General features: G+C 39.4%; 1 protein-coding gene across 1 annotated transcript; it reads left to right on the top strand.

Moving 5' to 3' along the window:
- Window positions 1-36953: 36953 nt before the first annotated feature.
- C1H1orf87 (chromosome 1 C1orf87 homolog) lies at window positions 36954-118135 on the top strand. The gene is made up of 11 exons (XM_025356202.1): window positions 36954-37060; window positions 53806-54040; window positions 67783-67923; window positions 68744-69007; window positions 71123-71238; window positions 75580-75745; window positions 84044-84141; window positions 98975-99039; window positions 107157-107236; window positions 110753-110960; window positions 117696-118135. The coding sequence occupies exons 1-11, from the start codon at window positions 36954-36956 to the stop codon at window positions 117854-117856; spliced, it is 1641 nt and encodes a 546-aa protein (XP_025211987.1). The 3' UTR covers window positions 117857-118135.
- Window positions 118136-144179: the final 26044 nt, after the last annotated feature.

Raw genomic sequence — 144179 nt, 5'->3', positions numbered from 1 at the left:
GATACAATGTAAATGGAAACAGTGGTAAAGACTTAGATCTGTTTCTAGGTCACACCTGACTGTATAATTGAAAGATGTTGTCACCTTTTGGACCAAAGAGTTCAGTTTATGTTTCTTTTATTTCTTACGTATTGATGGGAAAATGTGGTTGTTGTACCACAGCAAATTAAGTATCTGCTTGTATTTTCTTTTGTTAAATATACCACATTCTCAACAAATCATTTACTTTCCTTTCAGATAATTGGTAGGAAAATGTGCTCCCAAGTTTCCGATAACACAACAACATACTGCAAATGCATTTACTAGATCAAAAAAGCCAGTCTCAAAAGATGGTATACTATGTGAATTCATATATAGAATATTTAGGAAAAGGCAAAACTGAAGAGTGGAGAACAAATCAATGGCTGCCAGGGTTGGAGGAGGAAGAACAGGTTTGCACAGAAGAAAACAGAGTGGGGAAATTTTGGTGGGGGATGGGTCACCATTAGGTATAACCATTTCAGGAGTGTTTTTATGGACCCATGTTTTTATTTAAAAATGCTGACTTGTATGCAATCAGGAAAAAATTTTATTTTATGTAAAATAACAAAAAATGTTAAAGGTCATGTGATTTTTTGCATGGTATAAAATGGGAAGAACTTTGGTTAGGTATCTAGTAATTATGGATTTGCTACACTACCTAAGATACCATGTATTTACACCATCTTTAGTTATTAGCCTTTGGATTACAATGTCAAAGGCAACATTAGAATTTTGCTAAGATAGATACAACTGTTTAAGTAACATATAATCACAGAATCAAATAATTAACAAGGTTCTTGAGAGTAATTTATCATATTAACACATTAACAAGGAAAACCACATAATCATCTCAATAGATTTGGAAAATTAACTATCTGAAATATCTAACATTCAACTCTGATTTCAGGAAAAAAAAAAAAAAAAAAAAAACTAGATATAAAAGGGCGTACCCTTAACCTGATGACAGGTATCTACATGAAACCTAAAGCTAGCGTTTTACATAATGGTAATAGATTGAATGTTTTCCTTTAAAATGAGAAACAAGATGACAATGTCTGTTCTCCCCACTTCTATTCAACTTTCTGGTTCTAGCCAGGGACACAGGAAATTTTGGGGAGTGACAGATAGTTCATTATCTTGATTGTAATGATTTTTTTCATGAATGTATATACACATCAAAACTTATCAGATCACAGCCTTCAATATGTGTAGTTTCTTTTACGCCAGGTATACCTTAAAAAACTTTTTAAAAAAAATGCCATTTAAGTGCAGTCCCTCCACCTGATAGTAAGCAAAGCCTAATCAAGTTTTTTTAAAAACTTTAATTTTAGGTTCAGGGGTACATGTGAAAGTTTGTTACATAGGTAAACAGGTGTCATGGGGGTTTGTTGTACAGATTATTTCATCACCCAGGTATTAAGCTCAGTTCCCAATAGCTATATTTTCTGCTCCTCTCCCTCCTCCCATCCTGCCTGCTCAAGTAGGCCCTAGTGTCTGTTGTTTCCTTCTTTGTGTTCATAAGTTCTTATCATTTAGCTCCCACTTATTAGTGAGAACGTGTGGTATGTGGTTTTCTGTTCCTCATTAGTTGGCTAAGGGTCATTGCTTCCAGATCCATCCATGTCCCCGCAAAAGACATGATCTCATTCTTTTTCATGGCTGCACAGTATTCCGTGGTGTATATGTACCACATTTTCTTTACACAATCTGTCATTGTTGGGCATTTAAGTTGATTGCACGTCTTTGCTATTGAGAATAGTGCTGCAATGAACATTAATGTGCATGTGTCTTTCTGATAGAATGATTTATATTTCTCTGGGTATATACCAGAGATTGCTGGTAGAACTAGAACTACCTTTGCTGGGTTGAATGGTGGTTCTGCTTTTTAGCTCCTTGAGAAATTGCCATACTGCTTTCCACAATGGTTGAACTAATTTACACTCCCAACCAACAGTGTATAAGTGTTCTCTTTTCTCCGCAACCTCACTGGTATATATTATTTGACTTTTTAATAATTGCCATTCTGACTGGTTTGAGATGGTATCTCATTGTGGTTTCAATTTGCATTTCCTTCATGATCAGTGCTAATCAAGTTGTTAGATTCTTCATAGTCTGTCTATTTTTCTTGGAAGTAGCCAGGAAGTCACTGGGTAGAGGTAGACCTGGCAATTGAGATATAGCTAAACTTTCCCTCCTGACAAATAGAACAGAACGAATCAGACTTCTAGAAAGCCTGTTCACTAGGAGCAGAGAAAAACTATAGGATCCAATCTCACTGATAAGTAGGAAAGTATACTAAAACAAAAAAGGCAAAGACAGATTTGAGATCAAATTCTAAATTCACCAATTCTTGTTTCTATTACACTTTCTGAGCTTCAGTTCCTGCTCTGTGAAATGAGAACAAAGATACTTCTTTTTCTAAAGGGTGCTGTGAAGAACAAATAAATTATTCTATGTTACATGCCTTATATATATGAGACATTCAATAAATACTGAATAAATTCCCCTTTCTTTGACCCAAGTCTTTTCTGCTTTTATTTCTGTCTGTTGAAAGCCTTATAGTTATTTATTCAACTACTTATTAAGTATGTTCTTTCTATCAACTCCAGGGCCAGGCAGTGGATATCACAGAAGAATCAGGCATGGCTTTTACCTAGGAGGAGCTCACTGTCTGGTAAGGAAGAACAATATATAAACAAATGCTACGTCGCCATTCTGCAGTCAAAGTCAGTGCTAGAAAGAGTAGAACCAACAGGTAGAATGACTAGTTTTGCTTAGCTGTCTCAGGCAAGGCTTTTTAGAGAAGGAGCAAAAAGCAGGTCTTGAAAGATGCATGAGAGTTAACCACGTTTATGTGGATTTGATTGTGGATTCCAAATTGAAAAAAACAAAAGCTGTACATTGCATTCATAACTATTACTAACAAAGTGCTTTTTATAGCTCACACTTCATGATATAATTCTGAATCCACATGTACTGAAAACAACTTCGGGGACTCCCTGAGCTTAGCAATCTGCTCCAAAACTCCCTGGTCCATTTAAAGAGGCCTGATCATTCTGTATGATCTTTAGCCTCCTTGATCTTGCCTGGGCTCTCAGAAGAGGCTCAGACACTCAACAATCTAAGACTAAAGAAAGATTGTCCCATGGAAGGACAAGTTCCGTACTGAGTTTGTGTTTATCACAACATTAAAATCATGTAAAGGCATCATTAGAGAAGTTGCAGGCCCCTCGGGCATGTCAGATATGAATGGAAGTCTAAATATTATTTTTTCTGAACAATATTCAGAGTGAATGAAGCAAATTATTTGCCTCCAGGGAGATTGCTGAGCACCTTAGACAAAGGTATCACATAGTCACACCCCAATCAGCAAATCAGAAACATCTGGAACCAGAAATTTTTTTGAATACATTTTCAGAAGGTATATATATTGAATAGGTCAAGAGAGTATCCTCCTGAGCTAGACAAGTTAATGTGATTTGGAGCCATAAACAACAAACTGTTTCATCTCCATTGCCACCTCACACATCTCCATTCTTGAAGACTATTGTAATATGGTGGTTTGATTTGAAGTTGCCTGGACATGAGATGCATCCGTGAAATCCTGCAAGTACCAGATTCTTCATTTCAAGACTTGTGCTCATTTCACTGCAACATGCTGCTTCTGAGCAAATGAGCATGCCCTTCTCCCCAATCCCCATCATACATTTCATCAGGGGACCCTGAGTATATGGAACCCAGGATTGCTAAATTTTGCTGGGAAAAGGGGAGAGATTGGAGATTAGGAACATGGCTCCAGGATATGCAATGAAGAAACTTTCTACAGAAAAGAAACCTAACAATAACAAGGAACTAAAAAGAAGCAAAGGAAAGAGAACTAATTATGTGTGTGATACTATGCTAATTACTTAATTAAATCCAGTGATAACTATTAATATAATTAATATTAGTATATCCATTATAAAGATAAACAGGCCAGGCGCAGTAGCTCAGGCCTGTAATCCCAGCACTTTGGGAGGCTGAGGCGGACAGATCACGAGGTCAGGAGATCAAGACCATCCTGGCTAACACGGTGAAACCCTGTCTCTACTAAAAATACAAAAAAGTTAACCGGGCGTGGTGGCGGGCGCTACTTGGGAGGCTGAGGCAAGAGAATGGCGTGAACCCAGGAGGCAGAGTTTGCAGTGAGCCAAGATCGCGCCACTGCACTCCAGCCTGGGCGACAGAGTGAGACTCCCTCAAAATAGAATAAAATAAAATAAAATAAAATAAAATAAAACAAAGATAAACAAACTGAAGCTTAGGGTAGTGAAACATTTAGTTAAAGAATACTATTAATAAGGAGCAGAGTACAGATTGGAATTTAAATCAACTTGACTCCAAACCAAATGCTTTTAACCACTCTTCTATTCGAAAAAATTAAAAACTAAATTGTTTATACAGTATATTTCAGAGTATGCAATGTGCACTACACAATATACAGAAACTAACTGGCCCACAGCCAAGAATGAGCTCCTGGGCAGAGACCACATTCCCTCCAAAGTCATAAAGTCACTCAACCCTGCTCTTGAAACTACCTGGACACTGTTGTGAGTGTAAAGTGAAGGAGGCATTTGGAATGATTGGTACTTTAAACCAGTAGTGGCTGTGTAACGCACGAGACTCCACACGGCAGCTACTGACTTACTGTGATGAGACACATTAAAGTGGAGTTTCCCTGCTAAGCCAGCAGAGTGGCCACTCCGTGGAAGGATCAGATTCATTACTGAAAATGTAGTGACTACGTTTTCTTGTATATCTGCATGCAGTGTGAGGATGCGCCTCCTCACTAAATATGAATGGCACTGTGATAAATATAGTGATGCAAACACACAGGGACCCACACAAGTTATGACAGAGAAACCTCAACTAATTTGTGGACTCAGGTAATGGTGTGGAGGTGATGTGTGAGCAGAAATTATGAGTAGGAGATAACTCAGTACCTGAATTAAGGGAGCACCCCAGGCAAAATAACAGCCTATATGAAACAGCCACCAGAGGTCGGACGAAGCAGAGGAAGGCCTGAGCCAGAACTTACCACCATTTACAGCTACCTGTCACAACCAAAAGTGTTCTAAGGAAATTTGCTAGGTCCAGCGTGGTGGCTCACGTCTGTAACCCCAGCACTTTGGGAGGCTGGGGCAGGAGGATGGCTTGAGCCCAGGAGTTCCAGACCAGCCTGGGAAACATGGAAAGACCTTGTTTCTACAAAAAAATTTAAAAAGTTCGCTGGGTGTGGTGGCATGTGACTATAGTCCCAGCTACTTGGGAGGCTAAGGCAGGAGGATTGCTTAAGCCTGGGAGGTCAAGGCTGCAGTGAGCTATGACTCCACCACTGCATTCCAACTTGGACAACAGATCTAGACCTTGTCTCAAGAAAAAGAAAAATTGCTGAATAAAGATAAAATAAAATTGTCTCTGGACTTTTTTTTTTCTTTTTGAGATGGGGCCTCCCTCGCTCATCCAGGCTGTAGTGTAGTGGCATGATCTCAGCTCACTGTAACCTCTGCCTCCTGTGCTCAAGGAATTCTCCTGCCTCAGCCCCATGAGTAACTGGGATTATAGGAACCTGCCACAACGCCTGGCTAATTTTTGTATTTTTAGTAGAGGCAGGATTTCACCATGTTGGCCAGGCTGGTCTTGAACTCCTAACCTCAAATGATCCACCCACTTCAGCCTCCCAAATCCCAAAGTGCTGGGATTACAAGCGTGAGCCATCATGCCCAGCCATCTGTGGACTTTTAATCAACCAATTAGTTAAAAGCTCTTTGCCCAATTTTCTCTAGACTTAGTCCTACAGAGTGACCTGATTTCTCTTCCCAACACTAACTCGCTGATCAGTAAAACCAGGTTGACTGACTTCCATCCAACCCTCATTCTGGTTATTTTAATGTCCCAACATAGCTGGAAGTTGCAAAGTTTCATTTGAGTCCTGTTTGTATGTCCTCCACTTCTGCCGACATAAAAGGGCCATTTGGTGGGAACACTGCATACTTGAAAAGACCATGGTGATAGAAGAGCATGAGACCGTGCTGCTACAGGAGCATACTACCAAGACACGCAACTAATTAAAATCTGTAAATTGTTCACTCTTTCTTTATGAGTAATAGTTTTGTATCCCCTTTGAAAGAAGGCTTAAAGATTGTCACAAAGTTATGGGGCTTTTACAGTTATCATAATAACCTTATCTAGATAGCACTTGGTAGTATACAATATGTTGTTAAATTCATTTTATTTACTCCTCCCACTTTTAACTGTATGAAGGGGACAAGACAGCTACTATTCTTCATTCTATTTTATACATTCTCATACTGGCACACAGAGTTTTAAGGATTTTGCCCAATTTATTGCTGAAGAAAAACTATCTCAAAACTTAGTAGCTTCAAACAAAAACTATCTTATTACATCTCATGATTTTGCAGTTAAGTATCTGAGCAGGGCTCAGCTGTGTGACTCTTCTCCAAGTAGCATTATGATCTCTCAGTGGTATTCACCCGGCAGATGCTCTGGTTTAAAGGACCAAGGATGGACTCACTCATATGTCTAGTGCCTTGGTTGGAATGTCTGGAAGGCTAGACTCAGCTGGAACTTTAGACCAGAGTATCACTACATGACCTCTAAAGAACAGTAGTTCCAAGTTAGTTCCAGAAGATAGAGGACATTGAATGAACTGAGTAGTGTTTCGCTTAGTTCCAAAGATAGTACTACAGCATGGCATTTGTGATCTAACCTTGAGAGTCATGTAGTAATTCTCTCATATTCTATTAATCAGAGAAGTCAAAAGCTCACAAAAATTCAAGGGGAGAAATCAAAAACTCTATTATGTTTTTCTTGATTTTATATTATTGGGAGAAAAAATCTGTCTATCATTAGATGGGAAGAAACGTTAAGGAACCTGTGATTTATGTTTTAAGAATCATAGGCTCACAGGAAATGCTGGAACTGTGATTTAAATCCAGGACTTTGATTCCAAATTCCATTCCTTTGATCCACTATATGAAGAGTCATCAACAACCCACATGCCTTTAGGGTGTAGAGACATGAGGGAAGAGGCTGGCAGGGAACTGTGGCAAACCAGGAAGCATAGATTCAAGGGCTGACCAAGACTCTGTGGCCAGCTGTGTTGACTTATTATAAAAAGATACAAATCCAGATTTTTATATGAAATGTCTCAATTTTTAAATATTGATTAATAATTCAAAATTTAATGCACAGTTTGAAATCTCTCCCCTATATCACACAATTTGAACTTTTCTGTTTTGTTTTTTGTCTGGAGGAAAATTGCAGAATTATTTGTTTCCTTTAAAGCAAGAAGTGGCCGGGCCCAGTGGCTCACGCCTATAATCCCAGCTCTTTGGGAGGCCGAGTTGGATGAATTGCTTGAGTCCAAGAGTCCAAGACCAGCCTGGCCAACATAGTGAAACCCCATTTCTACAAAAAATTAGAAAAAATTAGCTGGGCATGGTGTCATGTTCCTGTAGTCCCAGCTACTTGGGAGGTTGAGGTGAGACAATTGCTTGAGCCTGGGAGGGGAGGCTGCAATGAGCCAGATTGCACCACCACATTCCAGCCTGGTTGACAGAGCCAGATTCTGTCTCAAAAAATAGAAAATAAAAAATAAAGCAAGAAGTATAGAATAGTATAGAATACAAGTTCAGATTGGGAGTCAGACAGCCTCAGATTCTAATTCTGGTTTTGTTACTTGCTAACTCTGAGCCTTATACTAAGTCACTTATGTTCTCTGAGCATGTGTCCTCATATGTAAAATAGGGCTAATAATAATAATAACCCCATAGAACTGCTGTGAGAATAAACTGAGGCAATGCGTGTAAAAAGCCTAGCATAATTCATGACATGGAGAAGATGCTCAGTAAATCATACAATTACGGAGAGAAAAATATCCTACCACACTATAATACGAAACACTATGAAGAATGTTGACCAGAAATCAAAAGACCTGAGTTTTATTCTAGGCTCCATCTTTGGATAATATTCTGATTTTTATCAATTCAGTCTCAATTACTTCGTCTATAGAATTGGTATGTTAATATCAACCTTACCTACCTCAAGATGCTGGGGGATCAACAAACTACCTGTGTGGAAGAGCCTCCTAAATTGCTCCCAATATTTAAGCCACACTGAAAATACCACCATGGGTCATTAGACATCTTGACCCTCATTGGATATCAGCATCAGAGGAGGAAAGAGCACACTGGTCAGAGATGAGTCTAAGCTATGAATCAGTAATCAGGGAGCCTAAAAGGTAGGGGGCTCCTACAAGAGCACAGTCTACAAGAGCACAGTGAATGGATGTCTTAGTCCATTTTGTGCTGCTCTAGCAGAATACCTGAGACTGGGTAATTTATAATTGGCCGACATTTATTGGCTCACAGTGCCAGAGGCTGGGAAGTCCAAGATTAAGACAGCAGCATAAGGGGAGGGCCTTCTTGCTGTGGCATCACATGATGGAAGGCAGAAGAGCAAAGACAGGGTAAGATGAGACGAAATTTGCCCTTTTATAATGTTATCAACACTACCTATGAGAATGGAGCTCTCATGGCCTAATCACCTCTTAAAGGTTCCACCTCTTAATACTGTTACAATGGCAATTAAATTTCAATATGAGTTTTGGAGAGGACAAACATTCAAAGTGTAGCAATAAAGCACGTGAAAACAGAAGTTATGATCTGTACAGAAGCTGCAGGAATAGGTGAGCAGCATGGTGCGCCCTGGGCTTAAATTCTGTTCATTATTTAGATGACCTTGGAAATATCACTTAACTTCTCTGAAGCTTGTTTTATTCATCACAGATATTATGAATAGTGTAATCTCCTCTTGAAAGGGTTAATGTGCAGATCCACTGAACAAGCTCATGTTGATTGTCTCATACATACTCTTAATGAATGTTTATTGCATCTGACTCTGAGCCATTCTAAAGTCAAGCAGAAGACTAAAAATTTTGCCCCTTTGAAACTCAGGAGAATACACACACACACACACACACGCACGCACGCGCGCGCACACACACACACATCCCACAAATGAGTACAGTAAAACTGATAAAACCTGAAAAGTTTTCTGGATCGTATCAATGTCAATTTCCTGGTTTCTATATAGCAGTAGTATACTCATGCAAGATGTAACCATTGAGAAATAAACTAGATGAAAGGCAAGCATGAGTTCTCTCTGTATTTTTGTGTGTGTGACTTCCTATGAATCTATAATTGTTTCCAACAATAACAAAAAAAGTTAAAAAAAAAAGTCAGAAGAAACAATGGAATGTAAATGAGAGAGAGAAAGAGAAATTAGTAAGACATTAATATTGGAAAACAAGGCAAAGAAGAGAGTCGAAAGGCCAGGAACGTTGTGGTGAAGGAAGAGGAAATCCACAGACAGAAAAAAAAATAGAAAAAGAATTCAGGACTTAGCCAAATCCATGGCTGCAGATAAAAATAGGTAAATGTGACCACATGGCTAGAAAGGGAGGGTATGCTATGAAATGGGGGAAGAAACAGGGAAAGAATGGAGATCACTGGAAGAAAAAAAACACCAAAAGAAGATCATGCATCACACTGTGTGTGGTTTTTCATGTGTGTCCTGGAGCTTGTTCTGAGGCTAAGTCTTGAATGGTACATTTGTCTTTCTTACAGATTCGTGACCGTTTTCTTGTTTATTCAATCCATAGAAAGGTTAATTATGCTAGTGACTGTGATTGGAAAACAATTCTTGGAAAATGCTTTGGTAACAACAGGTTGGCAGTGTATGGAAACCATCTGCTTCCTACAAATGTTAAGGTAAACTTTCAAACTTGTGGGGTTAGCAATTACAGATTGTATAGTAGTTTAGTGGAGTGAAAATACATGCTGTGTTGATGCAGACTTTCTGGATCTTCTTGACACCCAGCCTAAAAGGAACACCGTGTTATAAGAAGAATGGTCTTTGGGCATATCAAAACTTTGAGTAAGTCATCTTTGTTTGCATGTATTAAGGCTAACAGAACAAGAACATCACACAAGGGAATATAGTATTTATACTGAATGTCTCCTAAGTAAATTAAGCCTCTCTGGTTTGCTCTTGCCTTGACCCACTAATGGGAACCGGATCATAGATGGAAGATTTGTTTCTCATAAAAATATTCTGTTTATTCTACAAAGGAACATAAAATGCTGTTCCTCTGACCTCATGGCATGAGCTGCTGTCAAGGGCGGCACTTGTGGTGGTTGCAGCTGCTTTGTCATAGAGCTGCCTGCTCTCCATTTCTAATGGCAGAGCTCTCCACCTGCATTCTGGAAGAGAGAAATGGAAATGGCTAATGTGCTCCCAACTTAGTAAATGCTGTTGGGGCTGCTAATCCATCACTCGAAGGGTACTCCTCAAAGAAACAGATTCTTGCTAAAACCATTCAGCTGAAGCTGAGAGGGAAAATTTTAAGTAGAGTGGGACTCAGAATTACGAATGGCAGTGGGGAGTGGACACAAATCATATTTGCTAATGGAAGTGAAAAATCTAATAGGTCCCTTGTGGTTTCAGCTTCATAGCAACACCTTATAATGCCTAGGCCTTAGGTGGCTTATGTCCATTACTTATTGAGGAATGGCTATGCATACATATAAATTAAGGTCTTAGGCAATCCTAAATCTATAGGTAAGTAACATTCTCCACACAACATTCTCACCCTGATTGACCATTTGTAATGCGTCTGTTGAGGCCTGGCAAAGCCAGAAAACAAACTATGTTGTCTACTTCAATTTGCATATATGAGCATTTTTTAGGAATAGTTATAAAAAATGAAACATACATCCCAGTCAGAAGACTATATGGCATAATTAAGAGCCCCAAATTTGGAATTAGAAAATATTTGTTTGAATACAGATGTTGCCACTATATACTTAACCTTGTGATGGATTTTTAAACTCTCTGACTCATAGAATCCTCCTAATTAAAGCTAGATAGATGGCAATATGTCTTACACAGGATGGCTGTATGTGACAAACAACTATTTCACTTTGTGACAGATACCTATTATTCCCTCTTTCTTAGTTCATCAAGCCCCAATTTTGCTTAAGTATTCATATTTGCCCTAGCTATGTGTTCAGAGAACTGAAATGAATCCTCTCCAAGCCTAAGTGGAAAATCATGATCAGTCTAAGCCAAACATGGTCACTCCACTTCCTCTGACAGAATCTGGTCTAGGCATTGGTATGTGACAAAATTCTGGACAAAGAGGCATATGAAAGCAAGTCTTTGGGGGAAGGAAGTATCTAGTAAATGGATTATTCACTCTCACATAGAGCCCCCTGAAAATAAACTTCACTTTTCTTCCTCAGGATATAGTCAGCCACATGGGACACCTGAAACTACAGCAGCTAAATAAAAGTCATGAAAATAAAGCCAAGATAATTTCAGAGAAGTTAGGGTAGATCAGTGGCTCAATGACACGATGAGTCTATGAGTTAATAGCCCAAGAACCACCGTATCTCTGTATGATAAACTTACTATGTTTAAGCTACATTTTTTTTTTTACTTGCAACAAAGAAATCCTATCTGATATAATGTAAAAATCAAATAATGTCCTGGAAGGCTACCCTCTAGATATGGGATGAACCAGAGGCAAATGGTAGCTTTCCAAAGTCACAACCTAGCTTCTAGTCATCCCAGTCCTAGACTGCATTAAAGTGATCTGTCCTCTATTTGCAGTCTTGAGGATATGGGGAACTCACTCTGGAGGAAAATGACATCACTCAGAGATTCTATAAGTGCCCATACACAGTGTTTGGCATTCAATTAAACATACCAGACAAATCAACAGGCAAAACTAAGAGGAAAAATAAAAACAATAGAAAAGAACCAGAGATGACCCAGTTTAGGGAGTTATCAGACATAAATTTGAAAATAACTGTGAGTAATATGTTTCAGACAAATAGATGACAAGACAGAGAATGCAATCAGAGAACAGGGACCTATAAAAATAAAATAAAATTCTATGGCTAAGAAATATAATAACATAAATTAAGAATTTAATATGGACATAACAGGTAAGCAGGAATTAGGTCAACAGAAATTAATTCAAGCCAAAGAAAGAAGAGCAAAGTAGCTGGAAAATTTAGAAAATACGAGAGACACATGAGTGAAAATTAAAAGGTGTAATTCGTATTGCAATATAATTTATATATAGTTCTCTCTATATAATATATGTATATATAATTATAGTCATAGAAAGGGAGCAGAGAAAGAGTCAAAAGCAATATTTTAAAGTTACAGCTGAAAATTGCCAAAAATTTATAAAAGACATTAAGCTTCAGATTAAAGCAGTATTCATACAAAGAAAACCACACCTAGACATATCATAATAAAGCTACTAAAATCTAAAACCAAAAACATTTTGAAATCACCTAGAAGAACACATTTACTTTCAAAGGATCAGTAAGTTTGATTGCTGGCTCTTCACAAACTGTAGAAACTTTAGGACTATAGAATTGTTATTGTTAAGGTACTGAAGGGAAATAGCTATCAATCCCCAAATCTAAAATCAGTAAAAAAAAAAATCCACTTAAGATAAAAGCTATCCTTGGTACCCACAGAAATAACTATTTATGTCCTACCAAAAAATATGTACAAGAATGGTTATCACAAGTTTCTTTTTAATAGCCAAAATTGAAAAACAACCAGTGTCTATCAATAATAGAACAAATGAGTAAATTGTTTTATATTTGTATGGTGATATACCTCATGGCAATAAAGAAAAATAAACTACTACTATTTATAAAATATACATATAAATAATATATATAATATATAAAATAATATATATTATATATAAATATATAACATATATATATAATAAAATATAGATGTCACAGTCCTAGCCAGAAACAAAAGTACATATTACATGACTCCATTTATATGAAGTTCAAGAACAGACAAAACTAACTATGGTAGGAGAATACAGAATAGGAGCTACTTCCGTGGGAAGTATGAGGGGGCTTACTGGAGTGCTATGTATGTTCAAAACCTTGACTTCAGTAGTACACATGTAAAAATTCAAGTTGAATGCTTAAAATTTGTGCTCTTGAATGTAAGTTAATCCTTGATATTACTTACATAAAGAAGAAAAAAGCAAAGCTAAAATACAAGCAAAGAAACAAACCCTTAGAAAATTTGCTGTCAACAGAACCATTCTAAGAAATGCTAACGGTAGTTCTTCAGACAGCAGGAAAATCATCCCAGACAATGAAATGAAAAGGTAGGAAAGAATTAAGAGTGATGAAAAAAGCTATATAAGTAGATAAACCTGAATAAATATTATCTATACAAAACAGTAATAATGTTATGTGAAATCTAAAATGTATATGTTATATTCCTTCACACCGAAAATATCAGAGAGACAGCAAACATGATAAAAATGTTCTAAATGTTAGCAATGTCCAGAAACTGGTAAAAGACTAATTTATGTTAGACTATAATTAGTTAAGAATTTTTGTTGTAATTTCTAGGATATCTATTAAAAGCCTGATAAAATAATGAATAATCAGTTAATTGAGTCAAAATAGTAAAATAATAGACATGATGGAGAAAGTGGAACAAACAAATATACTAGTAAATGCATTAAATATAATTGGACTAAATATTTCAATTAAAAACAAAGATTATTAAATTGGACGAAACAAAATATAATAACCATGTGCTCCTTGTAAGAAACACTCTTTAAATGTAAAGACATAGACAGATGTTGAGTAAAAGGATGGATTCTTATGCTGGAATTCCAGAGACACAGGTTCTGACACAAGAATTTGCGTGCAAATATTATAGTTAAGTATTAGGTGATGCCAGGATCATATGCAGGGGAGTGGAAAAATCAGAGAAAGGAAGGAATACAGGATGCACTAATGAACAGTTTAATTCTTCAGGCTACTGTAACTGAATTCTGCTATAGACAACTGAGAGGTGATATAAAATGTATATCACAGTTATCTCAACTGAGGCATTAGGAAGCTGGGGTATTTATCTTGAAACTCCCATACCTCAGTGGTGGAAGACTGCACCTGGAGAACTACTAACTTCCCCATACTTCCTGCCTGCTCCACAAGTCAATCAAAAGAAAACTGTAGAAGGTGCCTTCATAAGCACTCAGTAGAATGCTTTGGCACTCCAGATGAGTGAGTGCTAAGCAGTTACTGCCACAATTTTTAAAAATATATGACGCAAACTTTAAAAAAAACAAAAATTTATGTAGTCATGCCAAAGTCAGACAATGTAGGCTTTAAGGCAAACACATTGATAAAAATTTTAAAAGGCTATTTCAGGAAATAAAGAAAATAATTTGCACTCACTAAAATGAACTCAACTGCATAGCTTAACAATGTATGAAATATAAATTGACACAAGCAAAAGGAGAAATAAACCTAAAATCATAGAAATATTAACAGAACCCTCTTAGTAATTGACATATTTCCTGACAAAAATATCAGTAAGAAAAGAGAAGATTTGAATAACACAAATAACACACTGGAACTAATTGGCAAATTACTTCACTGCAAGTGAAAGCAATGACAGCACACACCTTCTTTTTAAGTGTACGTAGAACATTTATCAAAATTGACCATATGCTAGACCATAAAACACATCTCAACAACATCCAAACAATTAGAGTCATGCAGAATATCTCCTCTGATGTCACTGTTTTATACCTAGAAATCAATAACAAAAAGACTAAATAGAAAACCCCTAAAACTGGAAATGTTGCAAAATATTTCTAAATGGTTATTGTGTCAAAGAATAAGTCACACATGAAATTAGAAAATATTTTGTATTGAATTATAATAAAACATACAAAATTTGCAGGATGCTGCTAAATTAGGCTTAGATGAAAATGTGTATCCTTCCCATTCAGAAAAGAAAAAGAAAAAGAAAAAAAGGGCAGCTTGCTGCCAGGGCTCTTTTCATTTTACGTAAATATGCTCTTTGAGGGTGAAGGAAATCTGACTGATTTTCGATATGAAAATAAAACATAAAAACTGTTCTTGGAATTATTTCTAAACAGAACTTGTCACTAATCCTCATGTAACAGAAATGTATATGATGATCACTATTTAATAACTTTATTTTCATGTGGTAAATTTCAAAGCACACAACACCACAAAGCAGAACATCACATTGTGCACAAAAGGTGATCTGGCGTCCTCGTCGCTGGGCCAGCAGCAAACTTTGCAGCCACCAGCTGGATTTGGTTTCTCTGATGTTGGTGGCATGCTGTTGGGGAAATGTCTTCCAGACAGGTGAAGAGATGTGACACCAGCAGAACGCGGAGGACCTCAGAGATGTTGCTGCCTTGGCTTGTGATGCTTTTCCAGCATTCTTTCCATCAAGGTCTTTATGAAATTTGCATGGCTCATCGTGTGCTCAGGATTGTCCTTCCTGATGTAGGAGTTCAGCACTGAATGTTTAGAAGGTGGCAAAAGAATTTCTTATATCAAACCTTGCGCCTTTTGTGCTCCATTGGATAAGAAGTGAGCATCTGATCAGCCAAGTCCACTGCTCCCATATTCTCGTTATAATCCACAATGACACATGGCTTCTTAGTTTTCTTTCCATTTCTGTTGTCTGCTTCAATCACAGTATTATTGTGGAATGTTGGCAACATTGTCACCTCCTTCTTGTCACACCATTTTATCTCAAGGTAAATGCTGCAGCCACAAGTGCCACTAGTGAGTATTCTCGGGGCAAATGGGAAATGAGTTAAATGCACATATTAGAAAAAAAATTTTAAAAGGCCCAAACTCAGTGGTCTAAGTAATTATTTCAAGAAGTAAAATGAAAGCGATTTTAAAAAGAGCAGAAAAGAATGAAATGAAAAACTACAATCAAGAAAATAAAGCAAAATGATTAGATTAAAAATGAATAAACATTTAGCAAGACTGATCAAAGAGAGAGAAAGACGATAACTAGGTATAAAAAAGAGTATATTACAACATACATCTTTTACCCTTTTTTTAAAATAGCATACTTTTAGAAAAGATAGATAATGAGATGGTATTATGAATAGTTTTATGGCCATAAATGTTAAAGTTTAAATAAAATTGCCAAATTTCTTTTTTAAAAACTCCTACACTCTTTTGACAGAAGAATAAATAGAAAATAATCTATATTGATTAACAAAAGTTATATCTGTAATTTAAAACATTCCATTAATCTCTAGGCTCAGATAGCTTTACTGGTTAATTCTTCCACATATTTAAGAATTAAATATTATCAATCTTTCACAAATTTTTCTAGACACAGAAAAGGTGAGTTAACTTTATAAGGCCAGAATAACCCTGATCCAACAACTTGGCAAAAGTATTATTGTCAGAGCAATCTCTCTCAAGACCATATAACATTCATAAATAAAATATTGACAAGCCCAATTCAATGTTATGCAAAAATGATAATACACCAAAGTCAAGCAGGGTTTTTTGTAGTACAATCCATTTAAGTCAGCACATTAATGAAATAAAGAATAAAATCAGATGGTAATCTCAACAGAGGAAAGAATTTGATAAAATTCAACACTCTTTATTCTAAAAACTCCTAGCAAACTTGGAATAGGGTGAACTTTCTTAATTGGACAAATAATATTTTTAAAATACTTATATCAAATATCATATTTAAGAGTGAAATACTGAAAACTTTCTCTCTAAAATTGCGAATGAAACAAGGATACCTGATATTACCATTTGTATCTAACATTGTACTTGTTGACTTGGCTGGTATAATAATGCAAGAAAAAAATTAGAAGTAAGAATTGCGATAGAGGAAATTAAAATGCCCTTACATATAACTTGATTGTATGCAATAGGCAATCTAAAAGAATATACAAATAGAACTAGCAAGTGAAACAAGTGAGACTGATATTAATTAATTATGTAACTGTTTTTATGTAACAGCAGTAAATGGAAAGTAAAATTTTAGAAAATACTGTACTCCTATAGGGTTGCTAGCTAGGATTAGGTAAACCTCAAGGAGACTGTTTACAAAAGAAAGGATAAAGCCAAAGGCAAGAGATAGAGAGCACTCAGGTTGCATCCTTTAAACCCTGGCAACTTGTGAGGAGAGATCTTCCCCATCCTTCCCAGTTACTGGAGTCAGTAAATACTGTTTTTAAAGCTAATTTGAGTTAAGTGCTAGTAACTAAAGAAAAATATTCCTTTGCTTTCAAATCAAACCTTAAAAGTTTCTTTCCACCATTGAGAAAGATCTCCCTATTCTGACACCTGGAGTATCCAGATCACACTGAAGACCCTTCTGTGTGACATCTTTATCCCTCCATGCCCATCTTTCATGAAGCCAGCATTCAAGATTTCACATACCTCTTTTCAGGTATTCAGTTTCCCACCCTTCTGAAAATTCTTATTAAAAACATGTTTGTTACTCACCTACTGGGTGATTTTTATGGCCTATCTCAACGAATCCTCATCACGTATCTATGGGGTAGTTTATTGAGGACAGTGATATAGAGAGACAGTGATATAGAGACAGCTTATAGAGGACAGTGATATAGAGAGATGTTAATGGGTGTATTCAAGGTCATACAGCAAGTCGCTGTCTCCACTTCAGCGTGTATAAATCCCACAGATTCTCATCAGCCAGGTTTTCATCCTATCCCTAAGCCTCAAGTCAATTAATAGGACTAGAATAAGAGAATTACTGTAACTGACTAAGCCTGGTCACATTTCTCCCATGTGGTCACATGTACCATAGGTGGGATTGGCAGCCCTATCAGAATAATGTGGCATGTGTTCCAGGGGAGGAGCAATTCTCCAAAAAACAAAAAAAACAAAAAAACAACAACAAAAAAAAGAGGATAGAAACAATCACACTGGAGAGTCAAATCTGTGACTACACAATCCACTACACTGAGTGTGCCTAAAGTTAAGAATTGTGGATTTCTACAGACACCTCATTAAATTCTAGCTGTGTGATTTGGCCTGGATATTTCACTGCTCTGGCCTTCATTTTCCTCATCTATAAAATAACGCCCTTCACAGAGCCATCATAAACATTAAATGAAATAATAAACCAAGGATGCTTTGTGCCTTGGACATAGAACTGCTCTGTGGGTAGCCATTATTAATAATATTAATTTTCATCTCATAGGCATAGGAACAAAAGCCCAAAGAGGTTGTGACTTACTCTTGGCCACATCCACTGAACACCCCAATGGAGAGATCAGAACAAGTGGAAGAGCCTGGAGTCCTGCAGACATCCTTTACACTCTGGGAATTGTACAAATGACTGATCAATGGTGACGTTTGGTCCTGAGGGAGACAGAGGCTCACATTTAGCTGTGCTTAAGGACAATCGTATAATAATCATAATATCTTGTGCTGCATGGTGCTTTTATTTTTCAAAGTGTTTGCCATCAATTACATCATTTTACTCTTAAATATCCCTATGAGTCAGGAAAGACATCATTGCCATTAGTTGTTGTTCTTATTATTGATTTTTTTAAAATGCTCTGCTTGTTACAGAGCAAATAAAGCCATTCCCATTTTTAAACTGTTTCTAGTATATTTTTTCAATAAATTCTGTGCTTTAGCTTTCTCTTACTCGAGTTATTGTCTTCAAATTGAAACATGGCGAATTTCCTTGACAAATGCACAGCAAAATGGCTTAGGAAGAGAATCACTAAAGAGTGGAAGAGCAGGAAAATGCATTTTTATGTACCAAAAAAACGGATTACAAAATCTGTAATTCCCAGTCTTGAATTTCTGCAGCAGCTCAAGTCAGGAGGACCAAGAGATCTATGAGCTGATATGACACCACAAGTTAGCAGCTGTTCACATGGATCCCAGGCAGTTGCCAAACGAATGCATCTCTCAACATAAACAGAACCAGTGGAAAGTCTGGGCCTCATGAAATCTTGACATCTACCAAATTCCAGCTGCATGAAAATGAGATCTTACCTTCTTTTCTCATCATACAGAGAAGAAGGTATGATGCAGAAAAGAGAATTCTCATCTAGGTAAAAGCCAGAAATCCCAGATTCTACCACTCAGCTCTGCCATGGCCTTACTTTAGGCAAGTCAAAACCACTCTCGGAGCCTCATTCACTTCTAGAGAGTGGAAATACATGAACTTCTGAGGAAGAAGATCTGGTTGTGAATCCAGATTTTCTGCATTTTGACTGCATGACAAGTTATTTAATTTTCTGAACTCTAGTTACAACATTTGAATTGCTTAGATTTGAAGATTAAAACCAATCTGTAAAAACACCTGATATATTGTTGGGCATATAGCAGAGGATTAAGAGTTATTAGTAGAACAAAATAAGCAATAAAGTTTACATAGGCTTGAAAGATATACATATGCTATACACATACATAATTACAGTGGTATTTCTTAAAAATAAAATCAGTTATTTTAAATGATTATAAAGGAATATGATACATCATGCATAGTATACATTAAACATTTTATATTATTTAGAATTCCTGAATAAATAACAGCTCTTCAAAAAAAGTAACATTGTATAAAAGCAAGAGGTAGGATCACTCTCTTCTTTCATACAATAATTATCTAACGATCTCCTATGTGCCAAGCACTTTCATGCGCATGCTACTAACAAAACATACGGTGTCTGCCTTGTATAGAAAGGACGTTCAGCCAATTATAATGAAGGACTGTTCTTTGCTGGGGAAAGTACTTAGAAAGACTGTTTGAGGAATATATAAAAGTGCTGTCAAACTCAGTCTCAACAGAGTTTAGCTAGGTGAAAACAAAAGGTAGAGAATTCTAGTTTGAGCAAAGAGCATGAATGAACCAGCTTTGAGAAGAACATGAAAGACATTTGCTAAGAAAGAAAGAATCTATGGAAATCTTAGGGGTGGGGGAAGCATGAATCAATCTCTCAATTGACAAGAGATGAGATCCTTGTCTAATAATATAAGAAACTACCACATGACGAATGCCGATCTTTTAATAGTAAAGTAGTTGGAACTCACTTATAAAAATCAAGTAGCAAAATGATTTAGCTGTTGGTTAACTCCAGCCTGGGCTATGCTGTGCATGGGAAATGAGCTCAGCTTTGAATGCAGCAGATTATGCTTGTTTGGGTAGTACTTCTAATCGAAGCATATACTTATATTTTCCCTCAATCACAGGAAAACAAATTGGCAGTGGCATATTGCTTTGATATTTCAACCATTTGCTAGATTTCCATCCCTCCAAGATATCCAGCATCCAATTCATGCTAAACAGAAGCATGAAGCATGAGTAGGCCAAACTAGAGAAACCAGTATTTATGAGCCTATTCAAACCTTGTAAAGATTTGATCAGCAAATATGCCAATTGATACACCATGTTTTACAACTGCAGTTGTCTTGGTCTATAAAACGTATTATAAATCTGAAGGGATTTCTGCTTTCTTTGCACACATTTCTGTTTTACTGCCACCGAGTGGTCTAGATTAAAATTGGCAGTTTTGTTGCTTGGAGTTTCAGGAAGCAAAAGAAAGAAGAGTATTTTTATTTTTAAGTATAAGATACAAATAAATAATCCAGAAAGGCATCTTTCTCTCCTGCCTGGTTCATTCTATTTTCTCCATCTAAATATCTCCCCCTGTATACACAAAACCACACATGCACACACACACCCCCCATTCTATTTTCTCCACCTAAATCATCTAAATTCCTCCCCCAGTACACACACACATCCCACACACATTATTCCAGTCAAAATCTCGAAGACCCTAGTATGGATGATGGCCTATAGTATCCATGGGCTATTCTACCTGTGTGACCTTGAATAATTCATTCTACTTTTCTTTTCTACAACAGAGATTTGCTGAAACACTGTAAGAGTTTTTTTGTTTGTTTGTTTGTTTTTGTTTTTCAGCTCTTCTTCCCCATCCACTCCCTAGGTGGTATTTCTGATGTTTTAATATTATCCCATTCGTTATAAGCTGGATTATGACCTCCAAAAATGTATATGTTGAAGCCCTAATCTCCAAGTACCTCAAAACATGACTATATTTGGAGATATGGTCTTAAGAGTGGTAATTAAGTTAACATGAAGTCGTTAGAATGGGTTGTAATCCAATCTGACTGGTGTCCTTATAAAAAGTGGAAATTTGTACACATAGACTACAGAGATGCAGGCACAGAGAAGAAAGACTATATGAGGATACAGCAAGAAGGCAGCCATCTGCAAGCTAAGGAAAGAGGCCTCAGAAGAAACCAAACCTGCCAACACCTTGATCTTGGGCTCTGGCCTCCAGAACTGTGAGAAAATAAATGTCTGTTGTTTAAGCCACCCAGTCTGTGGTACATCATTATGGCAGCCCTAGCAAGCTAATATGCCATCTGAAGCAAAGATATCAAATAATACATAATGTATAGACTTCAAAGCAAGCAACTGGTGTCTTGTTAAAGAGTCTGTGGCATGAAATTGCCTGAATCTCCAATCCTAAGAGGTCTCAACTCAAGATGATTGAAAACTAAGAGCTCCATCTGTGTAACTATATATACCTACATAGACATGTATATTTATATATGTAAATATGTGTATTTACATATATGGATATATATTTATATATGTAAGTATATATGTACATACACATGCATATATGCTATATATACACACACACAGCTTTGAGAGTGAGACAAACAGGTTCAAATCCAGGCTCTGTCACTTATTAGCCGGGTGGCCTAGGCAGAATAATTCTCTAAGATGTATGACTCTGTTTTATAATGACAAAACTGGAAAATAACAAAGTATAGTGGTATAATGAGGTAATACATAAGTATTAAAGGATGTAATCTTTTTTCTTTATAATCCGTACTTATACCTCATGTATGTATTAGGGTTCTCTAGAGAACTAATGGGATAGATGTATATATGAAAGGGAGTTTATTAAGGAGTATTGACTCACATAATCACGAAGTGAAGTTCCACAAAAGGCTATCTGCAAGCTGAGGAGCAAGGAAGCCAGTCCAAGTCCCAAAACCTCAAAGGTAGGGAAGCCAACAGTGCAGTCTTTAGTCTGTGGAAGAAGGCCCGAGAGCCCCTGGCAAACCACTGGTGTAAGTGCAAGAGTCCAAAAGCTGAAGAACTTGGGAGTCCGATGTTCCAGGGCAGGAAGCATCCAGCATGAGCGAAAGATGAAAGCCAGAAGCCTCAGCCAGTCTAGTCTGTCCATATTCTTCTGCCTGCTTTTATTCTAGCAGCACTGGCAGCTAATTAGATGGTGCCCACCCAGATTGAGGGTGGGGCTGTCTCTCCCAGTCCACTGACTCAAATGTTAATCTCCTTTGGCAGCACCCTCACAGACACAACCAGGAACAATACTTTGCATCCTCAATCCAATTGAGTTGACACTCAATATTAACCATCACAGCTCAGATCACAAAGAAAATAATTTCCACTCCTTTCTACCCATTACTCAGGTAGCCCCAGGGGGATGTGCGGTTAATGCTAATCTTGAAAACTGATGTAGATTTGGACCTGTTTTCAGAAGAAGCAGAATGGCCCAACATTAAAGGGAAACAGCCTCTCTTTCCGCCTTATTTTCTGCTGATGACTTAGCCTGTGACCCAACAAGCCCCCCGCTAAGTACAAGTACACTACAAGTACTCAGCATCTGCTCTACAGAATCAGCTAGACCCACAGCAGGACCTAATCTTAACTTGGAGGAAGTAGAAAAGATCCCAAATCTATTTTTGCCAAAGGGCCCTGATCTTTTTTTTTTTTTTTTTTTGAGACGGAGTCTCGCTCTGTCCCCCAGGCTGGAGTGCGGTGGTGCGATCTCGGCTCACTGCAAGTTCAGCCTCCTGGATTCACCGCCATTCTCCCACCTCAGCCTCCCGAGTAGCTGGGATTACAGGTGCCCGCCACCACGCCCGGATAATTTTTTGTATTTTTAATGGAGATGGGGTTTCACCGTGTTAGGCAGGATGGTCTCGATCTCCTGACCTCGTGATCCACCCACCTCGGCCTCCCAAAGTGCTGGGATTACAGGCGTGAGCCACCGCGCCCAGCCTGGGCCCTGATCTTTAATATCTACCGGTCTGTAAATAAAGATGACATTTTGGCTCCCAATTTGACTCCATGTTTCAAAGTCTCTGCTAGTTGGAATCCGATAGAATGAAGCTTCTAGTCTTCTGACAACAGGGACCAAGAAGTCAGTGGTGTCAAGGAGCAAAGATGGGTTCCTCAGGAAAACACTGAGTTGATCTTGGCAGAGACTCATTGCCCTGGGCAAACGCACTGGGATATCTAGTGGAACTTCTTTTTTTAATTATTATTTTTTAAATTTTCATTATTTATTTATTTTTTAATTCAACAGTTTTTGGGGAACGGGTAGTCTTTGATCACACGGATAAGTTCTTTAGTGGTGATTTCTGAGATTTTGGTGCATCCATCATGTGAGCAGTGTACGCTGTACCCAATGTGTAATCTTTCATCTCTCACCCCCTCCCATCCTTCGCCCCAAGTCCCCAAGTTTATTGTATCATTCTTATGCCTTTGAGTCCTCATAGCTTAGCTCCCACTTACAAGTGAGAACCATATGATGTTCAGTTTTTCCATTCCTGAGTTACTTCACTTAGAATACTGGTCTTCAACTCCATCCAGGTTGCTGCAAAGGCTATTATTTTGTTCCTTTATATGGCTGAGTAGTATTCCATCGTGTGTGTGTGTGTGTGTGTGCATGTGTGTGTGTGTGTCTATCACAATTTATTTATCCACTCGTTGGTTGGTGGACATTTCGGAAATGGAACTTCTTTTTATGAGATTTTAAGAGCAGTAAACAAAGGCAACAAGAGAAAATGACAGCCATACTGTACTCAGCATATAAAGTGGGAGAAAGATCCCATTCTACAGAGGCTCTATGGTTTCCTATAGAAATACTAGTTCCAAGGCAGCACAGCAATGTTTAGTCCCATCAGATTAATGATTTTTCATCCCAACAGAGTAGCATCCCCACAAGGAGCATTTGAAATAAGGGGATGTGTTTTCATAGCCACAATGAATGAATGGAGTGCACTTTTGGCATTCATTTTCAAGGGCTGGGGTTGCTAAATGTCCTGCAATGTTCTTGACAGTCCTGCAAAATGAAGCATGTCCCACCTAGAATGCCAGTACTACCTCCACTGAGAAGTACCACCGTAACTTGAGGATGGGGGCAATTATTCATTCTCTTTCATCCTTTAATATAACATTTTCTGAGCTCCTTCATATCAGGAGTGAAAATTGATGGATCTGATATTAACAACACAGTCACCCATAAATTTCAAAGCATACCAGTGGATATTCCACGAATTCTCACCAACACACCGTCACTGAACTTTTGTTGAATTTTTTTTTTTTAATTTATTTATTATTATTATACTGTAAGTTGTAGGGTACATGTGCATAACGTGCAGGTTTGTTACATATGTATACTTGTGCCTTGTTGGTGTGCTGCACCCATCAACTCGTCATTTACATCAGGTATAACTCCCAATGCAATCCCTCCCCCCGCCCCCCTCCCCATGATAGGCCCCGGTGTGTGATGTTCCCCTTCCCGAGTCCAAGTGATCTCATTGTTCAGTTCCCACCTATGAGTGAGAACATGCGGTGTTTGGTTTTCTCCCTTGAGAATATCATGGAAGCCACTTGAGAATAGCACTTTGAGGGTGTTCTCCAGGAGGATGTTATTATAATTACCGGACAAGGATGCTATGGTCCAAAGTGCTCAAAGCATCAAACCCTCAAGAGACTACAACAGACCTGCATTCCTTATGATTCTCACAGTGTTGAGGCCACACTGGGCTTTATCCCAAAAAGTGGGAGATACCTTTGCTTTTCCCTTTTATGTGACTCTGTCACCTGTTCACCAAACAAGTGCCACTTATGTTCTCATGTCTCAGAGTCTCCCCACATCACTCCTTTATCATCCACTTCTAGCTATGTATAGAATAGACTGGGGTACATGAGCAGGATACCTAAATTTCAGATAAACACTCTAATGTCCAACCTTTTTCAGACTCTGTCCTAGATACCACATAAAACCACATTATTTTTCTCCTTCAATAACTCTTTTCCACTCCTGGAAAAAACCCTCAAACAAATCTGCCCCCTAAGGCTTTACTTACCAGTTCAATTTATCAGATATATGTAAATCCTAGTTTAGGGTCAAACTGGAATGCCCCCTCCTACTACATATGAATTGAATTAACTATGCTTTCTTATACGTGTTGATGATTGATACAGATTAGATAAATAGAGGACAGATCCACTGACAGAGAGGGGAAGGGAGGAAGGAAGGAAGGAGGGAGGGAGGGAGGGAAGGAAGGAGGGAGGGAGGGAGGGAAGAAAGTGGATGGGTGCTTGGCAGACACCACACTCCCAATTAAATTTAGCTATTATCATTAATACACGTTGCAACAACTCTGCTATCAATGTCATTTTAAAAATGCAGAAACTGAGGCTCAAAGCCACAGGCAATTAGTCCGTAGCTTTAGGAGTCTAACTCATCTCTGACTCCAAAGTTCAGGTACTTTCGATTAAATTCTACAAGCTCTACATTCCACCCTATGTAAAACTCAGTCACTTTGAAACCATGTAACAATGTATCATACATAGAAGACTGTATGTATACCCATTATGTATTTGTGCTTCATTCTGTAAACATGGGTTCCTCTCTCATCACATTCTGACAAGGACGGTAAATTGTCATGGTTGGACTGCTGTGTGCAGCTGAAGCCAAATGTCATGTGCTGCATGTCAACAAAGCCTACGCCACACTTGACATACCCCAATTTATGCTATTCTAGAGATAATAACAGGCATATTACAGAAATAAGTAGGTATCTTTCTTCCACATGTACTGTGGGTGGATAAACTGTAAACAACATTTTCTTTATTTGAAAGTTGTAAATGCAACAGATGGGAAAATTTCTGTTAATAACATATCAGCAATCATGCATATCTATATTTTGTTTGTAAATATAAACTTGTTCTGAATTATAGTGAATTTTCTGCAAGTGTGGGTGTGGTAAACATTACTAGGGCTCATTATTATCCACTTCTCTCTTTTCAGGCACAGGGAGACTGTGCCCTTTTTAAGGTATAGGGCTATCATTGCCTCAGACCAATGGACTGCATGCAGCAACAATGTGTGTGTCTCTCCTAAGGCAAAACATTTCATTCCAGGTGGGTAACCTTCTAGCACTCTCTGGTCTTGCCACAGGCATCATGGAAGCATGTGTTGAGAGGGAGGTGCTGTAGGGTCCACATAGACCAGATTGTTGAGCCAACACATGGAGGATAATCATCCTGGAGAACTGCCCAAATCCACAGCAGAATTTGTGTGAATGAAAAGTACATTTTTGGTTTCTCAAGCCATGGAGCTGTAGGTGTTGTCTGTTAACACAGTGTAACTTGGCCTCTCCTGATTAATGGGATGGGTGAGGTTATTTCATTCATACTGTAAGATAACACATACATCTCTCTGTTGTAGTCAAAAGTAACATATGCATTGTCATCTGATACTCAAACTCTACAATCTGGCCCAAACCTACCTTTGCAATTTTGTCTTCTGCATTCTCCAAATGAACCTAGATGTGATTCCTTGGCCATATCCCATTTCTTGCTTTTTTCTGTCTCTACTTACGTTATTCCCCTACTTACAGTTATTATCTTCCCTTCTCATATGTCAATTACTACCTGTCTTTTAAAGATTCAACTCATCTGTTAACTCTTCAGAGAAGTCTTTCCTAATCCTACAATTATGAAGCAATTTATCTTTCCTTTGAATTTTCATATTTATTTTTTGTTACTGTACCTTACTTTATGTCATAGCTAATGATTATTCATGAGCATGTTTTATCCCTCCTGCCGGCAATCTTGAGAGGGGCATTTGAATCTGATTCATCATTGTATCCTCAACAACTCACCATGGTGCCTTAAAATTACATTCAATAAATATTTGATAGATGTAGAGGTACCAGTATTATGAATTTAGTAAGTTTTATCATAAAATCAATTTGGGCCACTTGAGTGTGTCTAAAGGAGTCAAGACGCATTCCTTTACTCAATCATTTTTTTCTTCCCCTTTTAAAAAAGGGAGAGAGTTATCCTAACCAGGCCATCTTTATTAGTGGGTAGGGATATTATGCATTGAAAAGTCCTGCCTATACACAAGGTCCGTCTTCTAGGCCATGAAGCGTATCAGGAAATAGAGCAGGCTTTCGTCTTGTCCCAGAAGCATTTAGGAACTGGGGAGTTTATGGCACCGGGGCATAGGGGCTGGTAGTAAGAAAACTGGAAATGAAAGAAGAGTATCAGCAGCACTAATAGTTATTGGGAATGTAGAGTGTACCAGGACCTGTGCTAACAGATTTATGTATGTTATATCACTTGCTATTTCCAAGAGCAGCAGGGAGATGGTATCACGTGGTGGATAATACATAAACTCTGTAGCCAGACTGCATATGTTTTAATTCCAGCCCCATCACTACCTGAAATCTTGGACAAGGCACTTGACTTGTCTCTGACTCAGTTTCCTTAATTGAAAATAATACTCCCTACTTATTACTGTAATAAATGTGTTAATAAATAAAAAACACTTAGAAGAAAGCCTGTACATGATAAATGCACAATAAATATTGCTTTAAAAAAGAATGATGTTGTTATTATACTCCCTTTATAGATTAAGATACTAAAGCGTAAATGCTAAGCTCATTGCCCAAGGACATTAAGGTAATAATTAGCAGAGCCAAGATTTGAAACCAAACCTTCTAGCCTCAGAATCAGCATTCTTAATTCTTCTACCATACAGCCAGAGGCCTTCAACATTATCGAGATAGAATGTTACAAGCAATATTAATGCTCCACTTTGCTGGGTAGAAGAATGGCCAGATCCGATAACTTGTGAGGTCTATTTCAACCTTGAGATTCTCTGTGTCTTAATCTGTTCAGACTACTATAGTAAATATACCATATACTGGGTGAGTTATAAACAACAGAAATTTATTTCTCATGGTTCTGGAGACTGAGAAGTCCAAGATCAAAGTGCAGCAGATCCAGTGTCTGAAGAAAGTCTGTTTCCTGGTTCAAAGACAGTCTTCTTCTTGCTGTATTTTCCCATGGTGGAACAGGCAAGGGAGCACTCTGAAGTGTCTTTTACAAGGACTCTAAACCCATTCATGAGGGCCCTGCCCTCATGAACTAACCTCCTCCCAAAGGTCCCATCTCCTAATACCATCACCTTGGGGATTAGGGTTTCAACATACAAATTTTAGGTAACACATTCAGTATATAGCACTGTAGTTCTATTCACAGATGTTAAAACTTAAAGGCAGGTAAAGTTCTTAACAATCTAGAGCAGGGTAAGCTAATAGCAGAGGAGGCCAGATGGTCTTTATGTGGTTTAGAACTTCTGCTCTGTGGTCATTCTCTTGAACTTTATTACAACCACATTTTCCAGGCCACTATTATTACACTATAGAATTTTAAAACATAATGCTCCAAGGAGATGCTTTAGAGTCCAGCAAATGTGAATTTGAATCATTGTACTACCATTTATTTGTGGTAAGCTCTTGGGCAAGTTATTCAACCTCCTATCAGGTTAACCTCTATTGGGTTCCTGCACCTTATAACTGTCTGGGTACTAACTCTTCCAATAGCTCCTACTAACAATTTTGTACATGATTATACCACCCACCAGTTGCATCCCCCAATACAGCAGTTCATTGGTTCAGATATTTCCTGACCAAGCTGGGCCGACCATAATTGCTCCTCTAGCAAATGGAACTAAGAAATTCCAGATTTTGCCAGCTCCTTGGGTAGAAATGAGACTTGTGAATTATGATTAGTGACTTTCTATCTGGTGATTATTTATGAGCATGTTTTATCCCCCAGCATGTGACCTGGGGGATGAGAAAACATTAATGTGTGCTACAGAGAAGAATAAATGAAGCTGATACACAGAGTAGTAGAGACAAGAGTCCTAAAAAATTACCTGCCATAGTCCCTGACTGTTCCAGAGGCCTGGATTCATTTCTGTACTTAGTTTCATAAGAAATTCCCTTTTTGCTACAGTCGGCTGCGGTGGAATTTCAGCTATGTACAACCAAGGTCCTCGACAATCCAACACTCTGAGATCAGATTCCTCATCAGTAGAACAGAGATAATAATACCCTACATCCCTTATAAGATCATTACTGAAATTAAATGAAGTGCCACATAAAAAGTGCCTCATCCAACGACTAGCACATAGTAAACCTTAAATAAATAATAGCTGCTATGATAATATGCTTATCAAAATCACATTATACTATTAAAAGTCATCTCTCATGTTTATTTTCTCTCATGTATGTAATATACATTTGTGATCACATACTATGTACTATCACTGTGTTCAGAATGGGCTATGTGGCGAGTAAGACATAGTATTTATTTATCATCAACAATTGAGCAGGTGAGAAAGATTCTAAAGTCATAATTATTATCAAAATAGTAGATTCAATAAAACTGCTGCTGTACTGAAAAGAGTGAACCACCTGACTGGGGGCATTGAGGATAAATGCCTTTGCAGGGTCAGTAACATGGACATGATCTTAAAAGTCAGAAACCGAGTCACACAAAAGACCTTTCATGCAGAACAACAACAAAAACGCTCAGCAGAGGCATGTGGGGATAAAACTCCAGGGAAGGTTGCGGAACACCAGTTAACTGCAGCTGAAGTTCATTAGGTTGGGAGAGAACATGGGACATGAGTTTGGGGAGGTGAGCAAAGCCAGACCAAAGAGGCCATAATAAAGAACGTGAACTCTAGTGTTCTTCAGCACTATAGGGTGACTAAGGTTAATAATTGATATGTATTTTCAAACAGCTAGAAGAGAAGTTTTGAGATGTTTTCAACACAAAGAAATAAATATTTGAGCCAATGGATATGATAATTACCCTGATTCAATCATTATACATTGTACACAAGTATTAAAATATTACCTTTACCCCATAAAATATGTATAAAGAAAGAACACTAATAGCAATAAACTCTTGCAGTACCAAACTCTATCCTAAACACGTTAACTCATTTAACCTCACATTGTGGTACATATTGGTATTATTCATGAAGAAATAAAGTCACAGAAAGGCAAAGTAGTTGCCTGAAATAACATCATATTAAATGGAAACCAGGTTTTGAACCCTGTTAAGGGTTGAATGGTGTCCCCCTCCTCCCACTTTATTTGTTGGCATCCTAGCTCTGACCATCAGATCTCACAATGTGACCTTATATGTAAGTAGGGTGGTTGCAGAGGTAATTAGCCCAATATCACTTGTGTCCTTATACACAAGGGGAAATTTGGACACAGACACACACACAGGGAGAACACCATGTGAACATGAAGATGGAGATCTACAAGCCAAGAAACATCACAGACTTCCTGCAAACCCCGAGAAGCTAGGAGAGAAACATGGAATAGATCCTCCTTCACCACCAAATGAAGGAACCAACCCTGCCAATACCTCGACCTCAGACTCCTAGCTTCCAATAACTATGAGACAATGCATTTCTGCTCTTCAATCCACTCACTTTGTGGTACTTCTTTATAACAGCCCTAGAAAACTATTACAGGGCCCAAATTTGGCCCATCTAATCAGTAAGCTATACAGTTTTATTTTTCCAGAGCCAAGAGAGCATTTTAAGGAGAAAAGAAACTTGACCATATCTGCTTTCTATTTAAAGTCAGCCTGCCTTTGCTTGTCTTTTTACCTGAAGTCCCTCATTAGTCATAAAGACTAATGACTTGGGTCCTGTATGTCTCTTGGAGAAAAAGCAAATGTAACACCCCCATATCTTTGTAATACAGCTCAGTTTAACATCAGTATTTGCCTCTCCTCTATTTGGACAAGAGACTTCACTGCAAAATGCCTCATTTTTATAGATCTATGATTAGACTGTTCAAAACAGCAGTTCTTTATTGCTTCCTGTTTATAAACTCATTCTACTTTGACTTATAAGGGCAAAAACAAAACACTGGAGACCATTTTTTTCCTCTTCCTTACTCTGTTTGATGGTAAATGTAAAATCCTGAAGTTTTAGGAGGGGGCATTCTTTGGTCCCTTATTGCAGCTATTTTTCTTTCTTTGGGAAGAAAGGAGAGAGCGCTGACTCGGATGGAGATGTTTCTGTGGAATCTTTCTCTGGTGACTCGTAATCTAAAGCTGTTGAATTCAAGGAAGGCAGTTTTAACCACAGTATTTAATCTTGTGGAGACATTTATTGCACAGCTTTTTGTTTTGCCTTGTTTAATATAAACCACTGGAGAGATGTTTCGTGGTTGTGTCATTTCATAAAGCAGAGTGTAAAGTAGACAATAGCAGATAAGAAAAGACCACTCCTTAGCAATTCTGTCACAGAATCTGCATTCTGTAAGGAATGTAGAGCCTTAAAACAGCAGCAATAAAAATATTATCATTAATACATATTGATAGGAACAATGGCTAACTAACATCCACAGAGGAAGTATGGAGCAGGGGCTGTAGAGGCTACTTACAGAGTCAGGCACACCTGGATTTTTTATTATGCTTCTGACTTTTCCTAGCTACATTCCCTTCAGCAAGTTCTTTTTCTTCTCTAAGCCTCAGGTTCCTCATCTCTGATATGAGAATATTAAGTCTTTTTTCATAAGGTTGTTATGAAGAGGAAATGGGATGTTGAATGAAAAGCTCTTAACTCAGTGTCTGGCACATACTAAATGTTCACTAAATGTTAGCTGCTATTGTTATAAACAAGAATATAATTTATTATAAGCCTGTTGCATGTCAGGGGCCTCCAGGTACATTATGTCTAATCCTGATAATCTTAGAGGGTAATTATTATTTTCTCCACCTTACAGATAAAAGAGTTAAATTACTTGTTCAAGGTCACTCAGCAGAGGTTCCCTCAGGTCCGAAAAATAGATCAGATTTCACCTGAATACCATCAAACTGGTAGAAGAGCTGCACAATAGAAAGCCTCTCCCCAATGCCACTGTGTTTCAAGTTGGCATTTGTAAAACCTACAGAGTCAAGATGAAGTCAAAGGATAGTCTTTAGTAGAATAACTAATTTGGTCAAAACCAATTTGCTCCTTCAAGCTTTATCAAAGAATTTATAGGAAAATTCAAAATGCCATCCAATCAATTAACTGTATTCCATAGATAAAATTTAATAACCTGAAGTTTAAGAGTCTCTCTGTTAGTCAGGTCTCCTTGGGTAAAGATTAATGACAGTCATCTCAAAATATTGTAAACAAAAGGGACGTTTATTACTCGTGTGTTTGAGAGTTCTGGAATCTCTAATTTCAGGCATAGCTGGATCCAGGCTCTTTGCTTTCCTCTCCTTCCCCGTGCTGGCTCCATTTTTGGCTCTGCTTTTCTCTGTTGGCTGACTTCCTTCTCTCTGAAAAATTGTAGTCTAGTAATCTTAACAGATATAAACTTTTTTCCTCCTATATGTGTATACAAATGATCCTTGAACAACACAGGTTTGAACTGTGCAGGTCCACTTATAGGCAGATTTTCTCCCAGCTCTGCCACCTCCAAGACAGCAAGATCAATCCCTCCTCTTCCTCCTTCTCTTCAGCGTACTTCATGTGAAGATATTGAGGATAAAGACTTTTATGATGATCATTTTCACTTAGTAGATACATTTTCTCTTCCTTATGATTTTCTTAATAAGATTTTCTTTTCTCTAGCTTACTTTATTATAAGAATACATTATATAATATATATATATATATAAAATATACACAATATGTGTTAATTTATGATGTTATCAGTAAGACTTCCAGTCAACAGCAAGCTATAAGTAGTTAAGTTTTGGGGGAGTCAAAAGTTACACACAAATTTTCAACTGCACGAGGAGTCATCACCCCTAACCTCTGTGTTGTTCAAGGGTCATTGATAAGAACTTTGGCCTTTTTAAGCCATAGAGTATAATCAAGCAACACTTTGACTGAAAATGCCCACAAGGACTCCTTGAAACAGGAAAAGATATTCCCAAAGAAAGCATTCAATTCACAGAAAGAAAGAATAGGGAAGCGTTTTAGGTGGACAAAACCCCCATGAAAACCATTTTCATTAGAGTATTTTTTAGAAAGACATTTTAATATTCAATTTTGGTTATCTTCTCCTTCATTCATTTGCTCAAAAAATTTTGTAGAGCACACTATAATCTAGATACTGTTCTGGATATTTAACAAACACAGAGAAGAAAAAGAAAAGAAGAGTCCTTCAATAGCATGACATTAAATTTTCCCATGGATAATATAATAAATTACCACACACAAATGTATTGTCTTACATTTTTGAAGGTTAGATGTCCAAAATCAGTCTCACTGGGCTAAAGTCAAGGGGTCAGCAGAATAGATTCCTTCTGGGGGTCTTGAGTAGAATCAGTTTCCTTGCCTTTTCTAGCTTCCAGAGACCATCTGCATTCATTGGCTCATGATCCCTTCCTCAAATCCCTGTACCCTCTTGCCTCCATTGTCACATTTACCTCCTCTTCTGTCATCAAATCTCTCTCACCTCCCTCCTATAAAGACACTTGTGGTTACATTTAGGGCTCATCTGAAAAAATTAGATAATCTTCCCCTCTCGAGTTCCTTCACTTAATCACATCTGTAAAGTTCTTTTTGCCATGGAAGATAATATTCACAGGTTCTGGGGATTTAAAGGTGGACATCTTGAAGGAGGGGCATTATTCAGCCCTCTACAGCATAGCAGGAGAAGCCCGGACAACCAAAGCAAATAAATACCACACTCTCAGACAAAGACAGACATATTTCCTAAGAGAGAAGCCACAGGTTATATATAAGATTAAGAAGCTACTTTCAGCTGTGGAATCCAGTTTGGCTTCTTGCAAAATAACAGCAAACATTTATATTGTTCATTATGTGTCAGGCATTGTTCTAAGTTCCTTTCTTGTATAACTCACTTAAAATTCACAAAAAGTCATCCTCATTGTATGGAAGAGGAAACTAAAGCACAAAGATGTTAAGTGATTTGCCCAAGATTGCACTGAACTAGCAGGGCAAGGATTTGAACTCAAGGTGTCTGATTCCCAAGTTCACATACCATTTGAGATCCAACTTAAAGAATGGATAGGCAGGCTGACACAATGAGAAATGGAGGGGCATTATAGGCAGAGGAAACAAAGTGAACAAAGGCACCGAGACAGAGATATGAAAGGGAGATTCAGGCCAGTGAGTAAACTGGGTTGGATGCAGCGTAACAGGCCTAGGAGAAGTAGTGGGAGATCAAGCTATCGATCTAGCTTGAAGTCAGTTAGTGGAAGGTCTTGAAACCACAGACACCCGCTATGGCTGATGAGATCTTTCAGACGTTTGGTAGAGGAGGGGACTTGTCAGAGTTGGGCCTTGGGAAGACTGATCTGGAAGCAATGTGAAGGCTGGGAGGGAGGAGTCAGAAGGGAGCTGTTCCTGCTTCTCTGCTCCCTTAGCACTTTCTATATCGTAGAATGTGGTTATGTGTCTCACCCACTAGAGAGTGAACCCCTAGAGGGGAGCTGAGTGTGCTGTCCATCTCTGCCTGCATATGCCAGTGGGTGATACATTTATCTGTAAAGCACAGTACAGCTAGAGGTTAGGAGGCAGAGGTATGGATGCTAGAGCTGCTGCTGCCTACGTTGATGCAAATAACAATACTATTTGGGAGTCAATCTAAAGTGTCTTTGCCTATCATCTGAAGTTTATTTTAGCATAATAACAACTTACTGGAAATGTAGGATATGCAGATCTATATTCTAATCTTAGCTCTGTACTTGCTTTTGCAGGATTTGGAGTAATTTATCAATACCCCAATTTGTTTCTTTTCTCTTTAAAATAAAGTAAAACTATTTTATTTATAACTATTAACTTGTGAGGTGAGAGTTATCCAGCTCACATAAGGGATCTGGCATAGAGATAGTACACAACGTTATTATTATCAATGTATAATATTCTGGTTTTGTTTGTTTGTTTGATACTGAGTCTCCCTCTGTCCCCCAGGCTGGAGTGCAGTAGTAGGATTTTGGCTCACTGCAAGGTCCATCTCCCAGGTTCAAGCAATTCTCCTGCCTCAGCCTCCGGAGTAGCTGGGACTACAGGTGCGCACCACCACGCCCCGCTAATTTTTTGTATTTTTAGTAGAGACGGGGTTTCACCATGTTATCCAGGATGGTCTCAATCTCCTGTCCTCCTGATCTGCCCACCTAGGACTAACAAAGTGCTGGGATTACAGGCGTGAACCACTGCGCCCGGCCGACGATTTCATTTAATTTAGTCACCAACTCCCAGTTAGGACCCTGTTATTATTTTGCCCCGTTTTATAGATGAGGAAACAATCTCAGGGAAAAGAAGAGATTTACTCAAGCCATACAGTGGAGACGTCTGGATTTGAACCTACTGTGTTCGAATCTCAACTGTGTGCAAACTCACAAAGGTAAATGAAGCCTCAGAGGAAGGGCGGGAAAAGAGTGACCACACAGGTCAGCCAGATGGGCGAGAAGGATGCCCGCATATCGCTGAAGAAGAGAGAAGGCACAGATCAAAAACACCTAGACTCTTCACCCACCGGCAGCCATAGCCTGGGTCCATTGCCGCGGCAGTGGAGAAAAACCTGGTCCCCGCCCAGAAACAGCCTTCTGCGTCCTTAGCGACCAGGGCGGAAGAGGCGCCGCCCGCGACGCGGGCCCTGTGATTGGCTGGATTCCTGAGCTCAGTCCTCACGCCCGGTCCTGTCTCCAGGGTCTGAGAGTGTCAACTTCCTGGGGAGAAGCACGGACCGCTCAACTCTGAGCCGCCAGGGTGGGAACGCTGCCCTAGCGGTAAGCACCCCTCTCTGTTCTCTCCAGGGAAAGACCTCAGGACCGACACGCAGCTGCTGGGCAGGGAGGGGACTTGAGGATCACGAATTCCGAGTCTGGAAGATTCCAGACAGGTGCAAAGAGGTTGCAGGTCCCCAGAATGAGGGGCTGCCGTCGCACAGCAGGTCTTTAGTATTGGACTTTTGGGAAGAACCCTGGTCTAGCCATCAGACCCAAGTACTGGAAACAATCCTGTCCTTCATTCTCTCTGTGACCCTTGTCAAATAACACACCCTCTCTGGGCCTTAGTTTTCCAATCTGTGAGGGAGCCTTTGGAGTAGAATAATTTCTAAAGGGCTTTCAGTCTCCGGGTGGTTCTTAAAGGGAGTGTTCAGCTGTGACCAGATTTACTGAACTTCTGATTTTTCCCTTGACATCACTCTGTTTAAACAGCCAGTGCTTATCTTGTGCAGGAGCTCAATTTCAGATTCATTGGATTGTTGTAGAAAGAGATCAGTGATCACAACAAAAGTCTGTCTCTCTTGTGTTCAGTCTCCCTTCAGATGCATTATCTCCTTGGATTCACCCCCAAGTCGTAGAACAGACCCGGAATTATCCTGATCTTATAAATGGAGAAACTAAACATCAGAACTGAATATTGATTCTTCATATGTCCCACTAATGCCCTAGTTTCCGCTCTGACCTCACTGGAATCCCATCCTATGTCTTGTAGTACAGGAAGGTAGAGTCACCTGATAACTCAGTAGATCTGCCTTGTAGACCTCTTAGGTGAGATTCCCAAGTCCGCTAATTACTGGTGATGTGATGTGATGTGAGTAAGCCATATAGCTACATTTTGCCTGTTTCCTCAACTGTAAAACAAAAGTGATAGTAATTAAAAATATCTTTCTCATGCCTTTGTTAGGAGTGTTAAGTGAGGTAATATAGGTGAAACACTTTGTCCTGCTATTATTATTGCTCGTTGTTATTGACAAGGATGATGGAGTTCCCTAATGGAAAATCAAGAAGAACAATTTACTTATTTTCACCTCTAAGGATTTGAAGGGATTTTGAAAAGAATCATGTCTTCAGCCTGGAAGACTCCCGGTGGATCAGATGCAATGCCTGAGATCATGGTGAAAATCATTGGAAGTAAATACTTTCGATACCTCGTGGAGAAGCCAAAGATGTAAGTCCATATTTGAAAAATACCTATGTTGCTTGGATGATAATGAAGTTTTATTGTTTTTTTTCACCCAGAAATTTAAACTTAAAAAAATGCCATCCATGGAAAACAAAGTCATTAAGATGCAACAGTAGAGTTAAAATCGTGTTGATAACTTCCATGTGCACTGTTTTCCTAGTATTTTTCATCTTTATAATTCCCCATACTCCTTAATTACTTGGGCCAATTTTCCAAATAGATGGGAAATAAGAGCATTGAGACATTTATAAATATTAATGGAACATTACTGCCTTTTCTCATCGGGCTTGTAATCTACCACATGTAGTAATTTTAGGGAGAGTGGGGGAGGTTTATTAGTCAATTTGTTGTGAATTAAAGGAGTAGGATTAATACAGAATCATAAATTGTAAGGTTTTCACTTACTCCTGTTTGTATTTGATACTCTTCTAAGCTTGGGCTTCTCAGATCGTGGCTAAGATCTCTTTCTTCTCTTCCAAACCCATCACAGTCACATTTAAGAGATGACACTCATATATTTCTAATATTCACTAGATGTTTCAGCACAGAAGAGTATGACTAGCTCTTTCTTACAGAGTTTCAGTGGCTCAAAAAAGAAGGGAAGGTACTAGATCTGTCTTTCTTATAGTAGGCATTCCATAAGTAATAGCTAGTCAAAAATTGCTTTTCCTTCCTAAGATTATTTCCTTAGCTCTATCTTCTATTTCAGAAATTTGTAGACTGAACAAATATACAAAGATATGGTATCGTTGAACATAGGTGCAAGAAGAAATTTTTACTAAACCTGGCAATCATCAGAATCACGGGGAGGGTCCTCAAAAATAAAGGTTCAGGAACCAGCTCAAGGTCTGCTGAATCAAAATCTCTGAATGCAGGTCACCAAGACTGCTGTTATGAAGTACAGGCTTTAATAAGACTTTAGAAGGTCACATTAGTTCTACTTCCCCACTATCAGTATTGTAAAGTCTAGAGGGATTCCAAAGTGATTGCTATAATCAGTTAGTAATGTCTGCCACTGCACAGGAACTGAGGTTTGCAGCATGTGATTCATCCATTTGGGATCCCTACAGAGCTGAGAGGTGTGAAATCGAATCTTAGGTCTGATTCTTTCTTGCCTTTTGACATTGGGAAAATGAATTAACATCTTTGGCCTTAGATTCTATATATATGAAGTGGGGATAAAACAACACCTATCTAGTAATGGGGTTATTGTGAGGATTAAATGAGAAAAAGTATGCAAAGCACCTTTCCAGTGTCCATTATAAATAACATGCTTAGTAAATAATTCTGCTATTATTATTGAAGTCTTTCTATAGATATAAAATATGTAACAAAAAAATCAAACATCTTTCTGTTAAATGCTTGATGTCCCTTTTATATTCTCTTTATATATATATATATACACACACACACACACATATATATATATATATATATATATATATATATTTTTTTTTTTTTTGTGAGACAGGGTCTCGCTCTGTGGCCTAGGGTGGAGTGCAGTGGCCCGATCTCAGCTCACTGCAAGCTCCACCTCCTGGGTTCACGCCATTCTCCTGCCTCAGCCTCCAGAGTAGCTGGGACTACAGGCACCCACCACCGCGCCCGGCTAATTTTTTTTTTGTATTTTAGTAGAGACGGGGTTTCACCATGTTAGCCAGGATGGTCTCGATCTCCTGATCTCGTGATCCGCCCATCTCGGCCTCCCAAAGTGCTGGGATTACAGGCGTGAGCCACCGTGCCTGGCTGTCCCTTTCATATTCTATGCCTAGGATGCAGTTTATGTCTGTTTTGTAGATGAGGAGACACTGTGATATGGTAAGTGATTATTTTGAGATATGTCAAATCCCTGTCACTGTCAAGAAAAGTAAATAGAATTGGTTTGGACACCTGGCTCAGATCTCCTACCTGGAAGACGATATTATTACTAATTCCATTCCTTCCTCAGGTTGTTTGTTTAGCCTTATTCTCTCCCAAACCCCTTGCTTTTTCCAAGGATATGGAGCTTAGTATGTTTTTAAACAGAAAGCAAGGAGTAGTGTTTAATTTTTAAAATAGTGAAAAGTTAGCTTTATCTCATAGGAAGGTGCCTTTCCCCATTTTGTTTTCTAAACTTCAGGAACCAAAAAATAAAAGAGTACATTAAATCAGCTAAATTAATTGTAAAATAAAATATGCAGTTCTATCTCTCCTATTATACTATAACAGCTGGCATTTTTTAGGTAGTAAGACGGGTATTTTGTTTGTTTGCTGTGTTTCCTATAGACTTCATGTTACTGTTGCCGGGATGACATAGGATTAGTAATGTGCATTGCTAAAATATTCTTGTATGTTTAAAAATGAATAATTCTTAAAGCCTCCTCGTTGCTCAGGTAAGGAAAGTGCTGCCACTATCATGTCATTCATGCTGCAGAATCTGTCTTCCCAAAAGTGTTTATATTCATAAACCAGGGCCCCAGAAGGGTATTTTCTTTGGGTTGAATAAGTTGAATCAATTAATAAAAATCCACTTAAGAAGTGTAAGTAAACATCAAAAAAGAAAGGTTTCTCCAAAATGAAAATTTGAATTAAAAGAAAATCATGGATCAATAATGGATAGAAAATCAGAAATCTTCTCGTATAACCACATTTAGCTCAGATTTCCTGCAGGACATGTGTTGATACTGGGATAGTATGTCAGACCTGAAGGTGGTCTTTTAGATGCAGCCCACTGTATTAGCTTGCTAGGGCTGCTGTAATAGTGTACCACAAACTGGGTGACTTAGAACAACAGAAGTTCATGGTCTCAAGTTCTGGAGGCCAGACGTCTGAAGTCAGAGTGTCCATAGAGCTGTGATCCCTATGAAGGTGCCAGGGAAGGACATATGTGTCCTAGGTGCTCCCTTGCTTCTGGCAGTTTCTTGACTTGTGGCAGCATATCTTCAAGCTTTACATGGCTTTCTCCCTGCATCTGCATCTGTGTCTAAATTGCCCCTTTATGTAAAGACATCAGTCAACTACATTAGGGGCCCACCCTAATCCAGTATGACCTCATCTCAACTCATTATATCTGTAATAATCCTATTTCCAAATAAGGTCATATACTGAGGTATGGGGGGTAGAATATCAACACAGGAATCTTGGCAGGGCCACAGTTCAACCCATAACAACCAGCCTCCCATTTTACAGATGAGGTGAGATAACTAAGGCCTCAGTGGTCTTAAAGCAAGCCCCTGAAGTTCCATGCTGGTTATTAAGAACTAAGACTGGAATGGAGCTCGCCTTCCCTCTTTCCTTAAGTTAACATGCATAATTGTTCACAGATCAAAGAAAAATACTTATATTTAGTATACATATTTTTCACAAAAGAGCAAAAGAGATGAATCTGTAGGCTTCAGGGAGTGAAACAAGTTTCCCCTTATTTGTGCCATCATCATCTTCCTCCTAGGTCACTATAACCGCCTTCCAACCTAGTTCTCTATCTCTAATCTTCACACTCTGTAACTGACTCCTCTGCAGCTTTGCTCCTGAATGTGTAGTCCGTGGATTTCCAGCACCAGTCTCAGCTGGGAACTTGTTAGAAACAGAACCTCAGCTCCTTTCCTGATATATTGAGTCAGAATCTCACTTTAAACCTGAATTTTCAGGTGACTCCTCCACACATTCCAGTTTGAGAAGCCCCATTCTTAAGTATGGCCAGCGTGATCTTTCTAAAATAAAATCTAATGACATGTTGCCACCACCAGACACACATTTGCCTGCCCCACCTGGGGGCTCTTATAACGCCCGTAAGGAATAGTACATGCTTACAACTTCCTATGCATTTCTGTCTCTCTATTTTACTGTAAATTGTATGTGCACAGCTATATCCCCAGCACAGAGGATAAAATCTTGTACATGGTAAAGCCTATTAAATAAATTAGAGTAACATGGCTACCAAGAAAAATAAAGATCTAGAAAGATAATACTTAGTAGCTTTAAATAAATACAAATCTAAAGGCCCATGCTGTTAAAATAACATCCAGATGTTACTATGGAACCCTGATGAGTAACATGCCATGTGACAGGAGACAAATATTCTCATTTTCAAAAAGGTGATAGAAGCTAGTAATAGTACCACAGAGTCAGAGGTTGGTGGACGATCCCTGCCAAAACTGTAGGCCAAAAAATTAAATATATTAGTTGTGAAAATAAAACATGAAAGTGATGATCACCAAGAGGAGGTATGCATTAACTAAAAATAGATTATGCCAAACTGGTTCCATTCTCATCATTGACAAGATTATTGCAGTCCAAATGAAGAGAATGATAAAGACAGTATGTGTTGATTTTGGTGAGTCATTGGGCACATCTTTCTCACAAAGGCCTGAAACAAGGCAGTGAACTCCATACTGGACAGTGTTGAGATAGGTGATACACTACCAAGTGGTGATGGAACAATTGATATAAACACAACTTTCTGGAGGTGGGGAGGATTTGTGTGTGTGACCCTGCTCTTATTCAACAGTTTTTAATACACAATCAAAGGAAGATAGACAAATTGTTTTAGTAAACCCATAGGTAGCAGAAAGCTAAGAAGCTTTGGCAGGGAAATAAGCTACAACCAACAAGACTAAATGAACAGAAATATAGGCAAAGGCTACCTTTGGACAAGTGTACATGGAAATGGTTATATGGAATAAATGTTCCGGTATTGCCTGTGTTTGAGCTTAGCATGAGTCAAGGGTATTCAGATAGAGAGATGTGGAGGCTCACTCCACGCAGAACTCAGTGGAGTACTGCACACTTCATTCTGGATGCCACATTTTAGCAGGGACCCTGGCACACTAAACGTTGGGGCAGCAGAGGGCATTATGAAAGATCCATTGAAGAGAACAGAGGTCTCAGAAATAACACCACACATCTACAATCATCTGATCTTCAACAAACCTGACAAAAACAAGTAATGAGGAAAAGATTTTCCACTTAATAGATGGTGCTGGGAAAACTGGCTAGCCATGTGCCGGAAATGGAAATTGGACTCCTTCCTTACACCTTATACAGAAATTAATTCAAGATGGATTAAAGACTTAAACATAAAACATAAAATCATAAAAACCCTGGAAGAAAACCTAGGCAATACCATTCAGGACATAGGCATGGGCAAAGACTTCATGACTAAAACACCAAAAATAATTACAACAAAAGCCAAAATTGACAAATGGGATCCAATTAAATTAAAGAGCTTCTGCACAGCAAAATAAACTATCATCAGCGTGAACAGGCAATCTACAGAATGGGAGAAAAATTTTGCAATCTATCCATCGGACAAAGGGCTAATATCCAGAATCTACAAAGGACTTAAACAAATTTACAAGAAAAAAACAATCCCATCAAAAAGTGGGCAAAGGACATGATCGGACACTTCTCAAAAGAAGACATTTATGCGGCCAACAAACATTATGAAAGAAAGCTCATCATCTCTGGTAATTAGAGGAATGCAAATCAAAACCACAATGAGATACTATCTCACACCAGTTAGAATGACAATCATTGAAAAGTCAGGAAACAACAGATGCTGGTGAGGATGTGGAGAAATAGGAATGCTTTTATACTGTTGGGGGGAGTGTAAATTAGTTCAACCATTGTGGAAGACAGTGTGGTGATTTCTCAAGGATTTAGAACCAGAAACACCATTTGACCCAGCAATCCCATTACTGGGTATCTACCCAAAGGATTATAAATCATTCCACTATAAAGACACATGCACATGTATGTTTATTGCAGCACTGTTCACAATAGCAAAGACTTGGAACCAACTCAAATGCCCATCGATGATAGACTGGATAAAGAAAATGTGGCACATATGCACCATGAAATATTATGCAGTCATAAAAAGGATGAGTTCATGTCCTTTGCAGGGACACGGATGAAGCTGGAAACCATCATTCTCAGCAAACTAACACAGGAACAGGAAACTAAACACCACATGCTCTCACTCATAAGTGGGAGTTGAACAATGAAAATACATGGACACAGGGAGAGGGACATCACACACTGGGGCCTGTCAGTGGTGGCGGGGGGAAGGGGAGAGTTAGCATTAGTAGAAATACCTAATGTAGGTGATGGGTTGATGGGTGCAGCAAACCACCATGGCACGTGTATACCTATGTAACAAACCTGCACATTCTGCACATGTATCCCAGAACTTAAAGTATAATTTAAAAAAGAACATTTGTGATTCATGGGAGGATGTCAAAATAGCAACATTAACAAGAGTTTGGAATAAGTTGATTCCAACCCTCATGAATGACTTTGAGGGTTCCAAGACTTCAGTGGAGGAATCACTGCAGGTGGGGTGAAAATAATAAGAGAACTAGAATTAGAAGTGAAGCCTAAAGATGTGACTGAATTTCTGCAATCTCATGATAAAACTTGAGTAGATGAGGAGTTGCTCCTTATAGATGAGCAAAGAAAGTGGTTTATTGAGATAGAATCAACTGTCCAGGTGAAGATGCTGTCAGCATTGTTGAATTGACAACAAAGGATTTAGAATATCATATAAACTTAGTTGATAAAGCAGTGGCAGTAATTGAGAGGATTGATTCCAATTTTGAAAGGTTCCCTGTGGGTAAAATGCTATCAAACAGCATCATATGCTACAGAGAAATCTTTTGTAAAATGACGAATCAATGGATGCAGAAAACTTTATTGTTGTCTTAAGAAATTGCACAGCTACCACAACCTACAGCAACTACCATCCTCATTAGTCAGCAGGCATCATCCAGGCAAGCCCCTCCACTAGCAAAAAGATGAGGACTTGCTAAAGGCTCACAGATGATTATTAGCATATTTTAGCAATAAAGTATTTTTAACTAAGGTATGTGCATTGTTTTTTAGACAATGCTATTGCAAACATAATAGACTACAGTATAGTGTAAACATGACTTTTATGTGCATCAGGAAACCAAAAAAATATGTGACTCACTTTATTGTGATATTTGCTTTATTGCAGCACTCTGGAACCAAACCACAAATCTCTGAGGTACGCCTATAATTTGCATTGATATTTACACCCAAGATATGCAAAGTTCTGGTATTTTCCCACGTGACTCTCCTAAAGCTCATATTCTGTTATTTTTGAATCGCCCCAAACCCTTTATAATAACAAATTCTTTGTGACTTGTCTTAAACTTCTTTAAGTGTTAACATTAACAGTTTTAGAAATTAATGTATATAGGGAATTCCATCAACTTCCTTTTCACAAATATTAACTGAGCGCCTACTGAGTGCCAAGCCATGGAGACACAGAAGTGTACCTAAAGTTCTAGTGATGGGAAACACAAAATAGACAGATAAACAATGATTGTTCATGTAGGCACAGTGCAATAAGGAAAAATAAAGGAACATGAGGGTCTATCAGCTCTTAAGGGTCCTAGAAGCTGTCTCTGAGCAAGAGACATTTGAACTGAGACTGTGCGGAGATAAACAGCTAGAATTATGCAATGAGAATTATCCCAGGTTAGCTATCAGTGAGCTAAGACTAGCCCAGCCTTCGTCCGTGTGGGTATGGCTCTACCAGATTTAAACTCTCCATAAAGTTAGTATCTTCTTCCCTCCCCTGCTCAAGAAAAAGGGTCTGCAACTATTCACAGGTCTCAAGTTTGCCCATTATTGGGCATCTGGCATTCTCATTTACTGTTACAAATCGATGGCACCTAAGTTGACCGCCTGGAGCCCAAGCAATTTTTTTTTCTTTTTGTATAAGGTTGCCTCATGCTTGCCTCATTGTATTAGTCAGGGTTCTCTAGGGGGCAGAACAAATAGGATATATATCTATATCTATATATATATATATCATATATATGTATCATATATATCCTATTAGTTATATATATAATATATGTATATCCTATTATATATAAAGGGGAGTTTATTAACTCACATGATCACAAGGTCCCACAATAGGCCATCTGCAAGCTGAAGAGCAAGGAGAGCCAGTCTGAGTCCCAGCACTGAAGAACTTAGACTTTGATGTTGGACGGCAGGAAGTATCCAGCATAGGAGAAAGATGTAGGCTGGGAGGCTGGACCAGTCTAGAGTTTTTTCTGCCTGCTTTATATTCTAGCTGCACTGGCAGCTGATTAGATGGTGTCCACCCAGATCAAGGGTGGGTCTGCCTCTCCCAGCGCACTGACTCAAATGTTAATCTCCTTTGTCCAAACACCCTCACAGACACACCCAGGATCAATAATTTGCATCCTTCAGTCCAATCAAGTTGACACTCAGTATTGGCCATCACACTCTTAAAAACTAGAATACCATCCCTCAGCAGGAGCACAGTGCTCAGGATCAGGGAACCCATATACCTGCTGCTTTCCTGCCACTGAAGTCCAGCCTGCACCAAGTGATACACACGTATTCACCTACATCCTAGTGACTCCACAGACTTACAGAGAAAGTAAATCATGCAAATATCTGAAGAAAGAGCATTCTAAGGAGAGAGAATAGTCAGAATAAAGCCTGTTGGTATGTTTAAGAAAGAGTAGGAAAGCCATTATTTGTGGAGCACAGTGGGGAATGGGGAGAGGAGCAGGAAATAAGGGCAGAGAAGCCAGTAGGGCCATAGTAGGAACTTTGGATTTTGATCCATGTAGAATGGGAAACCACTGGAAAATTGAGAGCAATGCTGCTCACATTGTATTACTATTTTCTAAAGGCTGCTTCTGTCTGTTAAGTGGTGAGTAATTTGGGAGTGACACTAATAAAAAGAGAGAAAACATTTAAAGAGTTATGATAATCCAGGCAGGATATGGAAGCACTGACCAATTATAGTCCATACATAAAGTATGGATAAATTTTGTGATTGAAAAATTCAAGGATCCCATTTATTATTTTTTAGAAACAACTGATCAATAAGCCTTATCTTTGTTTATTACTTTTCTCACTAGACAATCTACACAATAGCTGAATATCTATGAACTCAATCTCTCATTAAAACTGAGCAATAACATCACAGAAGATACTTATCTCCATTTTTACAAGTTCAAATGATAAAGCAGTAGGCTAAAATCATTCTTCTATTAAGCCCTTTCCACTGCATTAAACTGCTTCTTATTAATATCCTGGAATAATTTTTGTTTGTTTTCATTTGTTTGTGTGTTTATTTTAGGCACTGTGAGAAGTATAAAGAAGCATAACATACTGTTGTTCTAGTCATAAGTCTGTAAATAAGAGTACCGGGCATTATGTGAGCAAACATTCAACAAATGTTTTAGAAAACTTCTAAGTGCCCATTGATCCCAAATATTGAGACTATGAGGTAACAGTTATTTTTGCCATTTGAATTCTATATATTTTTAAAAATATAATAGAAAGTCAGTCAAAAACAAAATACTGTTTACAACACATGTGACAGAAAAATAAGTAATTCCTAAATGCATAAAGAGGTTTTCCAAATCGATGGGAAAAAGATGAACAGCCTCATTTCAATAATTGGCAATAGACCTTGACAGGAAATAGAAGAAATCAAAAGGAACAACAGATATGTGGGTGTATATTCGACCTGCATGATAATAAAAGAAACGTAAACAGTAATGAGATATTATTTTTTACAAATCAAATTAGGAACATTTTATAATGGAGATACCCAGTGCTGGCAGGTGTTTAGAGAAAATACTCATATGATACTGTGTTGTTTAAAGTATACTTATTTAAAGCCTTAAAAGTATATGTCCTTTGGCATAAGATCTGTATCTATGAATCAGTTCTGTGGAAACGATTATGGATGGGTGTAATGATTTGGTTTCAAAGATTTACACAAAAATGTGTGTTGTGTCTGGGTCCCAATAGGAAACAGATTATACACTCAAACCAGGATGGCTTTAGTTTAAAAGGAGTAATTACAAAAATATAAGCTGAGATTAAGAGAATTGCAAGGTGTGGTGCAGGAATCATGGGCTAGCAGCCACAAGGTTGGTAGGAGCACTAGGTCTGAAGAGAGAAAAGGAGGGGAATGTTACCGAAACCATAAAAAGGAAGCATTCTGCAGCTCGGGCCATCTTGAGAAAAGTAGTGACTTTTAGCCAAGAGACACAGGTAGCCTGAGTCAACATTTCAGGGAGGGAACCTCCTCCTGCCAGGGCTACCCATTGGCCCAAACCACCCAGAATCATAGGACATAGGCCCTGCTTTTCTTAGAGACAGGATATCTGTCCATCACCCAGGCTGGAATACAATGGAGGGATCATAGGTCATTGCAGCCTGGAACTTCTGGGCTCAAGCAATTCTCCTGCCTCAGCTTCCCAAGTAGCTAGAATTACAGGTGTGCACCACAACGCCCGGTTAATTTTTTTATTATTTTTTTTTATTTTGGTAGATAGGGTCTGGCCATGTTGTCCAGGCTGGTCTGGAGCTCCTGGCTTCAAGTGATCTTCTTACCTAGGCCTCCCAAAGTATGAGATTGTAAGTGTGAGCCACTATGCCTGGCCTCATGGGCGCTGTTGATAGAGTAAGTCCACAGAGATCAATTTTCTGGGGTTGAGAAGGATGGTGAGGATATAGGTGCCAAAGAAACATCTCCAGCAGAGCAGCAACATTTAAATTAATAAAAATTTGGAAACCAAATTAATGTTCAACAATATAGGACAAGTTAAATAAACTCTTGTATAGCTATATAATAAAATAGCATTAGACATTTCAAATGTTGGTGTAGAGATAGAAGTATTGGCCTGTAAACATATCTGCGTTACTTTGTCAATTGAAAAAAAAATTTTTAAGAGATTAGAAAGGTTAATTACAATCAATCTTTGTTTTAAAAACAAAATAAAACTTCTCGTGTGTGTATATGGAAGCTTTTTGTAAAGAGATAAAATATTTGACCACCTTTAGTTTTGCCAGCTAAGATTTTGAGATAATAAATTTATACTGATAATTTTTAAAAATCCATCATCTTTTTATATATTCCTGATTTAGTTCAACCTGATTAAACAAAATAACATAGCAATAATGATTGCTCCTCATTCCCTTAGACCATGTGGATGAATCCAGACATGATGCAGAGAGAGAACTGTTTATGCTGCATCCTCTCAGAGTATGGATAGAAGACCTGGCTCAGAAACTGTGCCCTACAGCACAGAGATCATTGGTGAAGAGGCCAGGCAGTTGCACAGTCATTTTGCTTAGACTTGCAAAAGCAAAACAGGAAAGAATGCAAGTGCAAAAGACATTAAATTTCAAGTCATTAAAGATTGGTTCCAAGATTTACATTTTAGCCAATAAACATTGGCTCCAGACTGGCAAAGCTGCACTCTCTGTAAAGCTCTTGGGTGTAATACACCTGAGGACATCATGATGCAACAATGTTTGGGTTGTTTGTTTTTTTTTTTTTCTGTAAAATTAAGGAATGTGATTGAGAAGAATCCTGCTTTATCAGAACAGATTTTTAATTCTACTTAATATTTGTTTTTTAAAGGCAGAGTGATTTCTCAAATTTGTATTTACTGTGATTGGTAAATAACAAGGTGGTCAGATAGATTGCATTAATTATATCTGTTTTATCTATTTAAATAGATTTTCTTCAGTTCCTATCTACTACAAAACCTTGAGTTTTGAACTTCAGTTTTGTCTGTCAATAAAGGAAGTTTTGGGAGTCCAGAGAAAGAAGCATCCCTTTGTACCTGAGTGATGAGGAGTGTGTGTGTAAAGGAGCTAGCACTTTAATTTATGATTAACATAGAATTACTATTTGTCAAGGGCTGGGGAAGGCACACTAGGCTTGGTGCTCAATATTTTACACATTTTATCTTGATAAGGATTATTTTTTCTCATCTTGTAGCTGAGAACCTGAAAATCAGATATTCCCAAAGTCACACAACGTGAAAGAATTTATGTGTGGTGACTGACACATAAGCATTCAGATAGAACATATTAGCTAAAATAATTACATTGATAAAGAAATGATTCAAGTACGAGTTCAGGAGTTGAATGAAAGTATTTTTATGATCTTTTCGAAGACTAAATTTCTATGATAATAGTACATGGTATGGCTCCATGACATAAAAAAAGGAAATAAACAAAAAACCTTCATACTTCGACACAATAACATTAGCTACATTAGCACAGGCTTCGCATTTCAGCTTCCCTGTGGAGCTTGGTGAGCTTTTTCAGCTGTACTCCCCTCCCATTTCCGATTTTATTTTTTATTGTCTTTTTAAAAAGAGAAAAGTCTGGTTGTCTTGATTATCTCTTATTACTTACAAATAAGAACACACTTTCATTTGCTGAAATTAGATCCCCATTCACTGTGTTGGCACACTCTAGGCTGTCTTCTCCAGAGGGTTTAGGGCCTGTTAGATGGCGCACAGTTGGAAATTGGTGGCACTGAGTCGCTGCCAAGGCTGGCAGACCTTTAAGATGGCATCTGGTGACCTTTTGCTGAGCCCCCTGGGTCCTTCATTTGAGATTTTATGTTCTCGGCAGGGGTGTAATCCAAATCAAATGTGAGATCTGGTGAGCTGGAGTTACATGGGAGGGTGGGGCCAGCGGGGGATCCCTACCTTGCTTTGGGCAGAGGATGCTACTAGACGCCTTTACAATGTTTCTTTCTAACCCTGAGACTCTGTGCTCTAATGGAGGGTGACTCTAATGGGCTGGTTTGCAAAAAAGAGCCCGGTGAGAGAGGGAACGATTGGACAGTTTTCTCCTCATTTATTTATCATCCAGCAACACAGTAATCCTCTCTAATTGCTCTCATTCCTGGATGACACTAAACTCTTCACGGCACCCCCAGAGCAGCAGCTGAGGTCAGAAGTACATATGCGGAAGCTAGCTGTGTCTTGCTTCCAAGATAGTATTGATGGTGTTTTTTGTTTTTTGGTTTTTGGTTTTTTGCCTTCTTTTGAAATGGCAAATGTCTATTTTCAGTAATATAGGTAGATAGTACACAAGCCTAGGAGAAAGAACTGTGAGTTTGTGAACAACATAACAACCAATGCGTGTTGACAAATTGTTTGTGTTAACCACAGACACATGCCGTTTCTCAGCTAGAGAGTCATTTTCTTGATAATTTTCAAAGTGCTATGTTTTTTTTAAAAAAAATACAGCTTTTACTTGAAACAGATTTAACAGGTTATTTTTGGTTTTACATCTACAGGAACTGTTTTTAAAGACAGGCAGATACATTTTACATTTCTCAAGCAATTCTGTCCTGACACTGCCCACAAAAGGATCTCGAAGATGATTAAAGCGAAGATAATCCATTGTCCCTGTCTTTATCCAAAAGAGTTAACTCCCTGCCCAATGACCATTTTTGCCTTCAAATCCTGTGTTTCCTACTTTGGTTAGCTGCTCCTGTACTTTCAGCTCCTCACATAATCACAAACTTCCATGGACCTTCCTCTGACTCTACTGCCAATAGGATCTGAGTCTGTGCAATGAAGTAGACAGGTTTAAATCCTGGCTCCACTACTGAAAAGCCATGTAAATAGAATTAGGCCAATCATATCAACTTTCTTGGCCTTAATTTCTTCATCCTAAAATAAGAATAATAGGAACACCTGACTATAGGGTTGATTTAAGAAATATATAATCTAATGTATATAAATAAGTATAGTGTGGCTGTCACATTAAATGTTCAGCAATAATATTATTTTTGTAACCATTGCAAACTATAGTTCTTTGTTTCTTATGAACTTCAAATAGTACTGAATCTTCATAATGTTCATTTGACATTCATTTATATGCTAAGTGGATGTGTTTCATATTACTTATGTAAATTTTAAACCAATTTGATACTTTATAGAAATACAACATACCTATATTTACATAAAAGTATACATCATCAGTCTACCACTCACTGAATTTTCACAAACATGATATACTCATGCAACAAACACCCAGATCAAGAAACAAAATAGTACCAGAATCACAGAAACCCCATTATGCTTTCTTCTGGGCTATACATCTCCCCTCAAAGGTAATCACTATTCTGATTTCTAGAATCTAGTTTTACCAGTTGTTAGCTTTATTGTTTGTGTTATTTTTGGACAACCAAATGAAATTTAAACTTCTTGAAGGCAGGGAACATATATGTCTTCTCTCATTACAAAAAACATTTGTCAAATATACACTCTCCTTCTCATACTCCTGTCTTGCACTATTATCATTTGAATGTGTTTGTCTGGCAAAGCCCCAGTTCTGTGTAAGCCTCACTGTCTGCCTTCTCTGCATGTCCACGAGGACTACTGGGTGAAATGCCACTCATCCTCTCAAATTGATTTCACAAAAATCAATGGTCTTTAACCTTAACTGGCCACACAGTTGGCCCAGCCAACCTGTCTTATTTTTCTGATTATCCCTCTTCTACTCTTCATAGCAGCTGCCCCAAACCATCTGCCCTTAATTCAGACTTTCCACCCCATCACTTCCCCCATGAGACCCAAGGTAACCATACCTTGTTATCAGAGAGAAAATTCAAGCTGTCAGCAATTTGATCAACCTGTTGTCATCAAATGTACTAATTTGCCTATATCCTTACCTATTTTTCTATAATCTTACCCTGAGGCTTCCCTTCTGCCTCTGTTCTCTCAATGACTTCCATTTCCCTTTGTCAAGGTTCATCTTACATCATCAATGATGCCCTCTCCTTTCTGCAGTTCAACTGGCAATTCACCATTGGTGTTTCAATAAGGTTAAACTCCCTAACATCTTTGAACATGATAATAACAGTCTTATCTGAAACCCTGTATTCTACATCAATCATCACCCCATCTTTCTCCCTTCTTGCAGCCAAACTTCTTCAGAGAGGTCTTTATACTTCCTGTCTACATTGCTTGTCCCCCCTCTTTCTTCAATCCACTTCAGTCTAGCATCCACCTACATTACCTCATTGAAACTCCCCATACCAAGATTCCTGACTACACCCTTATGGCTAACCCAATGGACCCTTTTCAGAAATTTCCTTTCTCAGCAGCATTTAATACTGTTGTCCTGTCTCCAGAAACATCCTCTTGCTTTTCTACCAAGTCTTCCTTCTAGTCTCCTGATTTCTCTTCTACTTTACTGGGAATTTTTTAAAGCTCTTTTTAAGGCTCATCTTTCCTCTTTAAATGTAGGTATCCATCAGAGTTCTTTCCTAGGCCTTCTTTTCTTCTTGTGCTACCACCACTAAGAGGATGACTATAAAAATACACACATACATTCAAATTATTGCCCATGGTTTGGTATTATTCAAATCAACAAGTATTGTTCAACAAGTATTATTTAAATCAATGAATATTGTATTTACATGACATGATATGCTTGTAAATGGATCTTTTCCACTGTATCTATAAATAACAGCTAGAATTTATAGAATGCCATGTAGATACAAGGCATAGCTACTTTGAAACTTATTTTTTCTGATTATAAAATAGTATTTTCTTATGTAGAAAATTTAGAACAATAATACTATAAAGTATAATATGACATGATATAGTGTAATAGAGTGTAACGTAATACCCTGAGTTCTACCACCCAGAGATACTGTTAACTTTCGGCACATTGTTTTGTAGATTGAATAGGCACACACATTATTTACATGTATTTTATACAGTTGAGACAATCATATATTCACTTACTTTTATAAGTGGACATTTACTTGTATCATTAAATTATTCATAATTATTTTAATGACTTCATATACTCTATCATGAGCAAAGAATGAAATAGTAAATGCATCCACCTATTACTCAATATTTAGAGTTTTCTTTTTTTTTTTTTTTGCATTTTTCTCCTTAATACACATGCTTTAAAATTGTTCTACAATGTCTTAATACACATGCTTTAAAATTGTTCAGTTTCTTGACTCTTAATATATTTTTTCAGGTCACCCACTGTAAGAATTATATCTGTCTTCTATGTTTAAAATGGCACCTTGTTACTGTTTTGATCTGTAAGACTTTTAGTTATTTTTTTATTTTTTATTTTTTTAGAGACGTGTCACCCAGGCTGGAGTGCAGTGGCGTGATCTCGGCTCACTGCAACCTCTGCCTCCTGGGTTCAACTGATTCTTCTGCCTCAGCCTGCCAAGTAGCTGGGACTACAGGTGCGCACCACCACGCCCAGCTAATTTTTGTATTTTTAGTAGAGACAGGGTTTCACCATATTGGCCAGGTTGGTCTCGAACTCCTGACCTCATGATCCACCTCCCTTGGCCTCCCAAAATGCTGGGATTACAGGCGTGAGGACTTTTTAGTTATTAAACAAGGTTGAACTTTTAATTTTGGTTGTTATTTGAATCTCCTTGAATCATCCTACAGATTTTTTTTCTTTCTTTTCTCTGTTTAATATTAAACTTAAATGAAAGGCTCCCAGGAGAAAAGGAAGTCTCAAGGGGAGAGGCATAGAGCAGAACTGGAGCTGACAAACTGTTTTGACTTTCTTTTCTAAGGCTGAAAATACCTGTTACATTTACAAGTAAGAAATGTGATAACCTTTAGGGTTCATTTTTCATACTGGTCATTGCTTACAGTAAGGGTTTGGGAGCAGATGGATAGATTATGAGTATGAGGAAGAGGGTAAGGAAACAGATAAAGCCTGCAAAGGTAATATTAATAAAATGTTCTCTCTATGGTCAGTTATGCATAGACAAATAATCAATGTTTATGCTTCCACATTCCACTGTGCTGAGTTACCACCGTTTACAACACCAAACACACCTTCTGTTCTTATGCCAGCCTTGCATATGAGGAGTCTGCCTGTGAGTAACAAAGTATAAAATTCTTTCTTCACAGCAAGGAGAATGAGAATTTGAAAACAGAAACCCAAACAACGCGCCAGAAACCAATGACTGATAATGCAAGGCAGATGAGCAGAGATCCCCCAGCTCCCATTAACTTCACTGATCAGCAAACCAATTATAATCCAGATGATGTGAAAGAGAACAAGCACCCAGAGAACAACCAGAAATCAGAAAACAACCAGAAACTACTAACAGGGGCACACAGTAGCAGATTCCTGGATGACAAAGTGAGTAACAAAAAATACCCAAGTTTATCTTGATAATTTATTAAGAAAATACAGATAAAAACATAGGTTCACACAAAAACACACTGTGCAAATGTTCATTAATATATTTTGCACGAGATAGAAATAGGAATCAATTTTTTTCAATCTGAAAATGAATTTCAAGGTCATTTTGTATATTGTATCTTTGCTGACCACCAACAGAGTTGGTCATGATCACCAATGAAGTTGGTCATGACAACCAATGGAGTTGGTTAACCTATTCGGCCTGTGGTTAGCTCAGCGATACTCAGTATTGTTACTATACATGCAAAGTTGGGGCATGTTGGAGGGTAAGAGTCTGTCTGCTTTTACATTACAAAAAGAGATAATTTATTTTAAAATTCCAATGCAACCATGTCTAATTACAAAAAAAATTATAGGCCCCAAACTCTGTTGATAGAAATATATATCACTGCACTCTGTTAACAATCAACCAAACAATTCATAACAAACTAACTTGATGGTGATGAATCTATATGATTAGTAATTTGTAATTAAAAAGCAAGTAAAGCAGCAATTGAAAACTGGATCTAAATCAAGACAAAACTAATGATTCATTGATAACAAAGTACCATTTCCAAAATTGCTGAAATTGCAATTAAACAGATACATAGAGTAGGAGTTTTGCAATGCTGCCAAGCATTAAGTGACAGCCAGATATTTTAGTAAAATACTGAATTAGAGTTTGCAGTACACTCTAACATAACTATTTTTAGTTTGTAATTTTAATAGCCCTTTCTAAATCACTGAGCTACCAGCTAGTCTTTAGTCATATGAGAAAATGAATGCCTATGGATTTGGGATCTTCTGCTCATAAGAACCATGCAAAGGATCAAATTTTGGAGTGGTTAACAGCCTATCTATGGACCTCAGGCTATACTCTGCAAGGTCTAGTTGAACACAGAAGACCAGAAATGAAAGTGACCTTCCAAAAACATGAGTGACACAGATTGAGCCATCACTCAAGCCTCTTAGTCTCCAGTTTGGCTGAGTCCTTGAATTTAGGCCTTGGTTACAGCAAAAGATAGTGAATCTGCAGAGGTGATATAATCCATTTGAATTATCAAAGACCTCTGAATTTTTTAACCTAATTTAGAATCTGGCATTAATGTATTTGTTGTTTTTGCTCCCAAAGAATGGCCTTGGTAATAATATTATGGTTATAAAAGACTTTATTATTGACTGATGCTTCCAGGTGAATTTTATTATTTACTCTTTGAAATTAACCCTGTGAGGTAGATGCCATTGTTATTTCTATCACCATGGCATAGATGATAAAACCAACACTCAGAAAGGATAAAGTGACTCATAAGTGTGCAGATAAGATGTTTATCTAGGTTTTCTTTTTTTCTTTACTTAAATTTTTATTGATCTTTCTAATTATAAATCATAGCATAATCATGTAGCAATTTTTGAAAAACAGAAGGAGAATATAAATAAGAAGAAAAATATCAACTAAAGTAAACTAGTGGTTTTCTTTTCCTTTCTTCCTCTTTTTTCCTTCATGCATAGAGATATAGAACGGGAGTCATTATATATACTCTTTATTATCCTGCTTGATTCACTTCATATCAAAAATTCTCCCCTTGGCATGAAAAAAATCATTCTATGCATCATCTTTAATGGTTCTGTGAGAGTTGTACTCAGAACTAACACTAGATGGATAGCATTTACTATGTGCCAGGCAGTATTCTGAGCTCTTTACAGATATTAACTAATTTATTATTCCCAAGCACCCAGTGAGGTAGGAACTCTTATTATCTTTAGTTCATGGTTAAGGGAGCTGAGACACAGAGAGGTCAAGTGCCTTGCTAAAGTCATAGAACTGAGAAGTGGCAGACCCACAATTCAAGCCCAGGTTCTAGGTCCTTAGTCACCAAACTGTATACATTCCTTTATAGAAACACAACACAGTTCACTTAACAAACGCCTTATGGGCACTTAAGCCATTTTAGTTTTTCTCTCATATATAGACATCTGTTTCTTGACACTCCTCCTAATACTTCAAGCTGCTCATTCCTGCCATGGACTCTGCATTTGCCATTACCATAGGTAGTATGTTCATTAGGTAAGCTGTTCTTAACCTCCATGATCTGGATTGTTTGCTAGCTCTGTAGTACAGGGAGAAAATTTGCCCCTCCCATCCCAGAACTCAACAGGGTTTCTGGTGGGAGGCTCAGCGGGGGCTAACACCCAGCCACCAAACAAGGAAGGCCTTGTGGGAGGTGTGGGGACCGACTAATTGGTTCTGTCTGCCGGGCGGGCGTGTGGTGCTGGCCTGCCAGATGGCAGCCACAGTTGCCTGGTACAGAGACCCTCATTACCAGCTTGACTAAGTGGTAAATGGAATCCTGCCGCAGTTACAAAAGCACACCAATCAGAACTCCTTCTAGATCCTTATCACTCACACATAGATGAAAATAAGCTTTCCTGCCTGGGACGTAACAGGCAATCTGGACCAGCTGAATTTGCTCCAAAAGAGAAGTTGCTGATAAAGACTGAGCTAACATGCGTGAGGACGAGCAAGTGTGAAACTCTTTTCCAAATCACAGAGTAAGTTCAAAGAGTCTCATTGGTAGGAAGTAAGTAAAACTGAAGATGTTAAGAGAATCCCTCATTTTGTATATATAAGAACAGTGAGATATCTTAGAAATAAACAAGTGCAAACCTTCCTTTCACAAAGGAAGAATGAGAGGACCAGAGAGCTTAAATGCTCCAAGGTCTCACAAGAAAAGAGCTTGGCTCTTCTGACCCCTAGTCCTAGGATCTTTTTGCCTCTAAATTCTGCTTTATACGGATACATTTTTGAAAAAAATACATATTGTTTATATCATTTCTCAGAATTATCGGCTCTGCCTTCTCTCAGAAGAATAAAAAAGAATGTGTGACTGGCAACAAACTCAGTAGCACAGTTTCAAAAATAAAATTGCAGTGTGCTTTTTGCATCTGGCAGCATGAAAATGAAAGTGTTAGTGCTTTAATTTTAATAATTATCACAGTTGATTGGGAAGGTTTCTTTTCAAAGCTCTTTTGTGTGTTTTCCCTTGTTCATTCTCCACAATAGCCCTGCAAGGTAGGTAAATGCACATGATGTTATCTTTATTTTATAGATGAATAGACAGATGTCAAGGACATTTCTGCTTGGCTGTGCATTTGCAGCTCAGATTCAGCAAGTTCAAAGCAGAGCCTTTGATCTTGTACTTCTGGTGGTCTGTGTCTCACAGAATGGTCTCACTCCTCTCTCAATTGCACCAGCAAGAAACCTGAACATACTTTCCTCGTCTCTCTCCCTAACCCTGATATCCAACCAATCACAGAGTCTTTTAAATTCTACCTCCTTCGTGTCTCTCAAAACCTTCTCTTTCTTTTATTTCCTTTGTCATCACCATAATCAGACCACCATTTTGTCTCACCAGGGAGATTTTAATTATCTTCAAATTGACTTTTCTGTTTTAAAGGTCTCTCATTGTATTGGTCAGCTATTGTGATAAATACTGCTGCATAACAAATCACACCACAACTGAGTGGTTTATAACAATAATCATTTATGCTCACATCTACAGATATGAGCTTAGGCAGCTTTTATTTATCTCAGTTGGGTTGGGCTGGGCTTGGCTCTAAACTGGATTTGATTCAGGTCTGCTCTATGCTTTCTTGTTCTGAATCCAGTGAGCTCCTCAGAGCATGTCCTTCTCATAGTGATGGAAACATTTTAGGACAACAAACTCAATTACACAAGTACATTTTAAGTCTTTGCTTTTTGCTTGTGTCATATCCACTAACATCCCATTAGCCAAAGCAAACCACATGGCCAAGCACAACATGAATGGGGCAGGGATATATATGTTATCTCTTTTAGGAGGAACCACTTGATCAGATATACCCTCTGTTTAAAACACTTAAATTCCCTTGTTAAATCCCAATTTCCCTGGTATAAAATTTAAACTCCTTGACTCAGCATTCTAGCTCAACTCTGTCTTTTATCTATTTCACTTTCATCCCCACATCTCATTAACTGAAATTCTATTCCATAAATAGAGTTCTGTTCCCTTTCACCTCAAATCCTTTGCCCAAGCTATTCTTTATGGGCAAAATTCTCTTCCCTCCATCTTTATTTCATTAACTTCTAATCATATAAGTGTCTCAACTTAGATAGCAGCTCTATCAAGAAGCATTATGGTCTGATTTCCAAGACTGAGGTAAATGCCTTTCCTAATGTATTCCCAAGTGAATCTGTGCATACTTTTACATTAGATGTTGCCATACTATTAAAATAAACTGTTTCCTTATCTGTCTCCTTCCACAAGTCTATAAGACCACTGAGAGTAAGAATTGTTGCTTGTTCATTTTTGTTTGCAAATGTCTTTCTCTGTATATTGGCTCAAAGCCAACATCTAATTTAATGGGAAAACACTAGAGACTTTCTCATTTCAGTTTGGAAGAAGTTAATAGTGCTCACTGTCTCCACTGGCTTTTAATATTATGCTGGAGGTATTTGCCAATGCAATTAAATAAGAGAAAGAAAGTATAGGCATATTATTTAGAAAGGAAGAGGTAAAACTATTTTCGGGGTATAAGATTGTACCTCTAAAATCTCGACACTTAATGAAAAAACTACTAAAACAATCAAGATAATTTGGCAAACTAGAGTTATAACATCAATAACACAAATCAATGATCTTCATATGTGTGAACAAAAATGAGTTAGAAGATAAAATGGAAGAAAAGGCACCATTTACAATAGTAAATAAATGTAGAAGTAAATTAACTAAATAAATTAATTAAATGTCACAGCATAAACTTAACAAGAAATGTCCAAACCTGTATGAGAACAAAATATAAAGCACTCCTGAAAGACATAAGAGTAATTTTAACAAATGGAAAGGTATGCTGTTTTCTTGTACATAAAATGTTAACATCATCAAAAGTCAATCCTCCCTAGGGTAATTTATAAATTTGTTGGGATTTCAACAAAACAAAATACTATTAGGTTTTTATTTTGTTTTGTTTTACAACTAGCCAAATTGATCAGCAAGTTAATTTGGAATAACAAATAAGCATGAATAGTCAGGAAAACCCTGAAAAGGAGAGCAGCACTATGAGGAGTGGGTAAGATATCATTAGCAGATGTTAAAACAAAAAGTCTCTATATTTAAAATCATGTGGTTTTGGCACATGAATACATGAAAGACCAATGAAATTGAAAAGAAAAATTCAGAAATAAACCCACTGGCATATTGTTATTTTGTATATGATAAAGGTGACATTGAAAATTAATAAGAAACAGATGGACATTTTAATCAGTGACACATTATTGGACAGCTTTAGAGAAGTTTTGAGTTGGGTATATTCATCATATACTGTACATATATAGGATGTATATCAGGATATATTCCAAATACATCAAAGGTTTAAGTGTAAAGAAATAAAAATATACAAATAGTACAAGTAAACTTGAGTGATTTCCTCTATCATATGGGATAAGGGGAAACTTTCTTAAGTAGGACTCAAGTTGCAGATACAATGAGAAATACAGTGATCCTTTTCACCGAAGGAGTGATTATTTTCACCATATGGCCAGAACCCCCGTAAGCAAAGCACATAAACACCTGACAAAGTAGGAGGAAAATCTACAACTTGCATTATTAACAAATATATCTCTCATCTATAGAATATTCTACTTAAAATAGAGAAGAAAAAGGGCAGTAAACTATTAGAAAAATGGGCAAAATATATGAACAGGCATTTCACAGTAAACCAAATGTAAGTGTTCCTTAAATATATGAAAAGATGTGGACTTGCTTTTAATAAGTAGAATGCAAATTAATTCTACCTGAGATATAATTTCTCATTAGCAAAATCCAGGAAATTGATAACATAATTTGGCAAAATCCATAATATTGATAATATACTTTGTTGGAAGGCTATGGGGAAACAGATACACTGCTACAATGATAGAAAAAATTTTAAATGGAAAAACTGTTTTGGAAGAAAAATTGATAATAATTAGCAGAACTACATCTACATTTTTTATAAGAAAATCTCACTTTGAGAAATCTATCCCAAAGATGTACTTGAAAAATATAATATTAAAAGATTTATACAGAAGATATACATTGCAACATTACCTGTTATACCAAAAAATTATAAACAACCTAAATTTCCATAGATAATGGACTGTTTGAATAAACTAAGGTACATCCATACATGGAGTACTATGAAATTGTAAAAAGAAATATAGAATTTGTATATATATGAATATTATTATATATTACTATGTGGAGTAATGTAACAAGATACATTATTAATTGAATAAAAGTGAGGTAGAAAAAATATATAGATTATTCTACCAGGTATCTATCTATCTATATATCTATCATGTACATATCCTTTATGTTTTTTAAAATGAAGGAATTAATTAAGAACATTTTTAAAAAGTGGTTATCTCTTGGGGATAGGTGGAACATGATGAAGGCATAAAAAAATAGAAAGCATACTTCTCTGAATGTCTTGTTTTGCTTTGCAACCACATAAATTTTTTACACTACAGAATTATAAAGTAAAATTATATGTTAAGAAAATCAATTTGTAAAAATCAAAAACAAAATAAAATAAATCTGGTTTTGTTATCTTTTGGTGCATAACAAATTGCCCTAAAACTTAGTCACTAGAATCAATAAACACATATTACCTGCTACTGTTTCTCAGGGAAAGAAATCTAGGAGTGGCTTAGATGGGAGATTTTGGTTCAAAGTCTTGTAAAATTTCACCCCAGATTTCACCCAGGGATGCAGTCATCTGAAAGCTTGATCAGAACTAGAGGATCTACTTCTAAGCTCACTCATGTGGCTATTGATAGAGGCCTCCTGGTTGTGTCCACAGGTCTCATCTTTTCTCATGTGGGCTTCTCTCTAGGGGTGTGCATGATATGGCTGGCTTCCCACAAAATGAGTGATGGAGAGAGATTGATTCTACACAATCCAATTGGAAGCTGCAATATCTTCTATAACCTAATCTCAGAAGTAATGTACCATCACTTCCACAGTATTCTACTGGTCACATAGACCAATCTTAATTAAATGTTGAGGGGATGAAGGAGACTACATAAGGCCATGAAACCAGGAAGCAGGCCATGAAACCAGGAAGCAAGGCCATGAAACCATGAAACAATTGTAAATGATTTTAAAACACAATGACTTCATTGCATATACCTAGTGGAATATTTACTGTAAGGAAAATATTTCTTGAAAAAATATATTTAAATGTTTTTAATGACCATTATGTTGATACTGTTATTCTCTGTGTCTATATTTTATGTGATAAAGCAAGTGAGTCATTATCTTGGTGGGGTTTTTTTTTATTTGGACTTGTGATTTGGGGTATAGAAGAAATAAAATATAGATAGAGTATTAATAAAATTACGTAAAACTCCTGTGATACTACATTTGAAATGAAAAATTAGTATGAACTCTTTTTAAAAATGTATTTCCCAGTTCTGTCCATTGGAAAAATTTAGAAACAATGACTTGTCCCAAAGCAATGAGTAGCCTTGCATCTGCATTATGTTCAGTAAAATTCCAAGAGCTGATTCCAGTTTTGAGCCTGAAATATCCACTTACACCAAAAGCAATGACGATACCAAAGACTTCCTAAGACTGGTCAAAAAAGACTCAGGATCTAACTTAAAGAGGATCCCACAGTTTGAAAGCCACATAATTTAGGCATCAATAAAAATAATAATTGCAATAAACACATTAAATATGTTTAAATGTATACATTCATAATTATTATTTTAAAAAATAAAAACTCATTGGTCATCTCTGAAGAATGCTGGGGAACAAACTCTTTATTTGAAAAAACAGTAAATAAAAGAACCAAGCATTTATTCAGTTGGCTATTTTCTATGCAAACTGTATCTGAAGTAATAGTTGATGAAGGAACATTTTCCTTTAAAGAACTATTTCTGTTAATAAATGAAGAAATAATGGTGGGATAAGAATATCACCATTTTGCAAAGCCCTAATGAAAACAAAAAGAATTAAGCAATGCATATGAATGCCTGTAATTATGATCTAAAAAAAGACAATTAGATAGCATATGCTTCCATGGGAAAATATACCACCTATAAAAATGTCTTGCCAAATAAAATTGAACTGGAACATAAATAAGACTTTAGATTTAACTACTAATTTACAGGAAATAAATGATACTTTTTAAAAACAGCGTAGGGATGCCAGAAAATGCAGACTGTGTAAAACTCTACAGTGCAGACAACACAGCTTCTTCAACAATTGCAAGAAAAAACAATGATGAAAGGGGCAGAGTGGGAAGACTGGACATTTAAAAAGATATGGCTGGATGCAGTGGCTCATGCCTGTAGTCCCAACACTTTGGGAGGTCAAGGTAAGAGAACTGCTTCAGGTCAGGAATTCAAGGTCACTCTGGGCAACCTACCAAGACCCCATCTCTACAAAAAACTACAAACGTTAGCTGGGTGTGGTGGTGTGCACCTCTAGTCCTAGCTACTTGGGAGGATGAGATAGGGGATTGGCTGAGTCTAGGAGTTCAGGCCAGGCTGCGGTGAATAATGGCTGAGATACTGCACTCTAGCTTGGGTGACAGAAAAAAAGAATGAAAGAAGGAAGGAAGGAAGGAAAGAAGGAAGGAAGGAAGGAAGGAAGGAAGGAAGGAAGGAAGGAAGGAAGGAAGGAAGGAAGGAAGGAATTTTAAAAGCTGTAAGAAATATTAACCTATTGCAATATATGGTTTATATTTTGAATATATAAACTATGAAAATAAGATTTACCAGAAAACTGGGGGATTCTAAAGGCTGATAAGACATTTGGAGGTATTGAGGAATTACTGTTAATAATAAGGAATTTTTAAAGTGTTATAATGTTATTGTGTATTTAAAAAGAGTCCTCATTCTTGGGGCAGTGGTTCTCAAACTTCAGTGTGCTAAATCAGAATTACTGGAGGACTTATTCAAACACAGATTTCTGGGCCCCATCCCACAAATTTTTATTTAGCGGGTCTGGGGTGGGTCTCAAGAATTCTCATTTCTCACAAAATCCCAGGTGAAGCTGAAGCTTCTGGCCCAAAAACTACACTTTAAGAACCACTGCTTTATAGACACATGCTGAAATAATGTGGACGAAATAACACACTGTCTAGGCTCACTTCATCTCTGGTGGGGGGTAATGTGGGGATAAATAAAATAAGACTGTCAACTGATCATTGAAGCCTGATGATGAGCACAGGGAGTTTCATCATCCTGTTATCTCTACGTGTGCCTGTGTTTGAAGTTTCCAAAATTAAAAGTTAAAATGTAAACAAAATATACATTGTTACAAATATGAGTAAAATAGTCAAATGAATAATATCAATATGTATTGTATTAATTTGGTTAAAGCACATTTAAAATCACATATTACATATAATATTAATTTGGAAATACATGTTTTTCTAAGTCTACATTTCTTTAAAAAAATGTATCCAACATTCTACTTGATGTTTCTCATGGCCGTCCTCATTATCACTAGTGGCCATTTTTGAGCCATTTAACAGCTTTCTAGAACACCCCCGTACCTTGGTCTAAGTTGTTCAAGAAACAGAACTTTTCACATCTGCATTTAATGCTATCTCTGGAAATTTTCTCCCAAACCACAGCTATCCATTGCATAATGTTAAGATGATTTGTTGTGTTCACTTGTCTTGAAAGAGAGTGTGGATGACTCCACACACACTCAAAAATAGTTTTATTTATAAGCAACCTTTAAAAGACTTGTTTACATTTCCAACTCTTGCAAGTTCCAACACCCCCAGAAGAGTTAGTAAATCTGTGTTAGATTTCTGTGCTTCATTTGTACCAGTTCTTTTAGGCAAACATCACACAACTAGAATTGATTGAAGTCACTTTAGGCTATGGTGCTGGTCCCCAACTGGCATTTTGTGACTCAAAGTAAACTAAATGAGAGAAATCTATGGTATTAGAGACTTCATGGGTGCTCTGACAAATCCCAAGGTCAGAAACATGGGGAATCTTGATAAAATTTCCCATTTTATCTTTTTTAACACATGGGGAACACTCTTCACTTTGGAGAAACAACAGCCCCCCGTGACTTAAATCAATCAGCAAGGGAGAAATCTGAAGCCCAGCCTGCAGCTGGCCTGAACCCATGCACCAAGAGCTCCTCCCCATTCTCCCATGCTGTTGCTCTAGTTTTTCAGCAGATTCAGAGCTATTCTGGATGTTGTGGGGGTGTCAGCCAGGCACAAGACAGAGTCCTGGCCCACATGGAGATCATAATACTGGAGGAAGATACACAAAACACAACAAATAAATATATCATAAGGTTTTAGAATTATAAAATATTTAAAATACATAACACTCATTCTTCACAGCATTCCTGGGCGTATAGTATATTTTCCTGTTTCCATAGGTGAAGCCAAAAAACTCAGTCTGTGGCTGGGTGCGAAGACTCACACCTGTAATCCCAGCACCTTGGGAGGTCGAGGCGGGTGGATCACGAGGTCAGGAGATCAAGACCATCCTGACTAACATGGTGAAAATCCATTTCTACTAAAAATACAAAAAAACTAGCCAGGCATGGTGGCGGGTGCCTTTAGTCCCAGCTACTTGGAAGGCTGAGGCAGGAGAATAGTGTGAAGCCGGGAGCTGGAGGTTGCAGTGAGCTGAGATCGTGCCACTGCACTCCAGCCTGGGCAACAGAGCGAGACTCTGTCTCAAAAAAATAAATAAATAAAACTCAGCCTGTGATGTCTAGGCCCAAAGAACTATGAGGGCAGGAGTCACACCTGCCTTGTTCATTTGTATCTGTAGTGTCAAGGATAAAGGCACTTAATACGTTTTCATGTTTAAATGAAAACAAAAGCAACTGAAAGATACTTTGACTCATGGAGTGATGAAGTATTGATAACATTTCTTTAAAACACTATCATATAGAAACACATAACTTCTCAGAGGTAAAAAATATATATATTTGTATGTGGCTGAAAATGGAAATATTTTATATTGCAAATAATTTGCAAAGAAACATATTGTCCTGTGAGCAATATGTCTGAAATACCTAGCCAAATATTTTAAAGAGTGAAATTGGCCAGGCACGATGGCTCAGGCCTATAATCCCAGCACTTTGGGAGGCCAAGGCGGGCGGATCACAAGATCAAGAGTTCAAGACCATACTGGACAACATGGTGAAATCTCATCTCTACTAAAAATACAACAACAACAAAAAAAATTAGCTGGGCATGGTGGCATCCACCTGTAGTTCCAGCTACTCTGGAGGCCGAGGCAGGAAAATCTCTCGAACCCGGGAGGTGGAGGTTGCAGTGAGCCAAGACTGCGCCACTGTACTCCAGCCTGGTGGCAGAGTGAGACTCAGTCTCAAAAAAAAAGGAAAAAAAAAGTGAAATTGCTCTGTGGACTGAACATTGAATCTCCCTCACCCTGGGGTAATTGTGAAAAGAAGGATTCAAATATCTGCACAATTTACTAGGGAGTAAGTTTTGGACAACTCTGCTCTAGTCATTGCTCTACTAATAATATTTTTATAGCTCCTATTGCCCTCAGAATAAAGCATAGATGCTAACAAGACTAAAGGTAATTCATTGCCTTTCTCCTGCCTCTCTCTCCAGGTTTATCTTTTGCCTTTTCCAAAAGTTAAACTATGCTTTGAAAGCATCATCTCTTACATGCATGCATGCACCTTTAGGGTTTTCTATATCCAGTTCACTCTTCCTGTAATCCTTTTGTCCTCTCCTCCTCCCTCCCCACTTGTTAGCCTATCCAAATCCAAACCTGACTTATCTTGTAAGCCTAGATTTAGATGCCATTCCCTTCAGACCTGGACCACCCAGTTGAGATCAGGTGGACCATGGACTATTCTGAGAGTGGCCCTTAGAATCCCTTTTCTATTGCATGGTTACTTGCTATGCCTCCCACCATCTGCAAACTCTGTGAGAGCAGGGGCTGAGTCTGTTTTTTTCACTGTAGAGCTAATGACAGTGCCTGGCCCAGACTAGACAAACCATAAATGTTTTTTAAACGAAGGAATAAGGTTATTTAACTTCTGCAAACCTTGGTTTTCCAAAAGTAAAAGGGTGCTAGTACTACCTACCTTGTAGTGTCGTTGTAATGATTTAAATAATGACATGAGCAGGACACCCATGTGGTGCCTTGTACAGAGAGTATGAACCAAATAAATAACTCTTGTGATTTTTATGCCTATTCAGAACTCTCTGTCACTCTTGCCTACTTCTGCTCACTCTAGAGAGCCTCTTGGTTTTTACTTAAAATGTTCATGACTATAAAACATCTCTGGGTTGCTATTCATACTGATAGGTTATTCAACATGGCTGTCAATTTAGTAGTTTCTAGAGAATCCTTCTGATCATGTCACCTTTCTATTACCTGGTATTAAAAATAACCATGTGTCCAGAGGCTGAGGCAGGAGAATAACTTGAACCCGAGAGGCAGAGGTTGCAGTGAGCTGAGATCGTGCCACTGCACTCCAGCCTGGGTGACAACACAAGATTCTGTCTCAAAAATAAATAAATAAATAAATAAATAAATAAATAAATAAATAAAATAACCACGTGTCTTGATTTGTACCAAGTTTTTGTTTTAATCAGGTACGGTAAGATAACATATTTGGAAACAATTGCCTTTGAAAAAAGAGTTAATTGCTTTCATTTCCCAAGAGAAGCGGGGATTCCACACCACATTGGGCTACTTGAGGACATCAAGAGGCAAAAGGAGGAGCAAGGAGAGAAAAGCACAAGCCATAGCCTTTCTCTGGGGTTTAGGTGGGAAAGGCAAGGCAGGGCAGAACAAACAGCTTAGGACTGGCTAGTTGGAATAATTCCCCCAGGCTTTGGGGCATAGTGACTATCCTGGTTGTCTGGAACCTAGTCTTGGATTTATTTAGGGCAGGAGAAAAAAAGGCTTGCTGTGTGAGAGTTAAATAAAGGAGGTATCTTAGGTTTTGAACTCAGGATTGGTTTGCATATGAAAGATGTATTAGCAGGCCAGTTGTTTACCATCTCTAGGAATTAGATAGTCCTGGGAGGGGCAGTCCCCCCAGCCAGCAAGGCCTACCTTCTTAAGATGTCAAAACACCATAAAATATGAATAATTTAAAAACACAATTAATATACCATGCTCCATGGCAAGAGAGAACGGGGTTTTATTATTGATCCTAATTCTATCATTTATGCTATTGTAACTTTTAGTGACATTACTCCTACAGTATAATATTCTGAGCTTTTCAATCTCTTGTTAAAGTTAACAATTACCTTTGCTGCCCTTCCTGAACCTCCTAATTAAAACAGCCTAATGATACCCTTATCTCTAATAAGAACCCCACATTTGACTATAAACACCTTATGTTCTACCTATTATTTTTGGCCTGTCACAGACACTTTCTTGCCCAAATGAAACATACCTACCTGTGAATATATTTGTCTAACATGTGTTAAGCGTATAATGCTGAAATTGGTGTGAAGGCAACATTTCTTCACTGATGATTCAATGACTCGATGATAAATGGGCAGAAGTTCATTTAGAACTGGGAATGTGCTTAAAGAAATTGGTTGGCTTACTCATTTTCTCCCTTCTTTCCTCCTTCTCTTCCCTACCTCCTCTTCTGCTCCTTGCTTCCCTTTGTCCTTGTTCTGTTAAGATTCCCAGTCAGGCAAATGTCCACTGTAGCTCTGTACCAACCGGAGACCAGTCCCTATCCTATGTTCATGGCGTTCCCAGGAGAAAGCTTAGAGACTGGTCCTTGGAACAGATGGTGAGAGGCGGCTCTGACCAACCTGAGGTGTGTATACTAAGAGTTGTTGAGTTGTGTCTATTGTAGATGACGGAGTATTGGTTGTTGACTGTATTTCTTGATGTAGAGCAGATGATAAGTCGGTCTGAGGGCTGGTCATAGTGACTCACACCTGTAAGGCCAGCACTTTGAGAAGCCAATATGGGAGGATCACTTGAAGCCAGGAGTTTGAGACCAGCCTGGACAACATAGTGAGACCCCACCTCTACAAAAAAAATAATAAAATAATAAAAATAAAGACAGTCTGAGAATGGACAAATGGACACCAGACTTCGTTTATCCAGTCAGCTTTCCAGAAAGTGTCCTGGGGAGTTCACAGACAAACCTTAAAAATTTCAACCGAACTCTTCATGTTCCTCCCACCTTCCTCCTTTTCTAGGATTGCTGAGCTCAGAAAGGGCCATGATGCTCCCAGTTAACTCAGTCAGGGTCTAGACACCATCCTTAATTTGCATCCCCTGTGCTAAACTCCCAGCTACAATGGGTCTCCAAAATGTGTTACTCTAAATTCTCATACCATCAAAGCAGTTATTTTGTAAAAGGCAAATGATGTATGTTAAAGCATCTTCTACCAGACCATTTACTCTAGGATTTGCTTTCTTCTCCTGAAGGAAGAGAGCTGATGCATTGTAAATAATGAATACACCAGATTGAATGCTCACCTTCAGTGCCACTGACTTGTCCTGCTCCAGGCCAGGCCTGAGAGTGGATGCTCAGATACCAGCCCCAGTGCACCTCTGCTTCCTTGCTTTGGTCTTTAGCTGGCTGATTGAAGAGTCTGGCTCTTTGTTTTTCATTGTTTTGTTAGGATATTGGCCAGAGGCCGAGTGGGACAACAAACGAAGACACTTTTCTTCTTGCCGTGGTCAGAAGAGAACTCAAGTCACGTCCTTTGCGTTCCAACTTATTAGAAAAACTTCAGAAAGAGCTGAAGATCCTGGACCCAATCTCTTCAGGATTTCTTCTCCAATCTCAGCTGAGCCGCCTCTTTTTGAAGCATGAAGTCCCTCTACAGTTACCAACAGTCAAAATCCTTTGTCAGAGATTTTCTAAGAGGGGTTCTCCTGAAATGGTATGGCCATGATGCTATTGGAAGTGTGGGTTCCTTTTGTTTCTTTAACTTGTACCCACCAGGGTAAAAGATTAAGAAGTTAGCAACTTTCTTGCAAATGACTTTTAACACTGACTACTGAGATAAAAAGCTTTTTTAGGCCAAGCACAGTGGCTTACGCCTATAATCCCAGCACTTTGGGAGGCTGAGGCGGGCAGATCACGAGGTAAGGAGATCGAGACCATCCTGGCTAACAGAGTGAAAACCCATCTCTACTAAAAATACAAAAAAAATTAGCCGGGCCTGGTGGTGGGCACCTGTAGTCCCAGCTACTCGGGAGGCTGAGGCAGGAAAATGGCATGAACCTGGGAGGCAGAGGTTGCAGTGAGCTGAGATCGCGCCACTGAACTCCAGCCTGGGGGACAGAGCGAGACCCCGTCTCAAAAAAAAAAAAAAGAGCTTATTTATATTCATGTGTAGAAATTTCTAGTTGGAATGGAAAATAGACTTAGGTCTCTTTGCTCTGTTTCATTTCTCTTTAAAGGTCCTCCCTGCCCCAACTCACAGTGTCAGCTTTTAAACAACATCAGGGTAGTTACAGATTCAAGATAATGGGCCCACTCTAGTCTATTCATGAGCTAGCTTAGTTTGCAGGACCCAAGGTAAGAATGGAGACTGAGCAAAGATCTCCTTTGTGTCATCACAACTTCCTAGAGAGTTAGAAGTGGGGAGTATCTTTGAAATTTACCGATTAAGGAACTAAGGCCCAGAGGATGTCCAGGAACTTGTTTAGGAAACCAGAGAATTAATGGCAGACCCCATGCTAAGACACACGTTTCCCAGTGACAGGGCCAGAGTTCTTTGGGCATTGTATTTTCCAAGCTCATACCTATATCTGAATATAAAGAGTAGTCCAAGTGTCACCAAATTCAGGGAGCCAGAGGAAAATACCCTAAACTAGGAAGAAATAATAGCAATAAGAAAATCATTAGTGAGCATGTATCAATGGCAAAGCAACAGACAGCAGAAACCTTAAAAAAGAAGGCCTGGACTTTAATCTTAATCCCACCATCATTAGCTCTGTGACATGGAGCATACTCTACTTAAGTTCTCCCATACCTCAATGATCTCATCCAGAAAACCGGGCCAAAACCAACCTTGCAAGTTTAGTCTCAGGATTTAGTAATGTGATAAACGCAAACTAATAGAATTAGTTATATATTTATGAGAAGTATTTAGCAATACAGTATTGATTTATTAGTGCAACCTATATGAATATTCAGTTCAACCAGATTTTCTGGCCTGAGACCTAGTTTCTATCAGGGACCCTATCTAACTTCTCTTTCCCACTGCTCACCCCTCTGCTACCCTGGAGCTCTCTGTCCACCAGAGTCCCTAGGATGGCATCCAGCCTAGCAGTGGAAATGGATGACATTCCTTCAGTCCTTTCCTGTGCAGGAAAAGGGTCTTCAGATTTTTCATTTAGCCTAATACATTTTTGTCTTCAGATTATCTGAATATATCTGCTCAATGTAGCTAAATATATCTGCTGAATACAGCATATATAATAAATGTATAAGATATGTGAGAAGGAACAAGAGAGAGAGTCGGGGCAGGGGTGGGGAGAGAGAGAGAGGCTAGAGGTTAGGTTATGCTATAGTAATAACCCCAAAGTCTTTGTGGCTTAAAGTCACAAAAGGTTATTTTTTCTCATTTTTATTTCCATAGAGCCAGCCATAGTTCTCAACACTGTTGTCATTTTAGCTCTGGGACCCAGGATGATGAAACAGCCACTTTAGGATATTTTTGGACAGGACAGCAGAAGGGGAAAAAGAGTCCTGGAGGGTCTTATGTTAGCTCACAGGGTCTCAGTTCTGCTTATAACTCATTGGCCAGAACTAGTCACATGGCCTTATCCAACCACAAGACAACCAGGAAGTACAATTTCACCGTTTGTCCAGAAGGGAAAATAATTAGAATACTTGCTAAAAACACCAATAATTATGATACTATATTTTTAAGTGGTTTTTTAAAAATGTTTAATGTAAAAATTTGCCAAACACATTTTATCTCAACAGGCCTCTTTCCTTACATGTAAATTAAATGAGGATATTCTATTTTACATGTAATTTTCAGGTGAATTATGAAAAGCTACTCTGGTTTTTAAACAGTGCAGCATCAGATTATCCACAGCAAAACAAAGCAGCTGCAGACTTGAGAAAAACTGAGAGTCATGGCACTCATAGCCAAAGGTACTCTTCTCCTTTTTTGTGAGGGTTTTGTTCCTAGGTGTCTTAGTCTGTGTGGGCTGCTATAAAAAAGTACCATAAAATGGGTGGCTTATAAAGAACATAAATGTATGAATCACAGTTCTGAAGTGAAGACTGAAAGTCTAAGATCAGGGCACCAGCATGGTTGAGTTCTGGGAGGGCTCTCCCAAGATGCACACTGCTGACTTCTCTCTGTATCCCCACATGGCAGAAACAGAGCAAGCTGGCTTGTGGGCCTCTCCTTACAAAGGTATTGCTATGGTTCGAATGTGTTTTCCCAAAGTTCATGTGTTGGAAGCTTAATCCCTAATGCAACAACAGCCCTGGGAGATGGGACCTAATAAGAGGTGATTAGGTCACAGGGCTCGGCCTTCTTGAATGCATTAATGTCATTATCTCAGGAGTGAGTTAGTTACCAAGAGAGTGGATTTGTTGTAAAAGCGGGTTTATCTCTCACCCTTGCCTCCTCTTGCCCTTCTGCCTTCCACCACAGAATGATGCAGCAAGAAGGCCCTTGCAAGATGCCTGCCACTGACCTTGCACTTCTCACCCCTGTGAACTGAAGAAATAAAATATCTATTCGTTATAAATGACCCAATCTCAGATATTCTGTTATAGCAGCCCAAAATAGACTAAGACAGGCACTGATCTTACTCATGAGGACTCCACCCTCATGACCAAATCCCACAGGCCCAGCCTTCTGATGTTATCACATTGGCATTAGGGTTTCAACACAGGAACTTTGAGGGAATTCAGTCAGTCCACGGCACTAGACTCCTAGTGCTGGCAGGGATCTTGAAGGCGTTCACTCAAACACCTCACCCGATGCAGAATCACTTTGCTCTTCACCAGCACTTGGCTTGTGCTCAGAGTTTTCTCTCTCTCTCTTTTTTGTGCGCAGGCCAACATAGAAAGTTATTTGCAGCAATTGCATATGTTTTTTAACATCAACCATGTGTCTTTTTATGAGGTTGCTGTGTGAAAATGAAAAACCTCATTATGAAATAAGAAATGATTGTGTACGGGTACAGAGCTCATCTATAAAGTGTGATTCCAAAAAGATGTTCAGTCAGTCAGCTCCTGGGTTGCAGGCACTAGCAAAAAAAGGTTTGAGGTTCAGGCATCCGCAGTCACTTCATATAATATCAAGGGAAAGAAATTACTCAAAATAAAAATAAGATGTGAGGAATATAATCAGAGATGAAATGCAATAAAGTATGATATTCTCATGTTTGCCAAAAAAAGGTGACAAATCGCAGTGGTTAGGAGCATAGCCTCCATTGCAAAAGCCTGGCCTCAACTATTGTCTTTGCCACTCTGGGGCTATGGGACCTTGGCGTTTCACTTAACTTCTCTGTAGTTCCATTCTCCAACTGTAAAATGGGGATGATATACTTCACTTCATTGATTTGTAATAGTAACCGAGTTAATAAATGCAAAATTCCAAAAATCAGTGACTGGCACATAGTAAGTACTATATAAGTGTTTTTATTATTTTTAACTATTCTTCTAGAAGACACTCTTTTCAGCTGCAAATAATGTGACATGGTGGTTAAGAGCTATGGCATCAGAGTTAAGTGTTTTAGTCTAGGAAGAAGGTAGGGGTTTTTGTTTGTTTGTTTTGTTTGTTTGAAAACATCCTTGGGCCAACGGTTGGACTTGATTCCTCCTACAGTATGCCCTGTTTCACTGTGATAACTTCAACACTCATTGAATGTGAGCTGTTTGCCAGGCTTACTTTGCTGGCCACAGTGAATTACAGGATTGACAAAGCCTGGTCTCTTCCTTTAGGGCTCATGGTCCAAAGAAAACAATACTGCCATCTAGGCACTCCAGTCAAATACCACTCTGGGAGCAACTGTCTTACTGAAAGCCATAAAGCCCTACAAATTTTTAACCAACAGCAACTATCCTTCACATAATACATACTGTAAATTTTGGCCCTGAGAGGTCATAGACCATGCAGTAGAATACATGGCCACTCCCTGGCATATAAGGTCTTAAGAGTCCTAGACAGAAAGCCTTTGCTGATACCTAGATAAGGTTAGATCTGTGTGTTATATCGTCCCGTAGTCCTTCCCCTTCATAGCAGTTTTGGCATTTTCAGTTATTTATTTGATATTTGAGGTTAGGAATCGTGGCTGTCCTGGCCAACTCTGTGTCTAGCACAGTTCTAACATAGTTTCTGGCATACAGAAGATGCTCAATAATATTTGCTGAATGTAATTGGCACTTCCAATTTTCTAAAGAGCTCACATCAATTTACTTTCAGGGATACCTGAATATCTGTTCTATAGAAAAGGTGCATAAAGAAATCATTTTGAGCGCAGCAGAGAAGGTGCTGCTTTATAAAAACCAGACAGTATGTTTGTAGAAATACAAGACTGATGGCCTGTAATAAAGCCAGGCTCTTTGTTAATTAAGGTATGGATCAGGAAAATCCCCTTCTCATGATCTGTCAGGTAGAGACTCTAATAGGGTAGCTCTGTGATGTTTTAAAAGGTTCCAGCATTGCCAGTGGCAGCAGGGGTGGCAAGAGCTCTCATCTCCTAAATTGGACCAGATGAAATAAATATCTGCAACAGGTCTTCTAAGAAACCCTACCAGCTGCAGTAAATGGATTCCATACCACACCTGCCCATCCAGTACTCAGGGTAGTGAGCCAGGGACCAAAGCTTCATGAATTCTTATCCCCAGAAACTGTCCTTGCAAGAAAAGAGGAAGGAAGACTTATGATTCAGATCTGGAACAGAGATATCTGATTGACAGTGTTCAGGTCATGTGCTCTTGCAGCAAAGAGAGGCTGGTAAAGCAAATAGTTGGCATTCTCCTCTGCCACAGTGAGAGGTGGACTGTCTTATGAGCTGGGGAACTCCCTGGACAGGTGAAGGCAGATGCAAAAGTTGGTGACCAAAATAAAGACACATGCCCACTATTCCTTCTCTGTACCAAACTTTTGGAAAATATTATGTATTATTAAGAGGTTCAGAACAGTATAATTTGGAGCCAAAGCTTGTGTGAGAGTCCCAGAGCCAAAAAAATAAAAAGGAAATAATATGACCTTTGGACAAAGTTATATACATCTGATATGAATCAATTCCAGGTACTGTACAAGATCCCTGGGAAACAGTAAGGAACAAAACAGACTTGACCTCTTAGAGCAGACTACTAGGGAGGAAGTCAGACTTGAAAAAATAAGGAAATAGAGATGTGACTACAAGTTGAAGGAGACCTATTAAGGAAAAGAACAAAGCACTATGAATAAGTGTATCAATCAGGGGTGTGCAGGAGCCAGACATCAGGGCCGATGATGCACACCTCTTCCCAACTCCTCATTCAGCAATGTCACAGTGGTAGCCTGAAATCAACCATGGTGGGAGTATTTATACCAGGGAAATCAGTAATGCAACAAATTAGGGCTTTATCTTGCAGAGCTGATTGTTAAAGATTTACCAGCATACCACTGAAAGAAACCCGATGTAGATGGGTAGAAGTTGGGCAGTGTCATGGACTGTCCCTCTAGGGAACTTGGTGTTTAACTTGAAACAATGGAAAACAGCAAAAGCTTCACAGAAGAAGCAATAGTCTGCCTGGATCTGGAGGAACAAATACATTTGGCTGTTAGATGAGTAAACATATCAAACCAGTTTCATAAAATCAGTGACTAAAACATCTCACCCTGTTGCTTTTCACCTATTATTTAAAATAATGATAGTCAGTTAGACAGACCATCTTAATAATTATGTACATTTGCATGCCAGACTGTAAGTAATTACTCCCAAACATTTCTGGGTTTTTCAGATATAAGGAGCAGAGTCAAGGTTAATGCAGGAAATTCAACTGGTTCAGGATTTCCTCCCAGGGAACTAGGTTCTCTTGGTATGGGGATCTGGTGGAATCTGCTTTGCTTTGCTTGTGGCAGTGAGCAGTTTAGAAATTTCATTTGTCATCAGTAATTATCTGAGTTGAAGAAAAGCAAAATCAAGTAGGTAAACTACTATGATTACTTATTTTTTGTCTCAACCTAGAAAAAAAATACAGTTATAAAGATAGATTAACAATTTTGGCCTTTGGTGTAGTCAGATTGGTTGATGCCTCTTGGAAAAGAGATGGTAGAGCTCACTCAGATGGAGCAGGTACAATTTAAGCTATGAAATATCTGCATGCAGCCTCATGACCAGGTTCCCAAGACTGAGAGGGCCTTCGTGGATGGGCTCACTGGTTCCACAGTGTGTAGCAAAGTTGAGAGATGTAGTAGGAAAGCATGCAGCTGCTTTGAGTGGATCATCTTTTCATAGCCTTCCCCATTTCCCTTCCAATCAGCCCTCCACCTCAACACTCCAGCTCACAGCCAGAAGTGAACAGGAGTCTGTTGGAGATTTTGAAGATGGCACTAAGGACAACCAATGGCAGACTCAACATAGACAATCTCAATCTGAGTTTTCGAAAAGAAGATCGCTCATTCTCTGGCTGCCTTCCTCCACCTAAGGTAACCAAAATTCAATTTCAGATTTGTTCCTCTATAAAGGCTACTTTAGGGCATTGGGTCTATAGTAATAAGGCACAGGACTGATCTGTATTCTGCCTGTGGAATACATTACACAAGTGTTTGTTTTCTTTGCTTGAGAAGTGAAAAACAAGGCAGAAAAGGAATTGTGAAATGTACAGGAATTGTGAAATTGATCCAGGAATTATTTATACTGGGTTGTTTTATGTTAATAATAGAGGATATAACAACACCCAAATAATATTTCATAATGGAAAACAACTATTTTTTCAAGGCCAAATGTTTATTTCTCACACTCTTTCCTGGCTTCCAATGAGAACAGCATGTGGTGTCCCATCCCTGAGGAAAACCAAATTTTAGGGACCAATGTAATTTACTGCCGGTAGAGGTTACCATGCTGTTTTGGAGCATTAATTAATAGTGCAGATGCGCTTCATGGAAGAGAATCCAGAACCATAATAATTCATGGAACTGCTGCAGCCAAGTAAATCCCATCATAAGGCTACTATGGATACAGGTAAAATAATAATTACCACTACTACTGTAACTCTATTAGCAACACCTCATCATCACTACACTTTTACTAGGTGCCAAGCACTGTGCTAAATGCTTTGCTTACATTATCTCATATAACACTTACAAAGTTAATTCTGTACAAAATACTACAAAATCTAGGTAGTCCTTACAATACCCATTTAATAAATTTTTTAAATTGAGTCTCGCCGGGCATGGTGGCTCATGCCTGTAATCCCAGCACTTTAGGAAGCTGAGGTGGATGGATCACAAGGTCAGGAGTTCAAGACCAACCTGGCCAATACGGTGAAACCCCGTCTCTACTAAAAATACAAAAAAAAAAAATTAGCCTGGTGTGGTGGAGCATGCCTGTAATCCCAGCCGCTCGGGAGGCTAAAGCAGGAGAATTGCTTGAACCCGGGAGGCAGAGGTTGCAGTGAGCCGAGATCACGCCACTGCACTCCAGCCTGGGTGACAGAGCGAGACTCTGTCTCAAAAAAAAACAACGGAGTCTCGAAGAGGCCAATTGAATCACCCAAGAGTCACAGCTAACAAGTGGCAGGGCCAGGATTCAAACTCCAGAAGAGTTATGGAAACTGAGAGGCAGAATCGGCACTTCATTAGGTAGAAGATATCTGGATGATTCCATTGAGTTCAATATACAAGAGTTAGAATTCCAGAAGATTAGAAAGAATTGGAAATTATAGGCCAAAAACTTCCTGTTAGAAAGATTGGAAAATGCCTTTCATCTAGGTATACAGAGGTTAGAATTGAGGGAGTCAGAGAATTTAAAAAACGGTGGTGTTTACTAAGGAGCAAGGACATGATATGTTGAAAATGAGTTCTTATTCTAGGATAAAAGCATTTTTCTCTTAACTTCTGTATTAAAATCAACTGTGCAAAGGCAAAACTGTGTGTGTGTGTGTGTGTGTTTGAATATTATACATGCAAGCATATTTCATGAGAAAGAGAGATAGAGCATTCTAGGAGAGTCCACACAGCACATGTGGCCTTGTTTGTGAGAAGATCTACAGAAATAGTCTCTTAGTCTAAAAATTCTTAGCCGCAATTTTTTCTTAGATTAGAAACCACATAACCCAATGGTGAAGTTTGAATATTCTCAGATGATACTCATAGAATGAAACATAAACAACTTGAAAATCAAAATATGTTTACTAAAGCTCTTTAAGTCTCAGATTTTCCACTGGCAAATCTGGGTCCCAAATATCTACCTCCTGTGTCTATGTAAGGATTAAATAAAATAAATATGTGGAGGCATTTAGCATACTATCTGATTTATAAGGCCCTCACTGTATATGCTTCCTTTCCTTCTTATAAAAAAGAAATCAGTGTTTGGTGAGGGTCTCACTTCAAAACAGCCTAAGAAAGGCGAATCTTCCCACAGTCAAGTGATGGCCACACTGAGGTCTGGTTGTCAGGGCAGACCTTGAATCTTGAATGTTCTTCTCCCCACAGCCATCCCTGAAAGCTTAACTTTATGGTTCAGATCCAAAGAAATGGGGTACATTTTCCTTGAAGCTGGTCTGCCTTTCATGAGCCATCTGGCATCTCTTAAGACATCTGGAACTCACTCAGAGCATAATACAGTTCTGGGAGGCACGTAAAATAGAATTCTGTTTCCCCAGAACATGAGGCAAATTGAGGCCGAAGGGACGTTGGAAACAGAAGCAGCCACTATGATACCTCTACTCCCTTACTCCTTAACATGGGACTTCAGAGTGGACAAGGAAAGGTTATGACTGAGTTAAAAGGTTTCTTTTTTTTGCGGGGGCGGGGGGGTTGTTTTGGCCAGTAGCTCTGAATTTCCTTTGGGTGCAGGAGAGAGAATCACAGACTATGAAAGCTATGCACTTTCTGTCCAGAAAGATTTAAAAAAAAATTTTAAAAGCACATCCACACAGCCACCATTTCAGAGGGTTCACAAATCATCTGTAATTTCCAAGATAAATAAATGCAGTTTTAAAGGATATTCTACGGGTCTTGTCACTAAAATCAATGGAATTTGACCATATACAAAGGTCAGTATAGAAGTATATAAAGTATCTGCCATCTTCATTCTATGGACTCACTCATCCTGTTCCTCTAGCATACCTTCAACGCAATGATGGTTTCTGTTAGGACTGCCAAGGCAATGTGGATACACATTCATTTATTTATTAACTTCCCTGACCATTATCCAAGTCAGGTGTAGATTCAATAGGGTTGTAGAACCTAAGACATTCTATGCATGCAGGCTCAGTTTAACCTTTTACATAATCCATATTCTTCAGCATTTGAACTCATCCTCTTTCTGCTTCACAGCACAAACCCCTCCCAAACTGCTCCCAAACCTGCCTCCCAGGAGGAGCTAGCTAGAACATAGGTTGTTTTAATTACTCTTTGCTTCATTTTCATGTAGCTTCCTCATCATCAGGAGGAAGTCCCCTTACTGACATAGCCTGGGTTTGTGAATGTGAAGTTCATTCTTGTGGCAAGACTCTAGCTAAGACATGTGTTTAAGTGGACCAGGACTTTAAGACCTCCTTCTGTAGTTTGTCAGGTTCTATTTTCATATTTAGTGTTTTCTATAACTTTAAGCTCTGCCTTAAAAGTATAAAAAGATTTTTACTAACTTTGAATCTTTCTCCTCTTCCAATGCAACAGTCACCTTTCTGATCAATATGGCATATTTAATCCATTCTTGCATTTGACATAATACTCACTCATTGTGTTCTGGGCATTGAAGTAGGAACTGAGGACAACAGACTTTTATGGTTTGGGCTCCTGAGTTCTCCAGGAGCTCAGGGGAAAGGCAATGTTTTAAATATGTCATCACAATTCTCTGTGACAGTGTAATGACGGCAGTGACTTTGAACACAGAGAAGGAACACCAATGTGCCCTCACCTGAAAGCTCTCCAGAGGAGATGATGTAAACACTGAATCTTAGAGGACAGGCGAGTTTGGCAAAGAATGAGGGGACAGGGTGGCTGGGCATGGTGGTTCACGCTTGTAATCCCAGCACATTGGGAGGCTAAGGTGGGCGGATCACAAGGTCAAGAGATGGATACTATCCTGGCCAACATGGTGAAACCCTTTCTCTACTAAAAATAAAAAAATTAGCCAGGCATGATGGCACACACTACTCGTGGACATGGTAGTCCCAGCTACTTGGGAGGCTGAGGCAGGAGAATTGCTTGAACCCAGGAGGCAGAGGTTGCAGTGAGCCGAGATCCTGCCACTGCCCTCCAGCCTGGGTGACAGAGGCAAGACTTATTAAAACAAACAAACAAACAAACAAACAAAACTTGGAGACAGGGGAAGAGATGGGAAAGTGTGAAAGTGTTCTCGGTAAAAGTCGCAATGTGAAAGCACTGACATGACAGCATGGCTAATTCAGGAAACTGTAAGTCCTGCTCAAGTCAACTTTAGAATGGAAAGTAGGAGCCAGTTTATGAAGGGTCTTTGTAAGGAGCGTGAATTTCATACTGAAGGTCCAAAGGAACCATTGAAGGATATTAAACAAGTGAATGATATGATCAGATTCAAATGAGAAAAAAGAGCATTCCAATCGAATTTGGAGAATGGATTAGAAGCAGGCAAAACTGGGGGCAGAGAGACCTTTTAGAAGGCTGTTTCAATCATCCAGGCAAGAAATTATGAAGGTTTAAGCCAAGGCAGTACCAGGAGGGATGGAGACATCAAGGAGGTAGAAAAGCAAGTCTTGATGACTAATTGGATAGGGGCCCCGACTTGGGAGAAATAAAGAATGACTTCCAAGGTTCTAGCTTTGGCAACCTGATGGACAGTGGTGCCATTCTCTGAGATAGGAAACAGAAAAGGAGTAATTGAGAGGGGTAGAGGAAGGAGTGATGAGTTCAGTTTTTTGTTTTTTTTTTTTTTTGAGACGGAGTCTCGCTCTGCCGCCCAGGCTGGAGTGCAGTGGCCGGATCTCTGCTCACTGCAAGCTCCGCCTCCCGGGTTCACGCCATTCTCCTGCCTCAGCCTTCCGAGTAGCTGGGACTACAGGCGCCCGCCACCGCGCCCGGCTAGTTTTTTGTATTTTTTAGTAGAGACGGGGTTTCACCATGTTAGCCAGGATGGTCTCGATCTCCTGACCTCGTGATCCGCCCGTCTCGGCCTCCCAAAGTGCTGGGATTACAGGCTTGAGCCACCGCGCCCGGCCTATGAGTTCAGTTTTGAACATGCTGATCTGGCTAGAGAGGTGAAAACTGAATAGTGATTTAAGACTTTTCAATATGGAGTGGAATTCATAGTAGTTAAGATTACCCAAGGATGTAATGACAAGTGAGAATGGAAGAAGGCTGAGGAGAGCACTCATTGCTAAGGAGTGGTAAACAAAGAGAAGCCAACAAAGGAAATTCAAAACAATCAAAGGAGACATAGGAGTGGTTTAAAAAAAAAAAAAAAGCAAAATACAAAGAGAGTTTGGAGAAGGGTGGCAATGATCAGCCATGTCTCATGCTGCAACGAGATCATCTATAAATAGGATTGAAAAGTATACATTAAATTTAAAACCATGGAGATTCCTAGTAACGTGGTAAACATAGTTTAAGCAGAATGAAGAGGTAAAATGCAAATGGAGCTATCTGTGGGAAAAGAGGGAGCTGAGACAGTGTGCACTGCTCTTTCAAGGAGCATTTTGGGGAAATGAATGTTTATTTCACATGTAATTTTTAATAACAGATATTTTATTTACTTCTGGTTAAAAACATTTCCTTAATAAACAGAAGAAACTACATAGAAACATTTTCTTACCAAGGGTCCTCATTATGAATATTGATGTTTTAAAGGATTTTAATAATAATCGTGACTAACATGGAATTGCTGTTATTTTCTGGTAGATGTTTCTGTTGTGCCTCTATAACTGGCAGCAGTCCGTTCTTAGCAGCTATCAATCAGTCTGCTTCTAGGAACCCTGATGTACTATTTCTAATATGCTGTTCATTTTAGCCTAAAGCAAAACTCAATGTTGCCAGAAGTAAGTGATCTGTTTTTAGAATGTTCTCTTAATATTGATGTTCAAAAATATATCAATATGTTCTAATCATGAAGATAGTTCAGTTCTTATTTATGGAGTGAAATAGCCTAGCATGACCAATCTCTGACTCTTGAACTTTATTTTTTTGCCCATCTCCACTCATGCATATGCCACTCTTCAGTGAATTCAACTCATGCATTCATGCCCTCTTTCACTCATATATACATTTATTAAATAATTATTGATCCTTTATGTTTCAATACTGTGCTAGTCAATGGTGATAAGAAAATGAATGAAACCCAATTCCAGTCCTGAGTAAGCCACCACCTTGTAGAAATGCTCAACAAATAACAGCTAATTACAGCCCAACCTGAAAAGGGATATGATAGCAGAATGGATAATGTCAAAATAAATGCTGCTTCTAAAAAGCACCATGCTTTTTCTCACCCATATTTACACATGCTTTTCCTCTGCCTAGAATGCCCCTCAACTCTTTATTCTTCTAGCAAACTCTATTTATTTTTTCATGATTCAAATCAATCTTTTTTTTTTCCTCTTCTAAGCTTCCCTGACATTTCTCCTCTATACATAGGAACATGCGAGTTTCAAATCCAGATTGGTTGTCTTTCCTTTCATACAGACAAATGAGGATGGGCTTTTTGTTGTCATTTTAAAATGTTGGTTTTATGATTATTCAAGTATGGTGAGACCAACAGATCAGGAAATGAGATGATTGCTACTGAAAAGATAGTTTGTTTCTCATGGTTGCTGAAAGGAGAGGGCACCCCACACCCTGCAGGGCCAGGCCACACCTTGCAAGGCCAGAGGAAGCACCGGGTTCTGTCAGGAGGCAGAGAGAGTGAGGGGAATGTGGGCACGAGACTTTCTGTGGGTTTTTGGGAAGGAATGGACAGAGCAGAGTAAGCAGGCTTAGGATTGGCTAGCTTGCATAACCAGCAGGCTCTGTACCTGGCCCCAGGGTGGTTAGAGCAGGGAAATAGTGGCTCTGTGAGCACATCAATAAAATAGATGGTTGGGGTATGGGCTTTCGATAAGTTGGTTAGGTGATAAAAGTCACACTTCAGGAAGGGCAGTCTCTCCAGGGTCAGCAAAGCCCACGAAGGCTGAAGTATCAATATAAAAAGATAGGTTTAAAACAGGCACTACACTGAACTTCCTCTAAAAATAGTAACAGTGACTAAAAATACAGGTCAAGTATCTCTTGTCTGAAATATTTGGGACCAGAAGTGTTTTGGATTTTGAATGTTTATTGGATTTGGGATAGTTACGTATATGTAATGAACTATCTTGGGGACAGAACTTCAAATCTAAACATGAAATTTATTTTTGTTTCATATATCACTTATACACATGGCCTGGAGGTAACTTTATACAATAATTGTAATAATTTTGTGCATGAAACGAGGTTTGTGTTAAATACTAATGTGTAGAATTCCGCACTTGTGGTTTCCTGTCAGCACTCAAAAAGTTTCAGATTTTGGATTTTTGGATTAGGAATGCTCAACCGTAGTTATGTTTGTACTAAATAGCTATTTTTAGTAGCTGCTTTTTTATATATTTATTTACATAGTTATTATTAGAAATGTCCAATTTAGTGTAAATAGTCCACACACTAAACTCGACATTTGTTTTTTCCTTCCTTCTCCCCTTCCTTCCTTGATACCCTGCCATTTCTCTCTCTCTCCCTCCCTTGTTTCCTCTCTTCTTTCTTCTTCCATTTCTCTATTTTCCTTCTCTCTTCTTTCCCCTACTCTCCCCTCTTCTCTCTTCTTTCCTCTCTCCCTCTGCTTCCTCTCTCCTCCCTCTGTCTTTTCTTTATTTCATCAAATATTAATCAAATGCCTACTAAGAGCCAGGCACTATTCTAAATGCTAACTTTATCATGAAATCCTCACAGAATCCTGGGAAGTAGGAAGTACTAGTCTTGTTTAATAAATGAAGCTGCAGCTATAAAAAGGTTAAGTAACTTCCCAAGATCAGAGAGATCACAGGAAGCAGACCTGTGCTCAAATAAGGTCTGTTTGATTCTATCATTTAGATGTTTAACCATTATTCTAAATATACAACAAAAGTTACTACACCCTAAAAGTTTGAAATATTTGAATCTAAGTGTCACTTACCCACCAACCTGAGAACTGAACTAGTTTGTACTAGTTCAGAACAAGATTTAGAACATATTATGAACTTGGGAAACTTCAATGACACCTCATTCATTCATTCAACAAATATTTATCTGAGCATCTGGTTTCTAGACTAAGTTCCATAACTTATTAGCTATGTGACATTAAGGAAATACTTAATCTCTCCAAGTCTTTATTTCCTCATATATAAAATGTAGATAGTAGTATTAACCCCACTAATACAACAAGCTTGTTTTGCAAATCAAAATGGATGAAACAAAAACATTTAGCAATTCACCTATATAATGAAGTATGTATAATACAGAGGCATTGACTACCCATTCCATGGCTGATAAAAATGTGAGATCAGCATTTCAAACCCCAGTGGCTTCTGAGTAATGAAGTATGCCTCTGTGTCAACTGTATAAAAACTTGCTGGTAAGCATTCAGTTGCACATTCTTGTCCTAAATCATATCCTGAATGATACCTCAATGGTAGAATATACTGCTGGGTATTAATTCTTTGTCAAAAAATATAGCTTCTAATTATGAGAAAAATATTAATCGTATCCTATTGAAACATTTTGTATTCTAGTGAAATCTTTTTTTTTTTTTCAAACTTGTAGGTCAGGGCTATATGTGGGAAGCATGGATTGTATCTGACCCTGAGCCTGCTGGAAACATTGCTTAACCATCAAGATTTGGGTTACCAAAATGAAATAAAGTAAGTCAACTTTTGCTAAGAACTGAATATTTGTATCCACCACCCCTTCCTCAAATGATATGGTGAAGCCTTAACTTCAAATATGATGGTTTTTGGAGACTGGCTTTGGGAGGTGATTAGGTTTAGATGAAGTCATACAGGTAAAACCCCTATGATGAAATTATTGTCTTTGTAACAAGAGGAACAGACATGAGAGTTTCCTGTCTCTTCCATGTGAAGATACAAAAGGTAGCCATCTATAAGTCAGGAAGAGGGTCCTCACCAAAAACTTAACCTGCCAGCACCTTGATCTTGGATTTTCTAGACTCCTACCTAGGGAATGACATTTTGTGAGAGCAGCCCGAATTTTTTATTCACTCTGTCTTCTGTTAGGATACCAAACACTAGATCTGTCTTTAGAGTAGGAGTTCTGTGTGTGAAGCGATCGATTTCATCACTTGATAGAGTTAAGAAGGTATGCTTTTTTTGTGACCAGAGGGTCTTCTTTGCTGTAGAAAAACAAAGCAGGAAACTTCCACCTACAACCATTACAGACTATCAGGGACTAGATTTACCATTCCACCTTTAACAACTAAAAATATATGACAAAAATATAGGACAAAATATGTGAAGCAGTGATTCTCAGACATCGAATGGCAAACAGCACGGAACAGTGACTCCTGGGAGAAGAAAAACAAAGCAAGTGAGCCTAGCTCATTGCATAGGAATGGGGAATTCAAGCAGAGCCCAGCATTCTCCCTGAGTTAAAGCGACAGAGTTTCGAGTTCAGGAAGGCCAAAAAGACTAAAATGCACAGTACAGAGGAGTAGAGAAGTGAGAAATCCCCAGGGAGCCCTCTCTGGAGATTTCTAAGAGTTACCCTTAAATCTTCATGTGAGTGCTGGCTAATGTATCCATTTGAGGCAACTACCCAAGGCCAGGGAAAGTAACACCAAAAGAAAGATGTAGAAACATCGTTAGATCTCATACAGGATTGGGAATACTTCATGTTTCCACCAGCTAGTGAAGAAGATCTTGTACCACATATGGCATTGAGTAGAAACCTTAAAAAAGTACAGCATTGTAATGATGGTGCCAAATTACCCCAGACAAACTCAACAAATCTTAAAAGTCTAACAAAGCTTGAAAATGATCAAAATGTTTTTGAGCAACTTAATTATATCTAAGAACAAAGTCCCCCAACTTCAAAGGAACAGAAAATTTTGATCAACAATGCAAAAATCACAGTTTCTAAAATGTATGCAAAAATTGCTGAGCACAAAAAGAAGCAGGAAAATTAGGACGTATTATTGAGAGAAAAACCAGTTAATACAAGCAGATTCCTAAACAACACGGATAATACAATTAGTAAACAAGCATGTTAAAAGAGCACTTATAAATACACTTCACCTGTTCAAGAAGGCATAGGAAGACGTGAACATAATGAAAGGTATGGAAGATTTAAAAAGATCCAAATACAACTTCTGGAGATTAAAAAAAAATACACTGTCTTCTCCACTACAACATGTAACCCCAGTGTAATAATGTGAAAAACCCTAAACAATTCACAACAGAGACATTCTACACAATGCCTAGCCGGTGCTCCACAAAATTGTGAAGACCATTGAAAATGAGGAAGATCTGAGAAACTGTCCCAGCCAACAAGAACATAAGAGGACATGAAGACTAAATGTTATGGGATAGCCTGGAGGGAATCTGGAACAGAAAAGGAATATTAGGTAAAAACTAAGGATATTGGAATTATGGACTTTAGTTAATCATAATGTATGAATATTGGTCCATTAATCATAGCAATAGTATCATATGAATGTAAGATATTGACCAAAAGGGAAACCAAGTATGAAGCATGTGAAAATTCTCCGTACTACCTTGAATTTTTTCTGTAAAATCTAAGACTACTTTAAAAAAATAAGGTTTATTTTAAAAATACAATACCTGAAAGAAAAATGTTTGTTATGGAAGCAATGGAAGATAATACACACAATAACAAATAAGTGAGTTTGACGACACAGATATAGACACTATGTAAAATAAAACTCAGTGTGAAAAAATGAAGGAAAAACTAACAGAGCATCATTGGGTCTTGTGACACCAGCAACCTAATACATGGGAAACTGGAGTCTCAGAAAAGGAAGAGAGGGATGAAGGGAAGAAAAGTATGTTGAACAAATAAAAAAAGCTGCAATTTTTTCAAATTTGGGGTAAACTATAAAGACATGGACCCAAGGAGCTCAATGAACTTCAGACACAAGAAATTTGAAATAAACCATGCAAAAGTTCATTGTGATCAAATTGTTTAACCCAGTGGTAAAGAAAAAACCTTAAAAGCACACAGAGAAAAAGACAAATTATAGTAGGCTTCCCTTTTCTGTGGTTTCACTTTCTATGACTTCAGTTACCAATGGTCTGAAAATATTAAATGGAAAATTCCAGAAATAAGCAAGTTATAAATTTTAAGTTGTGCACCATTCTGAGCAGCATGAAGAAATCTTATTCTATCCTGCTTGGTTCTGCCTGGGTCATGATCATACCTTCATCCAACATATCCATGCTGTATATGTTACCCCTGTGTTGGTCACTTAGTAGCTATCTTGGTTATCAGATTGACTGTCATGGTATCACAGTGCTTGTGTTCAAGTAATTCTTATTGTGCTTATTAATGGCCTCAAAGCAAAAAAGTAGTAATGCTGGCAACTTGCATATGCCAAAGATAAACTGTAAAGTAATTTCTTATGTAAAAAGGTGAAAGCTCGCAACTTAATGAGGAAAATAAATGTATGCTGAGGTTGCTAAGATCTACGAAAAGAACAAATCTTCTGTTCGTACAATTGTGAAGAAGGAAAAAGAAATTTGTGCATAGGACATATGTAGGGTTCAGTACTAGCTGTGGTTTCAGGTATCCACGATGGGTCTTGGAATATACACCGTGTAGATAAGGGGAAACTACTACAATTTCCTTCTCAAATTTTTGGTAGAATTCACCAGTGAACACAACTGGGCCTGGAACTTGCTGTTTTGAAAGATTATTAATTATTGATTTAATTTATTTAATTAGCAAATCAACTTATATCCAGAATCTGGTTCCCTGTCACCCCCCTCTATTGTTACTTAACAACACCCATCCACACTACCATTATCTTTCTCCTGGATTTCTGTAATAGCCTCCTAACTGAACTCTATTTCTACTCTTATACCTAATTTATCCTCACTCCTACAGCTATTATAATCTATTAATAAACCTAAAAGGGTTCACATCATTACTCTTCTCAAAACACTGCAAGAGTATGTTATTACATGTAGAAGGCAAAAAAAAAAAAAAAAAATCAAAGTCCTCTACACGAGCTGCTCCCCCATCACTTCTCTGGCTCCATCTAAAATTTCCTTTCCCTAATCTGTTCCAGTTACACCATGCCTCTTTTCTTCCTCAAACACACCATGCAGACTTCAGCTTAGCACCTATCCTTTGAATGTTCCCTCTACCTTGAAAGCTCTTCCCACAGATACCCTTATGCTAACTCCCTCACCTTCTTCAAGTTTTTGCTCAAATATCTCCTTGTCAATGAGACCTACACTAACCACCCTATTTAAAGCTGTGGTCCCCATCCTTTGTTCCCCTTAAGCTAGTCTTCTTGTGTTTTCTTTTATACACTTATCAACCTCTAATGAATTAGGTAATTTGCTGATTTATCATCTGTTTAGTTATTATCTGTATCTCCCTGACAGACAGTAGATGATAGTGCCACGGGGAAGAAAGGGTCTTTGTTTTATTCATTGATGTATCCAAAGTGTCTAGAGCAGTGCCTGGTACATAGTAGGTTCTCAATAAGTATTTATTGACTTGAACTGAATTGGGGGTTGGGGATACATTGAATTGAATTGAATTAGAGGGGTGATCCCTCAAAATATTCTCAGGGATGCAGATACATAAATTCTTCTCAGTCCCTATCTCATGAGCACCTTGAAGAAGGCCTTCCTTACCCAAGTCATCAAAATCAGGTCCCTTGGGCTATACTCTGTCATGGCACCCAGTCATTTTATTTGCTAACACTTATCACTATTTGTAATTATGTGTGTATTTGCGTTATTTGTTAGTTTAAAGTCTACATAGTGATCTCCATGCTAGCAAGGGGCATGACTATTTTCCTCACACTATATTTCCAACATCTAGCCTAGTACTTGGCTGTATTAGTCCGTTCTCACAGTGCTATAAGGAACTACATGAGACTGAGTAATTTCTGAAGAAAAGAAGTTTAACTGACTCATAGTTCTGTAGGCTGTACAGTAAGAATGGATGGGAGGCCTCAGGAAACTTACAATCACAGTGAAAGGCAAAGGGGAAGCAAACACGTCTTACCATGGCAAATCAGGAGAGAGAGAAAGAGAGACAGCGAGGGGGGAAGTGCCACAGTTTTTTTGTTTTGTTTTGTTTTGATTTTTTAATTATACTTTAAGTTCTAGGGTACATGTGCAGTTTTAAACCATCAAACCTCATGAGAACTCACTCACCATCATGAGAACAGCATGGGGGAAATCCGCCCTCATGACCCAATCACCTCCCACTAGGCCCTTCCTTCAGTACATGGAGATTACAATTTGACATGAGATTTGGGTAGGGACACAGAGTCAAGCAATATCATTCTGCCCCCAGGTCCTCCCAAGTCTCATGTTCTTTTTACATTTCGAAACCAATCATGCCTTCCCAACAGTCCCCTAAAGTCTTAACTCATTCCAGCATTAATGCAAAAGTCCAAGTCCAAAGTCTCATCTGAGACAAGGTAAATCTCTTCTACCTATGAGCCTGTAAAATCAAAAACAAGTCAGTTGCTTCCAAGATACAGTGGGGGTACAGGCATTGGGTAAATGCTCCCATTCCAAAAGGAAGAAATGGGCCAAAACAAAGGAGCTACAGTACCCATGCAAGTCCAAAACCCACCAGGGCAGTTATTAAATCTTAAAGCTCCAAAATAATTTCTTTTGACTCTATGTCTCACATCCAGAGCACACTGATGCAAGGGGTGGGTTCCTAAGGGTTTGGGCAGCTCTGCCCCTGTGGTTCTTCAGGGTACAACTCCTTTGGCTGCTTTCACAAGCTTGCATTGAATGCCTGTGGCTTTTCCAGGTACATGGTTGAAAGCTGTCACTGGATTTACCATCCTGGGGTCTGGAGGACTGTACACCCTCTTTTTACAACTCCACTAGCAGTCCCCTAGTGGGGACTCTGTACAGGAGCTCCAATCCCACATTTCCCCACTGTACTGCCCTAGTGGAGGTTCTCCATTAGGGCTCCACCCCTTCAGCAGACTTCTGCCTGAACATCCAGGCATTTCCATACATCCTCTGAAATCTAGGCAAAGGCTCCCAAACTCTTACCTTCTGCACATCCACAGGCCCAACACTCCATGGAAGCTACAAAGTCTTGGGGCTTGCACCCTCTGAAGCCATGGCTTGTGCTGTGCCTTGGTCCCTTTCAGCCACAGCTAGAGCTGGAGCAACTGGGATGCAGGGCACCACGTCCTGAGGCTACACAGAGCAGTGGGGCCCTGGACCCAGTCCATGAAACTATTTTTCCCTCCCAGGCCTCCAGGCCTGTGATGGGAGGGGCTGCCAAGATCTCTGAAATGACCTGGAGACATTTTTCCCATTGTCCTGGCTATTAATATATAGCTCCTCATCACTTATGCAAATTTCTGCAGCCAGCTTGACTTTCTCCCCAGAAAATGTGTTTTTCCTTTCTACCTCATAGTCAGGCTACAAATTTTCCAAACTTTTTTTCTCTGCTTCCCTTTTAAACATAAATTGCAATTTTAGACCATCTCTTTGTAAATGCTTATGACTGTACATTTTTAGACACAACCAGGTCACATCTTGAATGCTTTGCTGCTTAGAAATTTCTTCTGCTAGATACCCTAAATCACTTCTCTCAAGTTCAAAGTTCCACAGATCTCTAAGGCAGGGGCAAAATATTGCCAGTCTTTTTGCTAAAGCATAGAAAGAGGGACCTTTACTCCATTTCCCAAAAAGTTCCTCATTCTCATTTGAGACCACCTCAACCTGGACGTCATTGTCCATGTCACTGTCAGCATTTTGATCAAAACCATTCAACAAGTCTCTAGGAAGTTTCAAATTTTTTTTCCCACATCTTCCTCTCTTCTTCTGAGCCCTCCAAAATGTTTCAACCTTTGCCCATTACCCAGTTTGGAAGTCACTTCCACATTTTCATGTATCTTTATAGTAGTGCCCCACTCTCCTGGTACCAATTTTCTCTGTCAGTCTGTTTTTACATTGCTGTAAGGAACTACCTGAGACTGGGTAATTTATGAAGAAAAGAGGTTTAATTGACTTATAGATTTACAGGCTTAACAGGAAGGATGGCTGAGAGGCCATAGGAAACGTAACGATCAAGGCAAAAGGCAAAGGGAAAGCAAGCATACCTTACCATGGCAAAGCAGGAGAGAGAGAGAGACAGTGAAGGGGGATGTGCCACACTTTTAAACTATCCGATCTTGTGAAAACTATCACGAGAACAGCATGGGGGAAATCTGCCCCCATGATCCAGTCACCTGCCACCAGGCCCCTCCTTCAACACATGGAGAATACACTTTGACATTAGATTTGGGTGGGGACACAAAGCCAAACCATGTCATTGCCACATGATAGGTACACAGTAAATGTTTGAGGAATTTACTTATTCATTTATTTAGCAAGCATTTACTGGGTACCTACTACATACCAAGCACTACTCTTACACACTAGGAATATAGATATGAAAAAAACAAAACCCCTTTGCTCATGAAACTGATATTCTAATGGGAAAGATAAATAATACCTAAGTTAGAATATATGGCATATCACATGGAGCAATACAGAAAAATGAAGGGTAAAGGTTATGAGGCACATCAATCAATGAACATATGAATAATGAGGTTATGATACTGAGCTTAGTCAATGAATTTCCACTATGCCAGCTTTGGACATGAGAGTCTGCCTTCTTTAAAACCTTGGGGGTGGTTGGATGAACGAGAGGGGTGTGGCTAAGCTGGAAACGCAGAAAACTGAGCTAAGAGCTGAGTAGAAAATCGCAAGACTAAAATTAATACCAAAAAGGCACCAATCTAAAGGAAGAAAAAGCAAGTATCAAAGCTCACATTATACTTATACATAGTAGAGACTCAATAGATGTTTGTTGATTAAAAATTGAGATCCAGAACCAAGATTCCAAGAATTAGGAATATGAGACCAAAAGAAAATGGGGAGCAAATAAGGTTAAGCTACTTATTATCCTATCAACACTCTCAGTTTCTCACTGTTTTTGTGCAGATCAGAGAAGCACACTGATTTCTTTACTCACCTGTCTTTGTCTTTTAAATGTTCAAGGATATCAAAACCGTAAGAACTAAAAAAGAATTGCATTTATAAGAAATAAACCTGTTTCATCCCTAAACAGTCATTGGCTAAAGCTTCTTTTGTTGAATTAAATCCGTTTTGTTAAGGGCTTTGTACGCAAACCTATATCCTTAAGAGATTAAAGATGCAATTTAGACACACATTTTAGAAGCTGAATGCACGAATCATTATTTTAGTACATATTATCCATTAATCTGCTGTTCAATTGGGAACCCATTTGGAATGTGGCTGCTTGCTAATTAGCAGGATTCTAGTGCTGAGCTGCTTCCTGACTAAATGTCCTTTAGAATCAATAAAACATCAGGAGGGATTATGGTGATGTGGGATTAGCCCCATCTAACCAAATAAAATGAGTTGTGTTTCCTCCTTAAACTGTCATGTTGTAACAGTTGACGAGAGGAGCAATTTCACAAACCCTGTTACAAAGTTGTTGTTGTTGTTGTTTTAACATTGAGATTTGGTTTTTTGCCATTTGCCTACCAATTAGCAGAGACATTAGTGAATGACTGCCAGGATAAGGCGATTTTGAGAAAGACTTGATTACGATTTCAAATCTCTACTCTGAATCACCCTTATGTAAAATGAGTTCAGGTTGTGTTGGATGGAAATTATTATCCGTGTTCTTGGCCAGAAACATGTAAATCAGAATTAGCATTTAATGTTTCTGTGTGACTTTGCAATAAATGGTAATTAAGGAGGGCAGAGAGAGAACAGGAGGCAAACTAATACTCTAAAATTGTATTGGCAAAATTAAATGCTTCAAACCAGTTTAAAACACATGCACACAAGCCAAATTGTGTTGGGGGAAAGGATAAATAATAAAGCTGCTATGGAAGCTTCATGAATAGAGGGGAGCAATTGACACAGCCACAAGCAGGACTTATCATACACATCTGGCCCATTATTGAGAGTGCAATTAAGTTGAAAAAGACTGGTTTTGCTAATCCCAGAAACAACCAGAGGATTTTAGAAGATGAAGGAAACATGAGGTGTCTGATTCAGCAATTACTTATAAAGGGAATAGGAAAAGTGTTAGGTAGCAAGCTATTAGAGATATGGTATAGATCTGCCCATTGGCTGTGCCTTAGAAATCAGACCTGCTGCCTTTTCTCTTCCAGAAAATAATAATAAGTGCTTTATAAATATTAACTCTTTTAATTATTACAATTTTTCCATGAAGTAGGTATATTATTTTTCAAGTGAGGAAACTGAGGCACAGAGGCACAGAGAGGCTAAAACCAATACACAAGTAATAAATGAATTCATCAATAAGTCTAAGTCAAATGTAGGCTCTCTACCTTCAGTCTCGTCTCTTGGTCACTACACTACACTGAGTCTCCTACAAGTCCTGTGAAACTCAGCTTATAAGAGAATGGCTAGGCACAGAGGCTTTAGCCAAACTGCCTAAGTTCCAGAGCTGGCTTCACCCTTGGGCTTGATGCTAAAGAGAATTCTAGATTTCAGTTTAGTATCTCTTGCCCCCTCCTCCAGGACCCAGGAGGAATGTAAGGTATGAATACCAAAGAGGGAAACATTTAAGCTCCAGGGGCAGGTATTATCCAAAGAAGCCCAGAGTTTGGAAGCAACCTTTCCTTACCAGATCACATGGCTTAAACAACAGAGATTTATTTTCTCACAGTTGTGGAGGCTAGAAGTCCAAGATCAAGGTGTCAGTAGGTTTAGTTTCTTCGAAGGCCTCTCTCCTTGGCTTGGCTAACTCTCAAAAGTTAGGCTTCTTTGACTCTTCCTTCTGTTAGGGCTGTTAAAGGCTGAATTGTATCCCTCCAAAGTTCACATATTGAAGTGTTAATCCCTAGTACTTCAGAATATGGCTATATTTGGAGGGCCTTTTAAAGAAGTGATAGGCTGGTTATGGTGGCTTATGCCTGTAATCCCAACACTTTGGGAGGCGGAGGTGAGCAGATCACTTGAGGTCAGGAGTTCAACACCAGCCTGGCCAACCTGGGAAAACCCTGCCTCTACTAAAAATACAAAAATTAGCTGGCATGGTGGCACATGCCTGCAGTCCCAGCTACTCTCGAGGCTGAGGCATGAGAATTGCTTGAACCTAGGAAGGAGAGTTTGTAGTGAGCTGAGATCGTACCACTGCACTCCAGCCTAGGTGACAAAGTGAGACTCTGTCCCCCTAAAACTAAAAATAAAGAAGTGATAACTGAGTTAAAATGAGACTGTTAGTTTGGGTTCTAATCCAATCTGAAGGGTGTCCTTATAGGAAGTGGACATTTGGAGACACAAAGAGACATCAGGGATGTACGTGCACAGAGGAAAGACCATGCACAGAGAACACAGCAAGAAAGTGGCCATCTGCAAGCCAAGGAGAGAGGCCTTGGAAGAAACTAAACCTACTGACACCTTGATCTTGGACTTCCAGCCTCCAGAACTGTGAGAAAATAAATTTCCGTTGTTTAAGCCATGTGATCTGCGGTATTTTGTTATGGCAGCCTGTCTGAGACCATTTGGACTGCCATAACAGAATATTATTGACTTGGTGGTTTATAAAAAACATAAATTTATTTCTCAGATTTCTGGAGGTCAGGAAGTCCAAGATCAAGACACAAGCAGATTTAGTGTTTGGTAAGGGTCCACTTCCTTAGAGACAGATGTTTTTTTCACTGTGACCTCCTATGGTGAAAGCAGAAAAAGGTCTCTCTTAGGCCTCCTTTATAAGAATACTAATCGTATGCATGAGGGCTCTGCCCTCCATGGCCTAATCACTTTCCTAAGACCATAGCTCCTAATACCATGAGAGTGAGGATTTCAGTACATGAATGTGGGGGAGATATAAACATTTAGACCATAACACAACCCCAGCAAACTAATATAGTCCCTGAAGGCTAAAGGCCTCTTCAGTAATCCTCCTGTCTGACTCCTCCTTCTGGCATATTTTGTTTCCCTTGACTGAAGTAGAAGATTACAGGATTCTGAAGGCAATTCTTCAAATCATGGGACTTAATTTCTGATCCTGGCAGTCTGAACAGAGCTGACTCTTTATCAATATTCTATACTATGTCTCAGCTGAGCTTGGTGGGATTTGTAGGAGCTAACCAGGTAAGGGACAGGGAAGAGTATTTCAGAGATAAGGAGCCGTATGTGCTGAGACAAAAGCCAAGCAAAAATAAGTTTGGTGAACTACATACTGTTCATTATGGCTGGAACATACATTTCAGGAGGCAAAAAGGTAATGGGCTTAGGAGGTGAACACCAGCAAACCTTTTGACTTAAGCCTTCATAACCCTCACAGAACAGCATGCCAGCTGAAACTACCTTCATCAGTGTTACAAGGATGTTCCAGTAAAATAGCCTACATTTTGTGTGTTTAGTGCATTTAGGTTTGTTTGGTTTTCTAATGTATGAGGCTTTTTGTATAAAATAACATCTGCCTAACAACCCCTAACTAAAATTTCTATGAAGAAGGAAAGAGACAAACAATACAGGAGTAGCAAAAACTGACTAATAGGGACTCTAGTGTCAAAATGTACCAAAAAAATTCTTCACTAACTATAATAAATGGAATGTGGGAAAATAAATGAGTTGCACGCCCCAAGCTGTGCCCTATCCACCTATAAGAAGTGCAGAAAACAGAAAATACTTTATCCTTTCACCATAATCTTCCCCTTGATTTGGGGACCTAAGTATTGACCAACAAGAAAATTACACAAGTGCTGTTTTCTTGTGCAGCCTGAGCACTATGGTTCCCACGTCTCCTTTCCCTCCCTCCCCTGCCCAAGGATACACTCATGTATACTTAATCACACACAACTCTTCTGTGCCTATTTGGAGAGCTCAACTATCAAGAATGACAGCAGAAAGTTGAAGTAAGCAAGGTGGGAAAGGGAAAATATGACTATGATGCTTGCATCTGATGAAGGTAATATCTGATAATAAAGTTGTAGAGGTTAGTACAGAGAGGAAGATCACTGTCTGTTGTATATGATGAGGAGCATTAGCTTATGGCATACTATACCAATATGGGGTATGCGATATACAACAAATGTAGCGAGAAGATCCTATCTCTGCCCTATCAAGGTGTACCAGGTGTATGCCTGAGAGGCACCAGGAGTGGATGAAAGTTGTCATCTGCCCTTGACTTCCGGTCTAGCGAGCAGTGAGCAAGGCCAAAGGAAATCAATGCAACTCATCTGCTGGGTTTTACTGAACACGAATAGATACTCATTTGAAGCATAATACCTAATTTTTAAAAAACACACACACTACAAAACATGGAAAGGGAGCCACAATTCTGCAGGCTCCAAATCTCAACAGACCTTTTAAATTGATCTACTCTAAGAAAAATTTAGAAAACCATTGATTTTTTTGTAGAGTATAAGAAGCCATGTCCTCTACTGAAATGAATTGGAAAGTAATCAACATAATGAGATTAAAAGGACGCAAAAATGAAACTTAAAAAGCACAAAACATGAACAGAGGAAACTAGAAAGAATTTTGGTAAATATGGATGGTTTCAAGAAAACTAAAATTTCCATAGCAGAATTAAGAGGTAACCAGGAATCAATATATAATGTCAAATTTAAGAGGCTTTTACAAAATCTAGAGGAAAATAGCAAAGAAGAAAATGAGGATAGTAGATATAAAAGAAGAAGAATAGAGATTCAACCTCAGAAATAGAGATTTCTTTGGTATTATTAAAAAGAAAACTAGAAAGAATGGAAAAAGAAATAAAAATGGAAGTCCCAACTGAAGAAACTTTGCAGAGCTTGTACAGCTGTAGAGATTGAAGGGACTCAGTGTGACATAAGCTCAATTAAGAAAAAATGTATGCACATCATTCCAACAAAACTTTTATATTATAAAGACAAAGGCAATTATTCAGGGATCCAGGCCAAAAACCCAATAAAACTAAACCAAAGCAAACAAAGAAAAAATTAATTATAAATGACCAAAAATCAGACTGACACCAGACTTCTGCAATAATAAATGTCAAGAGACACTACAGCCGTGTCCATGGAACTGCAGAGATCACAGAAATATAACTGAAGTCAAGTTACATTATGTTCAGATAGATTTGGAGCCAGGGCATAAATCCTGGCTGTCCCATTGATCCTTGTGCCCTTGGGCAAGTCACTTACCTGCCCCATAAGATGGTTGTCTCGATTAAATGAGATAATGCACAAAAAGTACTCAGAATATTCACTCCATGCCATTTTAACTTGAAAAACTCAGTTAAAGTGGGATTTGAAATCAGGTCTGCCTGAAATCTAGAATCAGGCTCACAGAACTTGTCCTCCAGTCCTGACCTGTCTGGCTTGACACTGGAGTTTTGGTACCTACTTTTGTTATTAGAATTATAGTGCCTGTTATGGCAACTAGAACCCACTCCCAATTTAAGTTGTGAACAGCACTTTGAAGGTCTTGGGGTAATGTAAAGAATGTGGGAGAAAAGAAATATTTTGTCAGAAGGATCTTAAAAATTGTGTTGGTCATGTAAGTCCTATACCATTCAAATCAGGCAATATCCAAATTCAATCATTAAAAAATTTTCCGTCAACCTGCTTCCCCCGCTGTCAGCATATAATCAGGAATGGGCAGGAAATTTTCTGGTGTCATTTTATGCAAAGGCCTTATCTCATATCATACCTGATATCTAAGAGAACACTACCTGATAACTCCTAACATCTCTGAAAAAATAAATGTTGTGTAATGTGTAAATATTAATGGATCTAGGTTCTTATTGTTGTTGCTGTTTTATGGTTAATTTTTTTTTAATCAAAGGGTCAGAAGGTGCTGCAGCCATAAACCTGGACTTAAAATAGTCTGGAAAGAAATTGCAAGAAGTGTAGAAGACAGGAGATGCCTCTACTGTAGTTTATTTGCAGATCTGTGCTAATGTCAGATCTTTATATAATGATTAATATTCCTTAAGAGTGCTTGCTACTTCTTGTTCAACTTTCTCTTATCTGCCTAGACCTGCAGCATCTGATATAGTCATCAGCTTATCTGACTGGCAGTCCTGCATATCCATCACTTATCTGTCTATTCATGTGCCCAAAGTGGCATGAAACTCTGGAGGCCACATGTTCAAAGCCCAATATCATACTTATCCTGACCAAATAATTTCTCTAAACATTATGTCATATATAGGAAAGGCTTCATGAAGTCTAAGAAAAATAAACTAGTTACCTATTTAACTCATCATTTTATTTAAAGAAAATAAAGTCATATGACATTAGAACTTTTCTTTAAAAACCAAGCCTATATATTTCCCAACTTGCTCTTCATTTTTACTTGACTTCTTCTAATGGACAAGACGGAGAAAGATAAAGATACTTAGTTGATATTTGGTTGCTAGCAACAGAAACTGTCTTTTGCTAACACAAGCAAAAAGAAATATTTTCAAAGGTTATGAATTAACACAATAATCGGAGAAAAATAAAACTTCAGGAAGGACTAGAACCAAACATTAAGGCAGAGATAGAGGCAGAGACAGTGGGAGAGAGAGAAGAAGCAAGGGAGGGAAGAAGAGAGGAAGGGATAAATAGATTGAGATCACAACGTTGGCTAGGGCAGGGTATGGGACTTTGACCATACCATGGTCCCATCTACACAGTATCCAAAAGGAAACCAGTAGCTGTCACCCCAGAGAAGAGTATATTTATATATAAATGGAGAATGGATGCTGGGCAAGCAAATATAAGTAGTTTTCAATGTCAAAGCTTTGCTAAAGTACTTTTTAAGCTTTAAATTACCTGGTTGTCACTTGCAGACATATTACTCAATGTAATTTCCATTTGGGAATTCACTGACTATTGTGTTCTTGCATTCAGCACCCATATTTATCCCCTTCTATGTTTTTTTTCTGTGTTGTAATGCTTTCCATACTTGTGAAGGCTAAAAAGAACTTTTCTGAAACCCTCTTGACACAAAGTTCTAGACCTGTCTTAAGATCAGTGAGATGCAATTTCATAAAATTTGAAAGTCAGAAGCAGTGGGGAGAGGCCAGTGGCACGGAGACTGTTTGTTTGTTTGTTTGTTTGTCTATCTGTTTATATCTACAGCAGTAACAACCCCAGAAACTGGCAAGTGTTTGTTTTTCCAGTGGCCAGAAAGCAGTTTGTACTGCCTGATGACAACTTCATAGCTAGGGGCAACTGAGACATCAGCCAGATTTTCCTGGTGTTCCCTAATCTCTGGACCACATCTGCTAAGGTCTGACCCTAAACTTAGCAGCGCACTCCAGCTTCTGTTCTAATGGTTTTGCAGTAATTCCCTATATCAAAGCCCTTTTTAATAGACATATATAAAGTAGCTTCTGTTTCCTGCATTGGACCCTAAATGATAGAAGTATCAAGAAGCTTATTCAGTATCACTACCAATATAAACAGAGCTTCACTGGACATTCTTTCAGGGCAATGATATTGATCACCAATTTTTGTTTCCTTTTCTTGCGCAGATGGCAGAATTTTGTTGCGATGCTGAGCACAGCTTCTTCTGATTTGTTATCTGATTTGCCTACAGGTGAGTTCCATTATTTTTTCGCTCCAGAGAGACCTTCCATTTTTCACAGCTATTGTTGACTATGCTGCCTAGTTTGAGTGGTTTGCTTGTTGGGTTTCATCTCATTTCTCTCAGAAATGTAAATAGCTCCCCAGTGAAGGAAAAATGGGAGTGAGAATCACGTTAATGGCTATTCTTTTAGGCCAGTTAGATCATAAAAGGCACAATTCTCCAAGTTTTATTTTATCATGAGACATTCTCTAGTGGTAGCCCTTAAAGATGAATGCAGTACATTTACAGACGTTAGTATTATTTATTAGAATTTCAAGTGCACAGTCGCTTAGATCAAAGAAGCTCATAGCTGGGTATTTATTCTACTGGTGTCTCAACAAAAGAAACCTGTGAGAGTATATATATGTTTAGTGTAGCTTTTTTTGGTAAACATTTTTAAAAACAGAATTAACAGAAAGATCCTTTGGGGACTATTTAATTAAATTACAGTATAACCAATTGATAAAATGATGCAATTGTAAAATAATATGGCTGGGTTGCTACAGGAAGATTTCCAAGACATATTATTAAGTGAAAATTGTAACGATGCATTGGGGAAAATATTTAGCAATTAGCAAGTTTTAAATATGACAGGTGAAAAAATATGCATTGATATTAATCTGCTGTTGTAGTTTTTCTATTTACTACATCCATCAACCATTTAGTGATTGCCCTTTGGATCAAAATACAAAGTACTAAATGTGCGTGTGTGTGTGTGTGTGTGTGTGTGTGTGTGTGTGTGTGTGTGTATGTATGTTCGGGATTAAATATATCAGTCTACATCCAGGTGGAAAAACCTAAGAAATCTTACTAGGTATTTCAAGCAGAGAGAATTTACTAAAGAGAATTGGTTATGTAAATATCCAAAGGTTGAAGGATAAAAAAGAATATGGTGAGTATATTCATTTCCCAGGGCTGCCATACAAAATACCACAATCTTAGTGGCTTAAAACAATAGTAGTTTATTCTCTCACAGTTCTGGAGGCTGGAAATACAAAATCAAGGTGTACGCGTGGCCAGGCTTTCTCTGAACACTCTAGAGAAGAGTTCTTTCTTGCCAGTTTCAGCTTCTAGTAGCCCCAGGCCTCCTTTGGCTTCTTATTGTGTAACTCCAATCTCTGTCTTTGTTTTCACAAGGCCTTCTCCTTTCTGACTTCTGTGTGTCTCTGTATCCAAGTGTTCCTCTTCTTTATCTTATAAAGACACCAGTCATTCTAAGTAGGGCCTGCCCTAATCTAGAATGACTTCATCTTAACTTGATGACATCTGAAAAGATCTTGTTTCCAAATAAGCTCAGATTCACAGGTACCAGTGATTACAACTTGAACATATTTTTGAGGACACAATTCAATCCACTACAGGGAGGTAACCCAGACACTAGTAACTGTAGAAAGCAGCTACCACCTTAAGGCTGAGGGAACATAGAAGAAGGGGTACTATTATCAGAATCTCATAGCTAGTGTCACCACACAGATGGTTCTAGGGTCTCCACGGAAATGCCAAGCAGCTGGAGGAAGGATTTCAGAGGGGATTCCATACAGCTGATTCTTGGACTACAACATAGTTTAAGACTCTAAGAAGGTGTCTGCACTTGAATCTCTTACAAAGCATCGTACTTTCAATGAGGAGACCATTGAAGTGATGTCACGTGGCTGTTCACCTGACCTGAGGTTTCACACGTGGGTAGGGCTGAGAATGCTGAAAAACTATAGCAGTAGCTCTTCTGATGCTAGGTGGATACTTGAGTGACCTCACATGGCTTTCCTCTGTGTGTGTGCATCCCTGGTATCTCTATAGGTCTAAATTTCCTCTTCTTATAAGGACACCAGTCAGATTGGGTTAGAGCCCACCCTAACAGCTTCATTTTTACTTAATCACCTCTCTAAAGGCCCTGTCTCCAAATACAGTCACATTTTGAGATTAGAGATTCAACATGTAAATTTGGGGTAGGGGGCTACACAATTAATACCATAGCATATGGAATAGCAGAAAAATATGTAAAAAGATAAATTGAAGTCTCACACAACTAAATAACTACCTTATATTGGAACACTTATTTTATTTCTCTCTGCCTCATTTTTCTCATCTCTAAAACGGGCAAAATATAAAAGAAAAATGCAAACCTATCCCATTGATCTTATAGGGTGATTGTGACTCTGACAAACAAAATAGGCAACACATCACTAATTTTCATAGGCAATGTGTCACTCTCCAGAACCACAGAGTTGGGGTAGTGTTGCTGTTGCATTGCTGTTGTGATAGCTCACTGCTTATCTACTTAGTCGATGTCTTGGTCTCTTCTCATTTCTGTACTGCTGGATCTATGATGATTAAATGCTCTTAAGCACTGAGTGAGCCATTTTTTCTGTCTATTCTTTTGCTGCACAGGTAGATATTATGAAAGTGAAGGAGGGGCATTATACAGAAACTAAAGAAAGATACTCCTTATGGGTGTGTAGAACTGTGAATTTTCTCTTTCCTAGGACCCCTCTGCACTCAAAGATGCTATATAAACCTAATTGAGATGACTCATTTTATATATACTGCCTTTATTAGAAAATTTATATCATTAGGAATCATAAAAATCCTGGGAACTTGTTTTTCAATGTACATATAATTTTCATATAAATACTTAATATCTGTGACTTACACTAATGACAAGGAGAGACTACTTTCCAGCAAGCCAAACCTCCTGGGAAGAACAACTAGAAGATTAGATAACATACAAAAGAATATTTGTTCAAAGACTCTTACTTGGAATTCAAATTGAACTACCAGACAGTAGGGGGAAAAAAGCTCTCTGTGAAAGGATGTATCATACAAAAATCTCTTAAGTTTTTCATACAGTATGTCCAGCTTCAATTAAAAATTGCCATGGATGATGTAAAACAGGACATAGATTTTGAAATAACTGTAATTAATATGCTCAAGAAAATGAATGACAAGATGGGGAATTTTCAGCAAAGAATTTGAATCTATAAAAGGAATCAAATGGAATATGTAGACTTAAATTTATAAAAATTAATATTTAAAAGCTCAATAGATGGGTTTAACAGATTAGACATCACTGATGAGAGGACTAGTGAATTGTAATATAGTTCAACAGAAAATATCCAGATTGAAGCATGGATGAAAAATTAGGATGTAATACATTTAAAAGTATGTAAGAATCTGGGTACAGTGGCTCACACCCACTGTCCTAACACTTTGGGATGCCAAAGTGGGAGGATCACTTGAGCCCTGGAGTTTGAGACCAGCCTGGGCAACAAGGTAAAACCCTGTCTCTACAAATAATAAAGAAATTAGCCAGGCATAGAGGTGCATGCCTGTAGTCCCAGCTACTTGGGAGGCAGAGGTGGGAAGATCACTTGTGCCCATGAGGTTGAGGCTGCAGTGAGCTCTGGTTATGCCACTACACTCCAGCTTGTGCAAAAAGAGTGAGACCCTGTCAAAAAAAAATATGCAAGAGACACATAGGAAATGGTGACAACATCTAACATACATGTAACTTAAGTCAAAGAAAAATAGGAGAAAGAGAATAAAGATGAAGTTGAAGCAATTATGACTGAGAATCTTCCAAAAGTAGTAAAAGACTTTAAGCCACAGATCTAAGAAATATGATGAACTCCCATTAAGACAAATATAAAAAGAGCTTAGGCCCTCTAAACATGGTAAGTTCTAATGTCTAAAATAGTATTTCACAAAAATGAAGTATGAGCTCAAATTTGAATCTCTTCACTGTGGAGCCTGTGAATGAGAGAGGGGAAGAAGATCATGCAGAAAGCAAACAGCAGAGTTCCACTATGACTGCTGACAAGGGAAGATTCAAAGGAAATGAGAAGTAGCATAAGAAGCTCATTGACACCCCTCAAACATTTCTTGAATACCTATCAATCATTCAAGAAAACAGAAAAATGGTGAAGGGTTGGCCTCCCTTTTGCTAAGGAAAAAAAATACTCATATTAGTTACTAATTAGAACTACATCTATTGAAGGGACAGAAAAGCAAACGCAATTGGCTTAGACAATATAAAGATTTTGGTTTATTTAGCTGAAAATTCTGGCAGCAGCAAGGACTTCAAGAACAGTTTGATCTAGTCATTCAAATATCAAAATCAAGGATCTGCCTTCTTTCTGACTCTCTGATCTGCCTTACCTGCTGTTGGCATCATCTTCAGGCTCTATACAGTAGTCCCTCAACTACTTGGACATTCTGCAATAGCAAAATAGCTATGGTAGCTATGGCCATCACATCCTCACAGCATGCTCTTTGGATAGGTGTTCTCCCAAGAAGGAGAGAACTTTACTACCTAAGAAACTGTAGCATGTATTTCTTCTCATATAGAGGCTCAGATTGAGTTTTATGTCCATCATTGAACCAAGACTGTGATTAGGTTACCATGATAGACTTAAACTAATCAGAGATCAAGCTTGGACTTGGAACTGGAGAGTCAATCCAACCAAACCATAGTGCACTGGGATGGGGTAGGAGCAGTTACTACAAAGCAAAACATAGTTGCTATCTTCAGAAGGGGATAATGAAGGAGGGAATCACCAGAGGGGAAAAAAAATGAATGCTGAAAAGCACACACACACACACACACACAAACACACAAACACACACACACAGAAATCAGCTTCAGTCAGATCATGTGGCCCATGGGGCCTTTTAGCCCTGTGAACACTTCACCCATTTCTCTTCCCTTTTCATTCTGCCTCACCCAGGCTCTGCTCTCAGTTATTGCTTGGTGCACCAATCACTCCTATCTCGTGGTCTTTGCCTTTGCTGTAACATTTTCCTCCAATGCTCTTTATCCATATATTTTCACAGCTTGCTCTCATTTCTCCTCTGTTCAGGGTTTTATTTAAATGTCACTTCTTTAAAGAGGTCATTGGTGAATTCTCTATCTAAAATGGCAACTACCATTCCTTTCCATCCCCCAGTCATTGGTTTTAGCTGTGGTTTATAGCACTTATCACTACCTGACATTCTTTGACGCATCTCTTTGTTCTCACCACCAGAATGCACACTCTATGAAGGAAAGATAGTGCCCAGCATATAGTAAGCACTTAAATGTTTCTTATATTAATGAATTAGTTCAAGCCACAGATGTAACCCTGCCTCTGTTATCTTAAGGAGGGAACTAAAATGTTCATTGCATCGGTTTCCTCATCTGTCAAATGGGGATAATTTCTACCTCACAGGTTTAATTCTTTAGATTATGTGGAAATGTCTGTCATTTGTAGATATTTGATATATATGAGTTTTCTTCTCACAAAAGCTTCATTCAGTAGGCCCACTGAAGCCAGAAGCTTTTATTAAAATCAGTTGTTCTCTATCCTGGTTTTACTTTAGAATCACCTAGGGAATTTTTTATAAAGTACTGAGCTGGGTTCTCACCTCCTGAGATTCTGACTTAATTGGTCTGGTGTTATTCCTGAGCACTGGTAATTTTTAAAGCCGCCCAGGTGGGTCTAACATGCGGCCAGTGCTAAAGGCTACTGACTTCAAGTCATTAGTGAGGGCAGACAGGAGCACTGGCTATGTAACTATCAGAACTCACTGTAAACCCTGTAAAACCTGGCCCTCCAACACCTGGAAATCTCTAGAAGCCAGCTTGGCTTATTTCCTCTGGTACAAATCTTCAACTGGCAGACTAGACAGATGGTTATTATTTATCCTTCTTGCTGTGTTAGAAAGAAAAAAAAATAGCTCTGCCTCAGGTTTTTCAAACAATTTTTACATGTGCAAGCCATTACCTTTTTATATGCTATTAGCTATTAGGAAGGAGAAAGGGAAGCTTAAAGGAGACCAAGTAGACTAGCATGTACTTTTTCCTAATGGAAGTTTTAGAAGTGCAGATAGCAGAGAGGAATGGGGCTAGGACAAAGTTTAGGTTCTAGATCTTATTTTTAAAAGGATAATGTCTGGTACATCATAATTAATGTTAGTTTCTCTTCTCTGGGGAAACTCGATTTGCTTAAGGGTACATAATAATAATAACACAACAACAGATAATAATACCTTGAATTGAGCATCTTCCCTGTATTAGGTATTTTACATAGGATTTTTTTAATCTCCACGGTGTTATTGCAAATTTCTGTAATTTCACAAATGAAAGAATTAGGACCCAGAAGCTTGAAGCTGGCAAAGAGAAGAATCAGGGTTAGATGTTAGGTCTGTCTGTTCATCTCCTCCCCTTTCCTCAAATACTGCTTCAAGAATCCCTTTAACAGGAGAGCTGTATGATTCAGAGTATTTTGAACCTTTTATAATAAACAGAAAGCTTTTCTTTCACATAGTGGTTGAAATAAGCAGTAGCCAATGCTACTAGGTGATGATGGGTTCTCATGACAACTTAAACGTTCAAGAGATCAAATAAGATCTGCCTTGAAGGGGCCGTCCTAACTGGATGCCATCATAGTCTTCATTTAGCCACTATTAAGGTTTGCTCTATATAGCATCTGGGGTAGATTTGAGAGAATAAAGAAATACAGAGAAAAATCACTCCTCTCCCAGGATTAGAAAAGAAATTGGAAAAATGGCACTAAATATCTAGTGACTTTATTTTTCAAACTATGTATTAGGACACATGATCATTCATTTAGTCAACATACATTCATTGAGTATTTAATTCTCATGAGGGGTGCTCGGGCTTCAAAGAAGATTATGAAACCACATGTCTTCTTCATCAAGAAACTGAGGGAGAACTTTTGTAATGATTCATTAAGTGTGATACTAAAAGTCCATATAATAAAAGACTTTTAAATTGGTATGTGAATTTACTTATAAAAACATCCTTACCTAGATAACACTATTAGTTAACATTTACTGAACACTTGCTGTGTTTCAGATACTTGCTTTACACTTTCTAGTCCATTTAATCCTTACAATAGCCTATAGGTGTCATTATCCCCTTTGTACAGAAGAGGAAACTGAGGCACAGAGAGGACAACTAACTTGCTCAAGGTCATGCAGCTAACAAGGAACAAAGCCAGGAATCAATGCCAAGGCATCTAGCTCCAGAGCTTATACTCTCAACCACTATGGTACACTGTCTCTTTTGTTTAAAATTTATGGATTAAATCATTCTTATATAAAACAGTGAGACTCAATTTAGAAATAATATGCATTTGTTAATGGCATATCTGAATTATGCACTGAATAATAAAGCTGAGGCTCCCAGAAACCTGTGCTGTATGGTCATCACACAGACTTGCAAAATAAATAAGTCACCAAGTCAGATGGAAGGTACTGAGTGATCAATGAAGGATACCTACAGTAAGGCTTAGAGGATTTCGACAGGTCTTAATGTTTGTTTGTGTTTTGCCTGCATCCCATGAAAATCTCTTCTATTCATGAAGACAGCAGCCTGCAGCAAGTAGTGCCTGGAAAACAGAATCCACTGGATTAGGGATGAGGCTGTTCAACCTCTTCCCGTCCAGTACCACTGACCATTGAAAGGAGCAAGGAAGGAAGATGAGAAAGGTTGTGCGTGGTCCTTTGGATGCACATGTGTGTAAAAGGAGGGACAGAGGTTCTTAAGAGGCAGGACCACAGGAAGACATCCCTTCAACTCCCTAAGTTATAAAAGCCTTTCTTAGGGCCTTGCTACAGGCTGTTGTCTCTGCTTTTCTAGAACTCTCTGCTCTGTGTGCATCACTACCATCATCTTTGCCTGGATAACTCCTCTTCAGTAGTGATAAGTGCTACAAACACAACTAAAACCAATCCTTCAGGTTGCGAATTTGTGTCACTTCCTCCAAAACCCCCACCACTGTCACCCCTGCCCCAAATAAGTTTAAACACTTTCCTATTTTCTCATCTCTTTCTTTAGTTTTATTTATAGTAACTTGTGACTAAGTAATAATTTAGAGTCATTGTTTAACATCTACTTCCAAATCTAAGGTCCACCAAGGTGGGAACCAGGTTTTTCTCATTCATCAGAGTGTTCCCATTACTTAACACAGTGCCAACCACAGAGCAAAGCCTGCATTTTTTTGTTGTTGTTGTTGACTGGTGTATATGTATGTATTAAACGAAGAGACAAAGCTAAACCCTTCCATTTTTTTTTCATTCTTGTTCAGGGAAGAATGAAAAGAAAGCCCCAGCCCCTCCAACGGAGCCTGAAGGCCCTGAGATGTCTCAAAGCAAAACTGAACATATGGTATGCACCTGGGGCATATAGAGTTTGGGGGAAGGTTTTCGTGGATACTTGGCCTTTTCTCTGACGCTGGATGGGGCTCTCTCCTGTGGGTTTTGATTTTCTCCCAAACCCTTGATGTCAGACTATCTTTGCCTTCAAGATTCTCCTTGGGCAAAGAAGGAGGCAAAAGAACTCGAGTGTGGGTTAGTTTCTGTCCTTGCTGGTTTGCAGAGACCTATTGCCATCACTTGGTGATGGGCTTGCCACCTGCCCCAAGAAATTAGACTTGTAGCACAGCACACGTCTGGGTGTCCTTCCAAATCTTGTGACCGATTCACAAACTGCCATGAAAATAAAGAGTGGTTATGAGATCTATTTTAACATCTTAATTTCAACTTCCAGAAACTAAGGGTGACCTTTTCCCCAGACATCACATTTTAAAATGTAATAGCCTCTCTGATTAAAAAGAAGAAAGAAAAAAAAATCTGGCAAGCAGTTAAAACCCATTTTAATATTCCCAGCATTTAGCCAGAAGAAGTTGTAGACAGAATTGAAAAACAGCCTGAGTTTTTCTGTTGTTGTTTTTTAAATGCCCGGATTAGAACATAATTCATCTTAAAATGACGGGAGGCCTCCTCATGCACTTCACACGTTGAAATATTTTAGAAAATAGTACCCATTTTGGCAAGCCTCTTGCCATGCAAGAAACAACAGCAAATGCTTTTCTCCTTGAGTGTTAAGTCTGTTGTGAATAAGATTATAAAAAATATACTTTGCTCTTTTATTTTGCCTCTTGTTTAAGGAATTTATTGCATCTCTGTGATAATTGATTCTTCTCACATTCCTGCACAAACAGAATTGATTGTCCCACTTTTTAGAAAGGGAAATTAAAGCAGGGGTCTGGTAAAGCAGTAAAGCAAGTTGCTTATTGTCCCTGAGGAAATCATTCATTCATTCACTTATTCATTCATTAAACATGTCTTGACGACCTACTGTGTGCCAGTCACTAGCCAGACCTCAAGGATACATTAAAAACTATCTCACAGGCCCAGCCTCTGGATCTCTGGTAGAGGTAATACTTGAAGCAGACATAGACAACATCCAGTAGGAGTGCTGTGATGGGTTGGGGAGCTACAAAGATTCACATCTTGCCCAGCCTGGGGCTGTTGGGGAAAGCTTCCCACAGTAAGTAAACAATTAGCCAAGTCTTGAAGAATGAGTAAGAACCCAAACAATCAAGGCATATATGGCAAGAAGGGCTTTTAGAACAGAGGTAACAGCATTATAATGGCAAAAAGGTATAAAACAGCTTCAATTTTTCAGGTTTTTTGTGGCCAAAGAAGAAGATATGTATATAGGGCTAAAAGAAGATAAGCTGGGAAGATAAGCAAGAACTAGAATATAAATGGTTTTGTGTGCCAGGCCAAGGAATGTGAATTTCATCCAGATACAGTGGGACCAAAACAGTGAAGGATATGTTAGTTACATTGTTAGTTACTTGCTTAAGTCTGATTCAGATCCCTACAAATCTCCCCTTTCCCTTGTCTGCAGTGGTCAAAGAGAGAGTGTTGAACTATCTAAAGAAATATAAAACTACTTAAAATTAATTTCTCAGATCCAAGGGCACCTGTGATCTTTCTAAAATTATCCATCAAAATGTATGCAAATGTGTATTAGTCTGGTCAGATTTTCTAAAGCTTTCATCTGATTTCTAAAGTAGTCCAATGCTCTAAACAAAGTATAAGAATCACGTGATCGAGACCATCCTGGCTAACACGGTGAAACCCTGTCTCTACTAAAAACTTCAAAAAAATTAGCCGGGCATGGTGGCAGGTGCCTGTAGTCCCAGCTACTCAGGAGGCTGAGGCAAGAGAATGGTGTGGATCCGGGAGGCGGAGCTTGCAGTGATCCGAGATCACACCACTGCACTCCAGCCTGGGTGACAGAGCAAGACTCCGTCTCAAAAAAAAAAAAAAAAAAAATGAATCACTATTCTAATTTGCTGTACAAAAACTTTCTACTTTTCCCAAAATTGATTTTATCAAAGTAGAATTCTTTTTATAGGAATTCCTTAAAATGTACTGGTTGTTTGTCATCCATGTGGGTACAATTTCATATAGCATTCCATGATCTCAAACAAAAGAATTCTTTACATTCCCCAGCAGCAGCTTAATCCATGTTTGTTAACCAACTCAGAATTTGGCTTCTCATTGCACTTACAATTCTTTAGGTCTCTGGGATTCTCACAGCTTATATATGAGAAGTTTGAGGCAAAGGTACAAAATTGGAAAAATTCAGACATTTGAAAGTTGGGGGAATACAGATGGTATACAAAAGTTAGAGGCATAATTTTATGGTGAATTAGTTAGGAATATTTACATTGCAATGAACAAAACCAACCCTACTAACTTAATTTATTGGAAGAATAGAGAAGCATATTATGCTCCCAAAGGACAGAAATACAACAATGAACTAAAACCAGAGACTCTAACACCATCAAGACTTCCTATATCTTTTTTCTTCTCTCTGTTGTCGGTTTCATATTCTCTGTCTTTCTTTCTCAGCAGACAAGCTTTTCCTCATTTGCAGTACACAAAAGGGAAAACCTGCTAGAGTTCCAATATCTCACACAGAATCACCTCCATTTTTCTCTCACAAATAGTACCAAAATTCCTAGACAATGGATTTTTGGCTCATTTTGCAATAGATGCCCAGTCCTAAACTATGCAGATAGAACATAGCAGTTCTTTCTACAGCCGTGTGGATCAGCAGGAAGGGCAATTTCTGCAAAAGGTGAGCTGGGCAGATCAAATAATAGATGCCCACTCGCTGCACATGGTAAAGGTCAGAATGCCTTATATGGCACTGCTGGGACTGATGTGTCTATTTAATCCTAAAACACCTCTATTTGATACTGGCAATGAGGTTAGGACACTAAGATGAGATAGTCTTTATGCCCTGCTTCTAGTCTTAGGTCTACTATAAGATGTGTGTGATCTTAGTAAACCCCTTGTACTTTCTGGGCCCCAGCCTCCTTTGCTAAATGAACAGGACTGGCAGACTAAGAGTGCTTTAGCATCCTTTAAAATGGACCCATAAGCCTAAGATAATATCACTATTGTTTCGATAATCTTTTGTCAAAAACTTCACACTCATGACCCAGAGGTATTTCTATCAAGAAGTATGAGCATTGTCTGAAGTCTACCCCCTGCACACCCTACTAGTACAAAACAGAGTAGAACATCATGAAAAGCCTCAGTCAGTTACAATGTTCTTTGCTTCATGCAAGTCAAAAATGAAAACTGAATAAACATCATGATGTCACCCTTCTCTTCAGACACACACACTTAACATGTTTGTATCCAAGATTTGGCAGATACGATCTTGTGGCACTGAAGATTTGAAGCTCGTCCTCTTAGCTTTCCAAAGTCAAACCTTGCAATAAATCTTGCTAGTTGTGTGGCCTCATCTTTGGCCAAGAGACTGGAGAAGCTCTGGGTGGTGAATGTGTTGCCAATGCTTTTGTTGTTTTGGTAGAAAACTCCAGAAGAGGAGCTGCAGCCAGAAAGCTCTCCTGCTGAAACTTCAGCACGCAAAGATCCTCTGAAACCTTTAAAGATCAGGCCAGTCTCCCAGCCCTTCGTGAATCCAGCTGTGAAGAATGAGGCTGAAGAATGTGAGACGTGGATAGACAGGTTCAGGAAGCTGGAAAATGCCCTCTACCTGTGTGATCTGAGTAACACAGGTGAAGTATGAATTGTAAAGCTGGTATAGCTTTCTATTTGTGCTCTAGTTTAAAAGTAGGCACCTCATTTTCTTTTGCCTCTTGAACAAATGATACAATTAATGTATAGATCATGTGCCCTGCACTGTGCTGAGCACAATCTGGAAATATGAAGACGAATCAGAGGGGAATCCCATACCAGGTTGCTTCTAATTTCTTTGTGTTCCCAATGCTTCCTACACCCTACTTCCAAAAAGTAAACCCACCATCCAATTTTATAATTCTCCTGATTAAAACACCACAGAGACACCCCACTGATAAGAGGGTGAACTCCCAACTCCTTAGCAAGGCAAAGTCTGGTCCCTATCCACCTGGCCAATCTCTTCTCCTACTACTGATATTCTCTCAGCACGTCCTGCCCAGTCATAATGAATAACTTGCCTTGCCTCAAGCAGGCCTTGTCTCACACATGCCTGTGCCATTTATAACTCCCAGTCTTTCATCTGAGCTCTTTGTTTCCTCTCTACCTACCCCAACCCCCACCAACTCCCCATCTTGTCCCCCTAAACATCTTTTATGTTTGAATTCAAACACAATTCCCCTGAGACTCCCAGACAGATCTAGGTCAACTTTCCTGCGGCTTCTTAGAATTCTTTAACATCCATCATCATACGCAACATATTGTATATTTTTATTTGGGGACTTATTACCATCTCACCAGTAGACTATATTCCTTTTTTATCCCTGGCACCTTGCACAGTTTTGTTTTGAGGAAACAAATACATGAGCCAATGTGTGTAAATAACCAAATCCAAGATAGATGGTGATAAATGCTGTTAGAGGATGCTCTGGGGGCATTCAGAGAAAAGTGAAGTTCTTCCTGGTGGGGTCATCATGGAAGACTTTGTTAATGTTAAATTGATCATTAAACTTAAAATACAGTTTGGTCACAAAGGAATGAAGTAGCCTTTTCTGGCAAAGGTGCAAATGCTGTGTGTGAGGCTCCGTGCAGGGTACTCAATATAGGGGCTATTAAAAAGAATGTTAAATGATAAAGATGGAAATAAAGAATGGGGCCAGATATTGAAAGATTTTAAATGCCAGATCAAGGAATTTGGAGTCAGTTCAAATATAATGAGAGCTCGGAGAGTTTCTAAGCAGAGGAGTGGTGTAATGAAGTTGTACTTCAGAAAGATCCTTGATGACTATGTGCAGAATGAAGGAGAAAGTGAAATAAGGGAAAGTGGAAAGGAAAGAGAGAATGAAGTCTAGAACCAGGTCAGAGTGCTGGGAAAAGGGGGAGCAGATAGAAAAGCACATTGTCCCAAACTGTCTTATTTACTTACATACTGTTTTTCATGAAGAGTTGGTGTACACATTAGTACTATCTAGAAGTAATCATATGACAATGGCAATGTCTGCCTTTTCATTCTCTTTGTGTGTTTTTGTTTTGCTTTGAATTTCCAAAGCAACTTAATTCTAGACCACAGGAAGTATAATTGCCATATAAAATCCAAGGACTCTTAATAATTATACCAAAGAGAAAAAAAACCTGAAATTTTTAAATGAAAGATTCATCTGGTTGAATTATAAAGTTATTTATTAAAAATCTGTTATGGGCCCAGCACTGTGTTAGAGGCTGAACCAAGAGGAAAACCGGAAAGGATGAGACATGGTCTCTGGCCTCAAGGAGCTTACCTTTAGGTAAGACACAGAGACCAGCAATAGTTCAATGCCAGTAAACAAACAAAATTGAAACACAACATTAGCTATTACGAATGAAGGCACATGGCTAGGCATGGTGGGTCATGCCTGTAATCCCAGCACTTTGGGAAGCTGAGATGGGAAGATCACTTGAGCCCAAGAGTTTGAGACAAATGAAGGCACAAATAAGAGTTCAAGAGTCAAAAGAAAAGTGAAGGTATGAAATGAGGCTCACCATCCAATGTGAGGCTGGGGACCCAGAGAGGAGAGAGAGAGAGACCCAAGGGAGAGAGAGAACTTGAGCTGAGACTTCAGGTAGAATTTGGATAGTTGGACAGGTCATCGCGAGTTTGAAGTCACCTCCTGCAAAAGTTAGAAAGTGCGGATGAGTATGATAGAGAAGCAAGTAGCAAGACAGGACTAGAGATGCACGTTGGACATGCAGTAAAGTTGAGAACCTATTATGAACCCTGAGGGATAGGATGAGGCTTCATTATCTACCCAGTATGCAAACATACATGCAGATGAGGGCATAATGCAAACTGAGATGGATGATTTAGGGAAGGTACTGGAGAGAAGGAGATGAAAAGTTTACTGAAATAACCCTGAGTCTGGGTATTCATACCAGGGCTATGAGAGTGTTGATGAGGTTACAAGCAATAACAAAACATTTTTAAAAAATGACATTTCGAAAGAAACAAATGCTTACTTGTGATAGTGGATAATGGATCATAAACTTAGTTGCTAAGACACTCTCCAAAGACTGGGAGCTTTCTCATGCTTCTGAACCGTTCAGAGGAAAAACGGAGTTTGTTGACTTTGGAGGCAGATTCCGACAGATTTGAAATGCCTTTCTCATGGCCTCTTCACTATTTATGCCTGTTTTCTCTGTTTCCATGAAATTCATTAGTTCCTCAACAGCCAAGGAATGTGTCAGCCAGATCTGGGAAAATCTACAACTGTCTTTGATGAGGAAAGAGGATTAACTGAGGTCACTTTGTTGGTTTATTAACCCACAGTACTTAGCAGACCACCATAGCCCCATTCTAGATGCTGAGCAGATGATACCTGCTTTGCCCATGGATGAATCACTATTCTTTATTATGTGCAAAGAAATATGTAGGCCAGCATGTTCTTCATCCAGGATGAGGACAGGCCATCCATCATCACATCAGTGCTTCTGGGAACCTACTGTGCTTATTCTCTAATGGGGGTTGTCAACAAAATAGACTTGAGGAGAAGGGATAAGGAATGACTATGAATAAATGGTCGTGTTTTCTAAAGAAAAAAAAGAGTGGTTAAGATAAATGTCTGGGTGGATGTTGCATTTGGAATTTTCCCAGTGAACTAAAGGCTAAATAGAAAATGTTTTAGAGTTCAAGGAGGGAGAATGCAATGAGAGCCTTAAAGAAATTTCTCTGCATGAGCCTGGACTTTACATACACTACATCACTAAATCCTCATATCAACAACATGCTGAAGGGATTAGTATCCTTATTTACAGAGGAGAAAGCCAAACTCAAAGTGATAAAATAATAGCCAGTAAGATGGTGAGCCATAATTCAAGCCCAGCTCTCCGTGAATCCCCACTGCACCAAGTCCCATGACATACTAGAAAGAGCACACGATTTTGCTTGTTTTTGTATCAGAATATTTAGATTCAAAGCCAGACTCCACCAGTTGTTGATCTGTAAAAGCCAGTCTCTTACATTCTCTTCGCCTGTTTCCTCATCTATAAAGTAAAACTGATAATAATAAAATATACATCCCAGATTTGAGAAAGGATCAAATGAGATAAAATATTGAAAGTTCTTTGTGTACTGTACAATGAAGTTGATGTTAAAAAGGTTCTTATGGTCGGGTGCAGTGGCTCACGCCTGTAATCTCAGCACTTTGGGAGGCCAAGGTGGGTGGATCACCTGAGGTCAGGAGTTCGAGACCAGCCTGGCCAACATGGTGAAACCCCTGTCTCTACTAAAAATACAATGAGCCAGGTGTGGTGGTGGGCGCCTGTAGTCCCAGCTACTCAGGAGGCTGAGGCAGGAAAATCGCTTGAACCCAGGAGGTGGAGGTTGCAGTGAGCCAGGATCATGCCACTGCACTCCAGCTTGGGCAACAAGAGCGAAACTCCATCTCAAAAAAAAAAAAAAAAAAAAAAAAAGGATTCTTATTATTTCTTTTATTTTGGTTCTGGTTAGAAAGGACAGGCTTTCCAACACTAAGATGGATTGTAAGGGCTATTTTATGCAGTTGTTCTGGACATCCCCTAATGACAGAGTAAATTAGATACAAATTTCATTCAGTGGACTTTTTGTTTGACTCTAGGAATCTTCTATCAGTGGTAAAGCTTAGAAGATAGAAAATACTACTGTGATTCCTAGATGTATTTTTTAACATAACTTTTAATTTTTAATTAAAATACAAACTAAACTAAATGCCATATATTTTAATAATAAGCAATTACATATATAGTGTTGATATATTTTTTAAATAATGTTGATGATATAATTATAATTATCCTATAGTAAAATTTCACATTATTGAGTGCTTACTAGTACTGGATACTGTGTGAACTTAATATTTTATTGATTTTTGCACAATTTAATTATCCCTATTTTCTCTTTCTTCTTTCCCTCTTTCTTTCTTCTTTTGACATTTATTTATTTATTTATTTATTTATTTATTTATTTATTTGAGACAGAGGCCTCACTCTGTTGCCTGGGCTAGAATGCAGTGGCATGATCATGACTCACTGCAACCTCGACCTCCCAGGCTCAAATGATTCTCTCACCTTAGTTGGTGCATGCCACCATACCTCGCTAATTTCTTTTTTCTTACAGTCATAAACATATTCCAAATCCATGTCTTATATTTCCAGAGGCAGGGTGAGGGGAAATGGCCAAAGGAAGCAAACCTAGGCAGGACTGAGAGCAGCCATCCTATCCAGAGAACTTCGAAGATGCAATTGACCAACTCAAAGAATGAGGTTTACATAAATGAAAGGACCACTGTTCTAATGAGAGAGATAAACAATAAATAGGCAATGAACAAACCAGAACAGAATAGAAAATGAACATACTGGAATAGAATAGAATAAATTAGGACCCCAACTGTTGTGGCCTACTGTTAAGAATAACCACTAGAGAGTAGTTGAGAGGGTGGAACCATGCTCAATAGTACTTGCACATTTAAAAATGAGTCATATTTTGTATCTTAAACTGAGATGATAGGTATCTACCACTGCCCAACTCTAATGGACTAGCAGTGGCTTTCTGCAAAATGACAAGGCACTGCCTCTGGATTCTTTAAGAAAGAATTTCACCATCACTCTTATAGTTTGCTCACACAAAGGAGAGTAAAAGAGGCCAGGCACAGTGGCACATGCCTATAATCCCAGCACTTCAAGAGGCCTAAGGGGGAGGATTGCTTGAGCTCAGGAGTTCGAGACCAGTCTGGGCAACATAGTGAAACTTCATCGCTACAAAAAATTTAAAAAATTAGCTGAGAGTGGTGGCACATACCTGCAATCCCAGCTACTCATGAGGCTTAGGTGGGAGGATCACTTGAGCACAGGAGATCAAGGCTACAGTGAACCATGATCGTGCCTCTGTACTCCAGCCTGGGCAACAGAGTAAGACCCTGACTCAAAAAAGAAAACCAAAATGATCCCTACTTGAAGCAATCTCTTTCCCCTCATTCCATAATGTACTGTAGTGGTTAACCTTAGGCAATCAAGAGACTTGCAGGCTTTAGTTTCTCCCTCTGTGAAATGGGTTATTGTAAGGATTCAATTAGTTAATATTGGTGAAATGCTTGGAGCAGTTCTTGGGACATAATAAATTTTATATTTACATATTGGTTATTATAATTATTCTTGTTGTATCCCAGTTAATTTTCTGCATAACTTCTCTCCCCCATGGGTCAGAGATCTTCCAGAGGTAGCAGAATAATTCTCTAAATCCTCTGTATTCCCAAGCACAGTATCTGACACATAGAAACTTGCAATTAGGGGCTTATGAGTGAGTTATTGATCTTCAGTGATGCCATGATCTACACTGCAACTCCTCCCAACAGCCGTCAAAATCTACCCAATCTTAACATGGAAAGCTTACTGACATTGGTATTAGCATATATAATGTGTGGGCACCAGATCACATCCTGCAGTCATACACATTACCACCTCTATTATGCAGATTCAAACTCTGAGCTATGAGAAGTTAGATGCTTTACCTGTGATTGCACAGCAAGCTGGAGGGAGTCACAGGACAGCCAATCTTCTGCATCTTTGTATTCCGCAACTACAGATTCGACCAACTGCATATCAAAAATATTTTTAAAAATAGACATAAAATATAATGACATGACGACAAAAAAATTAAGAATTTTAAAACACAGTATAACAACTATTTACGCTGTATTTGCATTGTATTAGGTGTTACAAGTAATCTAGAGATGGTTTAAAGTACATGGGAGAATGTGGATAGGTTAGATGCAAATACTACTCCATTTTATATTGGGGCTTGAGCATCCATGGGTGTAGGTATCACTGTTGGGGAGGGCAATATCATGGACCCAATCCCTGCAGATACCAAGGAACATCTATAAATACGTTTAGAGAAATGCATTTTAAAATTAAGTTGTTTAATCCCTGCATGCTTAGGAGCATGTTTGGAGACTTTGACAAGATAAAATGAACTCAAGACAATTAGAAATTACTTCTGCTAGGCACCCCCAGTGTTTCAAAAATTGGCCTCACAAGTTTTAAAGCTACAAAGAAAAGCTTAAATTGCTTTAGAATTTTTCTGTGAACCTTATTGGATCCCATCTTGTTCTCTCTCCCCTGAAATCACCCTCAGATTCTTCCTGAAATCTGTAATGCATACCCATGAGTACAAATACTTTTTAAGATGCCACTTGATTTTTAAGAAGCTTAAAGTTGCAAAATATTATCATTTAGCCTTTACCTGGAAGTCATTCAAGCTAATATATAGTTTTCTCTGTTTTCCCTCTGTCCTCTTTTAAAAACCTTCCACCTACCCAATCCAATCACAGGAGTTCTGGAGAAGGAACGAGCCAGACGCCTCATTCACAACTACAATCTCATTTACAACCTGTCCCTGAGCCCTCGGAAAATCGACCAGGCCTTGCGCAGATTCCGTTTGGGAGAAAATATGCTCTTGGAGCCAGCACTGCGGTACTTAAAGGAGCTATGATAACAAGCCCATATTGTGAGAACAGATGTTTCCCTTATCTCCCTTTTTACCCAGACACGTGTTTCTCCCCAGCCTGAGTATAGTGGCGGAGACATTGTCAGAGTGCAGGCCGATGCAGCTATTGTAGATGCTTTTGGTTTGGACTTGGTTTCTGGCTATGATGCTCGCTCATAAGCAGCTCAAAGTGATCAGAGGAAACCTAGTTTTATCTTTTGATGTGGCAAGAACCCAGCTACTTAGAATCTCCTTCTGTTTTAATAAAGCTTATTATTAATATTACATGTTTGATTTTTTCCTACATTGCTAATCAAACTGTTGTTTCAAACCCCACAATTCCACATCACATAGTAAAAACCACATTACATGTTGCCACTTGCCCACAGTGCCTGGAACCTAGTAGACCTATAAACATCGTTTTTGGATAGGTAAATCATCCCTTCTCCTGATCATTATTCTGGGAAGGATTTCCACATTAGAAGAAAAATGAAAGTATTACCAATGCTCTATCTTAACCTTAAGCAGTAGAAGAACCATTTCAAGTGAGGTTTTCTGAACAACTCCAATATTTTTGGCAGTACAAAACTAAACAATGTTACACTGTCTCCAGGGGTATTTTCCAAAAGTCCCAGATAGAAGTTTTGAGGAAGGACTTCTTGGGAAAAAGGGTTTTGGGAATAGGTAACATCCTCTGCTCTGCCTGGACAGGAAAACCAGGTGGAACTTTCCATCAGTTCCCGTAGTTCTTCTGTTCTTAACATCCCCCCGACTTTGCACCTCTCACATAGCACACAGTTACACACATATCACACCCTACTGGTAGCATGAGCTCATTGAAGAGACACTGGCCTGGAGCTTCAGAGATAATGTGCTCCCAACACCATCACTAATACTGGGTGATCAGGGTACTGAGTTTCCAATCTGTGTGCCAGACAAAATGAACAAGTTAGGTCAAGGGGAAAATCAAACAGAAAGGCCTCTGAGCATCCCTTTCTATGCATTTTATCAAATAAGGTGCTTCATGTACTCTTATAGACAAGACCTCAAGAACAAAACTATTTGGATCCACTAAAATAAATGCTCTCTAAGGTCTCCTAGTCTGACCTGCTTTGGTTTTTATAATCCTTGTGTTGTCCAGAAAAATGACTCTTGAAGCCGACGGGCTACCCTTTCTAGAACCCCTTGGACTTTCTAGCTGCCTTTTAGGTAAAAAGAGTAAGCAAATAGACACGGCTTTCTCGTTCTACCAAAATGCCAAGTAAGGATAATTAGAATAGTAGGTCAAAAAATTTAATATGCCTTGAGCAACGATTGTGTCTGAGGAACCTGACATATTTTGTTTGATCTATCTCTGACAATTAAATAAGACAGGTTTCACCTCTCTGTTTCACAAATGAGGAAACAGGCTCAGAGATGTGAGGACAAGAAAGCTGTTAGGTTGTGTCAGTTAACATCTGCCAGAAGGTTCGTGCTTCCTGTGAAGGACTGGTCAAATGATACTGAGAAGGTCTCACTTTACCCTTCATCTCTGGGAGTAAGTGGGTTGGAGAGGCAGTTTGGGTAAAAGAAGTTCCTAAACCTGAAGTTGGGGTTATTAGACAAAATCATAAGGTCCTGAACAGCAATGATTTTCCCTTGCCCAATTCTTAATATCCAATATCTAGTATAGTTTTTGATAAGTAGCTCAGCATCACCAAGCTACACAAATGCAGGGGGCTGCATTTACATAGAATGCAGCATGAAAGGTGCCACCAGGGCTGTGTGACCACAGGTTAAGCGTGACCACAGGTTAAGCGTAACCTGTACTATAGTCTTGGCTGAATGAATACTTCTATAAGTGGGGTAACCTTTACCAGATCTAGATCCACAGTCACCCTACCACCCCGCCCCCCTGTATTTCCACAGAGAGTAGAAAAAGAATAAATAAGCGCCAAAATCTGGCTCTTGCACTTAGTGGGTGGTAGCCTTGACAAGTTGCTTAATCCCCCTGGAGTTCAGTTCCTTCATCTATAAAACAGAAGCAATTGCATCTGTTTGTAGAATTGTTATAAACATTGAAAGCAATGCCATTTGGACAGTTCTTTGCATGTAATAAAGATATACCTTTTTATGTCCCTTCCCTTAGCTGCTGAACATTCAGGAACCTTCCAAAGAACTTTGAACAATGGTCTATGTGAAATGGCATAGGGAGGTCAGGCCACTACTACAGCAAGAACAAATTTTGAGATGTGTCTGCCTTCTAGAATCAAGTATCAATTGCTTTTGCATCATCTTCTACCTGGAATTCTCCACTACTTTACCCCAAGAGGTGTGTGTGTGTGTGTGTGTGTGTGTGTGTGTGTGTGTGTGTGTGTCTGTCTGTCTTAAAGAAAAAATTATTCTGACTCTTGTTAAAATCATAAGGCAGGTTTTACTCAAAACTATCACAATAGTTATAGGAACCACTGCAATGGAGTTTTGCAGTAGGGGAGAGATGTTGGGCTCAACTCTAAATTCAACAACAAAAAGTGGGAATTGATAGACAAGGAGCATTAGGGAGGGATGTTGGTGGATGGAAAATTACTAAGTGCTAGGAAGTCATTATGGTTCACAATATCATTATGATCTCTATGGTGGAATTTCATGGTTTACTTATAGAAAGTCTATTACTTTTCTCCCTTTTTTCTCAGAGCTGTGTCATTGTGAACTTCTAATAAACACTGTGTTGGGAAAGTCTGGTATCCGTCACCAGCGTCCTCCAAAAAAAAACCTTCCTAAATGGGTGTCTGTGGATAGTGGACTGGTTAACCTTCAGTGTGCTCTGGAGATGCTTGGTGTCAATTAGGTATGCCCCAACTCCCCCAGAAACCTCAGGCTTTAAGGATGGAAAGGGCACAGGATGACAGAGGCAGGTTCTCACCAGCTGCGCAGACTCTTTCCCAGCTGTGTGGCCCTGAACAAGTCACTACTTACCTGAGAGCATCATTCATATTAAATGAGATAATACATGCAAATTGCCCAGCACTATGCCTGGCACACAGACGTGCTCCATAAGGGGAAACTAGCTTATTTTAGTCTTATATGGGATTTCATTTTACCCCATCCAATGGGCCAAATGGTTGAATGTCTTTTCCAGGTACAGACATCTTCCAAGCCTACAGATGGTTCACCGACTGCGTGGTCCTGGAGGGCACAGAATATGTGTTCCACATCCCTGTCTCTCATTCTCTGTCCTGTACTTACTCCTCAAAGTGAACCAACGAGATTGGCATTACCACACCCATTGTACAGGGGAGTAACACAGGCTCAGGGCAGTGTATGTACTTGCTTAAGGACTTATAGCTGTGAGTGACTGAGCCAGGATTAGAACCCAGTCTTGCATAACTCCAAGTTCCTCAGTGCTGTTGGCCACAGTTAGAGCAAATAACCCATACAATTCTCTTTAGCATGTGTGGTGTGTCGCTCCCAGCAAGTCTGGAGGTGACTGCAAGCCAGTAACAAGATCTTCCTGTCTTTGTGACCAGCGCAGAACTCAGACGCACTGCCGAGTGGGCACCTGGCAATCATCTGCTAAGGGGAGCCCCCACAGGTACATTTTGAAAACTCAACAGCTTTTCGCCCTCTTCTCATCCTCCAGCTTCATCATTGCCTTCTGGGAACTGGAACAAAGGTGGTTTTCAGGACTCTGGCATGGTATGTTCACACCACCAGAAGCACAACTGTAGAGATGGTGCAGTCCAAAGAGTTTGCTAAGTGCTTGCTGACTCTTCTGAGGAATTTCCCAAGATCATTAAGAGAAACAATAACAGGGGGTTTGATATTCTAATTGGGATCAGAAATTGGACAGCTTTGGAGCTGGCCAGAGAACTGTGAAGCTCTGAAAACAAATGCTCTCCTTTCTTCTCTCCCTCTCTTCACTCCCCTCTCTTCTAAGAGCCTTTCAGCTACAGTTCCAATGCTCCTTAGCAACAAAGGCGGGGTTCCCAGAGTCGGGTGTGCCTTAGGAATGCCAACCATTTCCCTCATTAGCATTCAGGGGCCCTCATCTGCCTGCACAGTTGGCCACGGGACTGTGCAAAAGGCAAAGTGGCTTGCGGGAGGCCCAACATCAAGCGTGGTTTGTTGGGAAATGGGAAACCTCCACAAAGAGTTTTCAAACAAAAGGCATCAATATTATTTGTGGAGCCATCAGACTGCCTGGGGCACAATATGGCTCTGGCTGGGCCACATGCTCTCTCTCCAGGTTCTGTGTGAAGGCTTAGTGGGGCTTCCCAGACACCTCTTGGCCAAGAACACTAGCACATTGGAACATCTCCCACATCTTCCCTTCTCTCCTGTCCTGTCTTTCTCCAGACTCAGTTTATCCAAGATGGACAATGGGTGGATTCCATGGGTGGATTCCAACTGGCAGTGGGAGTGCCCGGAGGAGGAAGTTGACAAAGGGTAAATGGTCAGATGGTAGGACAATCGCAAACAGATGGTGCTGCTGGGAACGGATTCCAGGCAAATTCACAGGCAGATTGAGCTCTGACAAAGGCTGATCGAGACTTAGCTGGTGAAGAGAAATTGGCACTTTGAACCAAGCTCTTGCTCAAAACACACACCCCACTCTCCCACACTATCTTCAACAGCTACACAAGGGCGACACCTAGCCTGGTTCTGACTCACCCAGATTCCAAAATACTGATCAATCTCTGGAAGATTACAATCAGCAAAGCTATTTCTCAATATTCTCATAGAATCAACCCTAAGCAAGGTTTCCTTCAGCCTGCCTATGCTTGGACACCTTCAGGGACATGGATCTCACTACTTGTCATCTTTTGCTCTCCAGACAGCTCCAACTTGTTCTTCTAAAACAAGTTCCTCTTCTAGTCCCTTTTCTCTCTCCCTCGTGGCCAAAGAGAATGCAAAATGTGATCAATAATTGCAACAACAACTAACTCTGTGCCTGGCCCTTCTAGGCATCAGGGATAATTAAAAAGAAAGAAAGAAGGAAAGAAAACCTTATTTCTGTCCTCCAGAACTGACTTAATTTGGGAGGGATTTGGTGGGGGTGGTTTTGGGGGAACAGATGTGTAGGCAAGTGTATTAGTTTGATAGGACTGCCATAACCAAGTACTGCAAACTGGGCAGCTTAAACAACAAAACTGTATTACCTCACAGTTCTGGTGGCTACAAGCCCAAAATCAAAGTATCGGTAGGGTTGATTCTTTCTGAGGACCACAAGGGAGAATCTGTTTCATGCCCCTTCCTTGGCTTAATGTTTTCAGTATTCCTTGACTTGTTGAGGCATGACCTTGACCTCTGCCTTCACCTTCACATTACATTCTCCTTCAGTATGTGTCTCTCTCTATGTCCAGATTTCCCCTTTTCGATATCACACCAGTCATATGGAATTAGGGCCCACCAGAAAGATGAAGGACCTCATTTTAACTTAATCACCTCTGAAAAGGCTAGCTCCAAATAAGATCGTGTTCTGAGGCACTGGAGGTTGGGACTCCAGCGGAACTTTCATGCAGGGATGCAATTCCACCTATGATAGCAAGTAGGTAAATAACTGTATTTGTGTGATGAGCACTTTCTTAAACTTACTCTGGGAGTAATGAGTGCACAACAGAAGTAATAAACGTCTCCACTTGAGTGAATCAATGGGAGCTTATTGAGGGACAAGACACTTGTGCTCAGCCTGGAATGTTGAACTGGATTTTGCCAGGTGAGTGAAGGGAGATGACCTTTCCAGGAAAGGGAAGAGTATATGCAAGCCACATATTATCCCTTTTCCACCTGATGCTATTTTGTGATTTGCTGTCCCCTCCTCCCACAACACACACAAGCTCCCTAGGTTGTATACACTATGCTCCCCCTCCCTCGATAAGCCAGGATTGGGATCCTTTCCTCATCCTGGGTGCACTCCTCCAGAGAGTATTGAACACAGGACTCCAGAAGTGCTAAGGGCAGCCCCAGGCTAGTAGGACTTGACTTCTGACATTCACGTGATTGAAATATAAACCCTCTATTTCATGATGAGTGACTGCCAACAACTGAAGTGGTGACTATTGCCTGAAGTTGGTGGGCATTTCCATAAGATCTTCCAGTACCCTAACCCCACAAGGTAAAAATTCTGAGTCCCCTCTATGGTCTATTGTATTAGTTTGCAAAATAACTCTTGTTCAAAGTTTGTTTCCTCCACTTAGGGAATGATACTTTCCAACTTCATTGATGTCAATCACGCTTGGCCCATGACTTAAGACTTGCCACCCAGTGAGAGAATTAACTCCACCCTGTTGAGCCTGATCACTTCCTTTTGTCAGTGAAGTTGGGTAAAAGTAGCATGTCACTCCTAATAGTAGTTTTAAAGGATATTGTGTGGTTCTCCCATGTTCTCTTTTTCTTCACCGATAAGCCTGTGATAGCAGCCTAGGACCCGAAGTAAACTCAACATGGAGCACAGTAGAAGTCAACATCATAGACCTCAACACAAACCTATACATAAACAAAAACAAGTCTTTGAACATAAACAAAAAATAAGCCACTAGGAATCTGAGATTGTTGCCATGGCAGAAGCTTACTGATACACCCTGGCAAGTAGGAGGAAAAGGAACATAATTCCCAACGAGAGCCTTTTAAATGCTGCAGCTTGAAATGCCCATTTGGAATCTTCTGGCTTTCCCTCTCCAACTCATTCATGGAGTCTTTGTTTCTTCAGCAAAATTGGCAAAGATAGCTAGCTGTCCACCAAAATGTGTGCTCCTTCTTTCACAATGGGTGGCTGAAGGTGGAAAGTAACTGTCGAGCAGGGGCTTCATTTCCAGCCCATCTTGCAAACAGACGTGGCTTCTTGGCTGGGTCTCACCAGTGGAATGTGAACTGGAGTAATACATGTTCCTTCTGTGCTAGATATTTTAAGAAGCAGCAGGACCTTCTCCACTCTTTGTCTTTCCACCATTCTCTTGTGTTCCCTAGAATATTAAAACCAGGTGATGCTTTTCCAGACAGGTGTTCAAAGTTCAAGTTTGGGAAACACCATAGCCTATATCCCTTCCTCCTTGGTAAGTCTCAGTGCCCAAGGACTAACACAATGAAAACAAAACCACACAAAAAGTCATCTTATTCTTGTTTAATCCAAATTGATTTAACCAAAGTCATTTTTATTTTCAAATATAACATTTTGGCAGTTCTCAGAACTAATGCTCTATGCAAGACACTATAGAAAATACTTTCCTAGGTAAAGTTTCAACACCTTAAGTCTTTTAAGTCACCTACCACACTTACTGATTCAGCAAGCACATTTAAAGCATTCACTATGTCCCAGGCCCTGTGCTCCCAGAGTGTCAGGGCCTCAAATAGGGCCTAGCCTATACGGAATATCAAATAAATATTGTCAAATAAACTGTATACTAATTGCATAGCTGCCATCACCCACCAAATAAGATCAACTACAGCTTGGCTAACACCTTGCTAGAAACAAGCAGCTCATTGCATCCTTTGTCTCACCACTGCCCATCCCTCCTGCCTCATCTGCCACTGTTTTCTCATCTTTATTTCAGCCACATGGACAACTTTTTGCTTCCCGAAGAGATTATGCATGTTCCTGACTTTTTGCCTTTGCACATGCAATTTTCTCTTCTTGCAATACCTTTTCTCTTACTTTTAACTGTTAAATTCCTTTTCCTTCTGCAAGAACTAGATCAAAGGTTCCCTGTTGTATAAAACTTTCCATATCTCAAACCCTGACCTACACCTTCCTCTTTGAACTTCATATGTGTGAACGTCTGAAAAAACAGCCCATCCCAATTAAGTCATATCATGTATTCCCACCAGGGCTGACCTTACTTAACAACACTTTCTACTCCTTACTCAGCCATGGCACCACATGCCCTTAAATTCAGCATGTGGGAGAGAGATTAAGGGAAAACAAAAGCAGGTAGGAAAGGTATTCCACTCTTTAGGGGCCAGGAGTGGAGGTAGGAATGGAAGAAATTATAGAGAGATTGATTTTGAATTAATCTGAAAAAACATACTAACAATCAGAACTGATGAACAACGAAGTAGGCTACTCTATAAGGTTGGTGGCTTCCTGAGAAGGACTCAGGATGGATGAAAATCCATTCATAATGGGAAATACTGGTCCCTTTCAAGTTGGGTTGTGAAGGATTTGAGAATTTGCCAGGTCTTGGCCTCATGAATCCAATGGCAGAAGGGGAAGGAGAAGGTTCCACTATACCTAGGCTAAATTCATAGTCTCTGCTCTTTTATATCCATAATCACTCTAGTAACCACATCAACATCTTCTCCAGCTGACTTGCGGTCCAGAAGGCCCTGTCTAACTAAAGCCCTGCTATTTTTCTGCCATAGATCAAACAAAGTACAGTGCACAGTGGGAGTCTCCAGAGCCTGAGATCCAGCTTACACTCTGACTTTTCAAGGAGCATCTAACCCAAATGCTCCTTCAAAAGTCAGAGTGTAAGTTGGATCTCGGGCTCTTTAAACTCCCACTCATTATTCTTCCTGCCTCCTGGGGGGATGAATTTCTGACTAGGTCAACTGTGATGACCTATGCATTATCTAGAGCATGTTTCCAAGCATGCCCTCTATCCTCAGAACAACACACAAGAGCAGCCAGGGGTGGAGAGGAACAAAAGAAGAATGGTGACCATCTGCAAATGAGGATGCTGAGACTCAGAGAAGTTCTGTGACTTTGCTAAAGTTACAGGAGGAACTGGAGACAGAAGTGAAGACCTGCCTTCCTTCTGCACAGCTCTTGGTGCCCATTATTTGCTAGACCTGCCAGTCCTACTGCATCCTGTCTTATTATCCAGCTTCCAGCAGCAGGTTTGCCCTGTTCCAAGAGCCAGGTTGGCAGGGTGCAAGAAACTTTGTTCCCATTCAGTGCAGTTTGGGATTTGTTTCCTGCTGCCTTGTGCCAAGGTTCACTGAACCTAAGGCAAGGGGAAGGGAACTCTGAATATTGAACACACGCTGTGGGCCATGTTCTGTGGTCTAATCTAATACTCGTGACAGCCCTGAGAGGTGGGAATTCTTTCTACTTTATGAATGAAGAGGTGAGGCTTGGCAAAAGAGTGGTATAGCCATGGCTTAATCACAGATCTTCCCAGCCTCAAGGCCTGTGATGACCCCCCACCCTGGGCTACCTGGAGGAACATGTAATGGCCTGGGTGTAGCTTCCTTCTGGAACTTCTAGTTACCGTGGGCCTCTCTGTCTCAGGAAGGAAAAGAGGAGCTCAGCCCTGCCTATTTCTGTCTTTTTCATTCAACAAGCATTTACTGAGCACCTACTATGTGTTAGGCCTCAGTGAATAGTTTGAGTGGATTTCCAACGATATGTCTAGACTTCCTTGGTAATGTTCCTATCCAAACACCACTAGACTTCCTTCTAATACTGACGTTTACCTGGAATTGTTCAGACAGGCACATGGCTCAGCACAGTAAAAGGAAGGCTTCCTGGAGTATTTAGGACTAAGCAGAGTCCTGGGAAAGGAAAAGTAATTGGCCAGGGTGGGGATTGGGTGGGGTATTTGGGTGGCAGGGGTGAATTTTCTAGGTAGAATGAGCAAGATAAGAGTGCCTCTGAGACATGAATTTGCTCTCTGTTCTGAGAATTGTAAACTATGGTTACCTACACACATGAGATGCCAGGTGAAAGTGAAGGAAGCAAAACCAGAGAAAATAGGAGCAGATCTTAAAGACCGCTGATGCTCTTCTAAGACTCCAAACAGGGGGCAAAGGAGTGTGATGTGGTCAGATGAATGTTTTGATTACTTGGGGGCCATTTGAGGAGATAGGTCAGAGACTCAAAAATGAAAGCACGAAAACCTATTACATACTACTTGTGTGACTTGGTTAAAACATGTCATCATATCGAATTTCAGTCTCTTCATCTGTTAAGTAGGCCCTTGTAGGAGCTCCTTTGCAGGAGCATTATAAGGGTTGGATACAACATATAGAAAGCCTTACACACAATGTCTAACACTGAGCAGGTCTCATAATGGTAGCTGTGTAATTTATAAGGTTCACGTTCTGTAATAATCTGATCATAAAGACAGAGCAACTTGCAGTGAGATCGGCCTTTCTTAGGAAGGGCATGTGGGATAATGCCATCAGGAGAACAGCTTCAAGGGAGTCATTAACACACACGAGTAAATAATTTATGCGTTTGGACCATTTTTTAAAAGCCCCATTATTATTCCTACTCCCTGCCTCACAGTGACGCTGGTAGTCGCAATGCATTAGTTAATTTCATGGCCCTGTTGTGAATCTTACAATATTTCATCCCCCTAATTCAAAATATTCCTTCCAAGTGGTTCCAACTTCACAAATAAATAATTCCTGTTGGAAAATGGAGTTTTTCCATCTGCCCAGCCCATTTTCCATCTGTTCCTACAAGCTCATGGCAGGACAGAGCTGGGTCATGAGGCCCCGTTGATTGGTCCTGATTTAAGAAGAAATGGCTTTCCCCCAGATGGATTGCGCGTTAGTGATAAAGATTAGTTTCTGCTGTTATCAGTTACTGTGCTATGAGACAGTTTTAAGGATCTGGAAAAGAATAGAAAAGTACATGACAGAAGAAAGAAGAGAAGTGTTGTGTTGACTTAGCTCCCACAATGAGCTTGACATTCTTCTAGGCACCATGTACACCATGCATACATCATTTCATAACTGCAACAGCACAACAGGTGTATGTGATTATGTCTATCTGACACATGAAAGAAGTAAGGATTAGAGGGACCTAAAAACCTGCCTAAGGTCTCATAATTTGCAAATAAGGGAGCTAGGGCTGATGGCAAAACCCAGGCTCAGTCCACAACACAAGAGATTCAAAAGAGCATTGTGCTTTGAGAATGGAAAGTATATCGGCCAAAGAATTGTGATTCTGTTTTTTTCAATAACCATGTAATATAATAGACGATCCCACGAAATAAGAGCAATTTATTTTCAGATCTTTATCATGATGTAGAGCTAGACAAAGGAAGAGAGTCACTTCCTGATAATCAGAATATAGATAGAGTCTCAGCTTAGAAAAAGCAGTGGACTATGAATCGGGAAACTCGAACTCATATTCTAGGATCCTCAACTTATTGTCTTAACAGCAAGGGCAAACCACTTAACTGTCTGGGCTTTGGTGTCCACAACTGGAAAGAGATAGTTCACATTATGTTGCCTCTTCCATACCTTACAAGGTCTAGAAAGGCACACCTATAGGAAGTGTGTAGGACTACAGAGAGTAGTACAGTTTGTCAATGATAACATTTCATGCAAATATTAGATAACATTTTTATTCTGTCCCTGCCTGCAACAAAATAAGGAGCTTGTGTCAGAGTGTAAATCTAGGCAATGCTTCCTTCATTGAGAAAGTCTGGCAACAAAAAAATAGTAGCTGAACTTAATTGTATACTTCATGATGGAATTGATTTACTTCATCACAAACTAAGCAAATAGTCCATGGACCAATGTCAGCCTGTGACCCCTATGTTGATTCTTGCTGTATAGACCACTTGGAAGAAAGCAGTGTGTGAGCATTGATAACAGAATGCCTGAGAATAGAGTCTCAGCTCATTCCTTATGAACTTTGTATGACCTTGATCATCTTACTAAATCTCGGTTTCTTCTTTAGAATGCAGTTAACAGTGCCAAATTGGTAGAGTAATTATGAAGATGAATTGAGAATACATGTGGACCCTTAGAATAGGGCCTAGGACATAATAGCCAGTGGGGAAAAATGCTACTTATTATTATCATCACCACCATGGTCATCCACCCAAAGCGTCTGTCCTCCTGGTCTACCACAGTTTGTGGATTCCCATAATTCAGGTATATCCCGGCTGTTTGTCAAACATCAAGGACGTTGTGCCACTGACACCTAGTGAGTAGAGGCCAGGGATGATTCGAAACATCCTACAATATCCAGGACAGCCCCTCACAACATGGAATTATCCAACCCAAAATGTCAACAGTGCTGACATTGAGAATTTGAGTCATTCCTTTGGGTTGAGTGAGGTCCTGGAAATCAGATCAAGATTTAATAACAGATTTCAGGTGTACCAAACTTGTGCTTTCATAGAATATTAGCCCTAAAAGAGACCTTTGATGTTATATGGCCCCAAAATCTGTTTTACTGAAAATAAACTTAAGAAGAATAAGAATTTACCTTCTTTCAATCGCCCGTCCTAAAAGCACACTTCCCCAGATGCATTAGAGAGACCCAAGGTCAAGGCCATCAGGCTACCAAGGGAGAGAGCTACAATTGCATCCCATGTTTCTGGATCCTGTGGCTGAGGCTAAAGAAGGAGGAAGATAGGATAACCCATGGCATCTGTAGTGCAGAGACCAAGCCTCCACATCTCTTGACCCCTCACCCCACAGAATCAGGCACAGTGGAGGGAGGTGTTCATAAAATAGTATTGTAGTAAAAAGCACTAGACTTGATGTCAGAAGGCTTGGAACTGTGTACCCTCTCTCTGACACTTTCTCTGTGTTATTGACCAGTTATATAAGGCATAATAGAGCCCTAGAATGTCTTTAGAATACTTCAGGTGCAAAGTTAGCAAAGTTCATTCTATCTCTACCTATCTATCGATCTATTGATCTATCTATCTAATATATATATATATTTCTATCTCTGTATCTCTCTCTCCTTAAAAAAAAATGTTATGAATGTTCTTACCTTATAGAACTGCTTGTGAGAACAAATAGGACAAAAAGTGCAATGCAGGTTGTTACTAATGCTTAGAAGTACAGACTTTGGAACCACACAGCCTGAGTTCAAATCGTGGCTCTGCCAATTACTAGCTCTGTGACCCTGGGAAAGTCACTTAACCACACTGTGCCTGTTTCCTCATCTCCAAACTGGGCACAGTAATATCATTACCTGCTTCGTACTGATATTGTGAGAATTTGGTGAGTTAGTATACCTAAAATGCATACGGAACAATGTCGGGCTCGTACCAAGTTTTATGCAGAGTATTAGCTATTATTGTAACTAACCATCCTTTGTCCTAGTTCTTCCCAGTAAAGCCAAAAAGCCAACAAATACATTTTTAAAGTAAATTGTGGAACTCTACAGTGGCTAGTAAGAGGCAAGTTTCTTCAAACTCTGCCACGCTCACCTTCCTGCCAAAGCCTGTTTTAATATTAGGAGGCAACATCGCCCTCTGCTGTCCAGAGCTGAAACAGCACGTTCAGCCCCTGTGCCGGCTTCATTACTATCCCGTCCTTTCTGCTCTGCCAATCTTGCCTCCTGAAAATGCGCTTCCCAGACAGATGAAATTGCTTCTATGTACTAATATCATCAGCGTGGCATTTTCCTAAGCAGATGACTCATGACTTTTTTTTTTCAAGCAAAAGTAACCATCTTTCTAGGCTCTAGTTAGAATGGGAAGAGCTGCCTGTTCTCCAGTTCCCAACAGGAAGCTACCCTCTGGAGCCCCAGGAACTGAGGAGGGCGTCCTCTCCACCTGCAAAGAAGCTGCAGAATTGGAGCATTATAACAAATTATTTCCATCCACCAATCACTTTGTAATGTGGCTGTTTTCAAGGTAAACTCATTCGTCTTCTTGAACAGATGGCAAAAAATAAATAAATAAATAAATTCTGTCTTTGCATATGTGACTCCCTTCAGAAAACTGTATCCCAGATTCAGAAGTAGGCAAACAGGCCTTTGACCAAGATGAGCCTGATAGCCTGAGTAAAGTGGACTGTCTCTGATTCCTCAGAAAGAAGGCCAGCATTTATTCAAAACCTACCACACCAGACATTTTACAAGTATTGTCTCATTCCATCGTTACAACAGCCTTGTGAGCCAAAATTCGTCATGCCCAGTAATAATGAAGGAACTGAGGCTCTGAGAGGTTCGAGCATGTGGCCCAAAGCCATACAACTGATAGATGCCAGGGTCGAGGGTTTTGGTTTGGCTCTTGCTGACTCCAAAGCTCCCCATACCTCAATGTCTCCTAGGGACTCAAAGTCACACTGGGAAAACAGTGGCCTGCAGACTGGAGAGATAACACCAGAAACGATCAAAGAAGAGGAGTGTTTCATGTGTGTTTTGGAGAAAAGGGATCCTCTATTACCCTATTTACAGGGAGCTTCTAAAGGGTCTGAGGCGGGACACCCCTCCAACCCTTCCCCAAGAAAGACCCGCAGTCATCATGAAGAACTCTGGGTCATCCAGGGCTGCCTAGAACATGGAAAACCTTCAAAGGGACGCAGTGTGCTGGCAAATTCTACCAAATATTTAAGGAAGAAATAACATCAATTCCACACAAACCCTTCCAGAATATAGAAGAGGAAGAAGGAGCACAGCCCAACTCATGTTTTACCCAGATACCAAAACAAAGACAATGCGAAGAAATCTACACACCAACAGCCCTCATGAATATAGACCCCAAATCCTTCACACAATACCAGCAAATCAAATCCAACAATTTGTAAGATACATAATACCAAGTGGGGCCTCTCCTGGAAATGCAAGGCTGATTAAACATCCTAAAGCCAATCCATGTAATTCACCATATCAGCAGACTAAAGACGAAAAATTACATGAATAGACAGGAAAAAAATGGAGTCCAACTCTGACATTTTCCAGATGAGAAGCCCAAGGACCAGGAGTGAGATGAGATGTCTCAGTGTCACAAATTACTGACAAATCTGTATGTAGGATGCAGCCCTTCAGACCACAGAGCCGTGTAAAGCTGCTGCCCATGCCGGGTGCAGGGAAGTCCTTAAGTATGAAGGAGCAGTCACCAAGAGGCTTTATTCACAGCTCCACGTGGCTGTAACTGAAGGGATGGAGTAGGAAGCAGCTGGCTCCAGCCCACACCAGCTAGAAAACATCTGAGGGTCACAGACATGAGCATCAAGGGAGCATGAGGTTGGTGGTAGGGGTTATTTTTTCCCTGCAACTTCCCCAAAGAGGTGCAAATTGTAACTGCTGAAAATGTGATATAAGGAATTCACTTTTACGTATGGTGGCATGTGCCTGTAGTCCCAGCTACTCAGGAGGCTGAGATGGGAGGATCACTTGAGGACAGGAGTTGGAGACCAGCCTGGATCACATTGCAAGACCCCCATTTCTAAAACAAACAAACAAAAAATTAGCCAGGCATGGAGGCAGATGCCTGTAGTCCCAGATATTCTGGAGGCTGAGACTGAAGGATTGCTTGAGTCCAGGAGTTTCAGGCTGCAGTAAGCTATGCTCATAGGGTGCCCACACTAAGTTCAGCATCAATGTGGTGACCTCCTAGAAATCAGGGATTTCCGGATTGCCTAAGGAAGGGTGAACTGGTGCAGGTAGGAAACCGGGCAGGCCAAAACTCCAATGCTGATCAGTAGTGGGACTGTGCCTGTGGATAGCCACTACACTCCAGCCTGGCAACACCGTGAAATCCCGTCAAGAAGGAAGGAAGGGAAGGGAAGGGGAGGGGAAGAGGAAGGGGAGGGGAAGAGGAAGGGGAAGGGGAAGGGGAAGGGGAAGGAAGGGAAGGGAGGAAGGGAAGAAGGAAGGAAGGAAGGAAGGAAGGAAGGAAGGAAGGAAGGAAGGAAGGAAGGAAGGAAGGAAGGAACTCATAATTTGAGAAACACAAGCCACAGTTATTTCTTTTTAAGCAGAGTTTTCAAATATTACAGGATTTTCATCAAGACACAAGAAAAGGCTGCAAATACTTAAATATAACTAAAATGATAGAGATTCCTCAATCTAATCATCTCCAACCAGGTGGGTTTCAGCTCTGTGAACTTCACAAATATTCACTCTTGTCAATACCTTACATTAAACAATTTGGTGTCCTTTTTTTAACTCCTGTTTAGTAACTTGATATCTTGGTCACAATTACAAAACTGGTGGTTTATTTACTCTTAGTTGTGACTATTGGAAAATAATATCAAAGTCAAAATGTCTTTTTTTCCCTTCCCACCCCAAAATTACATACACACAGAGAGAGAGATACACTCACACACACATGCACACACACTTCTCTCCCTTCTCTGCCCCTTTCTCTTCTTGGTTTGGAACCCTTGGGTGAGGTGTATACAAATTCACTTTTGTTTCTGGGGCGATAATCAATGGCCAACTACCCTCAGCTCCAGAATCTTTAAAGTGAAGTGGAAATTGAATGTACTTCTTATCTGTGCATTTCCTCTTAAACTAGTGCTTTTAAGTCAGCTCAATTTGTTTTTGAGCTTTATCGTTTAAACTTAATGCTCCCAATTACCTAGTATCCCCAGTTTACAGACAAGGAAACGAGCGCAGTAGGGTGAAGTAAGTTTCTGCCACCTGCTCAGTTGGATACGACAGGAGCCAGGCACTTGGGTCATTCTGCTGGATATAGAGGTATTATGGCATCCAACCCAAGGAGGGCCATCTCGTGGGCAACACTGGGCAAATGTATAAGTACTGACTTAATCATAGCAACTGTTTAATGGGTTCTTACTGTGTTCAATGCACTGAGCTACATGTTTTTTCTTCAGTAGCTCAGTTAATCCACATAGCCACCCCATGGAGGAGGTGTGATTATCCCCATTTCACTAAAGGAGGAACTGAAGCTGAGAGGGGTCATTTAACTTGGACAAAGTTATACATAACCAAGAAGCGGCTGCATCTTGCAAAGTCAAGGGTCCTGAAAGAGCTGCAAACAGCATGTTGTGGGGACAAGTGTGCAGTGGGAGTGGGGGTGTTAACAAGGCAGTTTATGGTTGAGAAGTGACCTCATATGCTTGGGGAAGGGTATATCAAATAAGATTGTTTGGCAGTTGACAGGTATCTTGATAGATGAACTGGATTTGAAAAGGTAGACCCGAATGAGAGAAGAAGAGCAGGTTTCTAGATGGGGCAATGCCACAAACAGAGGCTCGGGGGTAGGGAAGTGTACTTCATAATAATCCTGTTTGGAGGGAGGACCAGCTATGAAGTGTTTTGCAAGAAATGTGACACTAAGGGTAAAGAATGGAAGTCTGACTTTATGTAATTTTCCATGTAAATTAAGGTCAAGATTATTCTTGTAACTATCATGGTTCCTGAACTCAAGAAACTTGCATTCTGTTGGGAAGATAAAGAACTAAACAAGCAATTACAGCACAGCAGTAAGTTCTATGAAAGGTTAGGCACAGAGTGGTCCTTCTAACTCAGACTTAACGGAGGCATGTTACAGAGAGATGTCCAAGCTGAGAACTGAGGACATGTGGGTGTTGTCCACACAATGAAGGACGCAGGTTACTAGGTGGAGGGAACAGCTTGTGGGAAGTCTCAGGCTGGAGTCAGACCATAGATCGCTTGTTTGTGAGGGCTTCAGGTGTTAAGCACAGCGGAAGAGGGGAGAGCAGGTGGGAACTGATAACATGTGAGACCAGGGGGCCTACACGGGGTCAGCTCATGATGCGACTGTGTGCCATGTTAAAGAGTGTATGTGGTAAGGTGCCCTGGCCCAGTGCAAGCATGGGCTGGCTTCCCACTGCAGTCAGCAAATCAATTACGCCCTCCACCGACTTTCGCCTTGTGTATTTAGAATGCATGGAGTTAGCCTGCCAAACATCTGCTCTCGCTATTAAGCATGCCATGGTAACCATTGCACTCCCGTGCGTCAGCGCCACCAGGATTGGTAATAATCACAAGTGTCAAAAACGAGAAAGAATGGAGAAGGAAAGCTGTGCAAAATCCAGCGGCAAGATGATTGGGCTGGCAGCTCCACTCCAGGGCCCCCGCCAGCTGCACCTTCTGCTGCCCCTGTTGGGGGCAGGGAAATTGATGCGGCTCTGGCCTCCTCTTGCCCCTTCTGTTGATCCCTTTCCCTGTATTATTCATCCACTGCTTCCACCGACATTGGAAAATGTTTCGTGCCTTTGCCAGAACAACATATGTGCCCCCGCGTCATTGTGTGTGATAGATAAACCCGCCAACAGCTCACCAGACCCAGGGGGCCTCTGGGTGAAGACCCCGCATTGACACAGGCAGGCAGCACGGTGCCCTGGCAGAGGTGCAGCTCTGAAGACAGAGAGACCTGGCTTAGGATTTCAGCCGCGCAACTTCATAGCCTTGAGACCTTGGGCAAACCTCTCACTCTCTCTCAACCCTACTTGCCTCATTTGTGAAATAAGGGTAGGAACACCTACCTCAGGACCGTTCGGGGGCTTAGAGATCATGAATGGGAGATGGCACAGCACCTTTCACAGAATCAGAGTTCAAGGTTAGCTAGTATGATATTTTTTAAATTGAGCTCTCAATAAAATGCTAGGCATAATGCTGAGATCTTTATTCAAATTATTGGATCGCCACAAAAACTTTGCAAGGTAGACATTATTACCACCATTTTACAGGACTGAGGCTAAGAGAGTTAAGTGACTTTTCCAACGCATGGAGGTCGTCATGGCAGGCCAGACCTGCACTCGGGGATCCCTCCATAGCCCGCGGCTTACTGCTTAAACCAAGCGCTCCTCCACATCTGCAAGGTTCTTCCCGTTTTGAGCTGAAATCTCCCCGTTGATAAATATTATATATAAGTCCAGTTCTGCTGCTAGGGCCACATATAATACAATAAGCCTGTTTCCTCTTCCAAACCAAAGCCCTTCAGAAAAGCAGGGCGGGCTCCCATAGCCCTCGAATCCTCTTTCCCCCAGGAAAAGAGTTCTGAGTCCCTGAGCAGGGCTCATACAGCCTGGTTCTCACGCAGCCACTCCCCGCAGGGCACCCTCCACGCTGGCCAGTGTCTCTCTCAGAGGTGATGCCCGGGTGGGGTTTGTGTCTTTCCTTCCAGCCCTAGGAGCCACTGCATCTAGGGGCGCACACGGAAGACCTGGGCCTGGAGCTGTCAGGGCTGGTGCCTTCATCCGGCACACACCCCATCGTTTTTCCGCCGGTCTCTGGACGCCGCCTCCCAGCCGAGAGCGCGGTAACATGGGCTCCAGCGCCCTCTCGTGGAACGCGAGGGAAATCTGCGATCAAGGAGCTCAGGATCAGCATGGGAAGAGGGAGGAAGGGAGAAAGCGGCTGATTGTCCGCGTGAAAATCGTAATTATTAAAAATGCTCGCCCAGTCCACCTCCGTAGCTGCCGTTTGTTTGTGTCTGGATTGAATGTCAGTCTCGCCAGGTTAGTGTGAGATGGGTGACTTCCCAGAGGACTGCTCTTTCTAAAGTCAGTCAGGAAAGAGGCAAGGGTGTCCCCACCTTCCACGCTTTTAATTAAACCTCATTATCCACCTCCTCCCCAGCGTTCCTTCAGCTATGCTAAGGATATAAGGAGAAGACATATGTGAACATATCTGCGCCCAAGCATCAAAAGTAGAGTGATCCCGTTTGGCACTGCTGCCCCATAGGCTCTTGGAGGGGATGGCAGGAAGGGGTATGACAGCAGGAAGGGAACACCTGAGGCAGTACTGGGGGATTATTGGGAAAAACATAAGGTCAGATAGCAACTCGAGTTGGCGCTCAGGGTTACTGAAATACCCACCACTGGGTCCCATCCTCCTACCTTATGCAAATGAGTGACTTCTTTCTCTACCAATAACTTTCTGGGGGTCATTGGGCAAGTCGTTTCACTTCCTGGGCAAGGTAGTGTCAGAGGTCCTCCGTTCAGTTGTAATATGCAATGAATATTCAATGAGCTCTAACATCACATAGTCACCAAATGAATTTCAGCCATCTAGCGGACTGCTGCAAGACTGGGCCACAGGTCTGCAAGACTGGGCCACGACAGTTTTTTGTTTGTTTGTTTGAGACGGAGACTTGCTCCGTCTCCCAAGCTAGAGTGCAGTTGCGCGATCTCAGCTCATTGCAACCTCCGCCTCCCGGATTCAAATGATTCTCCTGCCTCAGCCTCCCGAGTAGCTGGGCTTACAGGTGCCTGCCGCCGCGCCCAACTAACTTTTGTATTTTTTAGTAGAGACGGGGTTTCGCCATTTTGGCCAGGCTGGTCTCGAACTCCTGACCTCAGGTGATCACTCGCCTCAGTCTCCCAAAGTGCTGGGAAAACACAGAACTAGAACTATCATTAAATATCTGTTGAGTACATTCAACTGATGCAGCATTGACACCATGGTTTTCTTCCTTCATGGTAACAGGGTGGTGTTCAACAAGCCAAAAATGAACAAAAACATAAAGGTTTTTTTTATTGCCTTCATTTAGTATCTTTACAATCAAAGGAGCTTAGGTGCAGAAATCAGTCTCAGAAATTACATTGTCTTATCCCTCATACACAGGGTTGTATAATAACAGCTTTCCCAGATTAAAATTCTTCAGTGGTTTCAAAATTTCATAAGCATGTCGTGAATCACTGAGTTACAACCTTGGTTGGAGCAGCTGGGAAAGCCACATGCTCATCACAAAGCTGGCACAGAACTGCTGTCTCAGTGACCTGCATGTGCTGGTTGGTTCCCCCCGGGGCCTTTTATACCTGTCCACCCTTCCCACAGCTCCATCCTCTGGTGTCACTGTCCATGGAGCTACACAAACTTCTCATGCTCTTGCAGCCAATGCTGATTAATGGAACTGGGATGCCTCAGGGCTCTGCAAGGAACTCCCTGCAGGGAGAAATCCTCTAGAGTAAGAGCCAGTAATCAGCAGCCCTGTTCAGGCTGTGTGTCCACCCGCTCATCTCTTCTCCCTGGGACTCCAGGCCCTCCAAGCATCCAGACAGCAGGCCTCCACCATGAGGGTCCACGTACTTATGTGTGTGGGAAGATTGGGATCAAGCGGGGAAAGGTGGGCCGTCCGGGAGGCAAGGCAGAAAAAGCAAGGGATTGAGGAGAGCAACAAGGGAGGGGAAAAGGGAATAATTTGGGAAGTCAGTGTTATAAAATAAGTCCAAATATTTTCATCTGACTCCAATCAAATAATCTCATCTCTTGTTTGGGTGCTTTGAAGATCTGTTTTAAGGAAGCTTTTCTGGGAAAGGAAAGAAAGTCAGGCACTACCAACTTTTTCATGAGAGCTGTAGAATTGGTTTCAAATAAGCTATTTCTGATTTATCTCTGTCTCCTTTAATGGTATCATCCACAGCTGGAGATCCCAGTGCACAATTACCTGTGTCACTTTCAGTTTACCTTCCTCTTGTCTGGAAGAATAGAGAACTCTTGCAATAGAAGCTTTGTGATATCACAACTGGCAAACCTGGGGACTTACTGGAAACGTGAGACTCACACACCCGACCAGGCTGGTAGAATGTGCAGCCATTTGTCTGTTTATATACAGTGAAAAAGTTGAGTCTTTGATCTTGATCTTAAAACACAAATGATTCTGATTTCAGATTTATGGAAATACACATAAAACAGTTTTATTAAAAAGGCCAGTATTTCAGTACTTACAAATAGCATGTTACAGTGTAATCCCCCCATGTCCACAACCAGTGCAGCCTATTTCCTCTCATGAGATAGGAACATGAAACAAGCTGTGCCCCATGACTGAGACACAGGAGGCAGAGGCTTTGCTGAGTGTGTTTTCCATCTCATTCAAAATTAGAGCCCAAAAAGCCCAGCCTTGCTCACGGATACATGCTCAGAGAGACGGCACACACAAAGGCAAGTCTGGTCTGCAGAAGACAGATAACAAGGCAGGTGCAGGCAAGCAGAGGCCCCGGCAGTCTGGAAAGGAAACGCAGCCCACAGCATGCCTTGATAAGAGAATCCCCGTCCCTGCTGCTTGTGGTAGGCCATGTTAATGCAGCTTAAGGGTTATTTTCTCCTTTAAAGAATAGGTCGAGTTTTAAAACCCCATCTTCTTCCAGCTGACACGCTCATGCTTTGCCAAGCTCTGTTAAACACTGACTCATTGGAAAGGAACAGCCTTTCCAAAGAGGAAATTGGATGTATATTTGTGTAAACCTCTTTTAAGAGGTTTGCATAAACCCCTTGGGATTACGTGGCCTGGAGATTTGTTCCTGGCTTTGTGGCTCCTCGAGCCAGAGCTTTCTTTAGTGGTTATCTCAGCTCATTCTTAAAACTCGTGTAAGCTTTTGTGTCTGGAGTTCTCAGCCTAAACCATAAAACTACATCTGCTCAAAGGCTAGCTGGTTCAGAGATGGAGGCCAAGGTCATATTTCAGGGGAGAAAAACAGGGAAGGTTGGATATACATTGTAAAAGCAAAATGATTGGTTTGAGGAGTAGTTTTGCCTGAAGAACTTGGATTTCCTTAATCTAAATAACTTGTGCCTTTCAACCACCCACCACCAATACTTAGAAAGACCAGGACTTCAGAATAAACAACCATCCAGAAAGTAACAAATTCAGTCAAATGTGTTCAGTTTGGTAATATGGATGAAAATTTGTGTCACTTACCTTTTTTGCTTGGCCAAAGTGAATTCAACCAAACTAGCTAGTGTGTGAAGACAGTCACAGATAACGTTCATCTTCCTCTACTGACGCCCACCTTTTTGCAAAGGTGTTGCTACTAAAGAAATTCGGCTGCTTTTTGTTTTTTAATTGGCCCCACCTGCATTTTTTCCTCATAAAACCTACTTAGTCCTCACCAACAGCCACCCAGCAGTTTTGTTACATGTTTGTGCATAACACATTTCATATGGCATTAGGCAGAAACAGTGCCATAAAGTGGACAGAACACCAGCTTTGGAGTCAAAGACCTGTGTTTGGGTCTCAGTCCTGCCATTTACCAGCTGTGTAATCTACGTGGCCTTCAGTTTCCTCATCTGTAACCTGGGAATGGTAGGAAGAAGAAATATCTACATCATGGGATTGCTGTGACAATTCCATAAAAAACTTTAAATATTTTATGGTACTCAGGATATAGCAATTCTTTCATTAATGTCTCCATGAAAGGATGTAAGTAAAGAATGCCAGGAAGGCCTTTGGAAAGATAAAGTTGAGGAAGGAGAGGAGTGCTATAATGAAAAGTTTAGTCAACATGATGAAAAGTCTGGGTTGAGCTTATGTTACCACCAGACTGAGAATCAAGCTTAACTACTCTTAATTCTATCTGCCACCATCTTGCTCCTGGACCAACTAATGACAGGGGAAGTAGGATCTATGATAAATATGACAGTAGCATCAGATCTTAAACATTACAAGTCTTCCAAAATAAATTAACCCTGCCACACAATAAGGACACGAGAGCTTACCGATGGTTTTACAATTTACTCAACTAACATAAAATCACAAAGCTTCATGATCATCAGAATTTGGGTACACCCTAGTAATGCCACAGTGCCAAGTCCACCACTGGTCAGGGCTGTCAATCCACTGAGCGCTCATCCCAGGACAACCACACAGCAAGTGTAGGAAAGGGGTACTTGGGAAAATCCATGTTGTCAACTTTGCCAAAGCTGGGCCACCCTGACGGTGGATGACAACTCACTGTATCTCTTATGCTCTGTGTGTTTTTTTCCCCAAATGTAACAAATGTCTTGTATTTGTGTCACGGAGTTGGTGTAGCCCAGGGCTCAGCCCTCTGAACTCTGTTATTTATCTATATTCACTCTCTAGTTGATTTCATCTAACCCAGGGCTTTATATACCAGCTATATTCAGTGTCCTCTGGTTTATATTTCCAGCCTCACCCTCTCCTATCAATTGCAGGCATCCAGCTCCCTGTTTAATATCTTTACTTGGTTGTCTAAGAGGTATCTCAAACCTAACATTACCGAAAATGAACTCCAAACTCTCCACCACTATCGCTGCTGTTAAACCTGCTTCACCCTTTTTCAGAAAATGACAGTTCAGCTCATCTAACACATTTGAATTACTCTTTACTCCTCTATTCTTCATATACTCCATTATTATGCTATCAGCAGATTCTATAAATTCTCTTCTCAGGATATATCCTCAATCTGACCTATTCTTGTGATCTTTCATATGCCATTCTGGCCTAAGCTTCCATCATCTCTCACCTAGATTATTACAATAGACTCTTAACTGGCCCCAGGTACTCCTCCTGCCTCCTCTCAATATAAATTTCTCCACATAGTGTGAAGAGATATTCTTTAAAAGCGTAAGCCAGACCATGTTATTTCTCTGCTCAAAACTCTCCATTGGTTTCACATGGCATTCAGAAAGAAAAAAAAAAAACTTTACAATCTGAAAGGTTGTGATGAAACTCTAATGTAACTGAAATTTTGCTACATTAATCAGACTGTGAACTTTTAAAATGCAAGCTCATCATATGGAATTTACCTTTATTTTCCAGAGGAAAAAACTCAGGACTGCAGTGGACATTTGTCCAATTGGTGGCCAAGAATGAGCTTTAAGTAAATTTTCTATATTGAAGGAGCTTCTCGTCTTATGCATGCCATCTCTACAAAGTAGAAGCCAGGACTCAATTTTCCAGTCTCTCTTGCAACTAGGATGTAGACATGTGACCTGTGTTCTGGCCATTAGTTGCAGCCTTTTGAGATTTTCATTCACAATATAAAATGTGAAAAAGCGAGCACTGACTGAATCCATTCCTGGAGTATGTAAGTAGCAGAAAGTGGTGATGGTGAGCTTCTATGGACATCAGTGCCTGACATCCCAGTACTGTGGTCATATTTACATGCTTGATTCCCACACTGCCAGTGCCAGGTGGAGGTGAGATTGCAGCTAAATGCATTCCAGAAAAGTGATTGCATCTTATTTGACCCTGTTCTCTATCCAAATTGGAGATTCTTTGACCTACCCAATGTCTTCTCATAAATTTTACTTAAACCAGTTTAAATAAGTTTTGCATATTGCCATGATTGGTCAGACACAAAGCCTCTCAGTAAGTCAAAAAAATTAAGAGGCTGGTCTTGTGTTTTCAAAAAGAGATACATCAATGGGCTAAAAAATAGACACAGACTGTCATCAGTAGTCTCTGATTTCATTTTTTTAGGTATTGAAACATGATAAACTGGTCATTGTCTTGCTTTATAAATTCCTATTACAAATTTGAATTTATAAAATATGTTTGTACTCACAGAATATAACAGGTAATTTTATTGTTCATGTGAACTGTTTTGTTAAACCCCAGTGTCTGAAAGTGTTCTAATAAAAAATGTTGAAGCTGTCTTGTTTGCAGATGAGAAAACTGAGCTTAAAGAGTTGTTTTTCCAGGACCTAATAGCTATTCACAAACATATCCAGGGCTATACTTGAGGCCACCTGACTCCCAATTTCATGTATTTTGTATTTCAAGATGATGTCTTATTGAAAACAGGGGTTGAACAGATGCCTGTATATCTATGTTCATAGAAGCATTAATTACAATAGCCCAAGGGTCAAAACTACTCAAGTGTCCATCAATAGATGAATGGACCAACACAATATAGTATATACATACAATGGAGTATTATTCAGCCATAAACAGGAATGAGGTTCTGATATAAGCTGTAACATGGATGAATGTCATGAACATTATGCTAAGCAAAGCAAGCCACAGAATGACAAATGTATGATTCTTCTTTTATGAAATATCTAAAATAGGCAAATTTTCAACCACAGAAAGTCAATTAGAGGTTACCCAAAGATGCGAGAGGAGAGATGGAGGAGTTATGGCTTAATGAGTGCAGAGTTTCTGTTGGGGTGATGAAAAAGTCTGGGGATTACATAATGCTGATGGTTGTACAACCTCGTGAATGTAACTAATGTCCCTGGATTGTACACTTAAAAATGGTTAAAATGACAAATTTTTCATGAATATATTTTCCCACAACTTAAAAAATTAATAATGTCATTCCAAATGCCACTGAATTATGCCCTTTAAGTGGGTGAATTGTGTATCTCAATGCGAGATTATACATACATAGGTATTTGAATTATATCTCAATAGAGCTATTTAAAAACAAAATGTTCTGGCAAAAATGGGAACAATTTTTATAATGTATAATATTTTTATAATACATAAGAATTAAAATATTCAAAAAGATGGTGTCTCATCCATATTCACTCAATGGAGTCAACTTGTTGAGAAAAACAGAAAAGCATTCAGAAACTGGATGGTTGCAAAGCTGGAATGAACTTTTCTCAAAGACTGATGGAATAATTGGTTTGTTTACTCTACAGTGGAGCCAGATGTCACACACTTTTAAACTTGTGAATTACAGTGGCAACGTCGTGTTCTGGTGGGTGTTGATCTCAAGGAAACCCAGATTTCAATCTCACCTCTGCCATTTAGTTGGTGTGTTGCATTGTCACTGGTCAATTCAGCAACACTAATTGCATCCCTATTCAATTATAACATTATGACTATGTCAATGTTGTTCACTGCTGAGCCTAGTAGTTTACTCTGATTACATTCCCATTTTTACTGATTTTTTGTCTTTCTTGAATTAATAATTGACTATTTCTCTGTTTGTTTGATTATCTTACCAGCTGTAATTCTTTGTTAGCTCTCCAAGAGTCGACTCTAAGTGGCATTTTCCCCAAGACCAAATGTATAAA

Source organism: Theropithecus gelada, chromosome 1, assembly GCF_003255815.1.
Source record: "Theropithecus gelada isolate Dixy chromosome 1, Tgel_1.0, whole genome shotgun sequence".
NCBI classification, from domain to species: domain Eukaryota; kingdom Metazoa; phylum Chordata; class Mammalia; order Primates; family Cercopithecidae; genus Theropithecus; species Theropithecus gelada.
This window is presented reverse-complemented; position numbering and strand designations above follow the sequence as displayed.

Bases quoted from the DNA above. Each gene is read 5' to 3' on its own strand.
- C1H1orf87 (XM_025356202.1), top strand. From the start codon at position 36,954: ATGTCTTCAGCCTGGAAGACTCCCGGTGGATCAGATGCAATGCCTGAG. The intron at 67,924-68,743 runs GTGTGTATACTA...TTGTTTTGTTAG, and splicing joins GCGGCTCTGACCAACCTGAG to GATATTGGCCAGAGGCCGAG. The intron at 99,040-107,156 runs GTGAGTTCCATT...ATTCTTGTTCAG, and splicing joins GTTATCTGATTTGCCTACAG to GGAAGAATGAAAAGAAAGCC.